The 144,179-nt window shown below is 40.7% G+C and overlaps 1 protein-coding gene across 7 annotated transcripts; it reads left to right on the top strand.

The window, feature by feature from the left end:
* The first annotated feature begins 30,533 nt into the window (after window positions 1–30,533).
* LOC126213404 (zinc finger protein 724-like) lies at window positions 30,534–138,676 on the top strand. 7 transcript variants are annotated; one of them, XM_049941122.1, is made up of 8 exons: window positions 30,534–30,665; window positions 32,055–32,143; window positions 43,889–44,048; window positions 60,078–60,121; window positions 77,747–77,839; window positions 78,883–78,975; window positions 110,915–110,952; window positions 136,653–138,676. In XM_049941122.1, the coding sequence occupies exons 2-8, from the start codon at window positions 32,072–32,074 to the stop codon at window positions 137,962–137,964; spliced, it is 1,812 nt and encodes a 603-aa protein (XP_049797079.1). In that variant the 5' UTR covers window positions 30,534–30,665; window positions 32,055–32,071; the 3' UTR covers window positions 137,965–138,676. The 7 variants fall into 7 exon arrangements, with proteins under 7 accessions (XP_049797079.1, XP_049797081.1, XP_049797085.1 ...); XM_049941123.1 differs by lacking the exon at window positions 30,534–30,665 and adding an exon at window positions 30,713–31,033; XM_049941124.1 differs by lacking the exon at window positions 78,883–78,975.
* Window positions 138,677–144,179: the final 5,503 nt, after the last annotated feature.

The following is a 144,179-nucleotide window of genomic DNA, read 5'->3' as shown; positions in this document are numbered from 1 at the left end:
ATCTGATGCATATGTGACGACACTGAAGAAACCTCAAGCTCGACTGAGTCGTGTTCGACCACATCGGCAAAAGCAGAATGTTTTCCTGTTGCACGAAAATGCACGGCCACATGTCAGTCAAAAAACCATGGAAGCGATCACAGAACTTGGATGGACAACACTGAAACACCTGCCTTACAGTCCTGACCTGGCTCCATGTGACTATCGTCTCTTTGGGAAACTGAAAGACTCTCTTCGTGGAACAAGATTTGAAGATGATGACTCCCTTGTGCAGTGGTTCCAACAGGCTGGTCCAGAATTTTACCGTGCAGGTATACAGGCGCTGGTTCCAAGATGGCGTAAGGCAGTTGAGAGGGATAGAAATTATCTGGAGAAATGAAAATATTGTTCCTACATGATGTATTGACACGCTGTAAAACTTTCAAACATGTAGAATAAAAGATGGATTTTAAAAAGAATAGTGTGCATTTCTTTTTGGAGTGTCCCTCGTAGATAGTTTTTTCTCACTCACTCTGTTTGCGAGTGGAACAGAAAAGGAAATGACTAGTAGTGGTAGAGGGTACCCATAGCCACTCACCGTGCAATGGCTTGTAGGGTATGCATAGAGATACAGATCTAAATTTAGTCTACCTATTAGTTCATGCATTTACAGACACACAAAACTCAAAGAAGAATCTTATCTCTTACTTAGAGAAAAAACAAAAGATAAAACTTCCGCTGCTTATTGGTTGGTTCAAATGGCTCTGAGCACTATGCGACTTAACTTCTGAGGTCATCAGTCGCCTAGAACTTAGAACTAATTAAACCTAACTAACCTAAGGACATCACACACATCCATGCCCGAGGCAGGATTCGAACCTGCGACCGTAGCGGTCGCGCGGTTCCAGACTGTAGCGCCTAGAACCGCATGGCCACTGCGGCCGGCCGCTGCTTTTTGACTCACCTTCGTATTAGCCCCTGATTTTCGCACTGAAACCACTTCACGAGATGTATGTGAGAGATCATAATATGTCTGGCAACAGTACTTAGAAGATAAGGTGTAGAGTTCACCATTCGACTCTCCTTCCACCACAATATCACCTACTCTACCATATTCTCAGGAATCCTCCAGTCATCTGAATCCATCTGATATCGAGAGTAAGAGATTTCCCCCACCAAGTCACAGACCCCTAATAATTATCTCGAAATCTCAACAAGATCGAACGCCAATGTTCCATTAGTTAGAAGTCTGTCTAGTCCTCCACCTGTCGCTGACTAGGTAGAGAGCTATCACAATGGGAAAAATATCACACTAACGTACAGGAAGAAATTCACAATCATGGAGAGTATACATGGACTTATAAGGTCCCAAACTTTTACACAAAAGTTACTGAAGTAATGTAAATACGAATGGCGCCTGTGGAAAATACATCGATAATCATACAATGATCATAATGTGTAATTAGTGTAAGTAGTTGTCAGACAAGGGCACCACTCTCTTTTCTTTATTGCTGTGCTCTTTTGCTCTTTTCATTTTGATACTGTGTTTGTCTCTTTCGATTAGCTTGATTTGCATTAAGCAATTAGTTCTACACTTTCGATGAATTGGTCGTAGCAGATCTTTCTTAGACTGTTACTTAATAACTTGCAACTGGAACTGTTATTAAAAATAATAATACCAAGTACGTGCGTTTAAATATCGCATGTTTCATATAGAGGATCTTTTGTTTTAAATGTTAGGCTGTGTCGAATAGTGAAAGTTGACTTTTATTTTCTTAAAATATATTGTTAAAGTTTAACCATATTCCATTTATAAACCTGTCCTTCCTCTAGACACTCATAATATTGTGTGTTTTCTTAAAAAACGGAAGCATTTATTTTTGTTATTAAAGTTAGCGTGCGAACCCCTTCATGTCTTTTGTTTGTGAAATACGATAGATCTGCAAACATTTTAATATTAAGAAGTCCGATAATGAGTTTAATACTAATTTCCGTAAGGAAACATATTTCAGTTCACGGTCAGTAACAAATTTTACCAAAATATTTGCTTTCCAAGATAAATCTGTGGGGCATTGCTACTTTCAGAAGACACTGCATTAACTTTTATAAAAGTTCCGAATTAAGTTAGTAATTTAATGAAAGAGGTCCCAGTTTCTTTTAACGTTGCCGCCATTGCTTTTCATTTTAATATAAAAATGGTTCACAAACCGAAATTGTCTTTCACATTAACTGCAAGTAAAATAATTAAATCCGTATTAACCAACAGTGACGATGAATGAGGACCTCCGATGAGGACTGCCAAGGAGTAAATAATGAATGAATGCTGTATATTTTCTTGATTCTGCTAGCACGAATTTAGTAAATCTATCGAAGATGGATATTGCACACTATAACATTTCTGTATTTGTTGTCCTAGGTTTCCTGGACTTGTTTTGAAAGGTATTGCAATCTTATTGATCAATCGTGCATTCAGCACTAATCTTAAATTACCTTCTGGCTTGGCTGCATGTAGTAGAGGCTTATCTTGCATGTGATGTACGTATACATTTATTATAGCTTGTTTTTCTGCAAGGATCTATAGATATGTATACGAGAGATTGCATAGCTCATTTCTCTGTTGCTCACTTAAGTAATCTGATTCTAAAATCTTGCCTGGTAATATTGCCTCGAGATGTTCCTTGTTGTCAACAACATTAGCTAGAGGAGTCGAACTACCACCTGTCAGTGGGGGTTCAATACCTACAAACCTGATTTAATTCGCTGGCAGATTTTGCCATGGAGAGCTTTTGTTTGAGCAAATCCAGAATTATATTTTTTCCATCAACTGAAATATAGCATTTGCCTGCTGAGAAGTCGATTTTTGCGTCTTCCTCTTGCAGAAATCCTACCAGTTCACAATATTATTATTGTTATTCTGATTACTTTGGTTTGGATAGTTATTCTGCACCGGATGTTGTTTCCCATTGTTTCATTGTGCAGTATTCGATTGCCTATTCGCTTGTTTGTTGTTTGGTCATATTGGTGGCGTTACATTGTTAGCCTCATTATTTCTGTCATTGCCATTCGGATAACCAGATTACACCAATTATCATACCCTCTTTTCTTTCTGTAGTGCTACTGGTTGTTACCTTCCTGTGCTTGATCACTTCTGTAACCTTGCTGGTGTGTATTTCGGTTGTTTCCTTTCCATTACCGACACTGTTACTCTTTTGGTTTTGGTTCTGTTTCTAGTTCCCCTTTAGCACTATCATTGTGTTACGCACTGTCCTTATTATTAGACCGCCCATTGTGTGCATTGTGTCCTCATGTAACAAGTCTATTGAGGCAACAAGAGACATAAACTACTCAATGTCATTTGCAGAAGCATGCAATAGCTTTTCTCTTAAAATTAAAGGGAATTTTGCATTTAAAATTCGAATAATATCTTTTACTGATATAGGATAATCCCTGTATCTTGTCTTATCGATGTGTATCTCTAAATACTTTCGTAGAGTACCCTGTTTACTGTTGTAAACCTCAGGTGAGTACACTTCTTTTCTTAATCTCTCTTAATGGCCTGGAGGCCAGTACTTTGATAGAAACGCTGTCTCGAATTGCTCATATGTTTAACATATCTGTATAATTTCTGATGCCCACAGTGCACCTTCACCTTGTACATGTTACCATCGAATTGTATTCTTTAGTTGCCTGTCCAGGATCTTGGGAGTATCCCTCTGAAACTCTTTATGAAAACAATGGGGCGTTGACACCCTTTCTTTTCTAGGATGTAGATCTGATATTGACGTTGCCTGAGCAAACTCTCTGGCACCAAGATGTTTGTCAAAGCATTTGCCGTCCCCGTATTACACGATGATTATCTTCAATTCGTATAACTATTGTATGGTGTTTCTCTGTACGACATATACGACTGTGGAGACGGTAAATGCATATGCGGATTGTTTGTTGTCGCTGCTGCTGAGTTTCTACCTTAATTACTGGTCATGGCTGACAACTCATGGTGCAATTTGCCTACATGTTCTTCCACGTCATGCTTCCACTTAGGAAGATCACGTTTTGGCATAGCTTCAGTTTGTTATAATTCTTTTTTTACACCAATATTCCCCTCGTTGTGCTAAGATAACACTTCAGCACTAGAATTTTGAGTTACAGTGTGTAATTTGGTCCTAAGGGCTTTGTTAACACGATAATCCTTTTGATGCTACCACTTCGCGAAGTAGCTATTAATTCATTCACTTTGTGCTGTTAAGCACTTGGAGCTTGTCTTTGACATGCATCCAGGTAACAAACTCTTCATTCCGCCGGTCATTTTGCAACGCAATGTGTTGTGCAGTACCTTGCAGTTCAGACTGCATTTCTTTTAGTTCGCTCACTTCCGAGTTCATCTGCCTTACCGACTCGGATATATCTTTATGTACAATTTGTAATTAAGAAAAGTTATTAGTAGCAGTTTCTATCTTCGAGTTTATTTTTCTTATTTCAGCGGACCGCTCTTCGGCTAGCCCCCGAAAATCTGCACTTCACTTTTCCTCTAAGCGTTCGAAATCAACAATCATCTGCTATTGAATTTCGCTGCTTATTTGTTTCTTCTGTTTATTTCAAAATTGCTTAACGTCTTGCTTCCTTTTGTCCTGAATAAGCGTACTACTTTGTACTGTCTGTTCTCGTGCAGTATGTACGAGATTTTCATTCATTTGCACAGTTTGTTTATTTGCAAGTTGTTCTAAATTTTGCTGTATAAGATCTGCTAGTCTCTTACACCATTCGGTAAAAGGACAAGATACAGGAGTTGGTGACTCAGTCTTAGCTCCCAAGTGTACCAGCATATCAGTTTTGCATATGGCAGAACTTGTAGCCTCTGGTTCAACTTCTGGAAGTTGCCGATGGTCGGTATTTCATTCTAATCGTGGTCGTTCACCTCGTCCTCAACTGTCGGATCCTCTCCTACACCCTTGTCTGACGACTGTTCATATCACTTACGCGTTATGATCTTTGTATGATTATCGATGTATTATGTAGAGGTGTCTGGCATAGTTACATTACTTTGGGTAAATTTCGTGTAAAAGTTGGGGACGTTGTAAAAAGCTTCAAGAACCTTGACGTAGAGATTGTTGACATTAGCAGAAGCGAGGACTTGGTAGCTTGCCAACTGCCAACTGCTAGGATTGCATGAGTATTCATAACTTGTTGAACAGATTACTGAATTTAAAGTACTGTTGCTCAAAAAGCCTGCATACTGGAGGTCATACATGAATATGTGTCGTAATGTGCAGGCCTTACAGAAGGGTGACACAGAGTGGAAGACAATTATTAAATCAACACACAATGGCATTCTGTTCCAGTGCAGTGATACAGGAAAAGATGAATGGTGCGTATGTATTCCCCTGGAATACCAAGAGCCTTAAATAAGGTATACATAATATTCCTGGATCCACTGTGCCATAAAGAAATGTAATCAGAAACTGAAACGTTATTCTTATTTTCCCAATATGAAACGGTACGTTCACCAAATACTGAGAAAGTGTATAACATGTCAGAAAGCCAAACCCATTAATGTATGTTTTCAGATACAATTACATGCAATATTGCCAACTAAACCACTCGAGACCTTAGACCTTAGGCATTGACGTCCCAGAACCACTACCAAGGTCACGTGGGGGCGTAAAGTATGTCGTAGCATCTATAGGCGTTGTCACAAAACATGTGAAATTGTATCCTACGAAAACCACTACTTCTGCTCCTATAATCAAACACATTACTAATGATTACATCCCTAGGATACTTTCTGACAATGCCAGTAATTTCACCAGCCATACGAAGAAATCGTTTTTAAAATAACATTAAGCAAATTTTACTATCACACTACCACCGAGAAGGGAATCCCACTGAAAAAGTATTCAGGGAATTCCATAGATTTATCAGAAGTTGTAGACCTTATAGACAGACCAAGTGGATATTATATATAGAACCCTTCAAGGAAATTAATGACAATTTGCCACGCTCGTCCACCACGTTTACACATGCAGCACTTATACTAAAGACACATGAAAATAATGAATGGATTAAATTCCTTCCACAAACGCCTAGAACAGAATTTGCATGGATGGAAAAATTAAAACGTGCTGAAGCTTCGTTAGCTCACTAAGCACGGCTTAGAAAAAATAAATATGATAAATCCTTGGGTAAGGTACAGAGGTACCGAATTGGGAACAGAAAGTTCCTAAAAGCAATTTTTAAACCCTCATTGTTGAGAAAGAAGAATAAGAAGTGGCAACTGAAGAAAACTGGTCCACACGAAATTGAGGACATTCCTCATGAAAGAAAATATTGACCAGCAAACTTCCTACCAAATAAAAATATCAACATAAACATCTCAAAAAATTTATTTCATCAATGTAACCTTTGTATTGTGTATCTGTGTAAATATTTCATTTCTATTTTATGCACATAGCAGAGGTATCTGCGAGAAGAATGTCTCGAAGCAGATATATGGATGTTGTAGGACGTCAAATGAACCGACTTGGAGCAGGAGAGGCACCACAGGACATTTTATTTTCTGCTGTCTATACTTTTACAAATAAATTTATAAAACTTTGTCAGCATGACCAGGAGGGATTCAGGATTCACACTCATAGCAGTGGAAGTGCAAAAACATAGCAAAATAATTTTTTTTAGATATGAAATTTCATCATTTTTTCACTTACTGTTGGCTGCATTTGTTGCTATAGGTACATTTTTCTACACAAGTATGCTGTGCAAAATTCATCGAACAGTCTCTCTTACTTATGAAGAAAAGTGTACCTATAGCAACAACCGCAGCCAATAGTAAGTGAAAAAATGACGAAATTTCACATGTAAAAATATTTATTTTGTTTTGTTTTTGAACTTCCACTGCTATGAGTGTGAATCCTGAATCCTTCCTGGTCATGCTGACAAAGTTTTATAAATTTACTTGTAAAAGTATAGACAGTGGAAATTAAAATGTCCTCTGGTGCCTCTCCTGTTCCAAGTCAGCCCACTTGACTTCCTACCCCTCTTAATGTGTTTTCAAAATGACATGACAAAATGCCTATGAATTTCTGTAATATTTGTACTGTCTTGTAACATGTAATATATCATTGTACTTTGCTGTCCAAATTTCAAATGATTTTCAATTAAAAGATAGACTGAGGATCGTACGTCCATCCCTTGGTTTATTACAGTGTTTTCCTTGGGACCGCATCTGAGTAGGTGGACTAGTAATTACAGTTGGGTACAAGTTAGAACACAGGCTTCAGTCAAATAACAAGGGCAACAGTAAAGTGTAAATGTAAATGTACCAGATTATCGCCCTTTTTCTGAAATGAAAGAAGTGGTATCCATCTAACATGTAAAACTGCGAACTTATGTCCATGTGCTATGAAAACGACAAACGAACTGACATTAGTTAAATGTTGATCTCCAACATTCAAACCAGTATCATTTCAATATTTACAGAGATTTTGTAAAGTCCCCAACTTCTACATGAAATTTATCCAAAGTAAAGTAACTATGCCAGACGCCTCTAGATAATACATTGATAATCATACTATGATCATAACGTGCCAGTAGTATAAACAGTCGTCAAACAAGGGCGTCATTCTATTTCCTTTTTTACTCTGCGCTTTTACCTTTTCTTTTTGCCATTGTGTTTGTCTCTCTCAATTAGCTTCATTCACATTGTGCAGTTAATCCTGTGGATTCGAAGAACTGGTTGTAGGAGATCTTTCTTAGGTTGTTGCCTAATTATTTTCAACTGTTATTAGAATTCAGAATAGCAAGTGTGTACATTTGAATACCTCTAATTTCATGTAAAGGTTCTTTTGTTTTCAATATTATGCTGTGTGAAATAGTGTAAACTGACTGTTATTTCCTTAAAATATACTGTTAAAGTTTAGTCATATTCCATTTATATACCTGTCTTCCCTTTACGGATTCACAGTTTTGTGTGTTTTCTTAAATATGGAAGCTGTTTTCTGGTTACTACATTTCATGCACCACAGTCTTTTGTTTGTGAAATACGATAGAACCGGCAATCATTTTAATATTACAAAGTCTGGTAATCAGTTTAATACTAATTTCCACAAGGACACACATTTCAATTCACAGACAGTAACAAATTTTACCAACACATTTGCTTACCAAGCCAAAGCTATGCGCCCTTGCTACTTTCATAACACATAGCATTAACTTTTGTAAAAGTTCTAAATTAAGTTAGTCATTCAGTGATAGAGGCCCCAGTTTCTTTTAACGTTGCCGCCATTGCTTCTCATTTTAATACAAAACTAGCTCACAATCTGAAATTGTCTTTCATATTGTTTATATAATTGTTCCAATTTCATGTTTGTAATTATACATATTTTCTATTCCATGTATGAAACACGTAACTAATGTCTGCAATTGAGAAATATGTCTAGAGTGAACCAAGAAAGGGAATAATTAAAACAAAAACACGATAAAAAGTCATGGAAAAACAGTGATTATCACGCTAGAAATGCTACAGTGTAATGTTGACAGCACAGTGTCTCCCACCACCTTTCTCTCTCTCTCTCTCTCTCTCTCTCTGTTTTTCCTCCTTATTTTTTCCTTATTTTTGTAATATCTAGCGGAGTAAGACTAATACCTATAGAAACTACACGAACGTAACCTGGTAGAGAACTCAGCTACATTTTACCGCATCTCATTCTCCCGATATATCGGAAACAAATAGCATCTGCATACTAACATCGACCATATGTGGTGATCTCATTAAATGTATATGTATTTGTGCACTGGAGCAGGCGTTCTCGTGATCTAAGTCGCTCCCATGGACCTGTGCACACTACTTATCTCCTTGTTGTAGCTCCCTGCAAGTTGCAGTGGGAATCAAGTCAGCATCCACAACTGTTTCCAGACTTCAGAGTCCCCGTCTATTGCAGCACTACACGAGTCTGCTGACACATTCTATGATGTATCGGTGTCAGCCATTGAAATGTTTACAGACTTCGAGTTTTCACTATATCCTTTGCATGCTGCATTCGTAGAGTCTCACATAGCTACAAAACGACTATTACTATACTTTCAGCTATGTAGTTCGATTACTTTCATGCTCATCCCATCGGAAATGGATACATGTAGATCATTGGAAAGAGGATAATTTGTATGAATCTTTTTTAGTAGGTTGATGTATATTACATGTATAAAATCAAGTCACACCTGGTTATGTTATCAATATGAGAATATGGATATTTAGGAAATGTGGGGGAAATGACATAAAAACGGTAAAAAAGGTACGAAAATTGAGGGAATGGACATACAAACTCAGGGGAGATACCACAAAATGAGGGAAAATTGTAGGACAATGAGAGAATACTTACGTGTTTGTTTACTGCTGGCAAGTTCTTATACATGGGAAAGAGTGTGTGACAGCAAAAGAGATGCGAGAAAAAATCGAAATGGGAGCACTGAAACTCAGGGAAACAGTGACCATCGACTACAATAAGACAGCTCGAGCAGACTGTTTAACATAGATGATATAGAAATGTAGAGTAAAAATTTATATACGTCAGATCACAAGCCCTGGTGTGGCCACAAAGATATCTGCAACCACCTATCTTACAGATTTTTATAAAATGTCTGGACATGTGACTACAAAAATCTTTTACTTCCTCCTTAGGGATTGAGTATTGTACTACCAGATCTGGGACTGCAATATGCAACTACTGAAAGGATTACATGTTTGATAATGTGCAATACTGCCTACGTGTTTTAAACTCTAACTAGCAGTATTTACAATGTGCTGACCTGTGTTCTCTACCAATCACAACCATGTGATCCTAGTAACATTTACCAGTACCTTACAGAACACTTACTGCATGTTTTTTTTAACGACATTATGCACTATGTCAACTGAAGTGGTAGGAGCGCCTGCAAGTTGGCTCCCATCATGGACGATTTTCTAAACAGTTCTTCAGGGTGTGAGTTAGAGTGCTACCTGCAAACGTTAACAGCAAACCTCTCCATGCCACAGCCAACAGAGAACTTCCAATGCATGTTTGACGAATCATGTCCACCAAACAAAAATGGTTGAAATGGCTCTGAGCACTATGGGACTTAACTTCTGAGGTCATCAGTCTGTCCACCAAACAGATGAAAAACCTATTTCAGCATACTCTTTTATATGAATGACGATGCATGTGAAGTCCGCCATTTCCTGGTCAAATTTTGGACATGAATCAAGTCGCTGTTTCATTTTTACTTTGATTCTAAGTCACTGACAGGGCTTTTACGGTACTGCAGAGCCTGTCTATACATTTGCTCGATAGCTGTGTGTTTGTCTGTCTGTGTGTGTGTGTGTGTGTATCTTTTACAGCAAGATAGAGAGTTCTGCACATTGGGTTAGTGCAGCATGTCCACCAAACAGATGGAAAACCTATTTTGGACCTCTCCTTCTGATGAATGAACATGCATACAAAGTACATCATTTCCCAGTTACATTTTGAACATGAACCGTGAGCCGTGCTACGGCTCGCGTTGGTGCTGTTGTAGGTTTCTACGCTCTGTTGGAGGCCACACGGTCGTTTAGTAGGCATGGTTACAGTTGTTTGTCTTCTTCTCTTGTTGACTGGCGCCACTCGATTTCGCGAGCAGCAATGTCGCGATACGATAAACCGCAATCGCGATAGGCTACAATCCGACCTTTATCAAAGTCGGAAACGGGATGGTACGCATTTCTCCTCCTTACACGAGGCATCACAACAACGTTTCACCAGGCAACGCCGGTCAACTGCTGTTTCTGTATGAGAAATCGATTGGAAACTTTCCTCACGTCAGCACGTTGTAGATATCTCCACCGGCGCCAACCTTGTGTGAATGCTCTGAAAAGCTAATCATTTGCATATCACAGCATCTTCTTCCTGTCGGTTTAATTTCGCGTCTGTAGCACGTCATCTTCGAGATGCAGCAATTTTAATAGCCAGTAGTGTAGATTAAGGCCTTCAGCCGTGAGTGTGGTTACTTATCTTAAAATTCTAATATGGTAATTGTATTTTAACAGTAAGCCTTAAAATCTTATTTACTGGCATTCCTGGTGTCTGATGCCTTCTGCTGTGTTGTGGTGACTTGTCTTTAATATTTAAAAACCTGTAGTTTGTAAGTTGCAGAGAGTTCAAACAATTCTTAATTTATTGCCATTAATTTTATTTATTGTTGAGTCTGGAATTACTGGTGAAAATAAATTGTGTATGATTGTAAAAGGCAACAAATAGTAACTGATTACAGCCCCGTCCACAGTTGTATCCGAATCCCGCCTACCCTTGACTATCAGGTCTCAAATCGAGTCACCGGTTTTATAACTATTTTGATTCTAAGTCACTGATATAGCTTTGAGAGATACTGCTAATTCTGTGTGTGCATTTGCATGACAGTTGTCCTGTTCACAGAGTTAATGCATCGTGGTGGATGATTTCACTTGTCAAATACCATTGCTATGCATTTGTCTATTTCCTCATAAGATGCATTTTCCATTGCTGGCGATCGTTTTATAGGACTGATGCGAGCATAGCATAATTTCTAAACTGTAATCGGTTGTGAACGGTGGGCGCTTTACACTCTGGAAAGCTATACTTTGCATGTATCACAAAAAATCTATGTTTTTCTTTGTTTAGAAGGAAGGAGTTTTATCATCTTAAAGTCTGTCAACATAGTAAGTGGGATAGAAAACTTTCAGGGTGGATGTACGTCTGATGATGGACATATATGTCCCGCAGTAGAGCATTGAGAGCATTGCAACTAATATTTGAGAAACCACATGGCTTTAACATTGTAGTATCTTTAAGCGCAGAACTGTATAGCCTTAGGAATGCATGTGTTTATGTACTACAATCATTTTTCTCTTGCCAGTACCTTCTTTGTACTTACTCCAGACACTAGAACAATAGTCCAACATTAATATCACAGTTGACTGACGTAAAATATTTCAAACTCCATTCGTCTGGAGCTCCATCATTCATAAACCACACATTTAGTCTGAACCGTCTGTTACATCACCCTAGCACACCTATATCTATTATACACTGATAAGGGGTGCTCACCTCCTCGATATGCACACATATGGAGAAATCTTGTGCCCTTGGATGGTTGCTGAGAGTAAGACTGATGTGGAACATTCTTCGTTAATCAGCAGTTACATACTCAGCTCGAGCTCGCTCTGTTCCTTCATGAGATGTGGAATATAGCGGCTATAATACCCTCCTACTTATGGTGAGTTGCAAATTAAATCGACGACTGTGTGGGATGGTCAAAGACAATGCAGCTAGCTCTTTCAGTCTCTGACTTTTATCCAACTAATGTGTAAATCCTTTGTGATTCCCAACGACATGGAGTAAATCTTACCGAATTTATAAAGTGCTTCGCCTAAGCAACGTAGTTTTCGCACCTACTCTCCGCTAATGGCTATTTCCTACACTAAGAAACAGTATTTGTGTCATGTGATGTAGGCAGTGTAACAGGGTTCATGATATATCCATATGTATATGGCCCTCGCAGAGTAATGGCAGGGGTGGTTTTGCAATGATACAGAAATTGAGAACCATGCTGCAATGTCATTGGCTGACAACATCGCGACAGTGACGTGATGAGACATTTTGTTGACTTGACAACTCATGAGGGTGGTGGTTTGGACCTTGAGTAACTGCATAAAATGTGTAGAAATTACAGGAAACGTGGTACACTTGTGAAATTGATGGAGAATAGGTAATCACTGTAGAAGACGAGATTAAATGTAGAGGCCGTCAGCTTTGGACAGACTTTTGCAAACATTGCACAATGCCACAAACTCTTCCAGTTTCCAGATGTCGTATTATCTTCTACACTTTGGCAGCAAGAAACACCATCTCTGCCTGTTATTCCAACCACATCATGTATTGTGGTAGCAGCATTATTTACATCATCCAATGTCTAGTTTTTTGTGAGACAGCCAATGGATCAAAACTTGTTAGTGTTTGGTTCAAACCTGACATAGACCTCGAAGTTATGGTAGAAGAACAACATGTATGACTGTGTACATAGCTGTAGTCATACACTGCTTCAATGTCTTACAGCAAAAAGACAATGTATCAAATTACTTATGAAACAACAACACAAGAACCCTCTCCTTACGATTGATAGTCTGTGGGCTATGATCTTCTTCCAGTACAGGTGACAAAACTTTAGTCAGATCTGTGGAAATGACTTCAATCGCTGGCCACCTGGTCCAGTGGACCAGTACATGTATATTTAATGGGATCACATGTACATGTACATCTACATCTACATACATACTCTGCAATCCACCATACGGTGCGTGGCGGAGTGTACCTCGTATCACAACTAGCATCTTCTCTCCCTGTTCCACTCCCAAACAGAATGAGGGAAAAATGACTGCCTATATGCCTCTGTACGAGCCCTAATCTCTCTTATCTTATCTTTGTGGTCTTTCCGCGAAATGTAAGTTGGCGGCAGTAAATTTGTACTGCAGTCAGCCTCAAATGCTGGTTCTCTAAATTTCCTCAGCAGCGATTCAAGAAAAGAACGCCTCCTTTCCTCTAGAGACTCCCACCCGAGTTCCCAAAGCATTTCTGTAACACTCGCTTGATGATCAAACCTACCAGTAACAAATCTAGCAGCCCGCCTCTGAATTGCTTCTATATCCTCCCTCAATCCGACCTGATAGGGATTCCAGACGCTCGAACAGTACTCAAGAATAGGTCGTATTAGTGTTTTATGAGCGGTCTCCTTTACAGATGAATCAGATCTTCCCAAAACTCTACCAATGAACCTTCAATCGACGTGACTGTGTCATGCGCTACACTACTAATGGAGTATTCAAACATTACAGAATTCTTTTTCCTATTCATCTGCATTGATTTATATTTATCTATATTTAGAGTTAGCTGTCATTCTTTACAACAATCACAAATCCTGTCCAAGTCATCTTGTATCCTCCTACAGTCACTCAACGACGACACCTTCCCGTACACCACAGCATCATCAGCAAACAGCCGCATACTGCTATCCACCCTATCCAAAAGATCATTTATGTAGATAGAAAACAACAGCGGACCTACCACACTTCCCTGGGGCACTCCAGATGATACCCTCACCTCTGATGAACACTCACCATCGAGGACAATGTACGGGGTTCTGTTACTTAAGAAGTCATCGAGCCACTCACATATTTGGGAACCAATTCCATATGCTCGTACCTTAGTTAGGATTCTGCAGTCGGGCACCGAGTCAAAAGCTTTCCGGAAGTCAAGGAATATGGCATCCGTCTGATACCCTTCATCCATGGTTCGCAAGATATCATGTGAAAAAAGGGCGAGTTGCGTTTCGCAGAAGCGATGCTTTCTAAAGCCATGCTGATGTATGGACAGCAACTTCTCTGTCTCAAGGAAATTCATTATATTCGAACTGAGAATATGTTCGAGAATCCTGCAGCAAACCGATATTAAGTATATTGGTCTGATAATTTTGAGGATCCGTCCTTCTACCCTTCTCATATACGGGCGTCACCTGCGCTTTTCTCCAGTCGCTCGGGACTTTACGTTGGGCAAGAGATTCGCAATAAATACAAGCTAAGTGAGGAGCCAATGCAGTAGAGTACTCTCTGTAAAACCGAATTGGAATCCCATCAGGACCTAGTGATTTATTTATTTTCAACCCATTCAGCTGATTCATAACCCCAGGGATGTCTATCACTATGTCCTCCATACGGGAATCTGTACGATCCTCCTGCGTGAAATCTTTCTCAAACGCTAAATTTAAAATTTCACCTTTCGTTTTGCTGTCTTTCGTTGCCAGGCCAGACTGATCAGTGAGTGACTGGATGGATGCCTTCGACCCGTTTACCGATTTTACGTAAGACCCGAATTTCCTTGGGGTTTCAGCAAGATCTTTTGCTAAGGTATGGCGGAGGTAGTGGTTGAATGCTTCGCGCATCGCTCTTTTTGCAGCAGCACGAATCTCTACTAACTGTTGCCTGTCCTCATTCTCCCGATCTTCCTTGTACCGCGAGTGCAACTGTCTTTGCTTCCTGAGAGTTCTCCGAATTGCGCTGTTAAACCACGGTGGGTCTTTTCCGTCCATAACCCACTTTCTCGGCACATACTTGTCCAATGCGTGATTTACAATGTGTTTAAAATTTGAGCATAATTCTTCCACGTCCATCGTACTGGAAGTAAATGAAGTCGATTCATTTACTAAGTGGGATGCTAACAACTGCTTATCTGCTCTTTCTACTAAGAATACTCTACTAGCCTTCTTGACCGACTTATTAACTTTCGTAACCATAGTCGTAATGACAACATCATGATCACTAATCCCTGTATCAACACTGACACCGTCGATGAGGTCTGGTCTGTTCGTGGATACCAGATCTAAAATATTTCCATTACACGTTGACTGTCGATTTAGCTGCTCAAGACAGTTTTCGGATAATGTGTTCAAAAGTAATTCACACGACGGCTTGTCTGTACCACCTGTAATGAATCCATAGACATCCCAGTCTATACTAGGTAGTTTGAAGTCGCCTCCGACTAATATGGCATGATCCGGGTACTTCTGCGATACAGAATGTGGACTCCCTTTGAATGATTCTAGAACTGTCACGGTGGAACCTGGTGGCCGGTAATAACACCCAACAATTAACTTTATTTCCCCTAGCCCTGTTAAACGTGTCCAGATAACTTCACAATCACACTCTACTTCGACCTCAGTAGACACAATATTTTTGTCGACTGCAATGAAGACACCACCTCCTATGGTGTCTAATCTGTCTTTCCGATACACGTTCCAACCCTCACTAAATATTTCAGAACTTCCAATCTCAGGGTTCAGCCAGGTCTCAGTGCCGAGAATCATTTGCGCGCCACACGCTTCCTGGAGGGCAGTAAATTCAGGAACTTTATTCTGAACAGTCTGAAAATTTACTGCTAATATCTTGATAGCTGAAGTGTCTTTACACTGAGCGCGTCATGATTTCCCTGCCTGCACTTAGACTGGTGAGTGTTCATCAGGACACCTCGCACTACTGCCTAGCCTAAAAAAAAACCATTTGCACGCCACAAGTACTCTGCTACCCGAGTAGCCGCTTCCTTTGTGTAGTGCACCCCTGACCTATCTAGGGGCGTCCTGCAATTCCCCACCCAATAGCGCAAGTCTAGAAATCTTCAGCCAAGACCGTCACAGAGTCGACGAAGTCTCTGGTTGAGACCCTCCACTAGGCTCCAAACCAAATGACCCCGATCCACTCTGGGAACGATTCCGCAAATAGAGAGCTCTGCCTGCACCCCGTGTGCGAGGCCAACGGTCTTCACCAAATCCGCCAGCCGCCTGTACGAACTGAGGATCGCCTCAGAACCCAAGCAACAGGTATCATTGGTGCCGATGTGAGCAACTACTTGCAGACGACTGCACCCCTTACGCTCGATAGCTGCAGGCAAGGTCGCCTCCACATCTTGGATGAGGCCCCCCGGCAGACAAACCGAGTGCACGTTGGAATTCTTTCCAGTCCTGTACGCTATTTCCCTAAGGGGCTCCATCACCCGCCTAACGTTGGAGCTTCCAATAACCAGCAAGCCTTTGCCCCCGTGTGCGTGCTCGGGCCCTGCTGAACGAGCGGCCACCTGCCCACTGACAGGATGAATGGGCGAGGCCACACATATGGTCGATGTCAACAAGCATATGGTATTTGTTTCTGATATAAGAGCAGAGAGAGATGTGATAAAATGTTATTGAGTTCTCTACCAGATGACGTTCATGAAATTTTTATAGTTTGTAGGTTTCCTCCAGTGGATGTTACGAAAATAACGAGTATAGAAGGAGAGAGAGAGAGAGAGAGAGAGAAGGAGAGATACACTGTGCCACAACAAAGATTCAGACACCGTGACACTGTCATATTTCTGATGTAACCATCAGAATACGATAAAGGGATTGGGACATGTACAGGGGGATATATGTAAACTGCTGAATTTCTTTGTGCAGTCCATGCATACTCTGCTTGGTTTTGAATTTCTTAATGTACATTAGTGTGCAATTTTTCTCGTTGTGATAGCTCTCTGTCTAGTCAGTGATGGGTGTATGACTAGACAGCCTTCTAACTAATGGAATAGACCTCTTGGAATATGATGAAATTACAATACAAACTGCAGGCGTCTGTAATTTGGCGAAACACGTTACAACATCTCACATACGTCTAGAGAAGTGACTACAGTGAGAAAATTAGGGGCTAATACGAACATTTTTACAGAGAGACAATCAGCAGTAGAAGTTCTGTCTGTTTTCTCGATAAATCAGAGACGACGTTCTTCCTTAATTTTTTTGTGTGCGTGTACATGGATGAACTGACATATTAAATTTTCTTATACATCTATAGTCATACATCACAAGCCGTTGTATGGTGAGTGGCTAAGGATATCCTGTTCCACTACTGCTCATTTCTTTACCTATTCCACTTGCAAACAGAGCGTGGGAGAAAAACATGGTCTACATGCCTCTGTATGAGCGCTGATTTTTCTTATCTTATCTTTGTGGTCTATACGCAGAATGTATGTTGGCGGCAGTAAAATCCTTTTGCAGTCAACTTCAAATGAAGTTTCTCAATAGTTTTCCTTGAAAAGATCATTACATTCCCTCCATGGATTCCCATTTCGAAAACACATCTCAGAACGTTTTGGTTTGCAGAAGAGGCGAGGGAGAGCATATTTTCGACCATCCTGGTACTTACTCCCACTCCTTGTGAGAAAGATAGGACAACTTTTGCAGGTGTGAAATCAGGTGCCTGACACAGCGTGTAGTGGATTGTTGGACAGGAGCGGTAGAGCCCTGATACAAGAGCAGGGGTTCATGTCCCTGAGGTGGGAATGACAGCGGTTCACATGAAATACAGTGGCAGGGTTGTTATTGGGGCTGAGGCGATGTGGGAGTGGCGAGAGGAGTGAAACATTCTGCTTCACCCATACACCAACAGGTCTCAGCAGGAATGGTTTGAGAGTGGCAAACTAGAATTCTAAGTGGCTTACTTCCAGCGGCATGACAAGGCAACCGAGAGACAGACCATAGTTGGAGTTGGTCACCTTCAAATATTTCAAGACAATTACAGCCATCATAAAATCTTTAAGATCAAAAACATCTAGTGTATATGATGAAATATCAACAAAGTTAACTAAAGAATGTGATTATGAGTTAAGTAACATATTAAGCTATCTGTGCAACCAGTCGTTTATCAGTGGAATATTTCCTGAATGGTTCAAACATGCTGAAATTTAGCCACTGTTTAAGAAGGGAGATAAAGAAATAGCATCAAATTTCTGTCCAATTTCACTTTTGCCAGCATTCTCAAAAATATTAGAAAAAGTAATGTACAATCGGCTTTATAACCACTTTATCTCAAATAACATACTGTCAAAGTCGCAGTTAGGCTTTCTAAAGGCTTCTGATATTGAGAAGGCTATCTACACTTACAGTGAAAATGTGCTTAACTACATTAGAATATTATGATGTAACAGGAAATGCTGCAAAATGGTTCAAATCTTATATCTCTGGAAGGAAACAAAGAGTGTTGTTGGGAAAGAGTCATGTATTAAACTATCAGGTATTATCCAATGGGAAACTAATTACATGTGGGGGTCCCACAAGGTTTCATTTCAGGGCCCTTACTTTTTCTTGTGTATATCAATGACCTTTCATCAGTAACATCATCACATGCAAAGTTCGTTTTGTTTGCCAATGATACAAACACTGGAATAAACAGCAAATTAAGTGTAGTCTTAGAAAGATCGCCTAACGAAATATTTGTGGGCATTATTCACTGGTTCCTAGCCAATTCTTTGTCACTAAACATTGAAAAAACACACTACATACAGTTCAGAACTTGTAAGGGGTGTTCCACGAGTATATGCCTAACATACGATGACGAGATAGAAGAAGTGGACAGTGTTAAATTCTTGGGATTACAGCTTGATAATAAATTCAACTGGAAGGAGCACACCACAGAACTCCTGAAGCAACTTAACAAATCTCTATTTGCAATGCGAATTGTGTCAGACATAGGGCATATAAAAATGAAAAAACTGGCATACCATGCTTACTTACATTCTATAATGTCATTTGGGATTATTTTTTGGGGTAAGAGTTATATGTGGTATGAACTCAAGAACACCCTGCAGAAGCCTGTTTAGGGAACTAGGTATACTAACTACTGCTTCCCAATATATTTATTCCTTAATGAAATTTATCATTAAAAATACAAAAATTTTCCGAACCAACAGCTCAGTTTATGGAATCAATACTAGAAATAAGAATAATCTTCAAGAGGATTTAAAGTCACTTACTCTTGTACAAAAAGGTGTGCACTATTTAGGAACACACATTTTCAATAACTTGCCAGCAGCCATAAAAAGCTTAGCAACCAATGAAATTCAGTTTAAGAGAAGCCTAAAGGATTTACTGGTGGCAACTCCTTCTACTCCACTGATGAATTTCTCAGTAGAACCCACAGATATATATATATATATATATATATATATATATATATATATATATATATATATATATATATATATATATATATACTCCTGGAAATTGAAATAAGAACACCGTGAATTCATTGTCCCAGGAAGGGGAAACTTTATTGACACATTCCTGGGGTCAGATACATCACATGATCACACTGACAGAACCACAGGCACATAGACACAGGCAACAGAGCATGCACAATGTCGGCACTAGTACAGTGTATATCCACCTTTCGCAGCAATGCAGGCTGCTATTCTCCCATGGAGACGATCGTAGAGATGCTGGATGTAGTCCTGTGGAACGGCTTGCCATGCCATTTCCACCTGGCGCCTCAGTTGGACCAGCGTTCGTGCTGGACGTGCAGACCGCGTGAGACGACGCTTCATCCAGTCCCAAACATGCTCAATGGGGGACAGATCCGGAGATCTTGCTGGCCAGGGTAGTTGACTTACACCTTCTAGAGCACGTTGGGTGGCACGGGATACATGCGGACGTGCATTGTCCTGTTGGAACAGCAAGTTCCCTTGCCGGTCTAGGAATGATAGAACGATGGGTTCGATGACGGTTTGGATGTACCGTGCACTATTCAGTGTCCCCTCGACGATCACCAGTGGTGTACGGCCAGTGTAGGAGATCGCTCCCCACACCATGATGCCGGGTGTTGGCCCTGTGTGCCTCGGTCGTATGCAGTCCTGATTGTGGCGCTCACCTGCACGGCGCCAAACACGCATACGACCATCATTGGCACCAAGGCAGAAGCGACTCTCATCGCTGAAGACGACACGTCTCCATTCGTCCCTCCATTCACGCCTGTCGCGACACCACTGGAGGCGGGCTGCACGATGTTGGGGCGTGAGCGGAAGACGGCCTAACGGTGTGCGGGACCGTAGCCCAGCTTCATGGAGACGGTTGCGAATGGTCCTCGCCGATACCCCAGGAGCAACAGTGTCCCTAATTTGCTGGGAAGTGGCGGTGCGGTCCCCTACGGCACTGCGTAGGATCCTACGGTCTTGGCGTGCATCCGTGCGTCGCTGCGGTCCGGTCCCAGGTCGACGGGCACGTGCACCTTCCGCCGACCACTGGCGACAACATCGATGTACTGTGGAGACCTCACGCCCCACGTGTTGAGCAATTCGTCGGTACGTCCACCCGGCTCCCGCATGCCCACTATGCGCCCTCGCTCAAAGTCCGTCAACTGCACATACGGTTCACGTCCACGCTGTCGCAGCATGCTACCAGTGTTAAAGACTGCGATGGAGCTCCGTATGCCACGGCAAACTGGCTGACACTGACGGCGGCGGTGCACAAATGCTGCACAGCTAGCGCCATTCGACGGCCAACACCGTGGTTCCTGGTGTGTCCGCTGTGCCGTGCGTGTGATCATTGCTTGTACAGCCCTCTCGCAGTGTCCGGAGCAAGTATGGTGGGTCTGACACACCGGTGTCAATGTGTTCTTTTTTCCATTTCCAGGAGTATATATATATATATATATATATATATATATATATATAAAACTTCAGCACCATTTCGGTGCAGTAGTGTGTTCACTGTAAATAAGTAATGTAGTAGTTCTATTACATATTTATTACTTCATAAATAAAAAAACCCTTTTTATTTTAAAATGCAGTGCATTAGTGTTTCTAAAATGATTCTTACATATGGTGTTCATTAAAAAAATGATGATCATTGCACTTGGGACCTGTGGAAAGTACATTAGCTTTTTTGTTTCAGTCGTAAATATCTGTTATGTATGATTGTTTTTCTGACATGTTCCACATCCTGGAGGACCTCCTCACTATGGATCAATTAAAATGAAAGTAAATCTAATGTAATCTAATCTAAGCACCCATTTTGGTATCAGAGGAAGTAACTACTTAGACTGCGGAGAGCCTCCAGAGACGCCACAGGAGCATCTGTAACAGTTACGTAACGAGTGTAATCTGACTGCAGGAAAAAAATTATTCACTGTGCAGAGGTACTCTCATGATCAACCTCATTAATTAATCAATCAATTTGATACCTATGACATGCTGCTGGAAGGGTGGAAGCGAGGGCGAAATTACCACAGATGTGATTCGATAGTTGAATTGTGGTGAAATACTTTAACGGTATTTCAATCTCTCAACTACACAAGGAAAGATGATCATATTAAATGTAGCTACAGTACCGAATTTATAAAGTGATATCTAGCGATAAGCTGATATTTACAACTACTCTGTGCTGCTACCTTGAGAGACTTTGTAGGTTATGTGGCACTTGGTTACTTTAAGAGAGTTCAAACATCAGGAAACATCCTGTGGCAGAGGTAGAGAATGCTTTCAGCACCCCATCATGAACCAAAAATGAGGTTAATATTCTAGTCCTGTGAAGCAGGATGTGCCAGATATTAAGCTGATAATAACATATTTTTCTACCTGATAAGAGCATACTTCAGGGAAATATATTCTGTGCCACAGTGTTGTACAAGATTTTCATAACAAGTGGGGTGATCATGTTGGAAACCATACAACTTATCTAGTTTGTAGAATGAAGCCGACTTAAACTGTTGTCCGTGGTCCATTGTGATGTGTACCAGGCAGTCAAACCAAATGGGCCACGTAGAAAGAAAAGTCTTGGCTGGTTTTTCCACAGAAATGTACATAATTGGAATCATATCAGCCCAGCAGGTGTATCTCTCAGTTGCCTTGAGAACTTACCAGAACCCTTCTGCTGGAGGCAGTAGGCACATAGAGTCAGTGCATACTTAGGAAAAACACTGTGTGGAATCTGAAAAATGACCTATTGGCCAATGTACATAGTGGTAGTTTTTGCTGCGTGACGTGCAACACATGATCTAGTGCATGATCAACAGCCTTTCCTAGTACTCATCCAAATGTATCTGTCCATGACAAATTTAATTGTGGTGTTAGCCCAGAGTGAGTTTGTACACCTTGAAGAACACTTGCTTGCAAAAACAGCAGCAGGCATGATAAGGTGTGGGAGGTAGTTGAGAGGGTCTGCACCACAAACAAGTTTTTGACTCTCTTAAATACAGTTCTTTTGAGCTGAATTTCCATGTCTCCACTCACATAAGCTCCTCTGTCTACATGTTGGCTGCTTATTCAGGCACGAATTTGGTCGATCAGTTGTATAGAAAATTTCATTGACCAAGAAAGATAGTTGGCCACCATGTTTTCAGCCCCTTTAACATGTCTCACATATGTGGCAAATTAATTTATAATTCTTACTGCCAAAACCACATCAGGGAAAGATTTCCTTAGCCCTTGTAAAAGCAAAAGTAATGGGCTTGTTGTCTGTATAAACTGCAAATAGTATGCAATGATAACCCAAAAACAGTGTCACTCAGAAGGGTAAAGCCATCCTACCTGTTACCCAGCGACCAGCTACGACCTTAGAACCAATCTTGTTCATCACAAACGCGATGAGTAATTTCATTGAACCACAGACGACAGCAACCCCTATACCACTATCCTCTACTGAGGACACCCTTTGGGCCATACATCCCCTGGTCCTGATACCTGTTCACATAAGCATCGTTTATCAAGTTTACCACAAATTCCAACAACACATTTTGAATTGAGCTCTAGGACAGAAAGAGAGGACGAGGGGGGGGGGGGGGGTTGGGGACGTAGATGTGACTCGAGATTGTCATACAGTATTTGTCAGACACATTGCATATCTGTGGTGCATTAAGCAAACTGTCAGCTCCCTTTGGTACATGTACACAAACTGTCTCTCTCTTTTGGTATAAGTTAATGGTGGGCGCATATTTGCAGGCTGTGAATAAATTTTCGTTTTTGTTTAGCATTCTTAAATATGTAATGTTTGTTGCAAGTACAGCCAATGAAATGTGATAACATTAAGTAAATTACATCTAATAACAGTCTGAGGTGTTTAATAATATGTTACCATTACCTAAGATCACTTGATGTGTAACAGGTGATTAAGAATATCATTTCATTACGGAATATGACGAGAGTACACATACAGAGTGGTGGATATTGCATTGTGTGCTGTCTGAAATTCATTGATGCTGGTTATATGGAATTGGATGGCGGTATATGGAAGCCAATAAGTATTGCTTAACATAATTATCCCTTTCAGTAGGTGAAATGAATTGATTACATTATTTTTAATATGCACAGTGCCAAAATAACTTTTACATGTCTGGTTATTATGAATTTTAGGGTAGGTTACTGATTTTCATAGTTGCTTGATGAATGGAAAAAACTAGATGTAATGATACAATGATCTGTAGTGAAGCTTGAGGCCTAGGATAGGGCTAGAGTTTGACCACTTTACTGTGAGTTGGCAAAGCCAATGAATGTGAATGAGAGGAAATGTAAGTCTGCTGACAGGCTGATCTGCAGAGCACTAGTAGAGCAAGACCTTGAAATGTTGGGATGGAACAGTTCAGTTGTGAGTAACAAAGCCAGTGCAGCTCAAAACAGAAGTATGACTGAAATAAAAAACTGATGTGTACTGTAACCTGAGATATATGTCGACATTGCAGTAATCAACTTGTGTGCCTTATGTCCAATTTTGCCAAAAACTGTGGCTTAGTGATTAAATTGTAACCTAACAGAATAAAATACCATCTAACTTTATTTAGGCGCCAAAGAAAATTCTGAATGAACTTCCAGATTTGCAGTTGGCAGCTGGCTAGGTATGTGTACCTTTATCCAGTGTTTTAATTAATATTTATTTGCCTGTCTGTTGTCATGCAACAAAAGAAGACATATGCCATCTAAACAGTGACTTTTACTTAATTGTGACTTGTATAAGCAGGTACGTTATGTGACTAATTAGTAGACACTACAATCAACTTTGATTTGGTGAATAATTGGCACATACATCTCTCAAAAAAATTAACTTCATTTTATTTGTAAACTATATTAAGCCTAGTATGAGTAGCTTTGTGGCATGTATTTTTCACTGAGCTTGAAAAAAAATGGTTCAAATGGCTCTGAGCACAATGCGACTTAACTTCTGAGGTCATCAGTCGCCTAGAACTTAGAACTAATTAAACCTAACTAACCTAAGGACATCACACACATCCATGCCCGAGGCAGGATTCGAACCTGTGACCATAGCGGTCGCGCGGTTCCAGACTGAAGCGCCTTTAACCGCCAGATTTATTAATTAGAGTATAATAAATTCATTTTCGTTTCTTGGTCACAAATGTTACAATTAAATGGCAACAGAAAATTTATTAATGCTTACAGATATTTAAAGCTAAATTTGAATTGGCATCAAATCCCATCAGAACGAAAAACTGTTCCTATTAGCACAAACGCCGATTTACCTCGAAATATCATGCACATAGCACTTGCAATTTCCGAAAATTCATTTTGTTTCAAGTTGATATACATTGAACATGTGGGTGAAAGATTTTTTGAAGGACGATACCATTGCTGAAATGGTATCAATCTGGCTTTACTTGAATTTCTTTAAAATATGCTAGATGCTTCCAGATAAAATGTTAAGCTGGGATATCATACCTTAATACACATTAAACTATATGGAGGTTATGTCCTGCGTTTTGTTCGTAATATATTTTGTAACTTAATATTTTTTTGTAATATTATTTCAATTGACATTTTCAAATATTGCTTGCTGCTTTGAATATGGTTATTTTTACTAGTGTGGTCATTGTGTCTTTACTTGCTGTTCAGTTATTCATAGTATTTCAACCAATCTTCACAACCACTGAAAAATATCGCCACATTAGTACAATAACTAGGTTACTCGATCTGTTGCACCTTTGAGTCGTTAATATTACTCTTCCCTCTACTACAGCTAGGTAACTCTCAGGATTTACTGCTGGATCAAAATTTTTACTTCAACAAATATGCAAATACGAGGTGTGGCTAGAAAAAAACCGGACTAGTACTGGTGAAACAATAAAACGAATGCAATAAGGCTGAAAGTCGCGTGGCCTGTCACGTGCCTCTCGCTCCGCCTACTGCTCGAGTTTCATCTGCCTCCTGCACTCAGTCTGCCCGTGGCGTCTGTTTTAAGTAGTTGACGTTTTGTCTGTGCGTCGGAAAATGTTGAGTGTACAGAAGGAACAGCGTGTTAACATCAAATTTTGTTTCAAACTAGAAAAATCTGCAAGTGAAACGTTTGTAATGTTACAACAAGTGTACGGCGATGATTTTTTATCGCGAACACAAGTTTTTGAGTGGTTTAAACAATTTAAAGATGGCCGCGAAGACACCAGTGATGACACTCGCACTGGCAGACCATTGTCAGCAAAAACTGATGCGAACATTGAAAAAATCGGTAAACTTGTTCGATAAGATCGCCGTTTAACAATCAGAGCAGTGTCTGAGTTAACAGGAGTTGACAAGGAAAGTGTTAGGCAGATTCTTCATGAAAGTTTCAACATGAACAAAGTGTGTTCAAAAATGGTTCCAAAGTGTCTCACAATTGAACAGAAGGAACGCCGAAGAATGATTTGTTCTGACACCCTGGAAAACATTGAAAGTGATCCCACCTTCTTACAAAATGTTATTACTTGCGATGAATCGTGGTTTTTTACTTACGATCCCGAAACTAAACGCCAATCGATGCATTGGAAAACTCCTGGTTCTCCACGACAAAAAAAAGTACGAATGTCAAAATCGAAATTCAAGGCAATGATGATTGTTTTTTTGACATCAAAGGGATTGTTCACGTTGATTGGGTACCAGAGAGACAAACAGTGAATCAGCATTACTACATTAGCGTCCTGGCTACCCTATGTGAGCGAGTACGGAGAAAACGGAACGATTTGTGGAGAAAAAAGTCATGGATCCTTCACCAAGACAATGCCCCAGCTCACAGTGCGTTGTCAGTGAAGACGTTTTTGGCAAAACACAACATTCCCATCTTAGATCATCCACCCTACTCACCTGATTTGGCCCCCTGTGACTTTTTTCTTTTCTCTAAAGTCAAGTCAGCTTTGAAAGGAACTAGATTTGAGACTGTTGAAGCAGTAAAAGGAAAAGCGACGGAAGTAATGTATGGACTTACCGAAAATGATCTGCAGCATTGCTGTGAACAGTGGAAAATTCGTATGGAGCGGTGTAGAGACCGAGGAGGAGAGTACATTGAAGGAGATAACATGAAATTGTAAATAATTGTAAGTAAATGTTTTTTCCAGCATCAGTCCGGTTTTTTTCTAGCTGCACCTCGTATTAGGTCAGTGAGTATTTATCTGCTACAAACAGCTACTATGAATTGCACCGATGTTTCTTAGTAAGAACTGCCAGTGATACAATAACTGTAATGGTGGAGGCAGATATCGTGAACTACACAACTGTAATACCTAAACTTCATACAACGAAATATTTATGTTGCCTGTGTGTGACGGTAACACTGTTTATATTGGCAGCAATCTTTGGTGAGCATTTTTTCCCCATTCTTTCTGGTTTTGTCCTGTTTATGCCATAAAGAGTGAAAAAATCAGGGAAGTTTGTTTGATTTCAGAGCTCTCCTGTAGTATTAATTTGTTAGTTATGAGTTCCACAGGGAAAATATGATGCAATTAGCTCTATAGCAGCGGTTCCCAACAAAATTTTCTCGAGGACCCCTCATCGAGGATGATTGGTACAATGTCATATAACAGTATCAAGTACCTAAAAAATCCCAATTAAGAGTCTTTTTATACTTTTCTATTTTTGGTACTTAGAAAAAATATTGACATATACATTATTAAAGAAGTATTGAGCTTAAAACTTTTTCAATTTAGCCATCATTGTTATTGTTAAATTTTTGATTATTACTCAAAATCTTTGTCTTCAAATCTGGGTGTTTAGCATAACAAACTCCTTAAAAAAATAAAAACTGAGTATTAACTGAAAACGACAGGAAAAATTAAAAATAAGTGTATTGGTCTTTCAAGTGTACTACACTTGAGACTGCATTGAGTAGACATGTGTGAAAAATAATTCTAGTTTTGCGTTAGAGTGTGCTAGTGTCAGTTGGCTCTAGGAAGAGGCTAAACGCAGAAGTTATCATATGAAATATATTTAATATGTTTTTTATTCTAATAGCATCTTGTGGACCCCTCTGGCATAGCTCGCGGACCCCTGGGGGTTCGCGGACCACCTGTATGGAACCACTGCTCTATAGAATTGCAGTCTCTTACTTGTATGTATAACAATGTTCTTCTGAAATACTGCTGCCTAGAAATCAAATTTCAACGTTTTATTTCTCTTTCCCGTTTCCTTCGTTTTAATGGGTGCAGAATGGAAACACTTTTTTGAAATTTTTGTCTAGCTGGAGAGTGAGGAAAGTTTGAAATATAGAATACACAATATACTAGAATATGTTTCTGTTCTTCCGTAAGCAGACTTGATTCTTCGTGTTTCCTGAATGAGAAATCAGTCAGTATACGTTCCTCGCCAGTGACAACAATCACAATTCACATCTGTCATCGGATATCTCTCTTTCTATTTTGCAATACCATCTAACATTTGGTGATGAATCAGATGAAGACCCACAAAAATGAGCAAATGTTAATTAGAAGCAGTTGAAGCTAACTGATGGTAACGAAGTTCAGAGCTATTGTAGACAGTCAATGAAGGTGACATTACTGATGTGCACCCCTTTACAGAAGAGAATTTAGAGACAGAGGAGAAACACTTTGAAGGACAAGCAGTATCATAAAAAATATATAAAAATTGAGAAAACAGGGATATAAATGTTTTCAAAATCAGATACCGGTGCAAAGAATCACATATTTCATCCAGAGAACTCCATGTTCCAGGAGCTTACATGAAAGATCCATGTTGAGACAACTGCAGAAGTAAATGTCATAAATGTCCATGCACAAAGGCTGAACATTTCTTAAAGATATTACAAATTAGAGATGTAGGAGAGAAAAAGAGGCTTTATTTGCAGTAATTCCGGCAAGATCTTTAAAAAGCTAGCACATGAGTGAACTCAAAAAGTAACTTGACTGTTATGTTCTACTTGCTATGAGGAACAGAATGAATCCAAGTCTGTAAGACCATGTTTCTGAATAAGCTTGGAATCTATTAAGGTGTTGAGGTTATAGTGATGAAGAAAAGAGCTTTGGAAAACACAACTGAAGCAGGCAGAGGGACCATCATCTAAAGAAATTGAGTTCACCAGAAATCTGAAATGATGTGAGGAATCAAGTTGTGAGTTTTTCAGTGGCTCAGTCTTACTACGTTCACTCTGGAAAAAGAAAAGAAAATTCCTAAGATTGTCACTTAAAATCACACTCACGTGCTCCCTTTACAAATCTGTGCATACAGACCATATTTACAGGAAGACAGTTTCAGAGGATTATAGTCTCTGTTTTCATCATCACAAAAAAAGATAAGTGACGTCTATACATGTCCTAGAGTACCGCTGGAGTCAATAAAGGAGCACCTACACCTAATTATAATGCTCCTCTTTTAGAAACAGACAGGAGATGAAACAAGAGATGGAGTGAGCCCAAAATTTATATAGGACTTTTGTAAACTGCAACTTCTGTTTCCAGCAGGTTCTGTTGAGAACAACTGATCCCATCAAAAGTGCTTTATTTTATAAGCAGTGACTGATTTTTGTTTTTAATTTTACAGACAATAAGATAAAGACAAAACAAAAAGCCTGTTTCACGTGCTCGGAAATACAAGGAAAACGAGGAAGATGTGAGATAGCGAGATTTTTATGAATGTTGAAGTGTCTATCTGCAATGGGAAAGCTCATTTTAGCGATTGTTGTGCAGGACAGAATCCAAACAAATTTGTTGCAGCAATGTGCTCGTCCGCTCTTCAGGAAATATCTAACCTAGAATTAATCAAACACTGGAAAATCTAACCTATAATTCCTTGATTTGAAAGTCATGTTTATTCATCACAGTGAAATGGAATGTACCTCATTGCATTTGGCTGTCACTACAGAATTTTAAAAAAGTTGGTAAAAAGTGAACTGGCCTGCTGACTGGAATACTATTGATGAATATGCGAGAAGAAGAGGGTGACAAACCTTATATTGTTCGTGAAACAACCCGTGAGAAGATTATCAGTTGACAGTATCATATGATTCGCTATGTTGCTGTTGTGAAAGAAGATGTGAACAAGAAACCAGTCAGGTGGCTAAGACCGAGGGAGGTGGTGCAGTGGTTAGCACACTGGACTCGCAATTGGGAGAACGATGGTGCAGACCAGTATCTGACAACAGAGATTAAGGTTTTCCGTGACTTCCCTAAATCGCTCCAAGCAAACGCTGGGGTGTTCCATTTCAAACGGCACGGCCGATTTCCTTCCCCATCCTTAACACAGTCCGAGCTTGTGCACTGTCTCCAATGACCTTGATGTCGACGGGACGTTAAATCTAATCTTCCTTCCTTCTTCGGATGGGAATGTTATAGATCAGCGTCCATTTGTTACGCGATTTAAAGAAAACTTTGAAGAAGAGTTTAGAGCTCATAACTCTAATAAGAAAACAAGAAAAATCAACAAGTTCTCACTGCTAAGCACTTTCTGCATGCCCGTCCTGCCTGTAACAAAGGAAAGTTACGACGATGTGATGTCCCTGTTCAGAATAGTGCTTCCCATACAGTACAGTGAAGATTAAAAAAAAATGGTTCAAATGGCTCTGAGCACTATGGGACTTAACAGCTGTGGTCATCAGTCCCCTAGAACTTAGAACTACTTAAACCTAACTAACCTAAGACATCACACACATCCATGCCCGAGGCAGGATTCGAACCTGCGACCGTAGCAGTCACGCGGTTCCGGACTGCGCGCCTAGAACCGCGAGACCACCGCGGCCGGTAGTGAAGATTTAAAATTCCAAAAACTTTCAAACACATTCCTTCAATAACAACTATTTTACATTATCTCGTTGTTGTACTAAAATAGCGATAAGGGTTTACCAAAGGGATAGAATATCCTATGGAATTTAATTTTCGCATTTTATCTTTCACTTTCTACTATACTGCTTGTCTCATAGCCCACGGCATAGAGCTTCGTCATGGTGTAAGTTCTTTGGTTTAGCTGGAGTCAGTGTGTATACAGCTGCAACCTCGTGATTTTGCGGAAATTTGTGTGTGACATTCTCGTGGTAATTTATAAGCGTTTATAAACTGCAAACAAGAATAAGTGAAAAAATTGTTCCGGAAGTACATTAACACGGTATTTCATTTATATTACAATAACAGCTGAGTTGATGACGGTGTGTGAATGTTGTAATTTTTCAGGTTATGTTCATAACAGCCAAATACCTGATTTATCAGTGGTTGCTATTTTTGGCCTGTCCGGTAAAGTCGCTACGTGTATCTTCATAAAAGAAACGGTTGAGGTTATGTCGTGTTGTCAGGAGCAGTTTGCCTATGCAGTGATTTCCGTCATGTATTTCGTGACTGACGGGAAAAGGCGGACAGTGAAGTTCTAACATTCGCTATGTTAGTGCGGTTATGTTGACTTAAGTGTTATAATGTTCGTGATGTTAATTTGCTGTGATCTGATGTAGACATAGAGCGGCGCCAGATTGTAGTGCTAACGTAAGCATTTTTTCAATTCATGGTTTGAGCAAGTTCGCATGAAAGGAAATGATGTAATTATGTTGAATTTTGTTTGTTTTCACTGTGCTTTGAGTATTCGTGTCGTTATATTCGTCTAATCATGTGTAAATACCAGTTTGTTGTAGTGTGTGGGTTTTAATGGACTTCTGTATAAGAATACTGTAATTTAGGAACTGGCGAAATACGAGGTACAAATTAACTGTAATTCGTCAAACATAAAGCATTACGTGTCATCAGAACTTAATAGATCACTCATCATAGTTACAGTTAGTAGGCAGTAGTTTCAGTAAACCAGTTTCGTAAGAAAAAAACTCACCAGTGTTTAATCTTGATGGTAATCAAGAATGAGGGCTTCCGCATTGCAGTGTGCAATCTACGTTACATTTTTATGGTTTTCTTTAAAAGCAGGTTAAGATTCCAAAATGATGATGCTTATGGTAAATTGATTATACAACGGTGAATGAATACAGATGGAGAAAGTTTCAGTAATACCTATGTTGAATATTCATATTCTTTGATAAACAAACAATCTGTGTGTCCAGATTTTCATCATGTCCCTATTGGACTGAAATTAACACAACGAACAAAGTGTAGAATGAAATATTTGGTGTTATCCAGTATTTTCTCTTCGATCTATTGACTGCTTGGATTGTTTGTAATACTGAAGTTAGTGCATGCACAAGAAAATACACATCTTCCAAAATTGCCACATAGGACAGTATCTATAAGCCAGTGTTACAAAGAAGCAGTAGCAACTGTAAATACTCCATTTCCAGTGCATGTTATTTTATGATTGTTCTCACTCTTCATGACATGAAAAATGTAAATGAGCTTATATCACTGAACACACTTTTCCTCAGCCACTTTGAATCTGTTTCTTGTGTAATCGCTCATCTACTGCACCCAGTAGATGAGTGAAAATACTGCCTTTGAGCAATACCTCATGGTAAAAATGGAAACGGAGTGCACCTATTCTTATCTGATTGCTTTTCTTTTTCAGACTGTAGAACTGAAGCCATGGACCAGGACCCACCTATGTGGACAAAAAAAGAGGAAACAGATGAAGTAAAAACTGAGTTACACTCCATGGTGAGTAGCTTACTCGTATTTTTTAACTGTGTTTCATTAATTTATGTGTATAGTGTGTGAATACATACAATTCATGTCATATTGCTGGAAACATGAGTAATTGTGTTTACTAAAAAACTGATGAACATTCAGTCTTAAATATGACATGTTGCACAGTTTGAAATAAGCCTTGTATTAAACCTCAGATAGAAGTGAGCAAGAGTTTCAATTTAATGTTCAGTAAACATGGAAAACCTTAATGCACAATCCAGTTACACTGATAAGGTGGTTGCCATAAAGTGGGTATATTCTGCTCTGATACACTTATTTTAAATGACAACCTTAATGTGCAGCTTAAGAATAACTGACTATAGTGAATTTAAGTGCCATTACATTTGTAGATGGTATGGCTGCAGTTAAAGCATTATTGCAGTGTATTGTGGTGTGGAGTGAGAATTGTCATTTATTTATTGATGTAAAATAAGTTAGGCCTGATTGTAAATGACTTTAAAGTGACATTTGCATGGTCACCAACCTGAGAAGTATGTTTTGTAGTACTATTAACATTGAATATTACTATTAACTTTGAATATGTGAACAAAGTGTAAGTAGAACTGTCAGCACTAAAGTTAAATTTCAGACAAATATCACCTGGAAGCATAAATTCGTACACAGCCGGTAGGTGCAGAATGAATTTGTATGTTGGCAGCAGTTTTGATGAAGCCGTGGGGTTACATATTAAATATTGATAGGTTTGTTCATAATCACTTTCTGCGTTTGCTGCACATTGTTAAACACATTGTTTGTGAAACTGGCAGAATGTTGCAGTTACTGCTGTCAATCTTACATATACATGTCACTTAAAATCTGATTTAGTGCAACTGTTCGTAGGGTATTTGGCTATCAGCAGGCAAACAAATTCACTTGGTCCCACAAATATTTTTATTCTGCCAACCAGAACTGAGGGTCCTGATACAATCACACAAACTACTTGTCAACTATCTGTGCTGAACAAGTCTGTTTCAACATCCATCTTGGATGCAACTGCAGAAGTGCTGTGATAGCATTAATGCAGCATTTCCATTTGAATATATGTGAATGTTTTATTATAGTTCGTACAAACTATGTGAGGTAATTCATTTGATGAGAAGTATAAGTACAGTAGACCTAAACCATCACTGTGAGGAAGTGATAGGAAAGTAAATTTACTAAATTTTATTAAATACAGTAAAAGAGTGGTTATACCCAACATAGTTCAGGCTTTGGCTTTTACCCCCGACTTAATGATTGTTCGACATATAGAATGATATGTATGCACAACACACAGCATGTGAATGAAAAGCAATTTGAAGAATCATTCACCTTGGACCTGAACCACAGAACTATTCAAAGGCTACAAGGTTAAAATGGGGTTCTAGCCCCCTTGAAATATTGGTTGTGGTGAGTGACTGACCCATAGTGCAGCTCAAGGCCTAGCCCAGATTGAAAGGTGGCAATGTGGGTTCGAGCTGACAAAGCCTAGAAATGTGAAAGTCGAATAAAGGATGCAGCAAATTTACCAATAGCACAGCCTAATGTTTACTAAAAAATCCAAATGGTGCCTAGACTGTAACTTTTACCCACAATAAGTCTTCTCTTACAATGTGTGCTGAGTTAGTTGATGGACTGAACTTCCATATGACCTTAACAGATGCATATAGACATTGTATCAATCGAAAGCCACCTTTGCCAAATTAATTAAAACTTAATTTTTGATTGTGTATAGTTTGGGCATGAGGACATGCTGGAAAGTAATGGCTCAAAAATTTTATTTGAAAATTATTGAAGCATTTTAATTAAAACAAACTTAACATTTAACATATTTATTCTTCGTGTTTGTATATTTATTTCAAACATAGTCACCCTGGCACTGAACCCTTTCTCCCAATGAGACACCAGGTTGTTGGTGTCATTACTGTAGAATGTTTGATTTTCTTGGTAGCTCCACAGCCTCACCTCTGCTCACACCAATTCATCACTATTATCCTTGAAGGTATTCTTTAGGTTTTGGAAACAGTTGAATCAAGCCAGGACACTATGGTGGATGATCAATAATAATGAATCAAGGGTGTCACTTGCAGGTTGTGTATGGTCCGGCATTGTCATGCTGAAGGAAAGGGTGCCCCATGTGTGTGTGAACTATTTGAATCAGTGCTCTGTTTTCTGAGGGTTTTCTCACATGTCGACATGGTTAAATAACACACCCATCTTACACACTGTAATTCAAAACACTCCAGCAGGAGGGTCCTGCATATTGTCAGAAAAGTGGAAACATCAACAGAGTAATATGCGTGACAAGTAATACTTTAACTGATATAAAGAACAGAATAAAAACTTTGGAGGCATTATTTTCTGATAGGCCCTTGTAATAAATTGATGCATTTGACAATTGCCTCGAATGTTGCAGAATGGTTCTGTTGGCATTGCCCAGCCTCCATTTGGAAGTCATAATACTAAATCCATATACACATCAGCCAAAACATTATGACCACGGATTTGCTATCAATATAAACTCATCCAGGCAATAGCACCTAACCTTGTTTTCTAGTAAGACACGCACGGTCCATAGAGTATCAATGAGCATGCTGACCGGGTGTAAAATAGGGACTGCGCACAATCTATCTTATTCTGACCGAGAGCAGATTTTGATGGCTGGAAGGCTTGGTATGAGCATTTTGGAAGCTGCACAGCTTGCCGGGTGTTGAAGTAGTACTGTGGCAGTTGTCTTCAACACAGGGTGAAATAAAGATTAAACCATGCCCAGATATTATGGGGTTGGGCAAGCACCTGTCATGACAGATGGTAGACATCATAGGTTGGGCAGACTGTTAAAACAAGACAGGCAGCAAACTATGGTGGTAACTAACATCAGATTTTAATGCTTGGCAGAGTACAAGTGTATCTGAATGCACAATGCTCAAAACACTCATAATGATGAGTCTGTTTAGCTGATGACCCACGAATGTCAGTGTTAATGCCATGACATCAACAACTTCAACTGAAATAGACATGTAACTATTGGTACTGGATTTGGCACAATGGCAGACCACTGCATGGTCCTGACTTTGTGAGGGTACATTTCCATCACCCACAAAGGGAACAGTTCCTTTACTCCTGTACTGGCAGGACCTTCATTATACTCCAGGAAAAGACCATGTGGGCACCCATGGGTTCACTGGAGCTCGTGCAAGGCACTATGTTAGAAAAGGAGTATTGTGAACTGGTTGCAAACCACATCCACCTCTTACGTCGTTGTTGCGATCTTCAGTCCTGAGATTGGTTTAATGCAGCTCTCCATGTTACTCTATCCTGTGCAAGCTTCTTCATCTCTGAGTAACTACTGCAACCCACATCCTCCTGAATCTGTTTAGTGTATTCATGCCTTGGTCTCCCACTATGATTTTTACCCTCCGAACTTACCTTCAATACTAAATTGGTGATCCTTTGCAACCTCATTACATGTCCTCGCAACTGATCCGTTCTTCTAGTAAAGTTGTGCCACAAATTGCTCTCCTCCCCAATTCTATTCGGTACCTCCTCATTAATTACATGATCTACCCATCTGATCTTCAGCGTTATTCTACAGCACCATGTTTCGAAAGCTTTTCTTCTCGTCTAAACACTTTATTATCCATGTTTCAATTCCATACATGGATACACTCCATACAAATACTTTCAGAAAAGACTTCCTGACCCATACATTTATACTCCATGTTAATAAATATCTGTTGGACAGAAAGGCTTTTCTTGGCATTGCCAATCTACATTTTATATCCTCTCTACTACGACCATCATCAGTTATTTTGCCCCCCCCCCCCCCCCCAGATAGTAAAACTCATCCACTACTTTAAGTGTCTCATTTCCTAATCTAATTCCATAAGCATCATCTGATTTAATTTGACTACGTTCCATCATCCTCACTTTGCTTTAGTTGATGTTCATCTTATATCCTCCTTCCAAGACACCGTCCATTACGTTCAAGTGCTCTTGCATGTCCTTTGCTGTCTGACAGAATTACGTCCTCCGCAAACCTCAAAGTTTTTATTTCTTCTCCTTGGATTTTAATTCCTATTTCAAATTTTTCTTTTGTTTCCTTTACTGCTTGCTCAATATACAGATTAAACAACATCGGGGATAGGCTAAAACCCTGTCTCACTCCCTTCCCAACCACTGCTACCCTTACATGCCCCTTGACTCTGCCATCTGGTTTCCATACAAATTATAAATAGCCTTCCCCTCCCTGCATTCGATGAGTGCCACCTTTGTAATTTGGAAGACAGTATTCCATTCAATATTGTCAAAAGCTTTTTCTAAGTCTACAAATGCTAGAAATGTAGGTAAATATTGCCTCACGTTTTCCGAAATTTCTATGGAATCCAAACTTATCTTCCCCGAGGTCTGCATCTACTGGTTTTTTCATTTGTCTGCAAAGAATTCGTGTTAGTATTTTGCACCTGTGACTTATTAAACTGATAGTTTGGTAATTTTCGGACCTGTCAGCACCTGTGCCCTTTGGGATTGGAATTATTATATTCTTCTTGAAGTCTGATGGTATTTCGCTTGTCTCCTACATCGTGCTCACCAGATGGTAGAGTTTTGTCAAGGCTGGCTCTCCCAAAGCTATCAGTAGTTCTAATGGATGCTGTCTACTCCCAGGGCCTTGTTTCAATTTAGGTCTTTTAGTGCTCTGTCAAACTCATCATTCAGGATCATATTTCCCATTTCATCCTCATCTACGTCCTCTTCCATTTCCATAATATTGCCTGCAAGTACATTGTCCTTGTAGAGACCTTCTATATACTCCTTTCACCTTTTTGCCTTCCCTTCTTTGCTTGGAACTGGTTTTCCACCTGAGCTCTTGATACTCTTACGTGGTTCTCTTTTCTCCAGAGGTCTCTTCAATTTTCCTGTAGGCAGTATCTATTTTGCCCCTAGTCATATACGCCTCTAAATCCTTAAATTTGCTCTGTACCCATCCCTGTTTTGCCATTTTGCATTTCCTGTCGATATCATTTTTGAGATGTTCGTATTCCTTTTTGGCTGCTTCATTTACTGCATTTTTATATTTTCGCCTTTCATCAATCTCTCTTCTGTTACCCAAGGATTTCTACTAGCCCTCGTCTTTTTACCTACTTGATCGTCTGCTGCCTTCACTATTTCATCTCTCAAAGCTACCCTTTCCTCTTCTACTGTATCTCTTTCCCATATTCTTGTCAATGGTGTCCTAATGCTCTCTGAAACTCTGCACAGCCTCTGATTCTTTTAGTTTATCCAGATCCCATCTCCTAAAATTCCTACCATTTTGCAGTTCCTTCAGTTTCAATCTACAGTTCACAACCTATGAATTGCGGTCAGAGTCCACATCTGCCCCTGGAAATGTCTTACAGTTTAAAACCTGATCCCTAAATCTCTGTCTTACCACTGCATAATCTATCTAAAACCTTCCAGTGTCTCAAGACCTCTTCCATGTGTTCAACCTTCTGTCATGATTCTTTAACGAAGTGTTAGCTACACTATGTGATCAAAAGTACCTGGACCCCAGGCTGAAAATGACTTACAATTTCGTGGTGCCGTCCATCGGTAATGCTGGAATTCAATATGATGTTCGTCCACCCTTCGCACTGATGACAGCATCTACGTTTGTGTGCATATGTTCAGTCAGGTGTTGGAATGTTTCTTGGGTAATGGCAGCCAATTTTTCACATAATGCTGCACTGAGAAGAGGTATCAATGTCAGTCAGTGAGCCCTGGCACAACGTCAGCATTCCAAAACTTCCCAAGGATGTCGTATAGGATTCAGGTCAGAACTCCATGAAGGCCACTTCATTACAGGAATGTTATTGTCATGTAACGACTCCACCACAGGCCGTGCATCATGAATAGGTGATCGATTGTGTTGAAAGGTGCAATTGCTGCCCCCAAATTGCTCTTCAACAGTGGGGAGCAAGAAGGTGCTTAAAACATCAGTGTAGGCGTTGTGCTGTGATAGTGCCGCCCAAAACAATAGGCGGTGCAAGCCCCTCCATGAAAAACACGAAACCAAGTTAGGCTAAGTTTCCTTTAATTTCCGTCTATGGTCACAAACGTTTTGTTAACAGATTACCGGTTTCGGTCTATAATGACCATCATCAGATCTGCAGCACAAAATGGGAAAAACATAAATACTCGCAGATTGTCTACAGCTTAAAAAACAATAAAAAGACATAATGAAAAGTACTACTGACATATTTCTGCATTTTAAATATGAAGAGGCATACCTGTTTCATAAAAACAAAGTCCTAATGTACTGCAGCCATAGTGGCATCGTCAAATGTTAAATGTGGAGTCAGCACCAGCATCGTCAAATACATATAAATAACATCACGTGCACGAGTCATGTTGTCAGTAGTGCTACTGTTTAAATCAAGCTGCTGTACAGTAGCCACAAGATGTTTGTGTTGTAAGGTCACCAGATGTCGCTAATGTCGGCATACACTAGTTTTCAATAATTAATTGAAACAGCAGAAATAAAGAGGGATACAATAGTTGAAGTCTGTAATAAGCTTATAATGTATAAAAGGCATTACAGTAATAAAAATCAGTAAAAAAAATGACATAAGTAATATTGTTAAAAAGAGGAAGAGTTAAGGAACAGTAGTTGACGTGCTCAAGTGCCAATATTCTAGATAATGACGTTAATATTGAACACCAGTGAGAGTGCACCTGGTAATATTAAACAACCATAAATCAAATTGCTAAAGGAGCCACAAATGAAAGAAAACATAGTGCTGCACATAATCAGTGCCCTCTGTTAGCGCTAACGCCAGTATTCCGCACATGTGGGAAGTGGTTGGAGGAACGTGACCGGCAGAGGGCCCTTCGTACCCTGCGGCACTCCGTTGCAAGAAAATAATGATAAAATTCTGTAACAGTGGATGATCCACATTATCTGATTAATGCAGTCTATGAAATGAATAGGGAAGGAACAAGAAGATACTAGAGTCATGCGTAAAACATATGAAAACTAAGTAAATATGTGATGCACTCAATACTAGGTGAACTCATCAACACACCATATATAACAGAGGCGTGCAGTGGTTAGAGTAAAACATTGTCAAGTAAAGCAAAGTAGGCATTGGGCACAATCATTTTGCCAGTTAAGCAGTTTAGTTGGTTCTCTGTTTTTTGCTTTATAAATTTCAAGCTCCTCTAACAAATTGAGTAGCTGCTCGACCATGAAATCCAAGATTTCTCACCACTTGCCTAACTGTCATAGTACTTGCAGTTGATCCTGATGCAGTGTGCAATTCCTGTCCATTGGTCTGGATAGACACATTACGACCCTCTGTAAGTGTCGGCGGTATCGCTCGACAGACAAGATTGCCCTATTCGCTTTTGTGCTGTACATGTCCCTCCATGTTTCAACGTCACTATCACATTGGAAACAGTGGACCAAGGGATGTTTAGGAGTGTGTAAATCTCACATACAGATGTATTACACAAGTGACACCCTATCACATGACCCCATTCGAAGTCCATGAGTTACGCGGAGCACCCAATTCTGCTCTTTCATGACTACATAGGTCGCTGATGTGGAGTACCTTGCAGTAGGTGGCAGCACAATGCATCTATATGAGAAACTAATGTTTTTGGGGTGTGTTGATACTTTTGAGCACATAGTGTATGATGAAGTTATGTCTGTGCGAAATTCTATCAGACGGCTTCCTCTTTCATTTCTTACCCACATTCCTTCTCTTTTCCAACTATCGAATTCCACTCCCCCATGAATATTGAATTTTTGTCTCCCTTCACTATCTAAATAATTTTGTTTCTCATCATACATTCCTTCTATTGTTTCATTATCCATGGAACTAGTTGGCATATAAATTTGTACTACTGTGGTAGGCATGGGCTTCATGTTCATCTTGACTACAATAATGCATTCACTATGCTGTTTGTAGTAGCTTACCCACACTCCTTTTCTTTTATCCATTATTAAACCTACACCTCCATCACCCCTATTTCATTTTTATTTATAATTCTGTATTCATTTGACGAGAAGTCTTGTTCCTCATGCCGTTGAACTTCACTAATTCCCACTATATCTAGCTTTAGCCTATCCATTTCCCTTTTTAAATTTTCCAACCTACCTGCCGAATTAAGAGATCTGACATTCCATGCACCAATCTGTAGAATGCCAGTTTTCTTTCTCCTGATAACAACTTGGTCCCGAGTTATCACCACCTGGAGATTTGAATGGGGGACTATTTTATCTCCAGAATATTTTACCCAAGAGGATGCCTTCACCATTTAATCACAAAGTACAGCTTCATCCCCCCAGGAAAATTTATAGCTTTAGTTTCCCCTTGCTTTCACCTGTTTGCACTGCAACACCATTCTGGTTAATGTTACAAGGCCAAATTAATCATTCATCCTGAAAGTTGCCCCTGCAACTACTGAAAAGGCTGCTGCCCCTCCTTCAGCAACCACATGTTTGTCTGGCCTCTCAGCAGATACCCCTCCATTGCAGTTTCACCTTTGTTACAGCTGTCTGTGTTGCTGAGCCACACAAGCCTCCCAACCAGTGACAAGATCCATGGTTCATGTTAGGTCCACCCCTTCATGATGATCATATTTCGCAATGGCAGTGGCATTTTTCATCAAAATTATGCACCATTTCACAACACCATGAGTGTGGTGGAATGGTTTGAGGAACACAGTGGTGAGTTCCAATTGATACGATGGCCACCCAGTTTGCCAGCTCTGAACCTGATCGAACACATCTGGGATGTGATTTAACATAACGTGTGACAACTACCTCAAATGATCTACCAAGGCCTAATTGCTTCCATGCCACAATGTCTTCCTGCTGTTATCTGTGCCAAAGGTGGACATACCAGCTTTTAGAGTGGTGATCATAACGTTGGGGCTGATCAGACTATGGCAGTTACCATAATTGAAAGAAGATTGTTTTAGTGTAGTGATGGTGATAATGATAGTGGCACATAAAATTCGGCCAAACAGCACATGCCGCCCATGAGTCCTGCATGGCTCACCCTCCAGTCCAGCTTCAAGACACCGACTGCCTGTGAAATGCACTGCTTTTCCTTGCCACCCAGTGTGGCTCCACAACACCACTGGTGCCATGAGCTCCGAGCTGTGAGATGTGACATCTGCCAGGCACATGGGTCTGGAATTCAGAGACGGACCCCACCATATCTTAACATCCCCCGCCAAACCAAATTCCCCCCGCCCTGCCATTAAAGAGCCCTTTGCATGTGACTCTCCTTCACCTGGGTAATAAGCACACGTGAGTCTTTACTTGTGCAGAAATTCAGAACCAGGTGGTTTGCCTGGCTCACCACCCTGGCAACCTCATAGGGTACAGAGAACTGAGGAGCCAGCTTGCTAGCGAACCTTAACTCCCCTTTTTGAGCAAGATTAGGATTTTGGACTAACACTGTCCCCAACCTTTGCATTGAGCCATTTAGTCCATGATTGTTGCAGATGGCTAGCCTGTGATGTGAAATTTTGGTATTATGCCTAGCCTGGCTCCAGTTGTGCTGTGTTAATGCTAGGGTGACTTGGTCTGGAAGCAAATCATTGATAGACCACAGGTTCACAAGAGGAGAATTGACTGGATGTGCTAGCATAAGGAATACTGGAGGAGCCTCCAGGGACTTGGGTTGTGCAGTGTTAGACAAAATTGACCCATGGTACTGACATGTCCCACTTCATATGAGCCTTGTTGCGAAAGATAAGCACAGCCTTCAACTTGCAGTTCACCTGGTCAGCAAAGTATGCAGGTAATAAGGATTTGTGATCACATCCTTAATTCCATTGACAAAGGAGAACCTCATGAATAGCTGGGAAGCAAAAGCAGCAGCATTATTGATAACAAGCACCCTGGGTGGCCCATAAAGAGAAAAAATTCATAACAAATGCTGGATAATTACCAGAATAGTCACCCTTCTGCTCGGAATGAGAAAAAAAAGAGAAGTAGTTCATAATAACTAATAGGTGCCTAACACCCACACATGTGGAAGTGGTCCTATATGATCAATAAAAAATTTATACATGAGGTGTTTCTCATGTGTAGACTCTAAAAGCCCCATGGGAGAATTCGGGTTGGGCTCAGCTCCCTTACAGCTCACACTCCCCCCCACCAAACTCTGGGCGTCCTTATACAGGGAAAACCAGGTGACATGTTGAACGATCTTGACCCCACCAACCTCCAGTCTTTGTTATACAGGGAGGACCAGGTGATGTGTTGTCTGATCTTAACAGTTGTATAAATGCCCAAATGACTGCCTAAGAGGGTGTTATGGAAGTATTGAGCCAAAACCTAACTAAGAGGCTGAGTGTCAGTCTCTAAACAAAAGTCTCGGTGTTCAAAATAAAATCTGAATTTGTCAAGGGAAAACAGAACTGCCAAGGCTTCCTATTCATACATAAAATATTTCATCTCACAGGAGAAAGTTTTAAGGTGCGTAGGCTATAGAGCATCAACCTGCCACAGACCCATCTCATTCTGTTCCTGCAGGAGGCCAGCTGCCACTTTCTGTTCCAGAAGAATTACAGGTGTCCATCTGCAAGAACAACAGGAGCTCAAATTTGGGTATGGCTAATACTAGTGGGTTAGTAAGTGCCACCTTAATGCCTTCAAAAGATTCCTGATGACTTTCATCCCATTTGAAATTTCTTGAATCGTTAAGTCATTTGCCGTGTCTATGAACGGTGCCACACCTTTCTTATTTCTAGGAACTGGAAATTTTCACAAATCACCAGTATACTCCTGGTCAATTGTAATGCAATCAGTGGAACTAAGATGTCCCAAGAATGAAACCTATGTACCAGTGTGATTTTCAATGGTTTCACATCAAGTCCCACCTCCCTCTGGTAAATCAGGTCTATAAAAAGTTGCAGCTGTCCAGACAGACTAGCACTACAAATAACAATGCCATATAGGTAATTATAGACACACTTGAAATCACCCAAAACACAATCTAGAAGGCAAGACAGAATGGCAGCTGCCACTGACAAACCAAAGGCCACCCTGTTAAAATCGTAGAAGTTCCAGTCTGTACAGAAGGCAGTACTATGCTTGGAATCCTCTGTTAGCATGATCTGATAATATGCCTGATTGAGATCCGGGACAGTAAAATACTGAGCCCCACTCAATGAAGAAAAAAAATTAGGTAGATTTGGAAGTGACAGATTCCAAAACTACCTTCTCATTAACTGCACGATAATCCACAACTGGATGAAACACTGCTCTGCTGCCCATAGGTATTGAGAATATGGGAGAAGCATAGGTTGAGGTTGAGGGCTCGATGAGCCCATCGATCAACATATTATTAATCAAAGCACATATACATTTCATCTTTGATAGAGAAAGTTGTAAAGATTGTACCTCTCTGGAATGTCATTAGTAAGGCGAATCTTGTGCTGGATTTTATTGGTGATGTCCAGTCTGTTAGTTAAAATCTGCACTAAACAATCAAGAACTTCCAGTACCTGCTTCACCTCTACTAGACCAAGGTGACTGAGCCCAAATGGCGATCGTTGCGGTAACACTATGAATTCCAGTGGCAACCTGACAGGAGCACGACATGAGTTTTTCAGCTGGGTTAAATTTCAAATAAACAACCCTGCCTTGACAATCTAATGCCAACCCACTGCCACTTACAAAAACACACCCCAAAATTAAATTCACTGAAAGATTTTTAATTACTTTCTACTTCACAGGCCAACAAAATTTTCCAATACTCAGTTTTAACAACCAGAGGCAACATCTGCCCAGTGAGAGCTCGACATTGGGAGGATGGATGCAAACAAGGTGCCGGCCGCTGGTGGCCGAGCGGTTCTGGTGCTACAGTCTGGAACCGCGCGACCGCTACAGTCGCAGGTTCGAATCCTGCCTCGGGCATGGATGTGTGTGTTGTCCTTAGGTTAGTTAGGTTTAAGTAGTTCTAAGTTCTAGGGGACTTATGACCTCAGCAGTTGAGTCCCATAGTGCTCAGAGCCATTTGATGCAAACAAGGTAATTCACAGGTATGGCAGAACTCCAAATACCACAGATAATCTAGACGACAAACTGAACTACCATAGTTGAGGAGGGTGCACACTGGTTCCTAGTTAAGTTGTTCCCAAAGGTAAGGCAGTGGTTTCCATACCTCGGACTTGACACAGACACAGCACTCCGGTAATAGAACACTACCATGCCTCTTCTATTCCTTGTGACATCAGCTGTTTGATTCTCCTTCCATGGAACTGGAAATTGCCATACAAGATGCCCCTCTTTGTTACACTGGAATCACATCCTATGCTTGTTCCTTCTGGGTGGTCCCCTTTTAAATTGCCTGGAATCTCGATCCCCATCTTGATAATGATGCTGAAACCCCCATCACTACTGGTGCGTGAAACTCTGGCATCTGTAGTGGACACCAAAGCCTCTAATCCAGTAAAAAATGTGCATTTATTATCGAAGGTAATCCATGAACGGTACTGTGGCTGCATTTTCTCTAATATATTATTGAGTATTTGTATCTCTGTGACTTGCCATTCCAAGGCTGGAATGGCCATACATATTCATCTATGTACATAGGAAAAGGTTCATTAGGAAACTGCACTTACCAAAATGTTTATGCTTGAGCAGCCCCTTAATATGAGATAATTTCAACCCAATAATTGATTTCCATGATTCCTCGATCCTGCACTTTTGTGTAAAATTCGACTGAAAACACAGCTTAACACACGGGGTACAACGAATGAACAACATTATTGGAGACAGCAAAAGCATCAGCATGAAACATAAATTAGACCATGATCCACAGAATGGATTTCACCTGTCTTAAATTCTAATTTTAAAGTTCTGTTATAGTTTGAAGCAGTAACATTATTTTGTAAGGTAATTTTCCAAATGAATTCCCCTCTGGTCCTTGAAGGTGTTTGTAGTATTGCTACTGCTTCCAACAGTTATGTTGGTGGGAGAATCTTGTTCACTACCTATTTCGCCTAATTTCTCTAAATCAAGGTGGCTTACACCACTTTGCAAGTCATCACCTGCCCCTGTAATTGCAGAGCTAATCTAACCTGCTCAGAATAGATTACATTGTGAAATACCCCACAAGTGATTAGCCAAATGAATCAATTCTGTCTGAATTGCGTGTATTTGCTTATGGTGCAGCTGACTACTTTCTAAACACTCTACATACTGACACAAAGTTGTCATGGCCAGAGCTCAGTCAGGATGTGCAACACCTACCTCCCTGATGCAGTTCGTACTAATCACCAAGGGGTAGTCTACACCGACATGCAGATGAGCCACAAGTTGGGCAACACTGCCCTTACATGGCAGCTGACACACTTTTAATTCGTAGATCAACTGTTGCTTCTTCAATAAGGACAAACTGGGACAGTCATTGGACCCCATGTTTAGCAGTGGATACCTACAAACACACACCTCATTGTGAATGACAGTATGTCGATATGAAACTTCCTAGCAGATTAAAACTGTGTGCCCGACTGAGACTCGAACTCGGGACCTTTGCCTTTTGCGGGCAAGTGCTCTACCATCTGAGCTACCGAAGCACGACTCACACCCGGTCTCACAGCTTTACTTCTGCCAGTATCTCGTCTCCACAATATCCTTTCTTTCAGGAGTGCTAGTTCTGCAAGGTTCGCAGGAGAGCTTCTTTAAAGTTTGGAAGGTAGGAGACGAAATACTGGCAGAAGTAAAGCTGTGAGACTGGGCATGAGTCATGCTTCGGTAGCTCAGATGGTAGAGCACTTGCCCGCGAAAGGCAAAGGTCCCGAGTTCGAGTCTCGGGCGGCAACACAGTTTTAATCTGCCAGGAAGTTTCATATCAGCGCACACTCCACTGCACAGTGATAATCTCATTCTGGAGTATGCGAATACCTTGCCTCCTCCCCCCGTTCCTTCCAGGAAAATAACCATCCTCTGTTACCAACCAAACATCCAGCAGGAAAAGGGAAATTAAATGGGAGGAGGACTGGAGAGACTGGGGTTCACATGAGTCACCATTGTTCATTAAAACATATTTATTTAAGAAAAATAACTAAAATCAGATACATTAGCAGGGTTACAAAGAACACTCTTAACTTTTCGAGTTTAAGACATTACACACCTTAGTTAAGTGACAATTTAAATAAGGCAATAGTGAAAGACAAAAGCTGTGGCTGGCTTCAGTTCTTAGATTTTAGATTCAAAATTTCCACCTTCACAAACTGCAACTGAGAAAATGCTTCAACAAATGAACAAATAGTTATTTGGAAACAGATGGCTCTTTAAGACAACAGAGAAGCCTAATTCATCTCAGAGGTTAAAACTGAATAGTTATACCGGAAGACAGAACAGTTTATAGCTGCCTCAGGACCACTAGAAAAAGGAAATTCTGAAAATACCTAGATAATTAGAAAAAGTAAACAAGTGCACTGATTTCTAGAGCTGCCTTCAGGCAGACAGAACAATTGTCCTTAAATCTTGCCCCAATGAGCAGGTAAGTAATTAATAAGAGAATGAGTTCACAGATTGATATAAATGGCTTCAGGCACAGTGAATAATCTATTAAGGTATACCACAGAAAATGTGTAAGTGACATAGTAAGTGAATGTGCATGCATAGCAGTCCAGAACACCATTTAAAAAGGAGAACCGGTAATTAGTACGCTGAACCAACTTGTAGAAATAAATAAGTAAGTAAAAGGTGGGGAAAGGTCACCCCATGACAACTTTAAAATATCAAACAGTTGAACAATTAAATCTAGTAAGCAGTAACTAGCTGTGAGGCAGAATAAATTTCTTTCACTCTCCATCTCACAAATGGCTAGTGAATGAACACACAAAAAATCCTTCAGAGCTCAGTAACACTTGATAGTTTTACACACTTTTGCTTTTTCCAGCCCGTGAACCTCAACCTTTCACAAGGCTGGACATCTGAATATGACATGTGATTGACATAGAGCCAATCAGCATGTGGCCATCCTAATAGGGCTCGACACAGTGTACAAGAAGAGCACTCGACCAAACAAACCCCCAAACACCAAAATTTACAAAATGCTAATACAAATTTCAAACAATAATTTACAAAACTTCAGTGAAAGCAGTCCAAGGGTAGCTGGCAGTGGTGCATTCCATGAAGCTGATGTACTGAGTCAATTTAAACACCCACAATATGATGAGCACACACTGAGTGAAGGTCCAAGACAGTGTGCCAAACTGTACAAAATTGGACCATACTAAGGGAGCACCTAAATTCCACTGTCATTCACACTTAATACAGCCACATGACCACAGTAGTTCTGTAGATCAGTGGACTCTTCAGATGATTCTCATCAAAAACTTGGTCTAAGGCTAAGTATGGTCACACTTAAAATAGTGTTCAGGATTACCAAATCATCGAATCCACAGCTGAACGAGGGGAATTGAATAACACCCCTTGTGGGTCTGGGGCTTAGAATAGGCCTGAGGTATTACTGCCTGTTGTAAGAGGTGACTAAAAGGAGCCTCACACATTTTGGCATTTATGTAATCATCCCCTGTAAGGTTTGTACACTATTTTTTAAAATTTTCTTGAAGAGTGTGCCAATTGCAAAAGGGCGTCTTACATGATGCATCATGTGCTGAGACTTATCGCATTCTTCGTTGACATGGATCTGCTCTTCCGCTCATTCTCCAACTGTTGAGCGATGTCACCCTCCGGGGTGCATATTTTTTCATCAACTGCAGAATCGTTCTCTACACTGATGATGATAATGGACTTGTTTGCTTGGTTGCACGTGATACCCAGCACGGTAGCCAGTCTGTTGTGGTGGGGCCACCATGTACCTTGTTGGTTGTAGTCCCCTGACCACACAGGGATTGCTCTGCTGATGCCTGCGTTGCTAACTCCCTATGTACGCCGAGGAGTAGATGCCCATCACCCTGGGGCATTGGGACTCCTGGCAATGGCCATCCAGCCAGGTGGCCTTTGCTGCGGCAGGGTGGCACCTGTGGGGAGGGCCCCTGGTAGGAGTGGGTGGCACCAGGGCGGATGACACGCAATGAAGTGTAGTACATCATCTCTTGTTGGTGGTCAAACACCAGCAGTCTCTAACCGTTTATGGGCTCAATTCATCACAAGGAAGTACAACCCCAAATCATTCCCCTCCATGGCCACACCATGGGAGGAACATCGGGCTAAGGATGGCAGTGGCTCTTATTCACCCTGGTACCTTGTGTGCTCAAGAGCTGATGGGGAATCTTACATAATGATAAAGCCTCAGTTTCTTGTTGAGCATTTAGAGGACAAGTTTGGGGAGGTGGGGGGCTTGTCCAAAATGAGATCTGGGTCAGTCTTGATCAAAACAGCATCATCTGCCTAGTCACAGGCGTTACTGGTTTATGACAAGCTGGGGATGTTTCTGTAACCATCACGCCCCATAAGAGCTTAAATATTGTCCAGGGTATCATATTTCAGAGACCTTCTTTCGCAGTCTGACAATGAGCTGCGTGCCAATTTAGTGGCGAGGTGTACATCTCATTTGACGTGTCCACCGGGTTTCGAGGGATAATCAGGTAGCCATTGGTGCCTTAATCTTGGCCTTTGAGGGTGATACATTACCTGAGAAGGTCAAAGTGATGGTATACTGCTGTGATATAAAGCCCTATATCCATCCCCCAATGCAGTGCTTTAAATGCTGGAGGTTTGGCTTCCTGCTGTACTTCCAGCCTCACATGTTGGGATTGCATACGTCCGTCACATCCCAATACTCCATGTGCCCCGCCTCCCATCTGTGTCAACTGCGGAGAGCACCATTCACCTTGCTCACCTGACTGCAGGATTCTCCTGACTTACACCGAGGCCAAGAGGAAATTTGAATGCCTACATCCTGTACAGACGACATAGTCTTACACCGCCACTGCAAACGTTCTAGCCTCATCAGCTCTGCCAACTCTAGTCACTTGTCAGTCGGAAGACTACACCTGCCCCCCTTGATGGTGGGGTGCACTACCCTCCCTGTTGCTTCTTCACCACCTACTTCAGGAGCAATACCCCCCAACTGTTAGGGTATCAATCCCCACTTCTGCGCTGGAGAAGTGCAAGTCTTCTTTGGCTCCTCTTGCCAGGAAGGGGTCCCTTGGCTCACTCCCTTCTCAGGTTTCTGCTAGTGGGAACGATGACACCCGCCAGTGGCTGAAGAGACGAAAAGCAGCTGGTCATAGGTCTTCATGCTCATCCTCAGTCTTGGAGACTGAATCAGCAAAGTCCTCCCAGCCAGGGAAACACAAAGAGCAGTGAGAGGAATCCGAAAAGAAGTTTCCAAGACCAAGGGAATTGTGGTGGCACCCACACCACCACTACGTACAATCTCTGCATCTGCGGATCAGGTGGGGATTGTGGCGTCTGCTGAGCACCCAGATCTCTCCAGACTTTCAGACACAATGGACATAGACTGCTTACGCAATGAATCGGTGGCAGCAGGTGACCCTGAGGCGTAAACTGCCTCATTGAATGTTCCATGCCTCCCCAGCCTCACAATGTCATCCTCCAGTGGAATTGCGGTAGTTTCTTCCACCGCCTGGTGCAGCTACACTCTGTTAAGCTTAACACCTGGTTTCTGCATTGTCCTCCAGAAAACCTGGTTCCCGGCAATGTGGACCCCTGCCCTCTGCGGCTGTAAGGGATATTACAGGAACCGTATTGACTATAATCGAGTGTCAGGTGGAGTTTCCATTTATGTCCTTAACTCGGTCTGTAGTGAACATGTGCCCCTTCAAACCCCTGTAGAAGCTGTGGCTGTCAGAATAAGGGCGCCGCAGGAAATAACTGCCTGCAATGTATATCTTCCTCCAGACTGTGCAGTACCCCTGAATGTATTAGCCGCACTGATTGATCAACTCCCTAAACCTTTCGTACGTGTGGGAGATTTTAATGCCCATAACCCCTTGTGGGGTGGTACCATGCTTACTGGCTGAGGCATAGATGTCGAAACTTTACTGTCGCAATTCGACCTCTGCCTCTTAAATAGTGGGGCCGCCACACATATCAGTGTGCCTCATGGTACTTACTCGGCCATTGATTTATCATTTTGCAGCCCAGGACTTCCCATCTATCCACTGTAGAGCACATGATGAACTGTGTGGTAGTGACCAATTGCCCATCTTCCTGTCACTGCCCCAGCGTCAGGCTCTGGTGTGATAGTGTCTTTCAATCACAATAGCGGGAGAGCACCATCATTCCGGTCCTCAAACCCAGTAAAAACCCGCTTGATGTGGATAGCTATCGGCCCATCAGCCTCACCAACGTTCTTCATAAGCTGCTGGAACGTATGGTATGTCGGAGGTTGGGTTGGGTCGGGTCCTGGAGTCACGTGGCTTGTTGGCTCCATGTCAGGACAGCTTCCGCCAGGGTCACTCTACCACTGATAATCTTGTGTCCATCGAGTCTGCCATCCGAACAGCCTTTTCCAGATGGCAACACTTGATTGCTGTCTTTTTTGACAACACCTGATTGCTGTCTTTTTTGACTTACGTAAAGCATATGACACGACTTGGCGACATCATATCCTTGCCACATTGTATGAGTGGGGTTTCCAGACACCACTCCTGATTTCTATCCAAAACTTCCTGTCACTCCGTATGTTCCGTGTCCAAGTTGGTGACTCCCATAGTTCCATCCATATCCAGGAGAAGGGAGTCCTGCAGGGCTTTTTGTTGAGTGTATCTCTATTTTTAGTGGCCGTTAAGTCTAGCAGCAGTTGTTGGGCCCTCGGTCTCACCTTCTCTGTATGCAAACGAATTCTGCATTTTGCACTGCTGCTCCAGTAGTGTTGTTGCTGAGTGGCGCCTCCAGGGAGCCATCAACGAGGTGCAGTCATGGGCTTTAGCCCACGGCTTCCAATTTTCGGCCTGTCATGTGTTAAGCACTTCTGTCAGCGTCATACCATTCATCCGGAACACACACTTAACCTTAATGATGATCCACTCACTGTAGTGGAAACATATCAATTCCTAGGGCTGGTTTTCGATGCTCAATTGACTTGGCTCCTTCATCTTCCTCAGCTTAAGCAGAAGTGCTGGCAGCACCTCAATGCCCTCCATTACCTGAGCAACACCAATTGGGGTGCAGATCGCTGTACGCTGCTGCAGCTCTACAGAGCCCTTGTCCAACCCTGAATTGACTATGGGAGTGTGGTTTATGGTTCGGCAGGGCCTTCAGCATTGCATTTACTTGACCCTGTGCACCACTGTGGGGTTCGAATAGCAACAGGAGCTTCTAGGGCGAGTCCGGTGACCAGCATACTGGTGGAAACTGGTGTCCCTCCACTGCAGATCAGACGTGCGCAACTACTCGCCAGTTATGCAGCACACATTCATAGTTCCCTGAGCATCCGAATTACCGTCTCCTTCCCCTGTCCCCGGCTGTCTCCCGCATCAGCAGCCCGGATCGGGGCTAACAATTGCGGTTCGTGTGCGGTCCCTTCTCTCCGAACTGGAGTCCTTCGCTTTACCACCTCTACTTGTGGTCCTTTCACGTACACCTCCATGGTGTACGTCTCGGCTGTAGCTTCGTCTGGACCTTTTGCATTTCCCTAAGGACTGTGTTAACCCCTCCACTCTCTGCTGTCATTTACTCTCGATTCTGAAGTGGTTCACACTGATGGCTCAATGGCTGATGGTCATGTAGGCTTCGCATATGTTCATGAAGGACATATTGAGCAGCACTCCTTGCCACTTGGTTGCAGGGTTTTCACTGCAGAGCTAGTGGCCATATCTCATGCTCTTGAGTACATCCGCTCATGCCTTGGTGAGTCATATCTCCTGTGTGCTGACTCATTGAGCAGCCTACAAGCTATCGGCCAGTGCTACCCCCGCCACCCTCTGGGAGCGTCCATTCAGGAGTCCATCTATGCCCTGGAACAGTCTCGCCGTTCCGTGTTGTTTTTGTGGACCCCAGGTCACGTCAGAATACCTGGAAACGAACTTGTGAACAGGCTGTCCAAACAGGCGACGCGGAAACTGTTTCTGGAGATAGGCATATCCGAAGCTGACCTGTGTTTTGTCTTACACCGCAGGGTTTTCGGATTTTGGGAGATAGAATGGCATAACAGCATGCACAACAAACTGTGTGGTTACGGAGGCCTCTCGCAGGGAATCTGTTTTCCTCTGCCGGCTCTGCATTGGCCATATGTCGCTAACGGAAGGTTACCTACTCCGTCGCAAGGATCGATCTGTGTCGCTGTGGCTCCCAAATGACAGTCGTCCACCTCTTGCTGGGCTGCCCACTTTCAGCCGCTCTGTGGCAGACTTTTAACTCTCCCAGCACCCTGCCTTCAGTGTTGGGTGACAATGCCTCCACAGCAGTTTGTCTTACGTTTTATCTGTGAGAGTGGGTTTTATACTTCTATGTAGGTTTTAGCACATGTCCTTTGTCCCTCTTTGTCCTCCACCCTAGTGCTTTTAGGATGAAGGTTTTAATGTGTTGCAGAGTGGCTGGCTTTCTCTTTTTATTCTTGTGGTTGGCCAGCCACTGTAATCTACTTTCATGCTTTACTCTCTTATGTTTTCTTGTCCTCTTTTGTTCATTTTAGTGTTCGTTGCCTTCCTTTTGTTCTTCTGGATTTTCTTTTCTTTCTGTTTTGTGTTACATGTTTCGTCCATTTTATTCTCACATTTCTGGCATTGTTTCATTAGGAACAAGGGACTGATGACCTCATAGTTTGGTCCCTTTTGCCCTCTTTTAAACCAACCAACCGACCTCATAGTTTGGTCCCTTTTGCCCTCTTTTAAACCAACCAACCAACCAACCATTTATCAATTTGCAGCCCAGGGCTTCTTCCATCTATCCCCTGGAGAGCACATGACGAACTGTGTGTTATGCCCACGGACGCCTGCCCAGATGGGCTTTAAACAAGGCGGATTGGGAAACTTTCACCTCTGCTGTCGCCGTTGAATCTCCCCCACAAGAAAACACTGATGTGATGGTTGAGCATGTGACTACAACAATCCTTTGTGTGGCAGGAAACACGATCCCTCTCTCTTTAGGGTGCCCCCAGCGAAAGGCAGTCCCTTGGTGGTCACCAGAAGTCACTGAAGCAATTAAGGAGCATTGGCGAGATCTACAGCAGCATAAGCAGCACCCTTCTCTGGATCACCTCGTAGCCTTTAAATGGCTCCGTGCCCACATTCGCCAACCTATCAAATGACAGAAGCAGGAGTGTTGGGAGAGATATGTCTTGACCATTGGGTGCCATACGCCACCTTCCCAAGTCTGGGCAAGGATCAAACGTGTTTTCAGGTACCAGAACCCAACAGGTGTTCCCAGTGTTAATATCAATGGCTATCTACCGACACTTCCCCCATGAACCATGGACCTTGCCGTTGGTGGGGAGGCTTGCGTGCCTCAGCGATACAGATGGCCGTACCGTAGGTGCAACCACAACGGAGGGGTATCTGTTGAGAGGCCAGACAAACATGTGGTTCCTGAAGAGGGGCAGCAGCCTTTTCAGTAGTTTCAGGGGCAACAGTCTGGATGATTGACTGATCTGGCCTTGTAACATTAACCAAAACGGCCTTGCTGTGCTGGTACTGCGAATGGCTGAAAGCAAGGGGAAACTACAGCCGTAATTTTTCCCGAGGACATGCAGCTTTACTGTATGATTAAATGATGATGGCGTCCTCTTGGGTAAAATATTCCGGAGGTAAAATAGTCCCCCATTCGGATCTCCGGGCGGGGACTACTCAAGAGGACGTCGTTATCAGGAGAAAGAAAACTGGCATTCTACGGATCGGAGCGTGGAATGTCAGATCCCTTAATCGGGCAGGTAGGTTAGAAAATTTAAAAAGGGAAATGGATAGGTTAAAGTTCGATATAGTGGGAATTAGTGAAGTTCGGTGGCAGGAGGAACAAGACTTTTGGTCAGATGATTACAGGGTTATATATACAAAATCAAATAGGGGTAATGCAGGAGTAGGTTTAATAATGAATAAAAAAATAGGAGTGCGGGTTAGCTACTACAAACAGCATAGTGAATGCATAATTGTGGCCAAGATAGACACAAAGCCCATGCCTACTACAGTAGTACAAGTTTATATGCCAACTAGCTCTGCAGATGATGAAGAAATTGATGAAATGTATGACGAGATAAAAGAAATTATTCAGGTAGTGAAGGGAGACGAAAATTTAATAGTCATGGGTGACTGGAATTCGTCAGTAGGAAAAGGGAGAGAAGGAAACATAGTAGGTGAATATGGATTGGGGGGAAGAAATGAAAGAGGAAGCCGCCTTGTAGAATTTTGCACAGAGCATAACTTAATCATAGCTAACACTTGGTTCAAGAATCATAAAAGAAGGTTGTATACCTGGAAGAATCCTGGAGATACTAAAAGGTATCAGATAGATTATATAATGGTAAGACAGAGATTTAGGAACCAGGTTTTGAATTGTAAGACATTTCCAGGGGCAGATGTGGATTCTGACCACAATCTATTGGTTATGAACTGCAGATTGAAACTGAAGAAACTGCAAAAAGGTGGGAATTTAAGGAGATGGGACCTGGATAAACTGAAAGAACCAGAGGTTGTAGAGAGTTTCAGGGAGAGCATAAGGGAACAATTGACAGGAATGGGGGAAAGAAATACAGTAGAAGAAGAATGGGTAGCTCTGAGGGATGAAGTAGTGAAGGCAGCAGAGGTTCAAGTAGGTAAAAAGACGAGGGCTAATAGAAATCCTTGGGTAACAGAAGAAATATTGAATTTAATTGATGAAAGGAGAAAATATAAAAATGCAGTAAATGAAGCAGGCAAAAAGGAATACAAACGTCTCAAAAATGAGATTGACAGGAAGTGCAAAATGGCTAAGCAGGGATGGCTAGAGGACAAATGTAAGGATGTAGAGGCTTGTCTCACTAGGGGTAAGATAGATACTGCCTACAGGAAAATTAAAGAGACCTTTGGAGAGAAGAGAACCACTTGTATGAATATCAAGAGCTCAGATGGCAACCCAGTTCTAAGCAAAGAAGGGAAAGCAGAAAGGTGGAAGGAGTATATAGAGGGTTTATACAGGGCGATGTACTTGAGGACAATATTATGGAAATAGAAGAGGATGTAGATGAAGATGAAATGGGAGATAAGATACTGCGTGAAGAGTTTGACAGAGCACTGAAAGACCTGAGTCGAAACAAGGCCCCGGGAGTAGACAACATTTCATTAGAACTACTGATGGCCTTGGGAGAGCCAGTCATGACAAAACTCTACCATCTGGTGAGCAAGATGTATGAGACAGGCGAAATACCCACAGACTTCAAGAAGAATATAATAATTCCAATCCCAAAGAAAGCAGGTGTTGACAGATGTGAAAATTGCCGAACTATCAGTTTAATAAGTCACAGCTGCAAAATACTAACGCGAATTCTTTACAGACGAATGGAAAAACTGGTAGAAGCGGACCTCAGGGAAGATCAGTTTGGATTCCGTAGAAATGTTGGAACACGTGAGGCAATACTAACCTTACGACTTATCTTAGAAGAAAGATTAAGAAAAGGCAAAACTACGTTTCTAGCATTTGTAGACTTAGAGAAAGCTTTTGACAACGTTAACTGGAATACTCTCTTTCAAATTCTGAAGGTGGCAGGGGTAAAATACAAGGAGCGAAAGGCTATTTACAATTTGTACAGAAACCAGATGGCAGTTATAAGAGTCGAGGGGCATGAAAGGGAAGCAGTGGTTGGGAAAGGTGTGAGACAGGGTTGTAGCCTCTCCCCGATGTTATTCAATCTGTATATTGAGCAAGCAGTAAAGGAAACAAAATAAAAATTCGGAGTAGGTATTAAAATTCATGGAGAAGAAGTAAAAACTTTGAGGTTCGCCGATGACATTGTAATTCTATCAGAGACAGCAAAGGACTTGGAAGAGCAGTTGAACGGAATGGACAGTGTCTTGAAAGGAGGATATAAGATGAACATCAACAAAAGCAAAACGAGGATAATGGAATGTAGTCAAATTAAATTGTGTGATGCTGAGGGGATTAGATTAGGAAATGAGACACTTAAAGTAGTAAAGAAGTTTTGCTATTTAGGGAGTAAAATAACTGATGATGGTCGAAGTAGAGAGGATATAAAATGTAGACTGGCAATGGCAAGGAAATCGTTTCTGGAGAAGAGAAATTTGTTAACATCGAGTATAGATTTAAGTGTCAGGAAGTCGTTTCTGAAAGTATTTGTATGGAGTGAAGCCATGTATGGAAGTGAAACATGGACGATAACCAGTTTGGACAAGAAGAGAATAGAAGCTTTCGAAATGTGGTGCTACAGAAGAATGCTGAAGATAAGGTGGGTAGATCGCGTAACTAATGAGGAGGTATTGAATAGGATTGGGAAGAAGAGAAGTTTGTGGCACAACTTGACTAGAAGAAGGGATCGGTTGGTAGGACATGTTTTGAGGCATCAAGGGATCACAAATTTAGCATTGGAGGGCAGCGTGGAGGGTAAAAATCGTAGAGGGAGACCAAGAGCTGAATACACCAAGCAGATTCAGAAGGATGTAGGTTGCAGTAGGTACTGGGAAATGAAGAAGCTTGCACAGGATAGAGTAGCATGGAGAGCTGCATCAAACCAGTCTCAGGACTGAGGACCACAACAACAACAACAACAACAACAACATCTACCGACACAGTCGTGATTGTCGAGCACTTTGCTGAGGACCATGCTCAAGCCCCTGTGTCCGAGAAGTACCTCCCAGCCCTTCGCACTCTCAAATGGCGGCCGAAAGGGAAAATCGTCTCGTTCACTACATGCTACAGAGAATCCTATAACGCCCCATTTACAGTGTGGGAACTCCTCAGTGCCCTTGCACATTGCCCCGACACTGCTCCTGGGCCAGATCGGATCCACAGTCAGATGATTAAACATCCCTCATCTGACTAAAAGTGACGTCTCCTCATCAACTTCAACCAGATCTGGTGCGATGGCATCTTTCCATCGTGATGGCAGGACAGTACTATCATTCTGGTGCTCAAACCCAGTAAAAACCCATGTTGATAGCTATCGGCCCATCAGCCTCATCAACTTCCTTTGTAAGCTGCTGGAACATTTTTTTGAGTCGGCAGTTGGGTCCTGGAGTCAAGCAGCCTACTGGCTCCATGTCGGGGTGGCTTCTGCCAGGGATGCTCTAGCACTGATAATCTTGTGTCCCTTGAGCCGATGGCTTGATGGCTGGTGATCGCGTTGATTTCGCATATGTCCATGGAGGACATACTGAACAGCATTTTGTGCTTGATGGCGGCAGTGTTTTCACTGCCAAGCTGGTGGCTATATCTCGTGCTCTCGAACACAACCGTTCTTGCCCTGGGGACTCGTTTCTTCTGTGTCCTGACTCTTTCAGCAGCCTACAAACTATCGACCAGTGTTATCCTTGTCATCCTTTGCTAGCAACCATCCTGGAGTCCATCTATGCCCTGGAACGGTCCAGTCGTTAAGTGGTATTTGTCTGGACCCCAGGTCACGTCAGAATCCCAGGCAACAAACTTGTTGACAGGCTGACCAAACAGGTTACTTAGAAACCGCTTATGGAGATCCGCTTTTCTGCAACTGACCTGCATTCAGTACTATGTCGCAAGGTTTTGCGGGTTTGGGAGACGTAGTGGCATGACCTAAGTATGCACAAAAAACTGCGTGCCATTAAGGAGAAGACGAATGTGTGGAAGACCTCCACGCGGGCTTCTCACAGGGACTCTGTGGTTCTGTCGTCTCCGCGTTGGCCACACTTGAGTTGTACATAGCTACCTCCTGTTCACCTCCTGTTCTGTGATGGCCCACCTCAGTGTCGGTGTGGCACCCGGCTGACAGGGACCCACATCTTGGTCAGCTGTCCTCCTTTGGCTGCCCTGCGACAGACTCTTCAGTTACTGGACTCTTTGCCATTAAGTTTAGCTGACAAATCCTCGTCAGCTAATTTATTTTTACATTTTATATATGACTATGGGTTTTATCATTCTATGTAAGTTTTTGCGCAAGTCCTTTGTCGCTTTTTGTTGTCCACTGTAATACTTTAGGCTGGACACTTTAATGTGTCACAGAGAGGCTAGCTTTTCCTTTTTATTCTCAAATTCGACCAGCCACAGTCATCTGATCTCTTGTTTTTATCCCTTCTACCTGTTTCTCGATTCTTTCTCTGGTTTTATCTTCCCGTTTTGTCCATAGTACTCTTGGTTGTCCTGTCGTTCTTCTGGTTCTTCCATTCTCCTGTTATTCTGCAGTACGTCTCCTTTCTTTTCTTCTTTCCCTTGTGTAATTATTTTACCGGGAACAAGGGACTGATGACTTCGCAGTTTGGTCCCTTCCCCCTTCCTTTAAACCAACCAACCAACCAACAAGCTTTGCTGGTTGCTAGACATTACTCTAACCCCTGCCAAGGCAACACCACAAGCTATTAAGTTGTGCAGCACAACCCAAATCAGTCAGTTTTTCAAATGAGAAATCTCCTTGTGTAATGTAGCTTCCACTGAGAACAACAAGCAGCAAATGCAGATAGCAAAGACCACACCAATGTTCCATCTTTTGTTAACACCTGTGCTTGCAGTTATTAACTATACAGAACTTTTAAATGGCTACCAGTCACTCCATTGTGTCAATTGGGCTGAATCGCAAATACTGTCTACGTACCCTGTGTGGCTCTGCCATGCTCCATGGCACCACAAGCTCCAAGCAAAAGAAGTGACATACACCAGGAATGGGTCAGGAATTCAAAGAGGGAGCCTGCCATGGCTCAGATAGCAATAATAATAAAATCATTGTTATCATTATTGGTACTAGTATATTAGTGTTGTTGTAGGCAGTTAATTAATACAAAGATCAGTTAACAACATGATGTTGCTGTGTTTTTACTATCTGCTGCCAGCATCTCTCAAAGGCATCCTCTTTGCATACACCATTTTGCTTCATTACTTTGTCGATATGCTCCTTCTGAAAGTTAAGTGGTCTGTTTTGTTTCTATCAATAAGGTGATTTCTAACCAAAAACTGTTCTTTGGCTGCTAATTATCAAACATTCTCAACAGATGCCCATATCAGGTTAATGATTTTCTTTCGATGCTATCACTGTTTCATTTGTTCTCTTTCCAGCACTTCAGCATTATGGGTTTTTCAGCCTTAATATGCTGGTGCTGCTCCATAAATAATGTTTCCAGAACTTTGTCTCCTTTTGGGATCAGCAAGTAAAACCCATAGTTCAGATCCATAGAATAAGACTGGTTTAGCCTGTAGCTTTCACTTTCTTTTTTTTCTGTTAGAAATGTGCTTGACCAACCAAAAGGAATTCATGAAGTTAGAACAGTAATAAGTAGTGTGCTGAAGTAGGGTGTGTGTGTTTTTTAATAATTATATTGTAAATAAGCATTCAGTGAAAGAAAAGGTTTTGATGTAACTGTTGTAGACATTTTATGATTCTGATTGTAAAAGTAGTATGAGTGATGTGGCTTCTGACAGTCCAGTTTCTGCTCCTCCACACAATTGGTGTAAACAGTATTGTCATTTGATACGAACGATATTGATTTTGTGAATAACATTGATTTCATTGTTTCAGGTAGTAGATGTGTTATTTTATTCGATTACACTACCATTATATGCATATGAAGATAACGATCCTAGAAAATGTGATTGAAAATAATAGCATAGGGAGAGGGCTGAGTTTTAAGATCATAATGAATTTTCAAAGGCTTTGTCATTAATCAGTCTTACAATTTTTGGCTGCCTCCCATTGAAATATACCATAGTGAACTCGTCACCCAGAATTTCGAACTCAAAAGAGAACACTTAACACAGAACTACTACCTAATTATTAAGAAGTATTATGGTTGGGCTTTATGTATGTGATACATTTTATACAATATAAGACTGTGACTGCTTAAATTCACTTACTACAGTTTATTTTTACCACAGGCTCAGATTTACCCATCCAGCATGAGGAGGGTGTGAATAAAGAGGTAATATTAGAATTTATATGACTGCATGGAATTAATCATAGCTGAGTTGTGGTGAAAATAATGAGATGGTTGGCAATTGTGTGTGTGTTCACTTCAGCAGTCCTGTTTCATCTTTATGGTAAAGATGACAAGACTTAGTGTTACAGTATTCCCCAGGTTGGAAGTGAGGAAGCAGGTAAAATACAATATTTTGTTACACTTTACCCATATGGATTTAAACATTACCTTTGAGCAGGTGAAGTAGTTTAGTTTGTGAGTTATTAGAATTGCTCCTTTACTTAATAAGCACAAATAAGAATTGCATGAGATTGCATTGATGAAGTTATATGAAAATTGGTATTAAGTCCCAAGGCTCAAACCATGATTTCCTGCTTAATGAGTAGTTCCCTTAATGGTTCCATGTCTGTGAAGTCCATTATTTGGATGTTTTTATCCGCCATGTGATACTGTTTTGACAGTTACAGAATCATTGAAGGAAAATGTACACAAAGTAGGGCAAAAAAAGCAGGTGACCCTAACCTACTGAGTAGAGACTAAGATGACTGTGCATACATTGCGGGTGGTATGTACAGGCAGTATTGTGAAGTACTTTTGAAGAGTTTTCTGAAAGCTGTAGTAAGCTGCTAGTTTAACAGCGTACAAAAAATTGTAATACTTTATACCTAGTAACTATGAACAGGTGTGTCCTTCTAGATGGTATTAGTGCAGAGAGGGGTTAGTGAACATTCCATCACAGCAACAATGGTAAATGAATTTAATGAATCCTTCAAGAAGGCTAGGAAAATAGATTTGCTAGAAAGAGAAGATAAGTACTTGTTAGCATCCCATTTAAACAATGAGTGAATGTCATTTACTTCCAATATGATGCACTTAGAGGAGTATGGGTAAATGTTAAATGGACTGTAAATCACACACTGAATAAGTAGGTGGTGAGTAACTGGATTACAGGTAGAAAAGACCCACTGTGGTTTAATAACAAAATTTGAAAATGCTGAAGAAGCAGACTGTTATACACTCAGTTCAAAAAAGTGTGCACGGTGGCAACAGGCAAGAGTTATTGGAAGTTCATGTGTATGTAAAAAGATAGATGCATGAAGCAGACAGCTACCACCATCGTACTTGAGGAACATATTTTACTGAGAAAATTTCATTTCTGGTTCTACATAAAATCACTGAGTCAAAGACTTCTATCCAGGCAGTCATTGACCAGTCTGGTGTGGCTTTGGAGGAAAGCAGATGATGATCACTAACCCCTCTCTGTATTGAGTTTCCAAGTTTGTGCTAGAGGATCATACAAACTTATTGTTGTTTCACTGTCACACAGACTCGTGTATTGGGGACATAGCAATAGACTCCCTGGAGTAGAGTAGCAACTGGAAGAGTTGAAAACCAAATAGTTGCCATGTCCAAATGGAATCACAAATAATTTGTCCAGAGAGTACTCTACAGCATTGGCCTCTTACTTAGCTTGCATTTATTGCAGATCTCTTGCCTAGTGCAAAGACCCAGGCAGCTGGCCAAAAGTTCACCTGACTTCTGTATATAAGAATGGTAAAAGAACATACCTGCAAAATTGTAGACCAGTATCATATAATTATTTGCTCCAGAATTCCCGAATATATCCCCAGTTCAAATATAATTAATTTCTTTGAGACATAAAAGTTTCTGTCCACAAATCAGTATGGATCTTCTGCAATACTCACCTTGTTCTTTTGTGACATTACGCACTGCGAACCATGGATGATGGGCACAGGCTAGGTTCCACATTCGTACATTTCCGGAAAGCATTTGACACAATGCCCCACTGTGTACTTTAAGGAGGAATGAGCATGTGGAATAGGTTCCCTGATATGTGAATGGCACAAAGACCTCCGAAGTAAGAGAGACCAGTACTTTGACCTCAAGAGAGACTGTTTCCCAGCGGCTGTTTCCCAGCGGCTGTTTCCCAGCATAATCAAAAGTGCCACAGAGATGTTTTATAAGACTTCTTATTGTCTATATGTGAAATGATCTGATAGGCAGCATTCTGTGTCTCTTTGCTGATGGCCTTGTGTGTGGGAAAGGGTCATCACTGAGTGACTACGAGGATACGAGATGACTTGGACAAACTTTTTATTTGGTGTGATGAATGGCAGGTGTAGAAATATTCAAGTGAATACCGATGAGTAGTAAAAACAGTCCCATAATGTTAGAGTACAACATTGGTACTGTACAGATTAACAGTCTGGTCAATAAAATGTTTAGGCATAACAGTGGAAACTGATATGAAATGGAACAAGCACATAAGGATGGTGGTAGGATGGAGAACGATGAACTTTTTTTGTATTGGGAAACCTGTGGTTCATCTTTAATGGACATTACTTATACAACACCTTAGAAACACGTAGCAGTAGCAGTAGCAGCAGCAGCAGCTAATCAAGTTTCAGATTCCATGAGGAATGCATTCTTGTGCTGTTTAAGTTTGAAAAGACCCTTTGTAAGACTAATAAGTTGTTAACTGGAGTATGTGACAGAGCCAAGGATCGGTCATCTCCTTTTGTCATGAGAAGAATACATGACAGAAAAGTAAACATAAAATTAAACAGCTGTCATCAGTCTGGATGTTTTTAACACTGCAGTTCTCTACTACACACAGTCCTACTGACTACCATATGCTGTTGCCCTCTTTCCAACTCTGAACTGATTTACCCAACTACACTCATGCTCATAAATTAATGTGGTGCCACACAACATGGCACTACACAAAACTGGCACAGATGGCCTAGGAACATAGATAACACACATGACACATATCTGTAAGTCCACGGTATGGGTGATAAGTTGAGAAAACCGTCCCGAAACACGTGTGCTACAAAACGCCACTGTTTCGTGTGCATGTACAGTGACATCCATTGGGATATGATCACCATGCACATGTACACAGGCCGCGCGACATGTTGGCATACTCTGGATCAGGTGGTCGAGCAGCTGCTGGGGTATAGCTTCCCATTCTTGCACCAGTGCCTGTCGGAGCTCCTGAATTGGCCTAGGGGTTTTTAGATGTGCAGCGATACGTTGACCGAGAGCATCCCAGACGTGGTCGATGGGGTTTAGGTCTGGAGAACAGGCAGGCCACTCCATTCACCTGGTATCTTTTATTTCAAGGTACTCTTCCACTATGGCGGTTCAATGGGGCCATGTGGTACCATCCATCAGGAGGAAGGTGGGACCCACTGCACCCATGGAAAGGTGGACATACTGGTGCAAAATGACGTTCCAATACACGTGACCTGTTACAGTTCCTCTGTCAAAGACATGCAGGGGTGTAGGTGCACCAATCATAATCCCACCCCACACCATCAAACCACAACCTCCAACAGGTCCCTTTCAAGGACATTAAGGGGTTGGTATCTGGTTCCTGGTTCATGCCAGATGAAAACCCGGGGAGAATCACTGTGGCGCACAGAGGGCTTGTGCTACGACCTATGTTTGACCAGCCTCCAGTCGCCCTAGTATTCTACCCCTCATAACGTTATCAACATGTGTTATTTGAGCCATTTTCAACACACAGTCACTGTTAGCACGTCTGAAAACATCTGCACACTTATTCGCTGCATCGTACTCGGACATGCACCAACACACCTCTGCATATGTGGACTGCTGCCAGCACCACCGTGCAACGACTGCAGGTCAAAAGCACTGCATGGTCATATCCCGAGGTGATTTAAACCAGCAAACCGCCCACCAGAGTGTTGTCACCATGTAGCAGCATTATCCTTAATTTATGAGCATGAGTGTAGTTACAAAGTACCTGCAGCTCAATGATCAAGGACCTTTGAATCTGTAGTGTCACAATTACCCATTGAGCCACCTAATACTAGAAAAGGGCAGAAGCATTTAGCAATTAAGCCCAGAGTTATTCATGTTCGGTAATAATAGCATTAGGGACATAATACGAAAAAAGAAATAAGAATAAATAGCTACATAATCTTAGATTTCATATGGAATGCAAACCAAAAGATGATACAGAACTGTGGGGAGGCCACACTACCATAAAGTGTAGTTACCAAATTGTTACACAAAAAATGGTGCTGAACTGACCCCTCTCTGCCATCAGAAATGTTAATTTGTGGAACAGTGGTTTGTCACATTTATAGAAAAAGGCAAAGGATGTTCCAATTTCTAAGAAAAGTCACAGGAAATATGTGCCAAACTACAGACATATCTAGATGGTGTAAAAATCTTGTTAATTTATCTTTTAATTCTGTATGATGGCTCTTGAAAAAAAATCAATTCATCTGCAAGAACGGAAATGAATCCCATAATTACTGGTCATGTGAAACTGTTTAGTCTGCTTATTCACAGTGTGGCCACAATGTATTCAGCATGTAAAATGAGGCCATAGTTCTGAAGTAGTATTTGTGGGAAAGCTAGCTAAGTTGATGGGCCTTTCAATGGCTCAGCACTTCTGCTGTGTAGTTAGTCGTTATCTTATGCCTTAATTACATGCAAGCACTAAGATACATTAGAACTGAATGGTACAAATGCACGGGTGCGAAGTACTTGCCATTACCGCATGTAAACTATACAAATAACTTCTCTTGTGATGAAGTGTCCAACAGTCGTAACTAATACACAAAACATATGGCATGAAAATGAATGTTTCCACAACTGCCTAGTTATTTGTGGCAAAAAGTATTGTAAGTATAGTTATATGTTGGCATTATAAAAATTTTATAGAGTCTGAGAATCCTACTTCCACTAGCATTTGAGGGGTTACCACCAATAGCATATGCTTTCATTTATTGCACAAATTTTATACATATTCATTCTTTTCCTTCCTCTCCCCTCTACTCTTCTGACACTCCCATCCCAGTGGTGTGTCATCTGTCTCTTCAGTGTACATTCCATGCCTTGCTAAATACACTCCTGGAAATGGAAAAAAGAACACATTGACACCGGTGTGTCAGACCCACCATACTTGCTCAGGACACTGCGAGAGGGCTGTACAAGCAATGATCACACGCACGCCACAGCGGACACATCAGGAATCGCGGTGTTGGCCGTCAAATGGCGCTAGCTGCGCAGCATTTGTGCACCGCCGCCGTCAGTGTCAGCCAGTTTGCCATGGCATACGGGGCTCCATCGCAGTCTTTAACACTGGTAGCATGCCGCGACAGCGTGGACGTGAACCGTATGTGCAGTTGACGGACTTTGAGTGAGGGCGTATAGTGGGCATGCGGGAGGCCAGGTGGACGTACCGCCGAATTGCTCAACACGTGGGGCGTGAGGTCTCCACAGTACATCGATGTTGTCGCCAGTGGTCGACGGAAGGTGCATGTGCCCGTCGACCTGGGACCGGACCGCAGCGACGCACGGATGCACGCCAAGACCGTAGGATCCTACGCAGTGCCGTAGGGGACCGCACCGCCACTTCCCAGCAAATTAGGGACACTGTTGCTCCTGGGGTATCGGCGAAGACCATTTGCAACCGTCTCCATGAAGCTGGGCTACGGTCCCGCACACCGTTAGGCCGTCTTCCGCTCACGCCCCAACATCGTGCAGCCCGCCTCCAGTGGTGTCGCGACAGGCGTGAATGGAGGGACGAATGGAGACGTGTCGTCTTCAGCGATGAGAGTCGCTTCTGCCTTGGTGCCAGTGATGGTCGTATGCGTGTTTGGCGCCGTGCAGGTGAGCGCCACAATCAGAACTGCATACGACCGAGGCACACAGGGCCAACACCCGACATCATGGTGTGGGGAGCGATCTCCTACACTGGCCGTACACCACTGGTGATCGTCGAGGGGACACTGAATAGTGCACGGTACATCCAAACCGTCATCGAACCCATCGTTCTACCATTCCTAGACCGGCAAGGGAACGTGCTGTCCCAACAGGACAATGCACATCCGCATGTAACCCGTGCCACCCAACGTGCTCTAGAAGGTGTAAGTCGTCTAGCCTGGCCAGCAAGATCTCCGGATCTGTCCCCCATTGAGCATGTTTGGGACTGGATGAAGCGTCGTCTCATGCGGTCTGCACGTCCAGCACGAACGCTGGTCCAACTGAGGCACCAGGTGGAAATGGCATGGCAAGCCGTTCCACAGGACTACATCCAGCATCTCTATGGTCGTCTCCATGGGAGAATAGCAGCCTGCATTGCTGCAAAAGGTGGATATACACTGTACTAGTGCCGACATTGTGCATGCTCTGTTGCCTGTGTCTATGTGCCTGTGGTTCTGTCAGTGTGATCATGTGATGTATCTGACCCCAGGAATGTGTCAATAAAGTTTCCCCTTCCTGGGACAATGAATTCACGGTGTTCTTATTTCAATTTCCAGGAGTGTAGTTCGAGGGTTTCTACTTCAGGTTTCAGCCAGTTTTCGGTTCCAAGAGTATTTTGAACATGACAACTTTCCTGGAGGGCATTAAATTCAAGAACTACAGATATGACAAGAATTTACTGTTAAAATTTTGATGGTAGTATGGTCTCTACTTCGTATGTGGTCTGATTTCTGTATATCTGCACTGACTAGTGTGCAATTATCAAAGGACCTCAAACTACTGCCTAGCCTGAAAACAGTTTGCTTTGTGTAGTGCACCCCTGACGCATCAAGTATTCCTAAAATTCTCCACCTCATAACACATTTCCAGTAGTCTATAGTTCATACAGTCAAAGAATCTATGAAGCCTTTTGTTGAGACCCTCCACTCACTCCAAACCAAAGGACTCGAATCAGTTCTGGGAATGCTGATACAAACTGTGTGTGCTGCATGCACTCCATGTGTGGGTCAACGGCTCTTCGCCATTTGTGCTATCTGTCCGTATAAACTGGCCTCAGAACCCAAACAATGGGCATCGTTGGTGCCAACATCAGCCAAAACTTGCAGACAGCTGCACTGTGCATGTTTGATAGCCACAGGCAGGACATGTGCCACATCTCGGATGAGGATCTCCGGCAGACATATTCAGTACAAATTGGATTCATTTCCAGTCCTGGATACAAATTCCCTAAGGAGCTCCATAATGCATTTAACATTGGAGCTCCTGATTAACTATCAAACCACTCTCCATTTGCGGCTGTTTCGACCCTAATGAATGAACACCTGTCACTCAACTCACTGGGTCAATGGGTGAGCCCAGCCTCCGTATTCACTCTGCTTGAAACAGCGCTAACAGTTACCACTAATCCCTCACCATTTGGTGAGGACAGCCCAGCCACATTGGGTACACAACAATGTGTCTTGACAGCAGAACCAATGGGCAAAACAGATGGCACCTTAGGCATCCCCATGTGATGAGCCAGGTTCTCTGCCACCGCTACGACAATTGGCAGCTGCGTGGACATTGCTGAACATGGCAAACAGCATCTTCAGCTGTTTGTGAACTGAGTCCAGCTCCTCCATCTGCACACAGTGTGCACACATTATATCCGAGTACTACTATTCAAGATTTAACTAGAAAACACACAGAGAAAGCAACATATCTAACTTGCTATTGTTCTGATGTTTTGCCAGTGGAGGCTAATGCGTTACTGCGCTGTGTAGCTGTTCATTCAAAAGAATTGAGATCTGTGCAACAGACCATGAATACACTTTAAAGTTATTAAAATATGGGATTGTACCTCTCTTGTCTACAAAATCATGGGAGGAATGTAATCATAAAGAGAGAGAGAGAGAGAGAGAGAGAGAGAGAGAGAGAGAGAGAGAGAGAGAGAGAGGTGCCGGCTTAATCTTTGTTTTAAATAATTGTATCCTAATGCATACATGATACTCGGTTTTGACCGCTATGGGTGTTGTTTCAGCCAGAATTTGCCTGCTCGATAATGCTACAGTGAAGGAGTAGAGATTTTCGATTAAATAAGGTCATGAAAGTTAGTCCAAAGTAAAGTTACAAATTTTTGCTGAACATAAATGGAAGGCATCAATATCACTGCAAAATAAATTTTAATCTATATCTAATCTTGACACAGATCAAATATGTTTGTGTTGTCTATTGTTTTGGACATGTCGAAGGGCACAGACAGTATTTTGATCCTGCAGCCACAATGACTAAGGGCACAAAGGAAGTAGAGACATTATTTGCCTGTGGGCATTAATTTACATTAATGGGGAGGGTTGAAATTTTGTGCTGGACCAGGATTTGAATCAGAGTTCGATGCAGACGACTATGCCATCTGGTCGCAGTGGTCATCACATATGCATGCTTCCTGTCAGACCCAAATTCTCAACTTATTCACACACTACTGATGCAGTGCTCATGCTCATGATCCTCATTACACATGGTGTCTCACTGGTTCCTGTAAGAGTTCGAGCATGGTGTGCATCTACACTGAAACGATCATTGTCTGACATCACCTTAATTATATATGTGGTGTTCTTTCTTTTGGACTTGTCTATGAATCATCACACCCTGTTCAAACAATCTGAACATGTTTTCCTTACTGCAATCCTTTGGCCAGTGTTGTGGACATGAATGTGTAATAATGGCATTCGATGTTTGATCATTTCTTGGTAAAAACTTTTGTCACAATATGGTATAATTTTGCTTGCTGGTGAAACCCACAATAATGGGGACAAACATTCAGTCAGTGCAATATTCCTATCACTGTGCCATTACAGTCAGCACTCGCTCATTGTGCAACTGCATCACTGCAGCTGAACGCAGCTTCAACACATACTGGGAGCATTAAGTGATTGACTACCAATACTTGGTATCTTCTACTGGTGTGAATAAAATTTTCTTATTTCAGTAGGTAATTGTGCATCCCTTACAGTGCCCTGCTGGTGTTTCACATACTGCAATTTGAACCTCTGAGACAAGCAGTTGCTGGCCCTTCAAAACAAACAAATGATGACTGTGCAGTAGACTGCACGAATCTACACAAGTTTTGTAAACATGAGATTACATTTCCAAAACACACTCATCACCACTACATAGGAACCCTACCATTTTCCACAGAATATGTAGTGGAGATCACAAAACTAATCGAAGGTCTGATCTGAATCTTAAACTCTGTTCCAAATTAGGTGTTAGTAGTTCATCCACAGCTTGACTCTAGAAATTAAAAGATGTTATTTTGTCTCATTAACAGATGTTCATTGACACTTCAGCCAACAGCCAAAATTGAGCCTAGGATGCCCTCTGAGCCCAACTAACAACTTTTGTTAATGCATACGAGCCACAGTACGGAGCTGGCCAATAGAACTTACACCACATTTCATATGCGACTGAGGCAGATACACGAAAACCTAATAGTTCACAAGTAATGCTACGCTCTTCATCTTAACTCTCTAGAGGTTCATTGTCAATGTTTCCACTACAATCATTATCTTTATTGATGTCAATGAAACCCAAAAATCTTTCCTGTAATTTGCTATCATGATCAACATACCTTGCAGCTAAACTCAGTTGGATAATGTGCACTGTGTCTGTAGTCTCATCGAAGATTATGCTGAAATAACAAGAATCTTTGGTTTCCTCCAGTAGTCTCGATAATATCACTTTTTCACAGCATGAAATAAGTCTGTTTCCCATTGTTTTACATATTTAAGTGGCATTCGCTTTAGTGGTCTCAAGGTCATGTTTTAGTTGCAAGTATCCATCGTCAATTCTAAATCTTAGAAGAGCTCTTAAGTTTCCCATGTTACTCACTATACTTTCACAATCATTATCGTTTTCTGATAGACTCCCATCATCTCTATCCCCCACAGGGGAGTTCTTTGCTTTCCATGAAATATGATTGTTTTTGTTATAGGTACAAGATTGTCTCTGTTTTCCATAATGCTTTCCATTCTCTGTCTTGACAATTTATTTATGACATCAAGTTTGCATTCCTCATGTTGCCAAAAATAATTTTGCATCTGTTGACGCTTCAACATGGTACTAGAGCTGAGAGTGAGTCTCAAGATTACTGTCTATACCAGTAAGATTGGCAAACTTTGTTAGTGGTTCAGTCACAAGTGTCTTGGCGATAATAGATTTCTTTCCTCCAACCATTTTATTACTCACAAAAATTGAACAGTTAATGCAAAGAAGTCCTATTTAACTTGTGAGAACACCAGCCGTGGATACTGTTCAAAATAATGATAGTGCTTTGTCTATGTTCCACCCACCCTCTATTGTTGTGCTCAGAAGTAGGAACAACATAACCTTTTCCATTTTTCCTTGGAGCTGTGAGAAGCTTGTGTTTTATATCATCACTAATATTTCCTGATGCTAATACACAACTGGCCATTAAAATTGCTACACCAAGAAGAAATACAGATGATAAACAGGTATTCATTGGACAAATATATTATACTAGAACTGACATGTGGTTACATTTTCGCGCAATTTGGGTGCATAGATCCTGAGAAATCAGTACCCAAAACAACCACCTGTGGCCGTAATAACCCCCTTGATATGCCTAGGCATTGAGTCAAACTGACATTGGGTGGCATGTTCAGGCACAGCTGCCCCTGCAGCTTCAACACGATACTACAGTTCATCAAGAGTAGTGACTGGCGTATTGTGACGAGCCAGTTGCTCGGCAACCATTGACCAGACATTTTCAATTGGTGAGAGATCTGGAGAATGTGCTGGCCAGGGAAGCAGTCGAACATTTTCTGTATCCAGAAAGGCCCAAACAGGACCTATGACATGCGGTCGTGCATTATCCTGCCAAAATGTAGGGTTTCGCAGGGATCGAATGACGGGTAGAGCCATGGGTCGTAACACATCTGAAATGCAACATCCCTGTTCAAAGAGCCGTCAATGCGAACAAGAGGTGACAGAGACGTGTAACCAGTGGCACCCCATACCGTCAGACCAGGTGATACACCAGTATGGTGATGACGGATACATGCTTCCAATGTGCGTTCACTGCGATGTCGCCAAACACAGATGCGACCACCATGATGCTGTAAACAGAACGTGGGTTCATCCAAAAAAAAATTGTTTTGCCATTCGTGCACCCAGGTTCGTCATTGAGTACACCATCGCAGGCACTCCTGTTTGTGGTGCAGCGTCAAGGGTAACTGCAGCCATGGTATCAGAGCTGATAGTCCATGCTGCTGCAAACGTTGTTGAACTGTTCGTGCAGATGGTTGTAGTCTTGCAAACGTCCCGATCTGTTGACTCAGGGATCGAAACGTGGCTGCACGATGTGTTACAGCCATGCAGATAAGATGTCTGTCATCTCGACTGCTAGTGATACAAGGCCATTAGGATCTAGCACGGTATTCCGTATTACCCTCCTGAACCCACTGATTCCATATTCTGCTAAGTCATTGGATCTTGACCAACGCGAGCAGCAATGTCGCGATACGATAAACCGCAATCACGATAGGCTACAATTCGACCTGTGTCAAAGTCAGAAACGTGATGGTACGCATTTCTTCTCTGTACAGGAGGCATCACAACAACGTTTCACCAGGTAACGCTGGTCAACTGCTGTTTGTGTATGAGAAATCGGTTGGAAACTTTCCTCATGTCAGCACATTGTAAGTGTCGCCACTGGCACCAACCTTGTGTGAATGCTCTGAAAAACTAATCATTTGCATATGACAGCATCTTCTTCCTGTCGGTTAAATTTCACATCTGTAGCAAGTCATCTTCGTGGTGTAGCAATTTTAATGGCCAGTAGTGTATATCCAAATAATTGCCAATATCCTTGGGATTAAACGAATCTGTTGATGAACTTTGTTGTGGAAGTTTCGACGAAGTGTTGGGCTCTGCCTTTACATCTGGTGGCATTCTTGCAGCTGAATGGTGACCGGAGTCGTCAGATGTTTCTACTTTTTTCCTTATTACATAACGCTTCATTTTATTATATTGTTATGATGTAGGCAAATCAGATGCCAATTATTCTTGAATAAATACTTTATTCACACTGAAAAATACAACACTGGTACACTTAGCAGTAAAACACACTGAGCCATCCTCCCCATGTTTCTAATATCTCTAAGCACAATACTGACTAAAGTCTGTGGTAATATCCGATAATGCAGTTGTTCACTTATTATCACTTCCAAGTTATCGCGGAGATTGTAGCATTCGAACTGATCACCTGTCAGCGACTCTGCTTCCCTTATGTTTGTGGCTCCATTGTCGTCAGAACATTCACTCCAGAATATCAAATGCACTCTGCCATTTGTAAGTCACACAGGTGATGTTTCCCCTCGAGGTAGGTTTTCAACAGATGATGGCAGTGGCAGCTACAGCAGGGTTAAGATGAACGACAAAATTAGTAAATTGAGGGCAAGGCTCTCGCACTCCCACAAAATAGCAAAAGCTAAATAGAGATGGAGAAAAGCTTACAATATTGGTTTCCACACAGAAAGATACAGTGAAAGAAAATTATTAACACAGATATATTTATGCACCTGCTAATACTGCTACTGCAGAAGTGCTGTATTTGTTTCGCACACATTGTACCACTCAATTAGCTTTTTACAGCAAATGCCATGAGAATCTTTGAGTTCAGTGGCCCAAAAAATAAATTTGTTATGCCACTGCTTTTGTAGGGATAAACTTGTGATACTGGATGTGGTGGATGCAGGTAGGAGATTTCAGAAAAATAATGAAAGAACAAATGTGGATGTAACAAGAGGGAAATGGCTGTAAAATTAACTTTGGTGGCGTGTATAGATGTTCTGTGACAACTGTAATTGTACCAAGAGTTTGACTGCATCATTACACCATTTGACTAGGGAAAGTGGTGGAGAGTAAACCAGCTGTGAATTTGTAGTCCAGTGCAGATAAACAAGTAGTCATACCTTTTTACATCAAAAGTTATTCCTTATTCCTGTTCATTATAGTGAAAAATTTGTTTTTAGTTTTGTGTTACTAGGACAACAACCATGGGTGTCCAGATGACATATACGTGAGTTTTTTTGTGACTTCTGAAGGATTGCTAAGGGTGCAAGCAAAAAGATTATATTTGTTTTTATTTGTGTAGATGTAGGACAAATTCACAATTACATTCAAATGTAAAATAATTAAATTTGTAATTTACATAGCATCCATAATTCATTACATACTGACTGTGACAGTGACACTGGAGAGAAGCAGAAAGCCCTCATGATATCTACATGTTTTATATTTTGTACAATAATGATAGGGCATTGTTTTTCAGAATGAAGGAACTTTTATTTAAGGAAAACAAGTGGACTTCTTGGCTTCACCTGGGTATGCATTTACTCCAGTTCTGACCACCTCGACCTGCCATTATATTTCACTCCATTCTCTGTACATGTCCCTCCCCTCTCCCCAGGGGCCTTTTAGAGTGATTCATTAGCTGAGAAGGTCAATGTGATGGTATACCGATGCCATGTGAAATTGTAGGTCCCCCTGGTGCTTAAAGTGTCTGGAATTTGGGCACGTATTTGCATTGCAGCACTAACCCCATCTCCAGAGATTGTGGATGAGTATCGCTTGCAAATGCCCTGTTTGCATCTCTCCCCTTCTTTGTCCACTGAGGAAAACACCACACTCCTTACCCAACAGATTACACTGTTTTCTAGAGAGTGAAGAAGATACAAGAATACAGGACTCAGGACAAACCTACTGGCAAAGAGGCCAAACAGAACTGCAAGCCCTGTTCCTCCCTCATCATCACTACCCTGGATGTGTGCCCAGACCAGCTGACATCATTGCTGACTGTAGTGCTTTTGCCTTTCATGTCGGCCCTGACTCCCTGCCACATGGAGGCATCAACAAGGCAGTCCAGAAAATAATTACAGCCATTCATTTGGCAGCTGATTTAGCAATCCTGTTTCTTGGACCTGCTCTGACAGAAGAGAGTACATAGGTAGTCATCATAAATTGTAGAGGCCATTAGTGATAATAGGTGGGCTCTCCAGCACTATAAGTGGCACCAATCGATGGAGCATGTTATTTACTTCAAGTGTCTTCATGCCTGGGTCTGCCACCTGCTGAAATGATGTAAACAAGAATGCTGTGAGCAGCCTGTTTCAACCATAAGACCATAAACCTCTCCTTCGCATGTTTGACCTAAGATGAGACATTTCTATATATACCAGACACTAGTAGGTGTATCTGCTATTGCCTTGAAATTCCACTGTCTTCACTGACCCAGACACCATTGCCAACATTTTTCTCTGCATATGCTAGAGGCTCAGCATCTGAGATTTATCAACATGTTTTTCATGTTCTTAAGCAATGGGTGGAGTAAAAGGAATTACCTTTTACTATGTGCCACCTGGAGCTGTATAAAGCTCAATTCATTGAGTGGGAATTCATCAGTGTCCTTGCCCTCTACCCTGGTACAGCCCCAGGGCCCGGTCACATCGACAACCAAATGATCAAGCACCTATCAGTGGATTGTCAGCATCATACCCTTGCCATCTGTAACTGCATCTGGACCAAGGGCTAGTTCCAATCACAACTATTAGAAAGCATCATTGTCACAGTGCTGAAACTGGGTAAGCACCTTTAGAGATGAGCAGTTATCGCCCATTAAGTTCCACCAATGTTCTCTGTATATTGCTTGAATGCACAGTGAGCTGACAGCTGTGTGGCTCCTTCAGTCTCGTGGTCTTCTGGCTGCATCACAGTGTGGTTTTTGGCAAAGCTGTTTCACTACTAATAATGTGGTTTGCCTACAGTCTGCCAGCCAGTCAGCTTTTGCCCAGTGTCAATGCATTGTAGCAGTCTTCAACGACCTGCAGAAGCTGTATGACACCAGCAGGTGACACCATATCCTTGATACCTCACGCGAATAGGGTCTCTGGAATGCACTCCCAGTTTTTATATAGAATTTCGTGTCACAGTGTATATTCTAGGTTCTTGTTGGTGCTTCCACAACACTCCCCATATCCAAGAGAATGGAGTCCTGCAGGGCTCTGTACTGCATGTCCTTGTGCTTCTACAAGCCATCAATAGCCGCCTCTAGCTGTGAGGTCATCAGTATCACCCTCCGTGTATGCTGACTACTTCTGCCTCTTACTATTGCTCCTCTAGTGTGGGTGTCACTGACTGTAGACTACTAGGCACCATTCAAAAGAAATGATCATGGGCACTCATCCATGGCTTTTGGTTTTCAGCTGCCAAAACTCATGTCATAGTTTTCTGTCAACATCGTATGGTTCATCTACAACCAGAACTTTATCTTGATTACAAAATACTCAGTGTGGCAGGAACTTACTGTTTAAGACTGGTCTTTGTTTCTTAGTTGACATGAATTTGCAGTCTTTTGCAGTGTAAGTGAAAGTGCTTGCTGCACCTCAGTACACTTGGTCGCCTGAGTAACACCAACAGGGGTGCAGAGTGCAATACCCTTCTGCAGCTTTACAAAGCCATGATCAAACTGTGTCTTGGTTATGGGAGTCTGGCATATGGTTCGGCATCGCCCTCAGCATTGCGGATACTGGATCAGATACACCACTGTGGGATTTGATTTGCAACAGGAGCCTTTTGAGCTAGTCGTATGGACAGATTACTCATGGAGGCTGGGGTCCAGTCATTGTGTACCAGGTGCCAACAACAGCTTCTCAGTTGAGCTACCTATGTTTGCAACTGTCCTAAGCATCCAAACTATTGTCCCCTCTTTCCAAACATGGAAACCTATCTCCCACAATGGTGGCCCAGATCAGGGATTATGATTGTAGTCCACACCCTGTCCCTCCCCACTGAATTCCAGTTACTTCTTCCTCCATCTCTCCTCTGGGCCCACTCATGTACACCTCTGTGAGGAACCCCTTGGTCACAGCTTTGTCTTGACTCATCATGAGGTCCGAAAGACACAGTCCCTCCTGAGGCCCTCTGCCACCAATTTTTCTCCATTTATGGTACATACCGGGCTTCAGTAGTAGTCTATACAGATTGCTTGATGGTTGCTGATCACATGGGCTTTGCTTACACTGTCATGGGTCATACTGAACTGCGTTCCTTGCCAGAAGCTGTAGTGTTGTTAGCCATCTCTCATGCTCTTGAGCATATCCTTCCCTCCAGTGGTGGGTCCTTCATCTGCCGCAACCTCTTGACCACTTTAGAAGCTCTTACCCAGTATTACCCTCAGCATCCCATGGTTATTGCTAATCAGTATTCCCAATATGCTCTTCAGGAAGGTGGATGCTCAGTGACGATTGTTGGGATCCCTGGGAATGAACATTGCTGGTAGCTAGGCCAAACTGGCTACCAGTAAACCAGCTCTGGTGATCAGTATTCTGGAAACAGACCTCTGATTGGTATTACACCATCAAGTTTTAGGAACCTGAAATATGGAATGGATCACTCTAACTTCAAACTACCAGTGATAAGGAAGACTACGAATCCTTGTAGGTCCTTTCATGCAGGCCTCTCTGAAGTATTCTACTGTCCTTTGCCAGCTCCACATCAGCCATACCTGACTGACTTGTGGTCATCTCTTCCAGTGGAAGGACACACCCCACTGTCGTCATTCCCATTCAACAGTAGTCTACATTTTGCTGTACTCTCCATCCTTGCTATTGAGACCCATCGACAGGTTGGCAGAACACTGTTGCCTCCTCTGCACAGACCAGGCTGTGGCTGTCTGGGCTTGGTGGTCCAGCCCAGTTCTCACCCTACATGCTCTTTTACACTTCTTCCCTCCTGTCACATAGTGTTAGACAAATTAATCTTTCGTCTCTGTACTTCTCTTGCCCTGTCTGTATTGCTAGTCTTTCGTAGGCAGTTCATGAGTAAAGTACCTCTGGTAAGTGGCAGGGACTGGGGGATGTATGTCCTCTCATTGCATTCTGCTGCTTCTGGCTGCTCCCTAAATGGGGCACCTTGCCTGTCTTCCATCCTCTGTGTTCATTTTTTCCTTTTGTCCCTTATATCGGTTTCACTGACCTCTCATAGACATTGGGGTTTTCTTCCTCTGAATTGTGTGTGGTAGGGTCTCTCTTACCTACAGTTGTGTAGATCCACCTGCCTGTTTGAGGAAGGACAGATGGACCTAGTGGTTTGGTGTCTTTAATCATTCAATCAGCCAACCACCTCTGTCCATCTGCTACCCCTCTCTGTCCATCTGTTTGTACCACCTCTCTCTCTCTCTCTCTCTCTCTCTCTCTCTCTCTCTCTCTCTCTCTCTGTGTGTGTGTGTGTGTGTGTGTGTGTGTGTGTGTGTGTGTGTGTGTGTGTGTGTGTGTGTGTGTCTGTTGTTCTTCTGTTCCTCTCTCCACATTATCCTGCCCACCTCCATGGGAGGTTGCTGGTTCTTACCTTCTCAGTATTTTAGTCTAGATAGTAAGTAATACATGTACCTGGGTTGGTTGTAGTCAAACCAGTGGTTTAGGAGGTGATGTAAAACACATCCACTTTTGTAGTATGTATGGTTACTGTGTATGCTGGTAGCTGCTAGGTATGTAAGAAATAATTTTGATCGATATTTCGGGGTCAATCGCTTACTGTTGTGCCTGTCTTCAAGAATAAACAAAGCTTCGGTTCCAAATATTTGAAATGTGGCACCACATTTTCTTGCTGCCTATTTCAAATTGTTGAATATATGTGATTATTAGTGTTACGGCCATGACAGTTTCTACACAAGATCTGTTTGAATGTTTCTCTCTCTCTCTCTCTCTCTCTCTCTCTCTCTCCTGTTTTCCTGCTCCTCTAAGAGAGAGCCATTTGGAACAAGACACAGAAGCCTTGATCACGTAACTTTTTTGCTTTTTTCAGTTTCTTGAAGACACATTAAAGACTGAAGGACCTAGTGTTTCGGTAAAGCAAGATCCCGAACTGAAACAACATGCTGATGGATCAGAGCATAATGTAAGTTTTCACACAAGCACATTATTGTGTAGGAAGTGTAGTAAGAATGTCATGACACAAATATGGGGCATTCAAGCTAAATTATCATGGATGGTATGCAATTGTAACCTATGATACCAGCTATTTTCAAGAATTTTTGTGGTCTTCCAGTTGACTCTAGTTAGATGTGTTATTTCATGTTTATCACCAATAGTATTTTAACAGAACTTGTAACAAGCATATTTTTACGAACCATTACCCTTGTATTAATTTTTTATTATGATTGTATGCAATGAATGCATCAAGTACATGTTTGGTATCAACAGAGCAAGGAAAACTTCCTCTTGGAAGAAACTTAATCTCGTTATATGTTTCTCTGTCACAGTGCTGTAACAGAAGATCTGGAACTATATTTGTTGGGGTATAGTTTAGAGTTCCCAGTCACTATTTACTGTAATATTTACATTATTACTGAAATCCTGCAGTGGCTGTGTGTAATTCCTTCTGATTTCCCTCCAGTACACATGACATAAATGTGCATGGTTTCCCAAAGAGTAGGCACTGAAAACATATGGTGAAGAGCAAGAAACTGTGTAAATACCATTAAATTTTGTTAATTTTGATGATGATGTAGAGAATGCCATAATCATTTGATTAAAGACTGAAAAGCCCTCTTATTTATTGGTTTACAGCTGGAAGATTATTGGGGTTTCTCTATTATCAGAGTTTAATTTTGAAATGTTGCCACACACCCATATATCAAGTTTGCATATGGGAGTATGACCACCCGATAGAGCAGGCCATAGTGCCACTGAAATCAGAACGGATTATGTGATAGGAATAGAAAGTGAAAGTATGCCAAATAAATACTACACAATGGATGATAGCAAAATCAGAGACATAGGAACTGATTTGGATGAATTGTGACACTCACTCTTTCCAGTTGATTAGAATCTCTGCAGAGTTGGATGATATTCATAAGAAAGTAATATTGAGAACTGTGTCAGAAGTTAGCAAGCAGTTATAATTCAGCATTTTTTTTTTTTTTTTTTTTTTTCATGCAGTCTGTTAAAGATCCATTTGGAATATCTTGGTCCACTGATTTTATCAAGGAGGATCCTGAATTGAATTTGGAAATTAATGTCACTGAGGATATTGTAAGTATTCACATCTCTAATGTATTGCATGTAGTCAAGTAATGAGTCTTTTGTTAATTGTGTAGAGTAAAGGATGTATTACAGTGAAATTAGCACAGATTGTCAGTTTTCTGGAACTTTTTGCTGTTCGTAATTGTAGAATATTTTTTTACTCCTGAACTTGACTTTCATGTCATCTGTTATGTGCTGACTGTTGTAAACAGAAGTGGAAGGGGACTGGTAGCTGGTATAATCCTGTTTTCTGTAGCCCTTGTTGATATCAACTATATTGTATAATGGCTGTGTGTGATGGATAAACCTAATTCACATTTATATTAAGTGTAAGTTCAAATAGTGTAGGTCATTTTGCTGTTCTTATCTTCTGTGTGAATAATAGTTATTCTTGATTTTGTCGTAAAAATTTTTTTGGTTTTGAAAAAAGAGATAAAATTTGTATGTTGTAGATCAGCCCTGATACTTAGGCCACAACCTGAACATATTGTGGCAGCTTCTGTGGTGCCTGTTGTATTAGTTACAAATTTTTCAGTTATAGAAAAACCCTGTGTATGGCTTCGTAGGTGAAGCCAACCTCAACATTTGAGTCCTGGCAGATCTAAAGAAGAAAGATTATTTGTTTAAATGTGCTTTATGACCTTGCTAAGGGAAAGAGATGCTCACATTGATAAACATGTCACAGAAATAAAATTAGAGAAAGACTACAAGCTTACAGGTCAAGGAACCAAACTATCATGCTAGTGACAGCTCACAGTATGTAAAGGAGTGTAGCTGATTCACAGCTAACAGACCAAGACTTCAGGTCACAGAGACTCCTATTATGCCATTTTGAACAAATTAAAGGGATGCATTGGCATCAAAAGTAGACAGGACAGTAAGTGGAACACCAGTAGTGTTGTTCCACAAGAAGGGTTTTACAGAAATAACACCATGCATAGTAGTCATGGATGTGCAAATCAGAAGATTGGCCAAAACAATGAACTGTAGGGTGTCCTAAGGCATAGCTGTAGTTGTCAAAGTGGCTGGCTTGTAGTTGGTGACCAGTTACCATGAAAATGCAAAAGGCAGTACTGGCCTTCATATGCAACCCAAGAGACCACAGGTCGTACAGGATGCCTCCATAGCACCTGGGCCAGAGGTGCAGAGATAGTGCCCACTGCATGGAGTGCTGCTGTCAATGCAAGTGTGGAGAATAGTGTGTTGCTGGTTGTGTGGCCTGGAAAACCATGTCATGTGGTTGGCACTGAAATCACTGATGTGTACCCCCCTTGTTACTTTGAAATTACGTATGACATAGTGTTAGTCACCTGAGCAAATCATACATACAAACTAATCTGTTAGTAATTCCCATAATTAGCAGTGTTAGATTAGCATTAGTTACACTTCAGAGGTAAATTTCTGTGGGAGAAGGCTATATCAGATTCGGTGGGTAGCCACTTAGGTGTCAATGAGTTGGAGCATTGGCAATCACCCATTCTTATGCCAGTTCATAAGAACAGGATCAAAGATCAGATCAGTGACATTGCAACTCATAATATTAATTCTCTACTTAAAATAGGAAAACTAAAGATTTGATGGATGACTTAGAGAAGCAGAAAATTTTAGAAACAGGACTCCAGGAAATAAGAATTACTACAGAAGAACCATTCAAATCACAAGGCTACTGAATTTAAAATGGTAAACCTGGAATAAGGGTTTTGACAGAATGTCCCCAATTTGGAACTGGGTTTATAGTCAATGTGAAAATAATAGATTTGATTATTGATTTTCAAGCCACCTCACCTAGAATTGCAACTTTGAGTTTAAAAATATGTAACAAAATTTATATCATCATTAATGCCCATACCCCTACTAATGAAAAGAATTTTCTAACAGACCAGGAACGAAGTGGAAAAGTTTTGGGATCTGCTTGACCAAGCAATAAACCATGTAAATATTAACATTGTTAAGATCCTGTTAGGGAACTTCAATACTCAACTCAGAAGAGAAAAGAAATACTGGGATATTATTGGGAAATAGGCTCCACATAAACAAATTAGAATGGTCAAAGACTTCCTGAAATCTGTAGGGAACACAAACTGATCTCAAAGTACACATACTTCAAAAGGAGGCCAAACAAATGTAAAACTAGGAAACATCCTGATTGGAGAAAAGGAGAATGGCAGCTGGATCATGTATTTATGGATAAATTCTTCCACAGAAAAATCTACAATGTTAAAATGCTCAGGCAACAAGCAGAAAATTTAGCCCCATTGAACCGACCTAATAGACATGTCTGGTGGAACTCAGAATATAACAAAATTCATAATGGAAGACATTGTGCATGGTTAAAATTTCAAACACACAAAACAGAAGAAGATGCAACCAACCTCAAAAATATCAAGCAAAAGTTAACACAAATTATCAGGCAAACCAAGAGACAATCACAGAAAGATCTAATTGACTCAATAGAAGAAATTACCATCAAACCAATTTCAGAGACTTTTACAAAATGTTTGGAAGACAATTACGAAAATTTGCCCCTGCCACATTAATGCTGAAAAGGGAAGATGGAAAAAAGCCACATAATGACAAGGTAAATGCTGAAATCATGGCAAAAGCATTTAGTAAATTTTTAAATTGTGAAAGACCCCAGGAACTTGTAGCAATTAATACACACACACACACACACACACACACACACACACACACAATCAAGACTCCACCTGATCTCATAAATCCTCCAACAATTCAAGAGGGGGAAACAGCACTCAGAGATGAAAAATTATAAGGCGTGCAGAGATGACCATGTTTTTTGCAGATATGTGGACATACGCCAGTGATATAATTCAAACATCCTTACACATAGCCCTAACAAAAATCTGGATAACAGAAAAGTTTCCCAAACATTGGACCACAGTCATAATCCACCCATTCCACAAAAAAGGAGATAAAAGCAACCCAGGTAATTACAGAGGTATCTCTCTTAGACTGCACATAGATTTTCTCCACAGTCCTATACAAGAGGATCAAACAGCAAATAGAGGAAGAATTAGGTGAATACCAAGGAAGCTTCAGACATTGGAGAAGCTGTGCAGAACAGATCATCACTTTAAAATTAGCCATATAATATTACAAGAAACAAAATGAACCTCTTGTAATAACCTCCATGGACTTTAAAAAAGCACATGACTGTTTCCATAGATCTTCAATGTTAAAAATCTTAATAAATTTTTGGCTCCATACAATATTAATCAAATTGATGGAACTCACCTTAACCAACACTGTTTGATGTGTCAAGTTAATGGAGGAACTCTCTGAGCCATTCATCATAAAAGCAGGTTTAAGACAAGGAGATTGTTTGGCACTCTCGCTGTTGAACTGTGCTTTAGAATACAAAATCATGAAATGGTACAACATTAACCCAAAGAACATCCAAATTGGAAGATCCAAAAGCAACATAACCATAAATTGTCTAGGATTTGCTGATGACCTAGCTCTCTTGTCCAACAGTATTCAGGAAACCAAACAAGAAATTCTCACTACAGGAAATAGCACAGAAAATTGGTCTTGAAATATCCTTTGAAAATCCAGTCATCATGTTAACTGACCCTACACTCATAAACAAAATTGGTGTAGAAAACCAAGAAATCAAAATTGTAGATAAATTTGAATTACTGGGAGAAATCACAACACATGAACTCAACGAAAAGCCAACATGGCATAACAGAATAAACAAATTGACTACAACACAATATATCACCAAGAACACCTACAACAAAAACATCCTGTCAATAGCAACAAAATTAAAGCACTACAAAGCAGCCACTCAACCTGAAATAACATACACAAGTGAAACCATCTTCAAAACAACTAACATGCAGAAATAGACAAAATACTCAAAATAGGGAGAAGGATCATCAGAACGTGCATCAACAACTCATACCAGAAAGATAGACACTGGAGAGTAGCTACAAATGAAACAGTCTACAAGGAAGTAGAACTGGTAATGAGTACAATCTGGAAGAAAGAATTTCATTTTTTGGACATGTAATATGAACACCAGAGAACAGGATCATCAGGAGGCCAATAGAAAAATTGTGGAATAGTAAGTGCAACATTAAGTGGATTACAGAAATCAAGGAAGATATGGATGAGCTACAGATAACATTTCAAGACCTAAGAAACAAAACTGACAATCAGGAAACTCACAGAAAAACAAACCAGACTGCAAATGAGAATCAACAGACAGACAATAGGAAGGGTGATTCCTGATGAAGACAGAAGAATGAGACTTGAGAGAATGAACAAGTACTGGGCTGACAGGATACTGAAAAATTCTTTGTAGAAAGTTGGCGAGAGTGGTCCAATGGAGGCCATAAAATGGAAATAATAATTTATTATTATTTCTTTCCTTTCTCAGACGTTATGTCTGGTTAAAAATGGAAAGTGACGCGGACCTTGATCAAGCGTGACTTCCTTTTAACTGTATGGTATATGTTACATTGCATTTAGGAACTTTTGGGTAATTATTATTATTATTATTGAAACTCATCAAGACAAATTAAGGTTATCATAACTTACTGAAAGAGATTCTACCTGTATAAGCAATTCCTCAGGGTGTTTAAAATCATCAGATTTTTGTCATAAGTAAAGGTACAGAATTGGGGTCAGTTTTGTACTTCTATAGATACCTGAGAACCCTTTATTTACAAAGAAACAAAGATTTTTCCCATTGTGAACAATTTATATGCGTGCACATACAACATCAAGGTGCTTTTCACAGCTGTCTTTAGGATCAGATTCGTCATTTATTGATCACAAATATCAAAACTCTTTTGAACACATTTAAGCATCCAGGCGATGGACTTCATCCATGCATTTGTAATCATGTCAGTTTAGGAAACTTCTTGCTGTTGCCATGTAGCATCATAGTTCAAAGTTGTTGGAAGAGGATGCACATAGGTGGAGCCTTTCACAAACACCCACCAATAAAAAAGGTACCATACTGAGAAGCGAAGCAAATTTCAAGGTCAGATCTGCAGCCCCTTATAGTTGATCAATCCCTCGGGCACCTTCTTGTTAAGAAGTGCTCCTTCGTGAAGGTATGCAATGGTACACCACCCATATGAAAAATTATGTTTTTGATCATTTTTTCATCTCTTCTGTGTTTGGCCCTTTTGTGTGTTCCCTAATATTTTCCACTCCCATCGGTTTGTTACAGAATTCCCTAATCTTCAGAGTCAGTTCAGTGTTAATCTCACTAAACTGTTAATCACATTACATATGTTTAATAATAAATCATGATTACTACCAACAAACTTCCTGTCCTCTATTGCATACAGCACATTACCCTTATTATTGTTACAGCTACCAGTTAGTCTTATCCCTCGAGGATTCATTTTGTACGTTTTAAAGCAATCAGAAATGACTTGCTGCTGGAAGAAGTAGACAGTTGGTCATTCACTAAATGAAACACACTGCATAAAATTCCTTTGTGTCTGCTTGGATTTCAAATTGAAGTGGGATCAACAAATCAGTAAACTTGTCAAATAGTGTTCTGTAGTGATAGGTAGGTGCAAGATTCCCTAGGTCAATGAAGAGGTTTGGGCAAGGTGTTCACATCACATTCCTACTACACGGTTGTATAGGATAACTCGTAGTGCCCTATAAAATTATCCTATAGGATAGGACTGAGTGAAAGCATGCTAGAAAGCATTCCTGCAAGTTGACACTCAGGAGGAACACTTATAATTGCAAGGCAGAGAGATATGAGCTTTTTGTTTAACTTGTTCTCATGCTGGTGCCTCCTTAATTTATTATCAATCCGAATACTTAAGAACTTCACTCATGGATTTTCATCCAGTGTGTCATTGATATGTCCTTCTATCTATGTCATTTGGATTTGTTTGGAATTGCATGATGTTTGTTTTTGTAAGTATAAAGGTTGAATATTTGTTCTGTTGCCTGTAAACCAGTCGCAAGCATGTTCTATTATTCTCCTGGCTGTTTCTACTATGAATGTTTTGTTTTTTGTTGCTAAGCTAAGATTTAGTTCTTGTAAGTGTAATTCTTTTAAACCTAGTTTCCTCGAGTAAAGGGAGATTAAGGTTGTAATGTGATGCCAGTAAGTTTTCTCCACTTCTACTGCATATTTCAGTCATGCTGTAAAGTCACCACAATATTTTACTAATTACATGGTTATGACCTTTACAAGAAGAGTTTTTGCTTCTGTGATTGATTTGACCATTCATCTGATAAAATTGATGGCTGGTCAAGTATACACTTCCTGACTGAGTGCCATGGATCTAATTTCAATTGTCACTTTTTCTCCCCAATGTTTTCAGCTACTGTTAAGAAATTGTCTTCATGGCATGTTCACTGTTGGTCTTGGAGTTTATACACTCCTGGAAATTGAAATAAGAACACCGTGAATTCATTGTCCCAGGAAGGGGAAACTTTATTGACACATTCCTGGGGTCAGATACATCACATGATCACACTGACAGAACCACAGGCACATAGACACAGGCAACAGAGCATGCACAGTGTCGGCACTAGTACAGTGTATATCCACCTTTCGCAGCAATGCAGGCTGCTATTCTCCCATGGAGACGATCGTAGAGATGCTGGATGTAGTCCTGTGGAATGGCTTGCCATGCCATTTCCACCTGGTGCCTCAGTTGGACCAGCGTTCGTGCTGGACGTGCAGACCGCGTGAGACGACGCTTCATCCAGTCCCAAATATGCTCAATGGGGGACAGATCCGGAGATCTTGCTGGCCAGGGTAGTTGACTTACACCTTCTAGAGCACGTTGGGTGGCACGGGATACATGCGGACATGCATTGTCCTGTTGGAACAGCAAGTTCCCTTGCCGGTCTAGGAATGGTAGAACGATGGGTTCGATGACGGTTTGGATGTACCGTGCACTATTCAGTGTCCCCTCGATGATCACCAGTGGTGTACGGCCAGTGTAGGAGATCGCTCCCCACACCATGATGCCGGGTGTTGGCCCTGTGTGCCTCGGTCGTATGCAGTCCTGATTGTGGCGCTCACCTGCACGGCGCCAAACACGCATACGACCATCATTGGCACCAAGGCAGAAGCGACTCTCATCGCTGAAGACGACACGTCTCCATTCGTCCCTCCATTCACGCCTGTCGCGACACCACTGGAGGCAGGCTGCTCGATGTTGGGGCATGAGCGGAAGACGGCCTAATGGTGTGCGGGACCGTAGCCCAGCTTCATGGAGACGGTTGCAAATGGTCCTCGCCGATACCCCAGGAGCAACAGTGTCCCTAATTTGCTGGGAAGTGGCGGTGCGGTCCCCTACGGCACTGCGTAGGATCCTACGGTCTTGGCGTGCATCCGTGCATCGCTGCGGTCTGGTCCCAGGTCGACGGGCACGTGCACCTTCCGCCGACCACTGGCGACAACATCGATGTACTGTGGAGACCTCACGCCCCACGTGTTGAGCAATTCGGCGGTACGTCCACCCGGCCTCCCGCATGCCCACTATACGCCCTCGCTCAAAGTCCGTCAACTGCACATACGGTTCACGTCCACGCTGTCGCGGCATGCTACCAGTGTTAAAGACTGCGATGGAGCTCCGTATGCCACGGCAAACTGGCTGACACTGACGGCGGCGGTGCACAAATGCTGCGCAGCTAGCGCCATTCGACGGCCAACACCGCGGTTCCTGGTGTGTCCGCTGTGCCGTGCGTGTGATCATTGCTTGTACAGCCCTCTCGCAGTGTCCGGAGCAAGTATGGTGGGTCTGACACACCGGTGTCAATGTGTTCTTTTTTCCATTTCCAGGAGTGTATATTGTCATTTGGAGATACTGAGTGGAACTATAGTCTCTAGAAATTGGAGTGCCAAGTTGAGAAATAGGAGCACTGTTGACGTACTCATCTGCTTGGGTTCTATAGAGGGGTAACAGCAGTGGAGGCAGCCAGAAACATTTGTGCCCTGTTTCTGTTTAATGCCATTGGACAGAGCTTTGCAAGAAAATGGTTTTTTTTATTCTAATGAGACTTGTTTTGCTATTAGTGACTTACATTTGGGATTTGATTAAGATCATTTAAATGCATTAATTCACAGTGATCCATGTCATTGTACTTGAGAACAGGCAAATTCGATGAACTTTGATCATTTCATGAACTTCTGACATTTGCGTGCAATGGGGAAGACTCAAAAATAGGGTGTATAGGTACCACATGCATTACACCAAAATCACAAAAATCGATGTCCATCTGTGCTTGATTGTCATCAGTTGGCTTGTGAACAAATCTAACCATTCCTGCCCTGTATCATTATACTGATCAGAAATGGTGGCTTTGTGCTAAAATAAGGAAAAAAAGAGAATGGTTGAGCCCAAACAAAGCAGCAACAAAAAGCATCCATGAAAGATAATGTTGTTCATCCAGAGTGATTTACCGTGAATTGCTTCCTCAAGGAGGTGTAACCACTGATTACTGCTGAAATTTGTCAACAACTGAGATGTGTTGCAGATGCAGTACATGAAAGACGACTAGGAAGACACTACTCCAGGATAAAGCCCGCCCGCAATATGCTACACTGACAAAAAACAGTACAAATGAGTTGGATTTTAAAATCATTTCACACCCACCTTATTCACCTGATCTAGCATTCGCAGATTTTCTCCTTTTCTGCTCTCTATTGAACAACCTTCAAGAAACTTCCTTTCCAGATGAAAATGCACACTGAACCTAGCTCAACGAGTTCTTCGCTTTAAAAACCATTTGACTTCTACAGTTACAGATACAAAGAGTTGCCCCAGCATTGGGAGACTGCTGTAAATAGTGAAGGAGAACATTTCATTGATTATTAAGGTCTCTCTTATTTGTATCTGTAGTGTCTATTAACTATTAAACTTACTGAAAAATATTATGAACCATACAACAATCAAATACTTGCTGCAAATGGATGCATATGCACAACTTTTTTTTTTTTTTTTTTTTTCATTTTACTGGTAAACTGTTTCCTTTCATCTGTGTCTAACCAGTATGTATAATGTTCAAAATAATACTTGGTCTGTTGAGCCCAGTGTCCGGGTACAGATATTGCAAACACAGTTAGGTATTGTACATACCTTTCCGAATGCAGTTAACTCAGTGCATGTGTGCTAAGTGTTCGATGATGAATATTATTGTCTTGAGTTGCCAAGTTTATAAAGGATTTAATACTTTCTCAAAATAATTCTGATCCCCAAGTGGGGTTGTGGCTGAGTAAATATCAGAAAATTGTTAATTTCTTGTCATAAAAGGATGTGGCTCTGTTGGGAGATGACTGTAATCTGTGCACCATTGATTCTTAGAACATTTTGAGTAGTAGTGTGTGGGTCAGCTCTGTTGTGACAGTCATCCAACATGAAAGCTAATTATTCTTGTTTTGACGTATTGGTGTGGACAATTTTAATGAACAACACAGATAGTACATTGATGTATTTTGTAGGTTATCAAAATGAGCATGCTTCTAAAAGTAATTTTGTATGAAGAAAATTCAATGAAGAATTGACAGAACCTGTAAAGTAGTTGATAAATTTTACATCATTGTAAAAATGACTGAACTACTAAATCTCCACCAATTGATGTTGGAAATAATTTGAATTTTTTTGTATGATCAGTAGTCCTGTTAGTTGCAGCGGATAGAGATACAATTATTTCTTAATGGAAAACAACCGTATACTTACTCATTAAAGGTCAGTTGAATCAAAAGTACAATTCAGCTGAGGATAAAGTGATTCCAAGTTTCCTCTTGGGCAATCACACATATGCAAAGTGAGTTTCATAAATTGTTACACTAACATTTCCTTTTCTAAATGGTTGACAAATGTGTTCACACAATTGGCTGTGTGGAATTAAAGATAGCTCCTGAAAGAAATTTTTGGAATTATATTTAAATCAGAAATTGTTTGAATTTCACCCTTCCTTTAAAATACAAATACATACGGAATGGGTTAAATTAGGCATGCAATAAGTGTACATAAAACTTGAAATCTGAAAGATAAAAGTAAAAAACTAATTGCATTTCGGACACAACAGATTCCGTACATGACTCATGCAAATAGCATCATTCTCAATGCAATTTTTTATACTCTAAAAAACTAAAACTATACATAAATTGTACAATTTTAATACATGAGTTTTTCAATTTTTCATTATACTTCATTTTCTTAATGTTCAAATTTGTTCAGTTCTAACAAACAGTGCTGTCACTTTGTACTTTGTGAATAAATTGTTGGCTTTGCAATGGGTTTGAAAAACATTACCATAGCTTCTGCATTTTCAGAGATGCCATAGAAATTGTTTTATACCTTTTTCATTTAAAATTTCTACAGTGACAAACAATCCAGGATTTATCAGATTAACATGCACATCCTTGCCAGCATCTGTTGCAATTGTGTCTTCAATTGCTGCATTTGATTCCCTGAAAGAATGATTTTATTCTTCTGAATACCCAGAACATCTTTGATAGGTTGCATCCGCAATTATGAGAAGTTGTTTGATTTTTTTCAAACTTAAAGCTTGTTTTGACAAGAATATTATGATACCTTAAGTTAGAAAATAATAATAGTTTTGAAAATGAGCAAAAGGTTTTACCTGAAAGTAAGTAATGCTCACTCAGTTGTCCAGAAACCATCTTTCAGTACCATAAAACATGGTTTTTGCTTGAATCTGAGTTTGTGCACATTTATAAAAATCTGTAGCTCAGCCAGCATACCATTTTCTGTGTTTCGTCTGGTCTCACACTCCTCTCCTCATTGCACCACCAATAGCATCCATCGCAAGTTCACCATGACATGCAGCAAAGAATAACAGTCCATTTCCGCTTTAAATACTTCCGACCACAAAGTGGATAATGTGTACTTGTTTTCCAATAGGGAAGTACAGCCATCTCAACAGATAGTCAACTTTTTTGAGACATGATATGGTTTTCTTTACATCAGCTCTGATTTGTATGAGCACACAGCAACATGTGTTAGATCTCATTAGTGATGATGGCATGATGAAATGTTTCCCCAGCATCCAGGCAAAACCTGTGAAGCCTGAACCTGTTCATGTGATGAATGAGCAGTTTAACTTGTCTTCATTAATCAGAGAAACATTATCTACAAAGCCTGTCTGTAGATCTCCAGATTTGAGAGATCCATTTTGCACATGTCTCCAGTTCAGCAGATTGTGAATTTTTAATGGAGTGAAATATAACATTTGCTTATCAATTTCTGACACTGCATCACCAGTGGTACCATTACCTTCTGTATATTTTTGTTGCCTGTCAACATCAGTCCATTTTTTCCATTTTATTTTTTTGTCAGTCAGCTTCATTATTTAATGGAGTGAAATTTAGTAGATACAGTTTTTATGCTTTATACATGAATTCACAGTACACATGAATTGACAGTAGTCTACATGTTCCAGTAACTCCTTACCTCATGATAAAATGCTCTTTTCTGTGTCATTTATCAGTGCATTCACCAGATAATCAGAATTGGCATGATACCTTCACACATACATTGAGGTGTATTCAAAACCAACAAAATGTGTAATGCATGAAAGTATTTGTTATTTGTACCATTTGAATGTCTGCCTAAAATTGTTTATAAGCTCCCTGAGCTGAAAATACTATTTAGTGTTTTTGCAAAACTCTCTGCATCTTACTCTCAGGATCTTTAAATAATTTAGTATCCCATCTGTCAGGTGCTTGACCGATTGTCGTCTCCGCCGTAAAAAAAAAAAAAAAAAAAAAAAAAAAAAAAAAAAAAAAACCTTCTCTTCTTCTGAAACTGTGTTATTCAATTTGTGTTGTTAATGTTTGGTTACTAGTTATGGAAGTTATTGCACTGGTACAATTAATTTGTTTGTTACTGCATATTTCCATGTTGGGCTGTCTGGGTGTAGCTATCTTTTCCTGCTTTTCTTAAAGTTTTAGGGGGATTAGTACTAACCTAAACAGGGTCCTGATGATGACACTCCAGTGACATGAGTTTATTTTGCATTTACTTTCTTTGTACAAACTCTTCACAACTCTTTCTTCCTCTTCCTTTATTTTAAATGGAGACATTTGCTAAGTTGCTGTCTTTCCTTTCTTCTGAAATCTTGTGATATTTTCTTGTCTTTTTCTCTACATTGAACCAATTGTAATTGATTTGCTTACAGTTTTGGAATAATATATATATATCTCCAATTTACTATCCATTACATTTATCAGAAAGCTAGTATTAATAATGTGTAACACTGCACCAGCCTTCATTTACAGATGTATTACTATGTAAAGTATTCAGCAAATGAAACTTTCATTGTTTCATCCACAAAATAATTCCCCCATAAAATCTTTGCTTTACAGCACCATTTTTTTAAAAAATTGTTTAGGTTAAAGTTAACTAACAAAAAATGTAAACTTTGTTCCTGACCTACCTTCTCTGTAGTAAGAATACTTGATGTTAAATTCTTCTGTGGATTTCACAACTTAATCAGCTTTTTTAGTTCCATATCTGGCATCAAACATGATGAATTTAAATTCCTTTAACAGTGTAGCAAAACAAAATGTATTATGTAACATAATCTATGTAGTTCAAGTCGGTCCACAGGAAGTGTCATACTGATCAGTACATTAGGTATTTACTTCCTATCATTGTAACTCTACTTCTAGCTTTCAAAAAATAGATGTGGGAAATTATTTGCCTTTTTCCTCCCCAGACAGGAAAATAGATATCACAGATGAAGCCTGAGGCAAAAACAAAGATAAAGCTTAGAAAATTATATTTTACTCTCGAGCTTACATTCTGGAATGGCTCAAAACTACAAATTTGTCAGACAAAATGGCTGGCCTTCACTTAACTTCAAGAGTTAGTAATAGATACAGAAAGGTTAGGACAGAAGGGTAGGTCACAGAGACCCAAAGAGTGTCACTCGCAAGGAAACATCAGTTTGCTCTTATATTTTAGAGAGAACAAAAGCTTACCATATTTTATGGAGTAAGACATTTTTTTCTTCGAAAAATTGCCTAAAAATTTCTGGTGTATCTTATACACAAAACTAATATAAAAATAGCCAACGAAATTTTAAAATTTAAATATGATATTGTAGGGCTACAGGAAATAATATGGCAGGGGAATGGGCAGATAGATAAACCTGAGTACTCACTGGTATATAGTGGACCAGAAGAAAGAACAGGCAAACTTGGTACAATGTTTATAATAACTAGAGAAGTTAGGAAAAGCCTTCTAAAATTTGAACCCATTAATGAAAGGATGTGCAGACTCAGACTAAAAGGTAAATTTAGGAATATCTCAATAATTAATGCACATGCACCAACAGAGGGAAAAGAGGATATAATTAAAGAACAGTTCTACGAAGACTTGGAAAAAGTATGCTGTGCAGTAACTAAATATGACCTAATGCTAGTAATAGAAGATTTTAATGCAAAAATAGGGAGGAATGAACATCCATATGGAGTTTCTGGAAAATATTCACTACATGAAGAAAACAATGAGAACGGAGACTAACTATGCCAATTCGCAGCAAGGAATAATATGATTATTAAAAGTACCCCCTTTCCACTCAAAAGGATCCATCTGGGTACTTGTAAGTCTGCAGCCAATGGAGTAGTCAATCAGATTGACCATATTTTAGTGATTGCATGCCACTCCACGTTAGTTACGGATGTATGGAACTGCAGAGGACCAAACTGTGATTCAGACCACTTTGTGATGAAATCAGTCTTGAGAGAGAAACTGCCACTAACAAATGGCAACAGAATGGGAAAGATGATGAAATGGAATACAAACTGAACATCCCTGATGAAGTACTAAGCAGAAAGTTGAGCAATGAAGAGATCACAGTAGGAGTAGATGAAAGGTGGAACAGGTTTGAAAAGCCATTAAGGATGCTGCAGAGGAAATAATAGGTATAAGAAGGAACAGATGAAACCAGTAATGGTTTGATGAAGATTGCAGGTCAGCAATAGAGGAAAAGAACAGGGCAAGAACAAAATTGCTACAGAGGGAAACCAGAAATAATGTGGAACAATATCGAGAATTAAGGAGAAGAGCTAACAGACTGTGCAAGAGAAAGAAGAGAGTGGAATAAGAAAAAATTCAAGAACTAAAGGAACAGAGTGAAATAAGAAAGTTCTTTCATGCCATAGGCAAAATGAAGAATAGATTCCAACCAAAAACAGTGGCCTGTTCCAGTAAATATGGGAAAATAAGGGAGGAAGAACAGATAGTGGGACGATGGGCAGGTTATTTCAAAGATACACTAAGCACCAGCCTAGAAGAAGAATAGACAGCCACACAGGAGGGAAGAGTGGAGCTGGAAGTAGACAATGAAACCAATGAGGCAAGAAAGCCAACACTACAAGAGGTGTCTCCCAGGCTGTGCACAAGTCAACAAACAATCGAGCCCATGGGGAAGACAGCATAATTGCTGAATTAATAAAAACTGGTTGTGATGCTGTAATAAAGGAACTGCACACATTAATATCAGATATATGGGAAACAGAAACTCAGCCAGATAATTGGAAAATTGGAGTAATAATCCCCATTCATAAGAAAGGGGACAGAACAGCATGTGAAAACTATAGAGGTGTAACACTCATAAGTACAGCTTATAAGATCTTCACAAGTATATTAAAGGAAAGGATATATAAGTGTGCAGAAGGCATACTAGGGGAATATCAGTATAGCTTTCGACCAGGCAGAGGGACAACTGATCAAATATTTGTGATAAGACAAATGATGAAAAAGTTCTATGAATATGATATAGATCTGCATTTCCTATTCATCGATTTCAAACAAGTCTTTGACACCATAAATTGGCAAGAACTGTAGAGAGTACTGAAAGAAGTTGGTGTACATGCTAAATTAATGACTAATCAGACTGACAATGACAGAAACAAGAGCAAAAGTAAAGGTTCTTACCAGAACGAGTGAAAGCTTTGACTTTATTAAAGGTGTGAAAGAAGGAGATAGTCTCTCCATTGTACTATTCAATATAGCCCTGCATAGTGTAGTAAATAAAATCAACAAAAGAGGCACCATATTTATGAAAACTAGCCAGATATGTGCATACGCTGATGACATTACTATAGTAGGAAGAAATACCAATACACTCCTAGTAACATACCGGGCAATGGAAACAGAAGCCTTAAAAATTGGCCTCATAGTAAATGAAAACAAAACAAAATATATGGTAATGTCACAATCTGAGGCCAGAAGAACCCCTAAAAACCTAATCATCAATGGGATATGCTTCAATGGAGTGTCCTCTTTTAACTACTTGGGAGCCCTAATAACAAATGGCAACAGTATTGGAAAGGCTGTAAGGGAAAGAATACAAGCAGGAAACAGAGCTTACTTTGCAAATATGGAGCTTTGCAAAAATAGCCTTGTTACAAACTAAACTGCTAATATATAATTCCCTAGTCTGCCCAGTTATCACATACAGCTCAGAGGAATGGACATTGACAGAACACGATAAAAATGCACTAACAGGCATTGAGCGGAAAATACTACGCAAAATCTATAGGCCAATAAGGGAGGAAGAAGGCTGGAGAATATGCTACAATGCCGAATTACAAGAGTTAATACAAGGCAGGGACATAATAAAATTTGTGAAATCACAGGGAATACGATGGCTAGGACACTTGGAGATAATGGCAGAGGATAGGATTCCGAAGAAAATGATGAAAGGTATGATCCATTCAGTCAGACGAAAAGGGAGACCTAGAAGAAGATGGATCTACAAAGTAATAATGGATATCACCAAATGGGAGTCCGGTGGTGGAAAAGAGCAGCAAATAACCAAGAAGTGTGGAGGAAGATTGTTGAAGGAGCCAAGGCTCACAAAGAGCTGTAGCACTACTACAGAAGAAGAATATAAAAATGTCCAGTGTTTGATTTAAAATTCCTGACAGGCTTAAAAGGGGCCATATATTCAATGCTGTGGGAAACCTCTCTCTATCTGGCAACACTGGATTCAACTGTCAGCAGTAGTGCACTGATAACGATGAACACGAGTTGTGGGGCTTCACGAGCTTACTAACTCGCTCCCCCTCCTGTCCTGCCATCACAGATCCAGAACACTGTCTAGCTTATGATGTGATGTGTCACTGCAGTTTACAGTGCCAGTGAACTTGAACTAGTGATTTGTGTTATCGGAAGCAGAAGAGTATTTTTTAGTACTTTCCTAGAGGGAAAAAATAAGGTTTCATATGATGTGGGCTATAAATTGAAGGTAATATCATAAGCAGAACAATATGGAAACAGAGCAGCTGAGTGGCATTTTGGTCCTCCTCCACCAGATAGAGCCATTTGTCATTGGCTTGCTAGTAAATGAGGACTGAAAAAAAGAAGACTACATGTGCAAATTGAGGACTGAATGCAAATGCTCAAAACAACACTGGGGTCAAAAATTAAAGCAACAAATCACAACTTCCTTGTCCTGTGTTTAATTCACAATACAATCCTACAAATTGTCAACCAGATGACCGTACAGTCACGTTCTGCATGGAAGGTGGCATTCCTGCCATATGACAACTATACCGATGTTGTTGTGGCCCCTATGAAACGAGATAGTGTTTGTTGAGTAGCCCCACATCCACAAATGCCATGTACACAGCCACATACAGTGCAGTATGACACGGAGAATATGCCTACCAGACTCAGCAGTGGAGGGCCATAGAAAGAAAGGAAGCAGGACAGTCAAAAATGGATATGGCCTGATAGCTTAGTGTGAATCGTTTGGTTGTTTCTTCGATGTGGTGACAATTCATAGAGACAGAAGCTATATCCCAAAGTCCAGGGCGGGGCTGACCATGTGTCACTTCAGATGAGAGGACTGTTATTTGGCTGTAAGCTCACAACAGACCGCCTTATTACTGCACGGCAAGTGGCATGTAAGCTGCTGCATCCGCTGGGTGTGTTGTATCAAGGCAAACTGTGTGCAGATGGCTTTGACAGAGTGACCTTTGTCAGAGACCTGCTGTATGTGTACCTTCGACACATCTTTACAGAAGGCAATGTGTAGAATGAGCAGGCACCTTGCTTGTCACTCAGGGCAGGCTGCCCTGTCTTGTGTTACAATAGTGGACCCCGTGCTGCATTCTGCAATGTCACTGTGGGTGTCACAGGCATGTGGCATAGGCTGTGATAGTGGGACAAGAATCATGTAGTATACGAACCGCTGAGTACTTCTACGCTCCAGACTATGTTTGTTAAGGGTTTAAGGCATGCATTATAAATACTTCTGTGATGGCAAGTGGGGAAAAGATTCCATCTAGCAAGTTGCAGGATTGGCTGTTGCTATACTATGCCCAGCGGGCTCTGCGTTGCAAAGCAAGTAGGCCATGTTTCGCTTTGTAATTCATAACACTCTCACCCATCTTCAGATGGCTCTGTTTCAACTCACTTCTGCTCTGGCATATTTTTTGACCATTTATGGTCAATATGCTACATCGGCCTTCTTCTTATCAAAACTCTGTCCCTCAGGTTGACCAAACCATACTACCCATTACAGCAGAGCTACTGGGGACCAGTATTTCCAGCCTTATTTTGCCTCTTAAATATCATTCTACAAATTAGTTACCTTAACTCTTTCACGGAATGTTATACATTTCCCTAGGTCCCCTTGTCCTACACCTCAACTCAACCACCATGGAACTCAACTTCATTACTATGCTTCTTGCACAGTTTTTTCTAACTCTATAGTCCGCACTTAAAAGCAAAAATAAATCGATTATTCTTCATACTACATCACTGTGCATTCTGCTTCATTCTGCTGCTTTTATGCTTGGTTTATCCAACCCAGTGTAATCTGAACTATGGCTGGGTCCGAACTCAGTCGTGTTCTTTGTCTTTTATGTTCCAAAAGAACACCAGGCTCAGCAGAACAAGTACCACTGCAGTAGTTGGTATGACAATAGTCGGTGTTGTCTCATTCTGATGCTGATTTTCACAATATGAATTTACATGCTGCAATAAGGTATCCAGGGAGACTGGTCCCTCCTGCTGGTTCTGCAGTGAGTTTATAGATTACATTAATTCTCGACCTACAGTTTGGTTCAAGCTGATTAGATTTGTGGTAGGTGGTATTTCCATGGGCTCCAAATGCAGCTGGGAAATACTCAAAGGAGTTATCCGTGAAATCATGGCAGACAGGCAGAATTAGGCTCCATTATGTTGCACGCTGTTCCATTTAATAAGAAAGCGTTCACCTTCCATTCTAGTTTCTTTGCTGATGTACCCGTCTGCTTCTTGAAACAACTAGCTGGTACTACCATCTTGACAAAGCTAGAGTACAACCATTGTGCCTTGACCTGCTGAAAGTACAATTCTGGCTTGACCATTTCCTTATTGCATTCCTTTTCCTCTAACAGTTTCACTGTACAGGAATCCTGCCCCACTCATATTACCATACCCAGACAGATGGTGATTTTTTCGCAGTGGCATTTTTGTGATGTTGCTTCCTCCATTTCTACTTGTCTTCCTTTGTCTTTTGCAGTTAATAATCAGGCAGGTAGGTTAGAAAATTTAAAAAGGGAAATGGATAGGTTAAAGTTAGATATAGTGGGAATTAGTGAAGTTCGGTGGCAGGAGGAACAAGACTTTTGGCCAGGTGATTACAGGGCTATAAATACAAAATCAAATAGGGGTAATGCAGGAGTAGGTTTAATAATGAATAAAAAAATAGGAGTGCGGGTTAGCTACTACAAACAGCATAGTGAACGCATTATTGTGGCCAAGATAGACATAAAGCCTATGCCTACTACAGTAGTACAAGTTTATATGCCAACTAGCTCTGCAGATGATGAAGAAATTTATGAAATGTATGACGAGATAAAAGAAATTATTCAAGTAGTGAAGGGAGACGAAAATTTAATAGTCATGGGTGACTGGAATTCGAGAGTAGGAAAAGGGAGAGAAGGAAACATAGTAGGTGAATATGGATTGGGGGGAAGAAATGAAAGAGGAAGCCGCCTTGTAGAATTTTGCACAGAGCATAACTTAATCATAGCTAACACTTGGTTCAAGAATCATAAAAGAAGGTTGTATACCTGGAAGAATCCTGGAGATACTAAAAGGTGTCAGATAGATTATATAATGGTAAGACAGAGATTTAGGAACCAGGTTTTAAATTGTAAGACATTTCCAGGGGCAGATGTGGACTCTGACCACAATATATTGGTTATGAACTGCAGATTGAAACTGAAGAAACAGCAAAAAGGTGGGAATTTAAGGATATGGGACCTGGATAAACTGAAAGAACCAGAGGTTGTAGAGAGTTTCAGGGAGAGCATAAGGGAACAATTGACAGGAATGGGGGAAAGAAATACAGTAGAAGAAGAATGGGTAGCTTTGAGGGATGAAGTAGTGAAGGCAGCAGACGATCAAGTAGGTAAAAAGACGAGGGCTAATAGAAATCCTTGGGTAACAGAAGAAATATTGAATTTAATTGATGAAAGGAGAAAATATAAAAATGCAGTAAATGAAGCAGGCAAAAAGGAATACAAACGTCTCAAAAATGAGATCGACAGGAAGTGCAAAATGGCTAAGCAGGGATGGCTAGAGGACAAATGTAAGGATGTAGAGGCTTGTCTCACTAGGGGTAAGATAGATACTGCCTACAGGAAAATTAGAGAGACCTTTGGAGAGAAGAGAACCACTTGCATGAATATCAAGAGCTCAGATGGCAACCCAGTTCTAAGCAAAGAAGGGAAGGCAGAAAGGTGGAAGGAGTATATAGAGGGTTTATACAAGGGCGATGTACTTGAGGACAATATTAAGGAAATGGAAGAGGATGTAGATGAAGATGAAATGGGAGATAAGATACTGCCTGAAGAGTTTGACAGAGCACTGAAAGACCTGAGTCGAAACAAGGCCCAGGAGTAGACAACATTCCATTAGAACTACTGATGGCCTTGGGAGAGCCAGTCATGACAAAACTCTACAATCTGGTGAGCAAGATGTATGAGACAGGCGAAATACCCACAGACTTCAAGAAGAATATAATAATTCCAATCCCAAAGAAAGCAGGTGTTGACAGATGTGAAAATTGCCGAACTATCAGTTTAATGAGTCACAGCTGCAAAATACTAACGCGAATTCTTTAGACGAATGGAAAAACTAGTAGAAGCGGACCTCAGGGAAGATCAGTTTGGATTCCGTAGAAATGTTGGAACATGTGAGGCAATACTAACCTTACGACTTATCTTAGAAGAAAGATTAAGAAAAGGCAAACCTACGTTTCTAGCATTTGTAGACTTAGAGAAAGCTTTTGACAACATTAACTGGAATACTCTCTTTCAAATTCTGAAGGTGGCAGGGGTAAAATACAGGGAGCGAAAGGCTATTTACAATTTGTACAGAAACCAGATGGCAGTTATAAGAGTCGAGGGGCATGAAAGGGAAGCAGTGGTTGGGAAAGGAGTGAGACAGGGTTGTACCTCTCCCCGATGTTATTCAATCTGTATATTGAGCAAGCAGTAAAGGAAACAAAATAAAAATTCAGAGTAGGTATTAAAATTCATGGAGAAGAAGTAAAAACTTTGAGGTTCGCCAATGACATTGTAATTCTATCAGAGACAGCAAAGGACTTGGAAGAGCAGTTGAACGGAATGGACAGTGTCTTGAAAGGAGGATATAAGATGAACATCAACAAAAGCAAAACGAGGATAATGGAATGTAGCCAAATTAAATTGTGTGATGCTGAGGGGATTAGATTAGGAAATGAGACACTTAAAGTAGTAAAGGAGTTTTGCTATTTAGGGAGTAAAATAACTGATGATGGTCGAAGTAGAGAGGATATAAAATGTAGACTGGCAATGGCAAGGAAATCGTTTCTGAAGAAGAGAAATTTGTTAACATCGAGTATAGATTTAAGTGTCAGGAAGTCATTTCTGAAAGTATTTGTATGGAGTGTAGCCATGTATGGAAGTGAAACATGGACGATAACCAGTTTGGACAAGAAGAGAATAGAAGCTTTCGAAATGTGGTGCTACAGATGAATGCTGAAGATAAGGTGGGTAGATCACGTAACTAATGAGGAGATGTTGAATAGGATTGGGGAGAAGAGAAGTTTGTGGCACAACTTGACTAGAAGAAGGGATCGGTTGGTAGGACATGTTTTGAGGCATAAAGGGATCACAAATTTAGCATTGGAGGCCAGCGTGGAGGGTAAAAATCGTAGAGGGAGACCAAGAGATGAATACACTAAGCAGATTCAGAAGGATGTAGGTTGCAGTAGGTACTTGGAGATGAAGAAGCTTGCACAGGATAGAGTAGCATGGAGAGCTGCATCAAACCAGTCTCAGGACTGAAGACCACAACAACAACAACAACAACAACAGTTGCTGAGACTTTACTCTTACAAATTTCCCCACTACTTCCCTCTTGAAGAGTTACGTACAGATTATGTAGCACTCATGATGTGCTTGTTTCCCTGCTACTGTTACAGAAATGTAAACTTTTATTCCACCAGTTCTCTCACTGATGGTGTGTCTACTCCAAATTAATGGGCAAGTCTTTGTGCTCAGGTTCCAAAACCAGCATCAACTTTGGTGTTAGTTTCTTCTATACTTTCCTTGGACCCTTATATACTGACCTTCTTGTAACAAATTTACTCCCAGCTGAAATGCTGCCTTCTACGCACTGCAATCATTTTATCATTACTACTTTCGTATCTAAGGCTTCTACTTGGGTTTTAGTTCCCTGATATTTTGAGTAATATGTAATACTGCTACTCTTCTGCTTCAGCTATCTGCATTGCCACGATTTTACTCCATTTCATGCATAAGTTCAATGTCAAATTCGCTTAGTCTTGCTGCCCATCATGTCAACCTATTGGGAAGGATTCTTTCACCACAACCACCATTTTAATGCCACACGATCTGTTATTACTCTAAATGTATTACCATAACAGATAAAATTTGAAATATGTTAGTCTATAAATAAGGTTAACATCTCATTCTCCATTGTGGATTAATTTCATTCTGCAGAATTCCGCTGCCTTGAGCGTAAGCTACTGGATGTTCTACACATTCCACCTCTTCTGATAACACACAGCCTGGTGTATTGTTTTATGCATCACATAATAAAACAAATTCTCTATTAAAATCTGGAAATGCCACAGTTGGACTGTTTTAGTTAAGTACCAAAGTCATGAACCATGTAGGATGGATCTGGTGCAAGGTGTGGTTGAGCCAAAATAGTTTCCTGTCCAGTTAAATTTGTGATGCTTGAAGAAGGTTTGGAATGCAAACTAATTATATGGTCTGTCCACCATGTTGGGCAGAACAATAACTGAAGAGTTTTAGCATTTCATTTCTGTCTGGTCAACTGAAAGTACTGTGGAGAACCACATAAAAAGTTTCTATGTTCGAGTCATAGTTTCCTACCTTGTGACAGGAACTTTGCAATGATCGAGGAAAAAAGTGTCAAAATTTATGGCTCCTTTAGAATGTCAGTGCTTAAGCCTCTGTAGAACATTCAAAACTGACTTCAGGAGGTGATGGAAGACTTCAAGGGCATAGGATCCATTGAGCTGGTTCACAAAACGCCACCAGCTTTGAAAATTACTGGTGTGCTCTGGTTGAAGTTATGCAGTGATGATCCGTGAGGCATAAGCATACTTCATCCATGTGAAAGATATTTTACTTTGAAACATGGTGGTGAACGTGAAGTAAAGAAATTCTGATGCCTTGCGGTTTTTGGTTGCTCTGCAATGGGGTACTGAAACTTGTAAGGAGAAGAAAAGCGATCTATTGGAGATGGAATCAAAATACAGGCATTTTATGAAAACATGCAGTGTGCCAACTGAGTGTAATGTATCAGATTTGGGTCTCAACTTGATAACAAACCCATGTTCTATAACTTTTTTAAGACCAAAGTAATCAGTTTACAATAAATATTAGTTTGTATCTTGTTATAAATTTCTTATTTGAAGCTTTCAGATTCTAGGCAACCTTATCATTACAGTAGAGAAAGAGTGATCTGCTGTAATGCTGTATATCAGTTGCTATACACTCTTTCCATTTTAATAGTTATTTATTTTCTAAAACCTATCCTGAGCGCAATTTTAAAAAGCACAACCAACTATTTTCAACAGTCTGCATCTGCACACAATATATTATTAATGGTTTTTGCCGATTTCCTAAAAACTCCAAAATATGCCATACAGCATTATTCATGCTCATGCTATGATTATGTGCATCTATCAGGTGACATTAATTGAGAATATGATTGATTGGTGCCTTTTTCCAGTTAGTAGAAAACTTTCATGGCCTCTGAGACATTTATAAACCACCGTTCGAGAAGGAGCAAGTTCAGTGTAGTATGAGCAGTGTTGTACAGCCATCTCATATGATCCAGTTGCCATTTTTTTCTATTAAGTGGCTACACAGTAGAAAATCAACAGAAATTGATCATCTCAAAATCTGTCATTTTTGATGTTGGTGCCGGTACTGAAAGGAGAAACTCCATTACAAAATTCCATAATGAAATTGATTTGGAAGGGCTAATTGAATATTTTGGCCTTGTGGTTTGTTATCTTCAGTTTGTGTGCCAGTAGCATTACTGACTCTGTGAGCTGACTCCTTACTTGAGAAAATTCAGTCAATATGTATAATATTAATGTTCTGAAATTGGTCCTATGATGTGTTTCCAGGCTGGTGAACAAAGCTGATGGTGGAATGTACCTCTACAGTCCCATGCATAGGTCAGGCCCATTCAGCACTGAGTATATACCCTGATAACACCACCAGCTGTCTACTGTAGATTTTGTCAGTCAAGCAACATCTAAAAGTATAAAGTTATTCATATATTTCAATAGTTAACACATAATTAAACAAGTTACTTAAACAGATGTTAAATGCAGTGGAAAGGAAATAATAAGGAAATATAAACACAGTGGCAAAGTTAAGCTGAATGCTGTGTGCTGTTAGTGTAAGACACTAAAATAGAAATGGCCATACTTATAATCAATAACTTGAATTATATAGGTTTACATAAGAAGCTTAAATACTAAATGCAGTGAAATAGTGTGACTAAGAATACTCGGCAGATTCCCCAGTTACATAAGCTACTGTGACATCAGAACTAAAATCTAAGTTTCAACTATGTGTTAATATAAATTGATTAGTGATGCTGTGTCACTGTCCATCAAAGTACAGAAAAAAAGACCTATCAGTTGTGCAAAGTGAAAGTTCTTCAGTCTCAAAAACATAAATGAATTGAATGTAATGAGAAAATGCCAAAATCCTATCATCCATACAATTTTAGAGTGTTCAAATGGCACAACTGGTTGGCTGCCCAGAGACTTCAGTTCAACTACTGTCAAAACCTACCCAGACTTAGCAGATGACTGATCGAATAAGTTACAAAATTTAATATGTTCCTCACAGATCTGAATGTGTAATGAGTCTGATTCTTCTCAGCACCAACACGGTTTGAGAAACAAATATATTACCAAAGACTATGAGGCACAGCAGCACTGCTTATTTATAACCTCAAGAAACCACGCCATGCTAGTCATTTTCAAAACATCATGCAAAAGTAAATTAAAATAACAGTGATTGAAAGTACATTGTTTTTATTGAAACTAAACAACTTGAAATAAGCATCTTCCTATGCTGGTCACTTTGAAACTTACCAAACATTCTTGGATAAATATTACATTAAATATCAGTGAAAACATGATAAACTGGCATCATATACAACTGTTAAAATAAGTAAATACAAGGAAATATTTCGATACAAACAAGTTTGTCAAATCAGGTGAGATCATAATTTCTTGTTTACATACATTTTGCTTGGGGTTACTATGTAGCACATACCAATTGAAGTGGACCTCTCTTGATCACACTGCATAATACGAGGGCTATCCACAAAGTACATTACGTTTTGGAATTAAAAATAAATAAACTATTGGAAATTTTTTTTATTATATACAGATGAAAGCCACAATTAAATACTACTTTTCTACATAGTTGCCATTTAAATTAAGGCACTTATCGTAGCGATGGACGAGCTTGGAAATTCCTTCGTCGTAAAATTCTTAGTCACACAATTTCACTGCATTTAGTATTTAAGCTTCTTATGTAAACCTATATAATTCAAGTTATTGATTATAAGTATGGCCATTTCTATTTTAGTGTCTTACACTGACAGCACACAGCATTCAGCTTAACTTTGCCACTGTGTTCCAATAGATGATTCTATATTGAAATGGATTCAAGCACACCATCTAAATGGTACTAGATTTGCTACAAAAATGACTCAAATATATGCTTGTAAGCTAGTGCTACAGTGGAGCTTAACTGATATTAAGGGTGAAAATGTTTGGTGCTATAGGTTTATGAAGCCTCATGGACTTTGCATGTGAACCAAGACCAAAACGTCATATAAAATGCCATAAGAGTGCGAAGAGAGAGTATTATCATTCCATCACACTATTATACAACATTGAAAGAAAATCATTGTGGAACTAAGCTAAATAGTGAATATGATGGACTTGATGTGCCAAGTAACAAAATTGTTGCCATGAAAGGTGCTAAAACAGTAACTATAAAAACAAGTGAACATGAAAAATGCACTACACTATTGTTCTTTCATGTTGTGTTGGAGGTACTGAACTAAATCCAGTGATCATTTTCAAGTTTTAAACAATGTCAGAACCTTCTGAAATACTCGCAGGTGTTGTTCACATACATGACAAGGGTTGGATGGTTGAGGCCGGTACAAAATTATGGATTGTGTTGGAGCGAAGGAAAGGCACTTCATTGAAGAAGAGTTCTCTTCTTGTGCTAGATCACTTGAGTAGTCGTTTGTAAACTTCTGTGAAAGAGAAATTGAGACAGTTAAATACAGAGCTTGCTATTATTGCTGGAGGACTTACTTCACAATTGCAACTTCTTGATGTCGACACTACACTGAAGAGCCAAAGAAGCTGGTACACCTGTGTAATATCATGTAGGACCCCAGTAAGCATGCAGAAGTGCCACGACATGACATGCCGTGGACTCAACTAATGTCTGAAGTAGTGCTGGAGGGGGAGGGAGGGAGGGAGGGGGAATTGACACCATGAATCTTGCAGGGCTGACCATAAATCCAAGGGAGTACATGGGAGCAGAGATCTTTTCTGAACAGCACATTGCAAGGCATCCCAGATACTGTTAATAATGTTAATGGTGGGGGAATTAGGATGCTAGCAGAAGTGTTTCTCAGAAGAGTGTTTGTGGAACCACTCTGTGGCAGTTGTGGATGTGTGGGTGGTCGCATTGTCCTGCGGGAACTGCCCAAGTCGTCTGGAATGCACAATGGACATGAGTGGATGCAGCTGATCAGACAGGATGCTTATGTACATGTCACCTGTCAGTCATATCTAGATGTATCAGGGGTCCCATACAACTACAGCACACACCCCACAACACCATTACAGAACCAACACGAGCTTGAACAGTCCCCTGCTGACAAGCAGGGTCCATGGATTCATGAGGCTGTCCCCGTACCTATACACTTCCATCCACTCAATACAATTTGAAATTAGATTTGTCTGACCAGTCAACATGTTTCCAGTCATCAACAGTCCAATGTCGGTATTGACAGCTGCAGGTGAGGTGTAATACTTTGTGTTGTGCAGTCATCAAAGGCGCACAAGTGGACCTTTAGCTCCAAAAGCCCATATCAGTGATGTTTTGTTGAATGGTTTGCATGTTAATACTTTTTGATGGCCCAGCATTGAAACCTACAGCAATTTGCAGGATTGCACTTATGTGACATTGAATGATTCTCTTCGGTTGTTGTTGGCCCCATTCTTGCAGTATCTTTTTCCGGCTACAATGATGTAAGAAATTTTTTGTTTTACTGGGTTACTGATATTCACTGTACACTTTTGAAATGGTCACATGAGAAGATCCACACTTCATTGCTACCTCAGAAATGCTATGCCCCATTGCTCATGCTCTGGCTGTAACAACACGTTCAGACTTAATTAAATCTTAATTACCTGCCATTGTCGCAGCAGAAACAGCTGGTTCAGCACTTGTCGTATATAGGTATTGCAGACTGCAGTGTCATATTTTCTTTGTTCACATGTCTCTGTCTTTGAATACGATTGCTTAGACCAGTTTCAGTGCCACTTCAGTGTATTTACGGTGTATATGGAAGAGGATTGGAACAAATGGATGATGGACTAAGCTCAACATGAAATCATGACAAAGGGGTTCTTAAAATGATCTACAAACAAATAAGTGTGTCGGTCAATAAAGCTGTTGTGATCTAGGGTGAAAGAAAATATCACAGTTAAATCTTTCACGAAGGATGGCATAAGTAATGCTCTCAGTAGTAGTGAAGACCATCTTACATATAAAGAGGACAGTGATGTGGAGGAAAGAGGGAAGTTCAGATATTGAATTTCAGTGATTTTTAAAGGTCGTTTTGGTTTTATAAACTGAGAAATTTTTAGGCTGACTTTGCAATTTATTGATAAAGTGGTAAAATGTACTTTCCTTAAAAATTGCTTGAAAATTAAGGTGCACTTTACAGTCTGTAAAGTATGGTAGTTATTTTATTTGAATGCATTTTGATTTGATCTGATGAGCTCACCTAAAACAATGTACTTAAGGATTGTTGCTGCTGTCCAGAGGGTCATCAGGTTACGTATAGTGATCTGCATAACAAAACAGTATTTGTTCTCTGCCACTGTTTACTATTTGCTCATTTCATCTCACCATGGGTCTAAATACAGTTCTACTACAGTAACACTCAAAAATGTTTTATAGAAAGCATTAGTTTCACTTACATAAACATAAGTGTATAATAGAAAAAACTGCCATGGGTAATTGAAAAATATGAAATTTTAATCTATTTAGTACAAGTCTACATATAGTTTAAATAAGGTTATGTTACATCAAGAGAGAAGTAATTCTTTTGACTGAAAAGTAATTTGTAGGTCTCACTATATAAGAATAAAAGTATATTGGGATCTGAAGAACAAATCACTATTTGGTGCATACCCATGGTCTTTGATCACAGCTGCACATCAATTTGGCATTGAATACACAAGCTTTTTTAATTCGTCAATTGGGAGTTCTGACCATAGGCCCAATAAGATACCAGCAAATTGATTCTTGTTCTTCTATCATGAACACATCAATTCAGTGCATATCAGAGGCATTCAGCTGGATTTAGATCCATGCTTTGGCTTATGCACCCAAAAAGTTTGTTTTTGGTCAGAAAAGAATTGTTTTGAAAATAGACAAGAGGTGTGTTTAGAATCATTGACCTACTGAAATATCCAATTATTTGACATATTCTTTCTTCTACATGGAATCATATTATTTTCTAAAATGTGACTGTACTGGAAACATCCCCATCTTAAACCTGTCTTTGGCATTCTAAGTTCGAGTTTTCCTTCCAAACTCTATCCTGTCCCTAGTTTTAGAATTTATGAGTGGGTTTATGTCATTTACCATGTAGATCACTTGTTACTACATGACTTTTTACAGTAGACTTGTCAGTATAGTCTATGATGTTGCTTGAGATCATCCCTAATATGGTGAGATGTTTCTCGTGGAGCAGCAGCTGATTGCTTACAAATCTTTCTGTCCTTCTTCCTCACTCTTCTTCAAGCATGACCTGACCTTGGTTTATTGGTTACTGTTATTTCATGTACTGACTGTGCACACTTGTTGTGATATGCCATATTGTATAGCAGTACTAGACAGCTACCTCCCAATCTTGAAGACATGTAAAACAGCTTGTCTCACATCAAGCAAGTGTTCTGTTTTGGTATGCTTCTAGTTCTCTACAAGTAAACAATCTCTTAGTGAATGTGTGAGAAATAGTAGTTAATGAATACTATACCATCATGGCAAGTTATGTAATTTTCAGCTAAAGGAATATATACTTACATTGTTGTTGTACCATCTTGTTCGTTCACTAGGTACGAAACCACAGCAGCATGAAGCTCTTGATGGAGTGACACTTCCATGTGTTTTTCTTTTGTGACTGCATGCAAGCAGTACTGACAGGATAATAATGTAACTGCAAAATATTTATGAGCACTGCTGTAGCTTAACAAAATACTCCGAATACTGTTGCCAGCATATTTGCAGAGACTCTTTGACCTTCTTGCTGTAATTTGTTTGCAGTACATACACCATCACTATGCTTTCCTGATAAGGTATTGCAAATGTGGAACAAAAAAAATTTTTTTTTGTCCTGCTCCAATACAGGCCAGCTAAGGTTTTACATTTCTTTATGCTACTACTTCATCTGCACACTTCTTTCTTTCTTTCTTTCTTTCTTTCTTTCTTTCTTTCTTTCTTTCTTCTCTCCTGATGTCCAGTTACTATCTTGTCTTCTTGGAACTATTTTGTTACGGAGAATTTATCAACTCAATTCTGTTTCTGTATTTGGTTTGATTCAATTTCTTGCTTATTTATACAAGTTTCTTATAGGTCTTTGTGCACTTCTGTAAGCCAATGAGTTATTTTTTTTAAGTTTTTAGTACTGCTGCACAGTTTTCTTTTTAGTATCCTAAGACTCATTAGCCTTCTTTGCCAAATTTTGTCTCCAGTTATTTTCCTACATATTTATCTATACTTCTGTATTGCTTCTGAATTTAAATGTTTTTGATGGTGTTCTGTTTCCTAATATCTTTTCTTTTATGGTAATTTTCACTATCTTTTGTTGATTCTAAAATTAGTATTTGTGATAATGTGTATTCTGGCCAAATGACTGCCTTGCAAGTCAGTTTTGGCTACTGGACTTCTCCTAGACACTTAACTTTGTCTTCCCCTGTTACTCCCATACTTCGCATTTGATTGGGATGTTGCAGTCCTGTTGTTAGCCATTACTGCTTCACTGCTTCTTATCAGAGGAGATGAGTAGTACTGCTTTTCCTACTGTTTCTCTTCCTATCTGTTTTGTGCTTTCTCTACACTGTCAGTATTGCTGGGTTATCTACAAAATTTGAACAGACAATTTTGACATTATCCATTTTCTAAGTAGTATTCAACTTCTGGTATTAGATTCTGACAACTGCTCCATCTGTTCAGTGTTCACTTGTTCAAGTATGGTCTGAAAGAAGAATGGAGTTAGTCCATTGCCTTGGGTGAAGTCTGTTCATATCTCAAATGAGACTGAAGTTCTTTTGATAGGATTCGTGTTGTCTTCCGTATTTCAGATTCTTTAAGAATATTGGATAAAAGCAGTCTCGCTTTATAGTCATAAGGCTTCTAAAATTTTACAAATGTATTCCAATAGTATTTTGCTCCTTTAGTCTTTTATCATTTTGCCTTTCATAGGACCTTGCTGTCTAAGCTATTTCTGATATATCTTGCATTGTAGAATTTCTGCTTTTGTTTTCTCCTTGAACTTTTCATGGAATTTCCTTGAATCTTCTGTGAACATAGTTATCAGTTATTCTAGGTCAGGTATCTTATTATTCAGTGGTAATGGTCAATTTCAACACGTATCTATGTCTGACTCTGAAATTAATCATCTTTTTGGAATTGTGCTTTGCTATTGGCGCACAAGCCATCTGATATTCCCAAATCATATTATTGTTGACCTCATATCTTTTTGGTGGAATATGTGGGGGTAGGGGGGTGTTTGCTGCCAACAATTTTGCTAAATGTCCTTTTTTACCATCTTTCCTTTTTTCTTATATCCACAGTCAGGCAGCCGTTTATAAATGAAAACATTTTCTCCTTGGACTGTTACAGAATGTATTTATTCAAAATTGTTAATTTGGCGGTTGCACGATTCTCAAGTAATATCTCAGTGTGACATATGAATGCTTTGTAATTCCGTTTGAGACAACACTTTCTTTGTGTTAACCATGTGTACAAATTCCATATTCATTATAAGACAAGTGTCTTTGTCATGTGTATGCCTATACAATAGTAGTACTTCATGTAATAATTTCCATCAAAGTCATGTCATACTGCACATCTTAATTTCCACTCCCCATGCACCAGATGTTACATTTAATGGCTTTGACTTAGTTCATAGTAAGCTCTCACTTGAGAATGGCATAAGTCAAAATACCAGTTGTGAATAAATACGTTTAATAGCAGTTTAGGCAGAAAATGTACTCATCTCCATTCTGTACCAGTTTGAGGATAAAAAATTGAATAAAATCGATGATTGTGTACCTCTCATTTATATATTGAATTATTGCAGGGAGAGAGTCTTTCTGGAGGTAATGAAAAATTTGGTGCCAATTGCAACATAGATTTGCCATTTATGAGTACAGAGCCTGGTCCTGGAGTAGTTTCATGAATTTCTTCCCTGTGTTCTCTGCGAAGAATCTACAGTTCTCCGAACGTGGTATTTCTTCATCTGTGAATGTACTATTTTGTAGTGCCAACTTTAACTTGTCCATTTACAATGCCTGAAAGTATTTAGAGTTTGCCAATATTTATTAATGTTTCTATATTTAATGGTCAAAGCCTGTATGTAGTTTTGGATGTGAACTTAAGGTTGGGTTTAGATGTCACTCCTCACCTCTACAAGTTGCTCTGGGCTGCCCAGAGCACAAAGGACCAAATGTGTCACTTCCGATGATCGATTCAACTGTCAGAATTCGTAAGAAGAAAAAGTAAACGTAAATTTCACCCAAGGTGTAAGTGCATGGCAGATTAAAGATGTTTTTGGTCACTTTTCTTTGTGAAGTGTTGGAGGAAGTATGATTACAACTCAATTACGGGCTTGTATTTTTATTTAGAGTACTGAAGACAAAGGGAGAAAATAGAGAATTCTTACTACCATTCTGTTTCATTAACTGCAACAGTTTATCATGTCCTCTTTAATGATATTTTCAAGCCTCAGTTACAGCATTTTGTGGACCAATCACATGTTGGTGGGTGTTAATATAATGGTATTTATATACTGTCTCATCATTTGTAAATCACTTTACATTTCTTGAAATATTTCAGGTGGAAACCGCAACAAGATACAGATACGATAGTGCAAGGTAAGATTTCATAATTCACTGCAGAACTTTTCGAGAAATAAAAATTTTTATTTATTAATTGTGAGAGTACTTCAGATATAAAATGCACTACTGTAATTATTCAGTATTAGTGATAAGCAACAACATTACAAGGCAGTATGGTCAGTAATGCTATTCTCTGCAACAATCATTATGTCACTGTTCCTAAATATGTAGAGCGAATGTCTAATATCCATACAGGAAAACCAAAGTTCAGGTGGAATGTCACATGAAAATCACTGAAATTCAACAGATTCATCTTGATGAGCACAAGCTAATATCATACTGCAATAGAAAAGTAGGAAGGAAGGGTGAGTGGCTATATATTCAAAAATTGGAGCTGATTCCTGGCCTTCCGGATTAATGAATATAGTGTTGAACAGCTCTTTCAACACTGTGCCACATTGGTGCTCAGGAAGCACACAAGCTTGTTGTGGTGACAGTGTACAGGCCACCATCAAGAAGAATCTTAAGTATCTGCTGCCACTTTCAGTAAGGCTGTGGAGACTTAACTGGTGAATCCTCATTCTCTTTGTTTCTCCTGCATCCTGGGGTGTTCCTGAAGGCTGGCCCATTCATGAGACACATTAGAGGTGACAAGGTAATGCATAATTCCCAGCTCCAGATCAACAGGTAGGGTTCACACATACACTCTGATACAGTCCAGGCCCAGAGAGGGGTAACTGCCTAAGCTATTACCTTCCCAAATCCCAATTGGTCCCTCTGTCAGGAGTTTGGGAGGTGTAACCTGAGGTGTGAACAGTCATTTATGGTGAGTGAATCCCCCCTCTGAGGGTGCCCCCACTTGGAAGGAGCATGCCATTGTAGATGTTGGCAATCATGGGGATTTGTTTTTTTTACAGTGGCTCACCATCTTAGTGCGTGTCTGCTAAACGTAAACAGAATGAGGCTAAAGATTTGAAGACCCTCCCAACTGCACCTCGGTTCCTCATGGTATCATGTACTGGAGGTGGTCCATCCTTTGCTACAGTTAATGTGTGCATTATTCTGAAAGGTGGTGTTGCAGTTGCAGGCTCTGTGAAATCCTATTCTCATTTATGTAATGCAACTTTGCTTCTGAAGACGTATTGTGATTCTCAAGCTCAACTGCTTACAGCATCACATATCCAGAGCTATCCTGTTCGTGTGGAGAACCATCTTAAACTGAACTCTTCACGTGGTGTTCTTTACGTTCTGATGCTTGATGGCCTCACAGAGGGAGAAGTCCACAGTCATCTCTCTCATCATGGCATCACTGCGGCCCATTGTGTAATTGAAAAGATGGATGCAAACTTAATGCCCACATGCATTCTTTTTCTACCGTTTGCTTGAGTAATGTTTGCCTCAAAGATTAAGGCAGGCTATGAAGTCATCATGGTCCAACCTTACATTCCAAACCAGATGAGTTCTTACAAGTGTCGACATTATAATAAAACACATATCCTGTCAAAACATGGCCAAATGTGTTACTCTTGGCAGAGATGCTCACGAGGGCAGCAGTTTCCTCCTCCTCTCTGCTGTCTCAATTGTAATCCCATGAATTTCCCATGTGTCTTAACGAGCGAACCATACAGGAGATCTGAGTGAAGGACATCAAACTCCACTTTGTCACTCACAGTTGTTAGCTAGTCAAAATCTGTGAATTTTATGATTGGCATTTACAGTACCATTGCTGCTATGCTATGCATAATGGAGGATATGCCCACCCAGACTTGCGACCACAAGTTCAGTATTGCAGTGGTGGAGTTACCCAGGTCACAGTAGCATCCCCATCTCCTCCTACATATGCGTAACAAGCCATCTGATCTTTGTCCCTTGTGGTGAAATAAATTGTAACACAACTGTCAATCTGAAGGGACAAAAGCAATACTCGCGCAAAGACTTTCTACAGCTAAAAAACATGATATTTATCTGGCAACTAGAGAGTTCTAAGAAATCGTACAAAAACAAACGGTCTTCACCTTCCTTGACTAGGAGATCCTCTTCAGTGGTGTTGGCACATATACCCTCACCTGGCTGACCTCCATTTTGCTGGTGCCCGCTGCCTACCAATTTTCTGCCATGGGATTCATAGGATGGCCCAGGGAGAGTGCCAATATGTTTGTAGATCTCATGGAACAGGATTTTCCAGCCTCTGCCCCTGTAGCAGTGAATTTTTGAGGGTGGGCACTCAGCAGCTACCAAGGTGACTAACCTTCATTTGTTCCCTCCTCCCCAATCCCCATTATGACTTCTCCAATGGAACGTTTGTGGCATTAGATCGAGCCAACAGGAATTACAGCTGTTCTTGGAATTGCAGCGTCTGCTTTTTTCTGCTTCCAAGAATAAAAATTGTCCTCACAACCCCTTTGACCTCTCATGTTTCTTCTGGTCCACTTTCACCTTTCCCCCACAGACAGCATTCCACCTCATGGGGGAGCCATGTTGGTCATCGGTCTCATTGGACACTCGACTGCTAGCTATGGCAGTCTGCACTTTTCTTCCTCATTTCACCTTTTTTCTTTTGTAACATCTACACTCCTCCGTGATTTGCTGTTACCAAGTTGGACTTGCTCCAGCTCATTTGTCAGCTCCCTCACTCCTTTTTCCTGCTTGGTTAGTTTAATGCCCACCATCTGCTTTTGGGCTCTAGGAGAACCTGTCAGAGAGGTTTAGTCTTAGCTGACGTTCTGAATCCTCTCTCATATCAGTGAAACGCCCATGTCCTTTTCAGATTCCATGCACATTTATTACCATATAGACCTCATGTTCTGCACTGTCCAGCTTGCCCGTCATCTCAAATGGCCCATTCCCTCTGACACATACTCAAATGATCACTTTCTGTGTGCTGTCTATTCGCAGACTCTTACCCCACAGCTTTACAATGTGGAGCTGCTCCAGCTGGTTTAGTTAAAATCCTGTATTTGTTGCTCTATGATACTTCCATTCATCTTTTCGTTGTTTTACATGCATTGGTAATGTGTAATATTGGACCACATGTTTTTATAGTTTCAGGGTATATTTTTAACATTTGACATTTTCAGAGTTATTAACTGTAACTGCCTAGGAAATCTTCCAAATTCCTTGTTCCCAATTCTTATTGCCTTCTTGGTTAAACATAGTGAGTGCTTAGATAACAAATATGGTTTTGTCCTGATGACCCCATATGTTCTGTCTTAACTCAGCATTACTCCTATTTCTGCTTTTATCCATAGTTCACGACAGCTGTTTCAGCCTGTCACTTACTGGTTTAAATGTTACTGAGAGATACTGGTCTCATTGCAGTTGACCTAACTTTCACAAAAGTAACTTCTGTAAAATTGCCTTCTGCACCACAGTTTTTAACATTACACTTTTTCAACAACATGCTGCTGTATACTAAGCCATTTTTGAGACAGTTTAAACTTACATGTGCGTTCAGACTGAGTGGTGATGGGCATGAAGTGCCTTAGCTATCACATTTACATTCCACACATATGTTAGTTTTACATTGACTCCTTCAATTTTCTCGTCGACACACAGTTCATATTGCTGTATTTGAGCATTCAACACCTCAACATTCATAGCACCTGCTCACTTCCATTGATTTAGTGCTGATTGCTTCCATTTTTTTTTTTTTTTTTTTTTTTTTTTTTTTTTGTGAAACGCACGTGCTTTGTGTCCGCTGAGTGAAAGTGCAAATTTGTACATAATGTAAAAATACTGACACAGGTGCATTTTGGTGTATTGCCCTTTTTGAATAAATTTGTTGAAGTTTTGTTTCTATTGACCCTCATTCGGTTTACTAGTTTCATCTATAACCAGCAAACTATACTGAGAGTTACTGCAGCAATCGTCACATACAACGAATTCATTGAGTGACATGTCAGTTCCTACACCTGCTTGGAAAATATGCTTTGAATTCAGATTGTCCTGTTCAAAAGTTACAAGGTTGGTGTATCCCAGACTAACAGCTTTGGTTTGCTTAAGTATGTCTCACTGAAATAAAATGTATTGACTTACATGTGGCGAGCAAAGCAGAGATATCTGCAGATATCGTGATTTTTCCACTGAGTTGCTGCCAAATATGAATATGCTGTTTGGTTTTACGTTTCCAGGTGGTGGAATATCACTGCTTTTGCTGGCTGTCTAGTGTGTTACTCCCTTAACTCCATGCGAAATTTCCTGCAGAAGCTGATATTTTGACTGAAACAGAATTTTTGAAAAATATATACGTGCTCTAAGTGGACTCCCACAGAATGTCAGCAGTGTAAAAAGTAGATTATTTTCTGCTGCATCCCTGAAAACCAAAACACTTATAATAGTAGGAAGTAATGATCCATTCATCCCGTTGTTCTGGTTTCTACCTTCTTCATTGCAGGACCAGTCATTTAAAGACCCATGTGGTGACACTGTTTCATCCACTTGGTTATGGTGGTAACTAGTTTATTTACATTGAAATGGAGGGGCTTTATAAACTTGCTTATAGCTGGTTATATAAACTAACTTAAATAAGATCATAATTCAGTGCTCACATCTGTTAATGTTGAATCATACATTTCCAATTCCATCAATGCAGAGAATGCATCATGGAGTTGAGCTATGGTAGTTTCCAATGGGTGGAGAGTTTGGCAAACTGTCGACAGCAGATCACTGCACAGTGTGTCATAGAATTGGAGGCTCTGTGATTGCCTTCTTTGCCAACACATTTGCTCATCCTGTACTGCATTTCATTAAAATGTTAGAAATCTGCTCCTGTAGATCTGTGCTCCCTCTGTTATTAAATATTTTAACTGTACCAACTTAATCCCCTACAGAAATAGTAACATCAGGGGGAACAAATTTTTCCGTGGAACAAGGTTGAACTGTGCTCTGGCACATTGCATGGTCAATGTCATTCATTTAAGGAGAAGTATACTTTGTCATCACTAAATTGATAGTTTTCAAGTACTACCACCCTATTTGATATTACACTGACACTGGCATGCTTACACTCACTGGTATTCAAACAGTTGGTTTGATTGAACAGCATTATGTTAACACCATATGTCTGCTGCTGCAACGACTTCACCTTTCCTGCAAGGAAAGCACATAGTGTTAGAAGCTTATTTGCTCATTTTCTCTGTTCATCAGCATCAGCATTAATACCTGAACTGGCTCAGAACAGGGACTTTTGATGCATAACTTGACATCATTATCCTTTGATGTTTGTTACAAGTGAGCGATTTATTTATCAATTGCTGTTGTTATATTTTTGCGTCATCTACTATTATTATAGTTATAATTGTGATGATGTTGATGATCTTCAAATCCCGTATTTTGTGCACATTTGTGTACTTATCAGGCACATTTATGCACTTTATTAACTGTGTAGTGCATAGAGCCACTGTCTGCATTGCATCACTCAATTGTTTTGTGTTACTTGCTGCACTTAGATCGCGCAATCCAGTGATAGCTCTCATAGTAGCAGCAGTAGCACATCAGAGTACTGTGAGCTGGTCCACGTTTTTGTGAGAAGCGTGTTACTTTAAATTTTGTCAGTGTTCCTTACATTCAACTCCTATATTTCATATGTGTGTGTGTATTTACCATGCCAACTCTGGTATGGGCAGATATAGTAATTGCTGTGAACCAAGTTGGTGATACTTCGCTCACAGCTCCAGGCAGTGTTTTCCACCGATTGGTCCACTGCTACGGTCACCTTGGGTACTGCCCACACTGAGATCTACCTCTCACTTGTTTGTGAGTGAGAAGTCATTTCAGTGTGTGGGTGGCAGTGAAAGAATTTCCATGTTGCCAATCAGAGCCTGCTCAGTTCATCTGATGAAAAGATTTGGGTGCTGTCTATGGCTGATGAATTCCACTTGCCATGTTCCAGAGGAAGCCTCTCAGCATGCTAGACTGGGCATTTGCAGTTGGTAGTATTACTGTTAATTTGAAGCTCTGATGATAGGTGTGTAGTGGAGCCATTTAGAGGTATGGCTGCATAGGACTGGAAGGAATCCATTGTGCTTTCTGTGTGCATACTGAGAGGGGGGAGGAATGGGTGCTTCTGGATGCCATGAAAAGTGTGGCATAGTCAGCTGTAGGTGTTGGCTCATGTTGGTGCTGACAATATGTACCATGTTGGATTGGAAGAGATTCTATCTAGTTTCAAGCGACTATCTGAAGTAGTACTACTCACAGTCTCGTTTGCGAGATGAGGGTGGAGCCCACCATTTTTAGCATCATGGGCACAACTGAAAGTGGTTCTTTGGTACAGAGCGGAGTGAAGGTCTGAATCAGAGTCAGAGACAGTTCTGCAACTATGTAGGTTGCAGATTCCTCGACTAGCGCTAAAAGGTGGTAGTTCACGATTTCTGCTAAATTGGTCAGGAATCCATTACACAAAGGAAGGAGTTCCACACGAGTGTGGGGGATGTGTAGAGGAGATGGTGCTTTTTTTTTAGGTGAGATGGTCTCGGATGAGTGCAGAAAGGGCTTCAGCTTCAAAGATTGCAAGTAGACAACCAAAAAAGGGTAGATACAACCACAATAAGTACTGTAGTTGTAAATTGTCATAGCTGCATTAGAAAAGAACCAGGGCTCAGTGCTAACAGAAAGCACTGAACCTCAAATCGTTATAGGTATGGAAACGAGCTGAAATTTTTTCAAAAGACTTAACCACGTTCATAAAAGATTCGTGTTGTACTGTTCATTGCTGTTAGAAGTAGTTTACCTTGCAGTGAAATTTCAGTAAATAGTTCCTGTGAGGTAGTATGGGTAGTGATCAGTTAAAAGCTCCAGGCTGAGAGACTGTGGTCGATCTGTAAAACTGCTTCTTCCTGACGTTTCATTACCAACTGCGGGCAACATCTTCAGAGGTGAGTCAACAATGGCTGCCAGGCCAGAGAGATCATGTTTAGAGTGCATCACCATACTTCACTTCCACTGACTGACTGACTGTCTATCTGTGAGTAACATCATTATTCTCAATTGAATGTAATCGATCGTCACACCGTTGGTGCAAAGTCGACCACCATATCCTGTGTAACTTTAAGCCTTCCTGTTTTCTGCTGAAATTATTGTGGTGTTCCTTCCCTATACATACACATGCATAATAATGCGATGTACTGTGTAGCACACTTGTCTCACAAAAGTTTATTTTATGAGCACCATCTTTGAAAACATGTTCCGCTACAGTTGATTTGCAGGTACATCCCAGTCGACAGTTCCTTTTATGTTCGGTTAAGTGGGTATTGACACTTCTTTTCGTTGTTCCAATATAAACCTTCCAACAGCTACATGCAATTTTATACATCTCAGGAGTTGCTAAGAGGTGTCGTGCATCTTCTGCCGACCTTAAATACTCACTAATCTTCTTTGTGGGTCTAAGTATTGTTTCAATTTGAAATTTGACCAGAACTTTCCCAATACGGCCCTTAATATTGCGAATAAATGGAAGAAAAACTTCTCCAGCTGACAGTGGTTATTGCTGAATGTTGTCACTTTTCTTCTGGGATGAAGTGCTTGATCTATCTCGTTGTCAGCGTATTCGTTTTTATTAACAGCCGTTCACAAATGATTTTGTTCATCATGTAAATAAGCTGGCTCACATATCTTCGTAGCTCTGTCTACCAATGTTTTAATGACACTGCTCTTCTGCCTGAGATGAAGGTTCGAATTCTTATGGAGGTAATGGTTGGTGTATGTATGTATCTTTTCTACACACTTCATGCCTTAGACTCCCATCTGCCCATTTGATTACTGATAGATCCAAAAAAATTTAGTTGTCCATTTCTCTTATTCTCTCCATAGTAAATTGTATCTTTGGATTAATACTATTCAGATACACCAACAACCCATACAGTTCCTCTTCACCGTGATTCCATACCACAAAAATCTCATCCACATACCGATACGTCATACACATCCCGATACCACTTCAAAGCGCTTGTAGTGGCAGACTGCAGCGCCTGCTGTTCAAAAAATTCCATGAAAAGATTAGCAACAGCTGGACTCTGAGGGCTGTTCATAAAACGCATCATCATACTGGAAATAAGTTATGGATGGGCAATGTCAGGGATCTCCACGCCCTGGCAGCCAGTCGTTGAGTTACCTCAGAAGATGTTGTCCGCAGTTGGCAACGAAACGTCAGGAAGTAGTAGTTTAACAGATTGACCACGGCCTCTCAGCCCAGAAGTTCTAACTAATGAAGACACCAGCTGTAAAAGCCTACACGTTACGGTTAGTGTGGGTGGTTATACCTGCCAACTGGAATAAATTAATAAGTTCCTTTTATCAACGCTCTGACTCAGATGAAACAATTGCTGGACAGTTCAAAGAAAACTTGAGTGTCATTTCAAATAGGTATGCCACTTGTACCTTTATAGTTGGTTGGGACTTCAGTCTACCCTCAATATATTGGCGAAAATAAATGTTTGTCAGTGTTAGGCATAAAATGTCGTCTGAAACTGTGCTGAATGGCGTCTCTGAAAATTACTTCGAACAATGAGTTCAGAAGTGCACCGAAAGTGTAAATGGGTGCGAAAACAACCTTGACATCTTAATAACCATGGCCAAACAGGGAGCATAACAGGTTCAGGGATTAGTGACCACAATGTTGTTGAACCATGAAGAGTTCATAAGAGTGAATACTGTAATATCTAAACTAACCAAAAATAAACACAAAATATATGCCCTTGAAAAAGCAGATAAAAGTTCACTTGACACATTCCGAAGAGACAGTCTCCACTCCTTCAGATAAGTTTTTGTAAACATTGTCCAGATGTGGTTTAAAGTCAAATAAGGAATAACTGAGAGATATGTGTCAAATAAATTAATAAGAGGTGGCACTGACACAAAACAGGTCAGACCACTGGTGCAGGAGCAATGAAATACACATGCTAAATTTAAAAGAACGCAAAATCCACAACATTGGTAAAGTCTTGCAGAGCTCAAAATTTAGCACAAATTTCAGTGAGAGAGGCTTTTAATAGTTTTCAGAACGACACTGTCTCGAAATCTAGTAGAAAACCTAAGGAAATTCTGGTTGTGTGTGAAGTGTACCATTGACAAGGTGCATTAATATGTTCATTGTGCGAGAGCAATGGTAATGTTATTGATGGCAGTGCTACTAAAGCAGAGTTACTGATACTGGTTTTTCTACATTCCTTGACAAGAATAGTAAAGCGAGTATTCCCGAATTCTAATAAAGAATAACTTCCTGCATGAGTAACTTCAGAGTGGATATCCTAAATGTAGTGGAGCAGCTTAAAACACTTGAAAAAAGCAATGCCTCTGGTCCAGATTGTACACCATTCAGTTTCCTTTCAGATTATGCTGATACAATAGCTACATACTTAGCAGTCGTATACAGCTCTTCAACAGCAGAAAGATCGGTACCCAAAGACAGGAAAGTTGCACAAATCACACCAGAATCCAAGAAAGGAAATGGTAGTAATCCGATGAAAAGCAGACCCATTCCACTAATGTCGCTTTGCAGTAGGATTTTGGGAAATACAATCTGTTTGAACATTATGAATTACCTTGAAGACATCATTTTTTGACAAATAGCCAACACGTATTCGGAAAATATAATTCATGTGAAACACAGCAAGCTCTTTATTCTCGCAGTGACTGGTATGGACATATGACATTACAGTGATTCCATATTTTTTTGATTTTCAGAAGGCTTTTGACTCAGTTCCTCACAAAAGACTTCCAATTAAATTTCGTGCCCTTGGAGTATCATCCTAGTTGTGTGTACTGATCCGTGATTTTGTACCAGAAAGGTCACAGTTCGTAATAACTGACAGAAAGTCATCGAAGTAATATCTGTGGTTTCCCAAGGAAGTGTTATAGGCCCTCTCTTGTTCATAATCTACATACACGACTATGGAGACAGTCTGAGCAGCTCTCTTAGGTGGTTTGCAGACGATACTGTCATTTACCTTATTATAAAGTCATCAGATAATCAAAACGAATTGTGAAGTGATAGACAAGATATCTGTATAGTGTGAGAAATGGCAACTGACGGTAAATAATGAAAAGTATGAAGTCAACCACATCAGTAGCAAAAGGAATGTGCTAAATTGCGTTTGCTGTGAACTCAACTAGATACATAGGGATTACAATTATGAATAAATTAAATCATTACATTCATATATATAATGCTCTGGAGAAAGCAAACCAAAGACTGATTTCTTGGCAGACCACTTAGAAAACGTAACAGTTCTACTGAAGAAAAGGCATACACTATGCTTGTCTGTCCTCTTGTGGAGTATTGCAGTGTGGTGTGGGACATCAAAGACATTCAAAGAAGGGCAGCTCGTTATGTATTCTCATGAAATAAGGGAGAGGGTGCTATGGATACATGAACTGGGGTGGTGATAATTAAAACAGGCGTTTTTCGCTATGGTAAGACTTTTTAAAATTTCAATCACGAATATTGTCATCAGAGTATGATAGTTTTTTGGTGCCCATCTGTGTAGGGAGAAATTACCATCATTGTAAAGTACAAGAAATCAGAGCTCATATGGAAAGATGTGTGGAATGGTAGAGAAGTAGATTAAATATAATGGTTTGATGATCTGCTGCCAGGACCTTAATTGTGAATTACACAGTTATCATGTAGATCATCATCATCATCATCATCATCTTCTTGTTCTTCTTCCATATGTCTGTGTTTGTTGCCTTAAGACAGTTAGGTAGTGTGGCTGAAAATGGTCTGAGCCAGAGGTGGCATGCCAGTTGCTCTTCACATATTTGCCAACAGTATTCTAATTACATTTTCTGGAATACTACAGCAACAACAGCAAGTTGATTCAGTATCTTCATCATCAGCACTCCCATTACACTGTCCCATGGTCTGAGCCAGAGGTGGCATGCCAGTTGCTCTTCACATATTTGCCAACAGTATTCTAATTACATTTTCTGGAATACTACAGCAACAACAGCAAGTTGATTCAGTATCTTCATCATCAGCACTCCCATTACACTGTCCCATGGGCAAAAAGTAAATTAATTGAATATAGAAAATCGAATGCTTAGGAGTGATATTTCTTTTTTATTTCAAATACTTACAGTCGATGTCTTCATCAGTCAGTGTCATGATGCAAATGCCGTAAGAGTGTTGTGCATAGATATTTTAAAAAGATGTACGACCTGCTGCTGATATAATATTAACAAAACATAATGAGAATTACAGGCAGATCAGTTCTTAAACGTTTCTTGTACTGACAGGCATTTTAAACAATTACAACATATGCAAAACTGCATACATGTTAGTTGTAGTAATGTGATATGACATGGGCTCAGAGATGTGAGGTGCATGGGGAAAAGAGAGTGCTTCATGAAAGTTGCTGAAGCACTGGCCATCGGAGTGGAGGTACTCGTGGTAGGATGTTTATGCCCGTGACAGTTAAATATGACCTGCATCTGACCTGCATTGGAATCTTCGTCCTGTGAAATCAGAGCAGATGCGGACTTGACGTGGGAGGTGATACAAAAACAATTAGCAGAAGCACGGGGAGGAGGCAGGAGGGTGTACTCTTCCATTTCCTTCTCGCCTTCCCTCCCAGATCCACTTTGACTCCTATGCACTTCAGGTTCTATCCCCTTTCCTGTCCTCCCTCCCTCTCCCTCCTACACTCCCCTCTCCCTCCTACACTCCCCCTCTCCCTCCTACACTCCCCCTCTCCCTCCTACACTCCCCCTCTCCCTCCTGCTCTCCCCCTATCCCTCCTGCTCTCCCCCTCTCCCTCCTGCTCTCCCCCTCTCCCTCCTGCTCTCCCCCTCTCCCTCCTGCTCTCCCCCTCTCCCCCTCTCCCTCCTGCTCTCCCCCTCTCCCTCCTGCTCTCCCCCTCTCCCTCCTGCTCTCCCCCTCTCCCTCCTGCTCTCCCCCTCTCCCTCCTGCTCTCCCCCTCTCCCCCTCTCCCTCCTGCTCTCCCCCTCTCCCTCCTGCTCTCCCCCTCTCCCTCCTGCTCTCCCCCTCTCCCTCCTGCTCTCCCCCTCTCCCTCCTGCTCTCCCCCTCTCCCTCCTGCTCTCCCCCTCTCCCTCCTGCTCTCCCCCTCTCCCTCCTGCTCTCCCCCTCTCCCTCCTGCTCTCCCCCTCTCCCTCCTGCTCTCCCCCTCTCCCTCCTGCTCTCCCCCTCTCCCTCCTGCTCTCCCCCTCTCCCTCCTGCTCTCCCCCTCTCCCTCCTGCTCTCCCCCTCTCCCTCCTGCTCTCCCCCTCTCCCTCCTGCTCTCCCCCTCTCCCTCCTGCTCTCCCCCTCTCCCTCCTGCTCTCCCCCTCTCCCTCCTGCTCTCCCCCTCTCCCTCCTGCTCTCCCCCTCTCCCTCCTGCTCTCCCCCTCCCCCTCTCCCTCCTGCTCTCCCCCTCCCCCTCTCCCTCCTGCTCTCCCCCTCCCCCTCTCCCTCCTGCTCTCCCCCTCCCCCTCTCCCTCCTGCTCTCCCCCTCCCCCTCTCCCTCCTGCTCTCCCCCTCTCCCTCCTGCTCTCCCCCTCTCCCTCCTGCTCTCCCCCTCTCCCTCCTGCTCTCCCCCTCTCCCTCCTGCTCTCCCCCTCTCCCTCCTGCTCTCCCCCTCTCCCTCCTGCTCTCCCCCTCTCCCTCCTGCTCTCCCCCTCTCCCTCCTGCTCTCCCCCTCTCCCTCCTGCTCTCCCCCTCTCCCTCCTGCTCTCCCCCTCTCCCTCCTGCTCTCCCCCTCTCCCTCCTGCTCTCCCCCTCTCCCTCCTGCTCTCCCCCTCTCCCTCCTGCTCTCCCCCTCTCCCTCCTGCTCTCCCCCTCTCCCTCCTGCTCTCCCCCTCTCCCTATCCCTCCTGCTCTCCCCCTCCCCCTCTCCCTATCCCTCCTGCTCTCCCCCTCCCCCTCTCCCTATCCCTCCTGCTCTCCCCCTCCCCCTATCCCTATCCCTCCTGCTCTCCCCCTCCCCCTATCCCTATCCCTCCTGCTCTCCCCCTCCCCCTATCCCTATCCCTCCTGCTCTCCCCCTCCCCCTATCCCCATCCCTCCTGCTCTCCCCCTATCCCTATCCCTCCTGCTCTCCCCCTATCCCTATCCCTCCTGCTCTCCCCCTATCCCTCTCCCTCCTGCTCTCCCCCTATCCCTCTCCCTCCTGCTCTCCCCCTATCCCTCTCCCTCCTGCTCTCCCCCCTCCTCTCCCTCCTGCTCTCCCCCTCCTCTCCCCCCCCCCTCTCTCCCCCCTATGCTCACTCTCCCCCCAGTCTTCCCTCTGTTTCCATTTCTTGCGCAGCATTCTCACACCAACAGGGATGTGTGTGTGGATGTGTGATAGTGATTGAAGAGCCATGCATTATTTCATCTCATTTCAGGCCATTTCTTTCTAACATTTTCTTGCAAGTGTTGTTGACACATGTCGATAGCACAATCAAGTTTGTCTCCGTGGCACAGATTCATGTTGAACTAATCACCTGAAGTAAACGAAAACTGTAAGCCTGTCCTTCACATTTCACCTAACCTGACAAACTATTTTTGGTATTTGAGAATTGTTCCTAGATTGAACCTTGGTTTCAACATCATAAAGAGAGACCTACACCACATCACAATTTATGATCCTCTTGAACATCATGTCATTCTCGTTTGCCAGATTCAAAAGCTCTTCACGGATTATGAGGTTAACGTCTTCCTGGTCTTGACTCGAACTGTGGGATGAAGTTGGCAGCAACATGATGCATTCCAAGATGCTGTGTTAGGATTTCATGAAATGATCCAACAGAAATGTTTGTCTTCTGCAATCTCTCTGACAGTCATTCTTCGATTGGGATGCGCAATTTCGTTCACGCTTCTGACATCAGCATCACTGGTACATGTTGTGAATGGTATCCTGAATGAGGGCCCTTTGTAAAATGAGTCCGGCCACATTTAAACTATGTTAACTATTCGTAAAACTGAATATAGCTTAAGCACTGACCACCATAGGGTTCATGCAGCAGTTGTGTCTTTGTAAAGGTTTTCTTGATTTTCATGCAAAATTTAATGCAGGATCATAGATTTTCTGACTCTGCCATCTTGAAATTCGCAAACTGTGTGACATATTCTACTCAATACACCACTGAACAATAACAGACATAAAACAATGAATATTCTGGCACACCCACATTAAACACAAGCATGTGCAGGGATGCCAACTGCATTTCGCTCAAAGACGCCATTGGCACGAAATTACGAATGTTATGGAATTTTTTGAACAGACCTTGTATATGGCAGCTCCACCTCTCTCCATAATGTGTCTATTTACATATGCTGAAACCTTACACCCACCTACATTTATCTTCTCCACGTCTTTGGTGATATCGTGTTTACACAGCCATGTTACATCTTTTCCACTCTGCTTCTAAATCTTCTAAACAAAAAAGAAGCTCATCTGATTCAATGTTTTAATCCCGACATTCTGATGCGATGGTCTAACATTATTTTTCACTATACTTTCATGAGAATGTGTAGTGCCCACCTGTCTGACATTCTCATTAAGCTTAATTTCATTCAGTGTCGAATCATTGGACACTGATCTTAGCCTTAAAAAAGAGGTACTTCCCTGAGTTTGAGTACTCCGCTTAAAAATTTAGCTATCATCACTACCAATTTACCCTTTTCTTTCCTACTGAGATGCAGGCCACACCTTGTGAAGTCCCACCTGCTAATAGTATCAATAGGAACTAAAGGCATACCTTACAAAGTAGCTGCCCAAAGCAGCTGATCTAACTCAATATTGACCTTATTGACCTTCCTGACAAAACTGTTAAGTTGGGGCAAACCTAACCCCCATGAAAGCAGGAACCAAGCCCACGTTTGTAAGATTGGGTGCAGATGATATTTTTAGCAGGTTGTACTCAATTTGTAGACCCGACCCATGTCAATACTGGTTCCAGTTCCACCCATTATCACATCGTCTTGCTTTGTGAAACCCTTGCACAATGATCCTTCATTCTCAGTCACTAGGCTAAGACATGCACTGGGCTTGCAGAAACTTGTCACCTGTAACTTCCGAAAGAAAACAAGATTGCTTCCTTGCATATAGTTCGTGCTTCTCTACATCAGGGAGCAACAATTGTGGTTCAGAGGGTTATGCCAGTTTTCAAAGCCTTCATCTTCCCTCCAGTTTTTGGATGTCAATGAGCACCCTTTGGCCTATTTTTTGGCTTGGTCCATGTCTCTAAGCTCATACTTTTGCCACAGTGTCATTTCCACCATAGGTGCCTTCGGAATAGCATAATAAGCAATGGGTACCGGACAGACATGGTCATATGGTAATGCTGTGCTTAATTCATGCTGCTGTTGGCATGGCTTTGCAAATTTTTTTTTTTTTACACTCTCTATCCAACATTCACTTGTGCACCCTGAAAGAAGCATATGTTTGCTAAGAGAGCAGTGATTTTCATTGATTAGTATGGCAATTTTTATTTCTGAGTTAAGATGACTTCGTTCCAAAACACACATAGCCAGCACATAGTGTTATACTAGGTAAACGGATTTCTTTATGACCTTAAAGACTAAGCGAAAAGAGAGGAAATCTTATAGCTCTGCAGACTTCAGCATAGGTATCTGGTGTTTGACCACTGAACTTTACTGAGAATATTTGCAGAAGTGCGGTCGATGGAAACCGGTGTCCAGGAAAAGGATTTCGAAGATGTGTAGAAGGATGTTCGTCGTCGTCGTTGCTGTTATTGTTGTTGTTGTGGTCTTCAGTCCTGAGACTGGTTTGATGCAGCTCTCCATGCTAATCTATCCTGTGCAAGCTTCTTCATCCCCCAGTACGTACTGCAGCCCACATCCTTCTCAATCTGCTTAGTGTATTCATTTCTTGGTCTCCCTCTACGATTTTTACACTCCACTGTGCCCTCCAATACTAAATTGGTGATGTGCCACAAACTCCTCTTCTCCCCAATTCTATTCAGTACCTCCTCATTAGTTATGTGATCTAGCCATCTAATCTTCAACATTCTTCTGTAGCACCACATTTCGAAATCTTCTATTTTCTTCTTGTCCAAACTATTTATCGTCCATGTTTCACTTCCATACATGGCTACACTCCATACAAATACTTTCAGAAACGACTTCCTGACACTTAAATCTATATTCGATGTTAACAAATTTCTCTTCTTCAGAAACTTTTATCTTGCCATTGCCAGTCTACATATTATATCCTCTCTACTTCGACCATCATCAGTTAGTTTACTCCCCAAATAGCAAAACTCCTTTAATACTAAGTGTCTGATTTCCTAATCTAATTCCCTCAGCATCACCCGACTTAATTCGACTACATTCCATTACCCTCGTTTTGCTGTTGTTGATGTTCATCTTATATCCTCCTTTAAAAGACACTGTCCATTCCATTCAACTGCTCTTCCAAGTCCTTTGCTGTCTCTGACAGAATTACAATGTCATTGGCGAACCTTAAAGTTTTTATATATTCTCCATGAGTTTTAATACCTACTCCGAATTTTTCTTTTGTTTCTTTTACTGCTTGCTCAATATACAGATTGAACATCATCAGGGAGAGGCTACAACCCTGTCTCACTCCCTTCCCAACCACTGCTTCCTTTTCATGTCCCTTGACTTATAACTGCCATCTGGTTTCTGTACAAATTGTAAATAGCCTTTCGCTCCCTGTATTTTAGAATGTGAAAGAGATTATTCCAGTCAACATTGTCAAAAGCTTTCTCTAAGTCTACAAATGCTAGAAACGTAGGTTTGCCTTCTCTTAATCTAGCTTCTAAAATACGTCGTAGGGTCAGTATTGCCTCACGTGTTCCCATATTTCTACGGAATCCAAAATGATCTTCCCAGAGGTTGGCTTCTATCAGTTTTTCCATTCATCTGTAAAGAATTCGCGTTAGTATTTTGCAGCTGTGACTTATTAAACTGATAGTTCGGTAATTTTCACATCTGTCAACGCCTGCTTTCTTTGGGATTGGAATTATTGTATTCTTCTTGAAGTCTGAGGGTATTTCGCCTGTCTCATACATTTTGCTCACCAGATGGTAGAGTTTTGTCAGGACTGGCTCTCCCAAGGCCATCAGTTGTTCTAATGGAATGTTGTCTACTCCCAGGGCCTTGTTTCGACTCAGGTCTTACAGTGCTCTGTCACACTCTTCATGCAGTATCGTTTCTCTCATTTCATCTTCATCTACATCCTCTTCCACTTCTATAACATTACCCTCAAGTACATCGCCCTTGCATAGACCTTCAATATACTCCTTCCACCTTTCTGCTTTCCCTTTTTTGCTTAGAACTGGGTTTCCATCTGAGCTCTTAATATTAATACAAGTGGTTCTCTATTCTCCAAAGGTCTCTTTAATTTTCCTGTAGGCACCATCTATCTTACTGCTTGTGAGATAAGCCTCTACATCCTTACATTTGTCGTCTAGCCATGCCTACTTAGCCATTTTGCACTTCCTGTCGATCTCATGTTTGAGACGTTTGTATTCCTTTTTGCCTGCTTCATTTACTGCATTTTTGTATTACCTCCTTTCGTCAATTCAATTCAGTATTTCTTCTGTCACCCAAGGATTTCTACTAGCCCTCATCTTTTTATCTACTTGATCGTCTGCTGCCTTCACTACTTCATCCCTCAAAGCTACCCATTCTTCTACTGTATTTCTTTCCCCTATTCTTTTCAATTGTTCCCTTATGCTCTCCCTGAAACTCTGTACAACCTCTGGTTTAGTCAGTTTATCCAGGTCCCATCTCCTTGGATTCCCACCTTTTTGCGGTTTCTTCAGTTTTAATCTGCAGTTCATAACCAATAGATTGTGGTCAGTCCACATCTGCCCCTGGAAATGTCTTACAATTTAAAACCTGGTTCCTAAATCTCTGTCTTGCCATTATGTAATCTATCTGTGATACCTTCTCGTATCTCCAGGATTCTTCCATATATACAACCTTCTTTTATGATTCTTGAACCAATTGTTAGCTATGATTAAGTTGTGCTCTGTGCAAAATTCTACCAGGCGGCTTCCACTTTCATTTCTTAGCCCCAATCCATATTCACCTACTACGTTTCCTTCTCTTCCTTTTCCTACTATCGAATTCCAGTCACCCATGACTATTAAATTTTCGTCTCCCTTCACTATCTGAATAATTTCTTTTATTTCATCATATATTTCTTCAATTTCTTCGTCATCTGCGGAGCTAGTAGGCATATAGACTTGTACTACTGTCGTAGGTGTGGGCTTCGTGTCTATCTTGGCCACAACAATGCGTTTGCTGTGCTGTTTGTACTATATTGAAATTTCTTGACTATGGCGACTCTCCTACAAGGAAAAATGTAGATGATGCTGTAAATTGTAAGATAGCTTTCACAGGGTGTCACCAATCAAGGGGAAGAATCCTGAAACCTTTGGGATACACATACAACAAATGGAATGACGAAAGATGCACCCCAATAGAGGATCTGATAGTGTAGTAAATAGTACTACTTCTCTGAGATAAATTCACAGCCTCAGGAAAGGAAATAATTGTTTCTGTATTATTTATTTTGGTCAGATGTGGCTCAATCAAAATAATGCACTAAACATATGACAGTTCAAAAAGAAATAATAGAATGAAAGTACTGTATGGCAAAGGAAACTCGCTTACTGTCATGTAGGATGATCCAAATATGGCTTTACCAAAAGCTATTATTTACATGCCCTAAAACCAATGATTATCATGAAGAACTTAGCAGCGGCGTATTTCAATCCTTGTGTTTACCTTTATTGAGTCTATTCAATGAGGACTGTCTGATTGTCATCGACAATGCCAGTTACAATTCCACAATAAAGGAGAAATTTCCTAGTTAAAGAACAAAGGAGGAGGAAATTCCATATGAGCTTGAAGAGGAAAGTAAATTTAATGCTACTATCCTAAGGTGGAGGTTGTCAGGTGTTGTCAGGTGTCATTGCCATCTTTATAATCGATATGAACTTCACAGCTTAGCAACAGAAATGGAACACACGATTGTGATACTGCCCTATTAGTGCAGAAAAGGTGGACAGGGTATCATTGAGCGGAAGGGAAGGGGAATGAAGAGGCAAGGGGAGTGGAGGGAGAAGAAAAGCAGAGGAGAAAGGTAGTGGAATGGAGGGGCAAGAGGGAGGGGACTGTGTGAGTAGAGGGGAGGGGGTAATTAGAGGTCATAGAGGGGACTCCATACGTTAAAATTAAAGACAGTATGAAAAATATAGAAACAAGAAAAATATTGTGTAGAGTGACGTATAGAAACATGTGTCTGTGAGCTTAAACTAATTGATTGTAGCTGTGTATAGGTCCCCATTGGGAAATTTCCAGCGATTTCTGAAGTACTTGGATTCTTTATTATGCCATTGGCAGTCAGAGAGAATCACATTATTGTTTGTGGGGTTTTCAATTTAGATATTCTGAAATAATCTGACAGAAAGAAAGACTTTGAAGTATGACTTCTTTCAATGTGACATTGGTTATTGGTTTTGCTGCATAGGTAGTACAGGAAAGCAGCACTCAGAGAAATTCATATTTAAGTGGAAGAATGCAGAAGGTTGAAATTAACAGTAGAGATAGTGTGCGACTGTAACTGGGGAAGTATCAAGAATGGTGTTCCATGGCGTTCAGCTTTGTTCCCCATTTTTTCTTAATATGTATTAACGACTTCACACTCTATATTCATGAAGATGCAAAGCTAGTTATTTTTCTGATTATACTGTAATCACACCCAAGAAACAAGAATTAGCTGAGGAAATTTTGAATTGTCTTTCTGGAAATTATGAAGTTGTTGTCTGCAGATGGTCTCACAATAAATTTTTAGAAAACACAATAAATACTGTTCTGTGCAGTAAATAGCATAATACCATTTCTTAAATATAGATTTTGATCACAAATCTGTTGCTAAGCAGAATATTCGAAATTTCTGGGTGTGTGCATTGATGAGAAATAAATTTGAAGGAGCAAATCGATGAGCTGATGAAACATTTCAGTTCAGCAACTGAAGCTATTAGGGTTATTGCAAATTTTGGTGACAAACATATCAGTAAATTAACCTGCAACGCCCATTTTCATCCACTGCTCTCATATAGCATCAAGTTTTGGGGAAACTCATCATTAAGAGAAAAAGTACTCATTGCACAAAAGCAGATTAATAGTTGGAGAGCACCCAAGATAACCTTGTAGACACTTATTTAAGAAACTTGGGACATTCGCAGTACTTTCACAATACGTACGTTCACTTACTAAATTTGTTATTAATGACGAATCACAGTTCAAAGATAATAGCAAAGTGCACTGGGCTAAATCTGACTTGGGCACAGGAAGAGATGAATTATGCTGCCACAAAAATCTTTGATTGTCTACCAGATAGCCAACCAGCATCTAAGAACAAATCAAAAGAATTTATGAATGATGATGTTGTCTCCTCAGTAGATGAGTCTCTAAATATGAAATACTTATTGTAAAAAAAATTGCATTGTGTTAAGAAACCTAATGTTAAACTGAAAAATTCCACATTACAAAATGTCATATACATGATCTGTGGATCAGGTGTTAATGTAATGCAATGTAGTGTAATATCATGAAACCAGGCAAGGACTGTAAATTACTCTATAGTTACTATAATTTGTATCTTACCAGCTGTAAGCAGAATCATGTTGATAGGTGGGTCAGCATATGGTTTATCTGGGTGACAGACTGCAAGAAACAGAGTGACTTCTTATGATTGCTGGAATGCACTAACCACCTGTATGCCACTGCAACATTTCGGCAGTGCGTATTTTATTTGCTAGGTCATTGCCGCTCCCATCATTAAAATCTTTTTAAATTTTTTTTTAAAGTTTTAACCACTGCTTTCACCAGATGACAGTATATTGGATGTGAGTGGTAGGCAGTGGCTACAGGGCAATGTTCAACATTACTATGTTATAAATGGCGTATGTGAGTACTTTGTTGTTTCATTCAAAAAACTGGCTATTTAAAAGAACACCTCAGAATTGGGGATCAAATAGTTTATATGAGCTCATAATATATTATTTTTTGTACAGATTGCCTGAGGATGCACCGATAACTGGTGCGAAACCAGTCACAGATTTAATAAAAATCATTCATACAGTCAGGGCGGAATTTTCTTTGAAAAATTGTCGAAGTTTGGCTGTGATTGCCCACTCTACAAACCAGTCTGATAAATTAAGTCTGGAATGGTCTTATTAGTTGTGTTTAGAGGACTCTAAAGTTGATAGTCAGAACTTGCCATCTGTAGATCGTGAAAGCTTCAGTCTTCTGAGTAATATCTAAAAGGGTTCACTAGACCTCTGTGCTGTGTAACTTGTCCTATCTGACAGCAGGTGTATAAGAAATGTACCTAAATGGGTACGAGACATGCAAATATTTTTTGAACACTGAGTTCAGAAATCAGTGGGATAGAATATTATGCATTAACCTGCTGACTTGGAAATTTGGATGCAAGACCATTTCATTGTTTCCTTTTTAAACTACAATTTGCAATTCATCATTGACACAATGTGTAACACCATAAGCAGTTAATACTAGTAACCAATAAAGTGAGTACCCGCAAACATTTTGATCAATCGCAAAGTAAATATATTTGATTAGACATTCAGACTAAATGGTTCTAAAGTCTATGTACCTTAATGATGTACACTGTACAGTAAACAAAGATCAGGAAAAGGTGAAAGCTTCAATCAGTGGTCCCTTAAATTTTCTCTTGACCACAAATTGTTTCCATAAAAGAATGAGAGAGTCAAGGAGGGAGTGATACTGTGGGGAAGGATGTTGAACATTAACAGTGATTTCACCTTCCTATGCATTATAACAAAAGAAATAATCTCACTTTCAACTTGGGCAGAAAGCCACACCAACATATGTAATTGAATTACTCCGTCAAAATACAGGTAACGGTGAGGGACATGCAGCCCATAGCCCAGTGCCCAGTCCCCAGTCTGTAACTTAGGAAACATACAAGGTGACAGTTATTGAACTATATGAAAAATATCGTAAATTAGTTGCAAACTACAGCGTTCACACACTTTATTCAAAATGTAAACTCCTCTACAGATATTCGGTTGATATGGCTGCCATCATTGGCGATGAAGTGGTACAGCCAAATAGCAAAATTCTGGAAGACCCACTGAAGTATGGGAACATCAGTATCGTCGATGACCATCTGAATATATGTTTTCAGCTCAGAAATGGTTTTGGGGTTACTGCTGTACATCTTCTGTTTAATATATCCATGCAAAAAGGACTCAAGTCTGTTCAGATCCGGACGAGGGATTTTTCCGATTTCCAGCAATTTTTATTTTATTTTTCAGCAAAATTTTTGTAATTTTGATTCCTAAGAACTGATATACTAATTAAAAATTTTACTGTAGCCCGCCACTGCAGAATAATACTGCAGCAATAAAACAAAAACGGGGGAATATCACCAAAATAATTCTCTTGTTACAAGGAAAATGGGCCATTCACCACAACCACCACCCGTGCACACACAAGCACCTGCTGACAACAGTGTTAAAGATTCTGCAATGCTTTGTAACAACGAACTGCTTTCAATAAGTCTCATTCCTGGACTCATTTTGATGAGTGACGTCGTAATTGCTTACATTTACAACTGGACAGGGGAAATATTGCGAATGTTTGTTTCAGAAGCGTTAATTTCAAAGTAAATTTCATTTTATGCAAGATGTAATGTTTGAGAACGTGTGATGAATTTATTAAATCATTAGATTCCCATTCAAAACTTAACGCTCCTGTCCAGCCATATGGATAAATTATGGTCCCAGAAGACCATGACATAAATCTAAATTTTGACTGCACATTTGCATTTCCACATATCTTGAAAAGGTAATACACAAAAGATAACAAAGTTTCGAGTTTAGTCTTTCATATTTATTTTAGTTCTTTCACTGATTACAGATTATGCAATAATGGTGACAGAAAGTATAGTTGCTTTTCAAAAACAAGTGTGAAGTAAGTTCTTGAGTGATCTATGTAAAAAATCAGTGCTCTACAGAACACATAAGGAATGAAGTGTCTGTGCTCGTCAGAAATATTAAGCTGCTGCATTTGACGCTGGTGCTCTTGTAACCATACCCTCGGAAAAACAGCAAAAATTTTTTCGAAAGTCAATATTATATATGAAAACTTTGCGTTTATTGTGGGTGTACTGATGTATATTAGTTTAAACCATTAACTTTTCCTATTTGTGTGTTTGCACAGCGTAACATTCATGTTGTTACTGGCTGACATGACGTTTCATACCCTCTGAATATCTGCTGTCATTGGCTGGCGAGATCATGTGACACGAGCTATGCTTGGTCGACAAAAGCACGTCACAATCTTTATTTGAGTGCTTTGGAAGCTACCATGATGTAAGTGGTGGAATTCGTGTTCATACTTTCGTGATACGAAATTATCTAGGGCATATGTTTCCACACATCAAAGAATTTTCAAAAATGCTTCGATTTTTGCTAGGTTGAGATTCCTATACTGCCAGGAAGATCTATACAGGTTTACAAATCCATAACCATTCAAGGGATTCATAAGATTTACAGCTCCTAGGGAAATGATACCATCTTTTAACATGGAAAAATGTGCTTCCACCTAGTAAAAAGTTTTCACTCTAGAAAGGGCGTTTCTAACTGGGAAATTGGGGAATTTTTTTGTCTTGTCCAGGTATACACCCTCGTTAAGGTTTCTGCCTTCCATATGAAATGAAGTGGCTATTGAGAAGAAACGCCATGCACTGGTGGTACAGTTGTTTTATCAGACCAGTAGCACTACGTTGCAGGAATATCATTGAAAGAAATGGCTGTGAAGTGGCTCTGTGTGAATTAATGTGTTGAAGAATATGTTCAAGAAATTTGAAGAAATACGTGAATTGAGTGGTGCAGCAGATTCCAATATCAGTTGGTGAAGTTGCTTTTAGCTACAGCCGACCATGCAGCAGATGCCTGTAGAGTTGTCACAGGATATCCCCCCCCCCTCTCCCTCTCCCTCTCCCTCTCCCTCTCCCTCTCCCTCTCCCTCTCCCTCTCCCTCTCCCTCTCCCTCTCCCTCTCCCTCTCCCTCTCCCTCTCCCTCTCCCTCTCCCTCTCCCTCTCCCTCTCCCTCTCCCTCTCCCTCTCCCTCTCCCTCTCCCTCTCCCTCTCCCTCTCCCTCTCCCTCTCCCTCTCCCTCTCCCTCTCCCTCTCCCTCTCCCTCTCCCTCTCCCTCTCCCTCTCCCTCTCCCTCTCCCTCTCCCTCTCCCTCTCCCTCTCCCTCTCCCTCTCCCTCTCCCTCTCCCTCTCCCTCTCCCTCTCCCTCTGCCTCTGCCTCTGCCTCTGCCTCTGCCTCTGCCTCTGCCTCTGCCTCTGCCTCTGCCTCTGCCTCTGCCTCTGCCTCTGCCTCTGCCTCTGCCTCTGCCTCTGCCTCTGCCTCTGCCTCTCCCTCTCCCTCTCCCTCACTTCTGCCTCTCCCTCTCCCTCTCCCTCTCCCTCACTTCTGCCTCTCCCTCTCCCTCTCCCTCACTTCTGCCTCTCCCTCTCCCTCTCCCTCTCCCTCACTTCTGCCTCTGACTGTCTACCACCACCACCCCACCACCTGGTCAACAGTTCAAAAGATTTTGTGGCACATTTTACATTAGTATCTCTATGTGCTGCTAAAGAAGCCCCAAGATAGGCTTCAAGTGACTTTGACCTTCATTTTTGGCATGCGGGGAAATGAGTAACTTTTGGATGGACAAAGCATATTTTGCTTTGCATGGGGCTGTGAATGCACAGAACTGTCACATATGGGTTTGTCCTCCCAAATCTTGTGCCGGAACATCCACTGCACTCAGCTTATGTGAATGTGGTGTGGTTTCACAAGCCCCTTCATTCTGTCAGCGTTTCTTGGAGACAATGACACATAATGGACCCCTTCGGTGTACAGTGACATCTGAACTTGATAAGGACCTTGTTATGCAACGCGATTCCTGCATTTCAAGAACATAACAGTGTCTGCACCATTATTTTGATGTGAGATACACTGGATATGCTGTAGGCAACTGTTAACCATCTCGTCTCATGGATACAGCATGTTGCAGAGTCGGTAGACCATTTTGAACATGTAACACCTGATAATATCCTCATAAACACACCAGAAACACCATTATCATTGCTCTGGTCGTTTTTCCTATTGTCCTGCACTGGTAACTCATTCTGGATGCTTATAGCAACATATTTTCACCTAGTGGTAGAAAGTGAAAAATTACTTTTCAGCATACTCCGTGAGGACACCAGTTAATGAACATGCTACAATGTTTTTGCATCCTGCAAAGTATAGAGCCCATATTGCAGCACCCCGAACACTGTCAGTTTAGTTACAACCACTTAGAACGCCTCGGATCAACTTCTTCTTACGAAGGCAGTGTGGATGTGTGTGATGTCCTTAGGTTACTTGGATTTAAGTAGTTCTAAGTCTAGGGGACTGATTACCTCAGATGTTAAGTGACATAGTGCTTAGAGCCATTTGAACCATTTTAATAATTACACATAAAATCTGCAGTGGTTCATATTGATCATTATTGAGTTTCGTCTGGTTATTTTTGTTTTAAACCACGTTTACTTCATCATTTCTTTCCTTCTGGTGAATATTGTAATTTTAAATTACTAACAGTTACTGAATATGTAATTTCTTATACACTTTTATGACTTGTGGCCTATAGTACTTGATTTATGGACACTCAAATATTGTTTCTTTGTTGTTTGTATATCATTATTTAACATTCTTCTCCTTACTCTTCAGATTGACTCAGAGTACTGGTGGGAGCTGTGGCATATTATGTGAAGAAACTTATCACCATGGGCTATTCCAGGATAAGTTGGTGATAGACATGAAGACGTCAACACACGAGCTGGGTCCCAATACAGAAGATGTGATTATTGATAAGGAGTGCTCAGTTGCTACCCGATACGACTGTAGTACAATGAAAACGGAATTTCATGTATATAGCTGTAATTTCTGCCGACAAAGCTTTTCTTCCAAATACAGACTCATAATGCATGTGTTTGTGCACATTGACGGTACGCAACCACCTTTGTATGTTTGTAAGTGGTGTGGTGAGGTATTTCAGAGTAATGTTTGTTTGAAAAACCATTTGAGAATGAGTGAGAATTCTGTCTTACCTGCTGGCAACCATGAAAAATATGGCTCTAGTGATCATCATCAAAGCAGTATCTTCTTGGATAGTGAGCCAGAAGTTTCTGTTACAGAACACAACGAGCAGTCTTCATATAAGGAAACTTCGAAAGCTTCAAAGAAGTCCTCTAATGACAGGCGTTACACACATGTGAGAAATGAGATGGAGAAATCAAATGATTATGGAGCTTCATCTACAGCTGTTAATGTCACTGCCCAGGCTGATCTACTTACTGCAAACAGAACCCACAAATGTGATATTTGTGGCAAATTGTTTGCTAGGTCGTGTGATCTCAAGAGGCATGCACTGATACACACCGGGAAAAGACCTCACAAATGTGATATTTGTGGCAAGTCATTCGCCCAGTTATGTCATCTGAAGACTCATACATTGATTCACACTGGAGAGAAACCTCACAAATGTGAAATCTGTGGGAAATCTTTTACTATGTTAGGTGATCTCAAGAAACACACGTTAATTCACACTGGAAAGAAACCTCACAAATGCGAGATTTGTGGGAAATGTTTTACAATGTTAGGCGATCTAAAGAAACACACATTCTTCCACACTGGAGAGAAACCTCACAAATGTGAGGTTTGTGGGAAAGCTTTTGCTATGTCAGGCAATCTCAAGAAACACACATTAATTCACACTGGAAAGAAACCTCACAAATGTGAGATTTGTGCGAAATCTTTTGCTATGTCAGACACTCTCAATAGGCATGTATTAATTCACACTGGAAAAAAACCTCATAAATGTGTTATCTGTGACAGAAGCTTCACTCAGTTGGGTACTCTCAAGACACATGCATTACTCCACTTGAGAATGAAACAAGTAGGTGTTAGTTTAAGCAAACAGGTATCCCTGGTTGGTGCTCTCAAGGCCTGTGAAATAATGGATGTAGCAGGGAGACAATAAATTTTAATGACTGTGAAATAACAGTAGAATGTGGTAGAATTGTGAAAAAATGTGTAATTATGTGTACTTTAGAGTGGTAGCAGATAAAATGACAGTATAAAAATCCATATCTGCAGCTTGAAATGCCAAGAAATTGTATTCCTAAATGTGCCTCAAACGTGAATCAAATATGTTACTGTCATTAACACTGCTATTTTTTCCTATCGATCTTGAGACAAGAGGAATCTGAATTGTGATAAATCCTTACTTTTGTCAGTAATCATAAGTAGCATGCAATATTCAGTATAAGGCCAAGGAAATGTCATGACCTTCTGATTATTATCCCTAACATAATCATCATGTATTACTTGTAACTCTGCATTTTAGGAACAATGTCAGCAATTGGGTACCCATATATTCATGGCAGTTCCTTCACTCAGACTAGTAAACTTAACACTGGAGAAATATGATTATGGCAATTATTTTACTCGGTTATGTTTTCTCAAGAGATTTCCTCTGTGTCATTAATAGTGTGTACATTTGTTCTGTTAGTACTAATCCTGTATTAGTAAATGTAACAACAAATATAACAACCTGCTCAATAGCATGATTGTCCACATTTGGAACACAATGCGTAGACAGTTCTACATGATAGGGACTTGGCAAGTTGTTTACATGTTTCTGGAAGTATGTTGCACCAGATGTTTTATTAAATATTGTTTCATGTACTTAATTGGTACTGATTGTTAAATCCTACCTCATTGGTTTTGTCCTTATCTAAGTGGAAAGTAATGCTCTCCCATTTTGAAAAATGACAAAATTATACAATGTAAACAAACTAATACATATTAGCATCCAATCTCCTAATGCTTAGTCGTAAACGAGAGTCGTGACTGAATTGTGCCAGCGTCCAAAATCTACTTAAGTATCAAATTACCCAACAGCTGCTGCTCATGCACCACTGGTTCCGTTGATCTCAATAATTCACAATATCCTGGATTACATATGAGAGAAATTTGTTAACATCGAGTATAGATTTGTGTCAGGAAGTCATTTCTGAAAGTATTTGTATGGAGTGTAGCCTTGTATGGGAGTGAAACATGGGCGATAAATAGTTTGGACAAGAAGAGAATAGAAGCTTTCGAAATGTGGTGCTACAGAAGAATGCTGAAGATAAGGTGGGTAGATCACGTAACTAATGTGGAGGTACTGAATAGGATTGGGGAGAAGAGAAGTTTGTGGCACAACTTGACTAGAAGAAGGGATTGGTTGGTAGGACATGTTCTGAGGCATCAAGGGATCACCAATTTAGTATTGGAGGGCAGCGTGGAGGGTAAGAATCATAGAGGGAGACCAAGACATGAATACACTAAGCAGATTCAAAAGGATGTAGGTTGCAGTAGGTACTGGGAGATGAAGACGCTTGCACAGGATAGAGTAGCATGGAGAGCTGCATCAAACCAGTCTCAGGACGGAAGACAACAACAACAACATAACCAATCTGAGGACAACTACAGTGACTGGGAGATGACGACACCAAGGCAACCACTCAATGTAGGTAATCCAGCTTACTTCACTCAGTGATGTAAGCAGTGTCGTGGTCAATGGTAACTTGCAATTTTCCCAAGCTAGTATTCATCAATGAAGGCGAGTCTTTCATTTTTTTTGGTAGTGTAGGCAGTCTGTTGGTTGGGTGCCAGCACAAAAGGTGTTTCAGGGAAATTAACAGGAAAGTTCAAAGCTGTTGTGTGTGTAAGTTAAATGAACAGATAACCTAATGGTGGGTGTGATACATTATAATAAGAAAGTTGAATAAGTCTACTGTTAGAGAAACTAAGAAGTCTGAAGTGTAATTGTATGGCCAGAGCAGAGAACTGCTACTATAGTTGGCTGTGCTACCAAATACGGTAATTTGTTCGCAGTCGGCATAAATAAAGGTTTGTACATTGCAACAACAGTGCAAGAGCAAGGGAGTTCTTTTGTTTCCTCTAAAATTAATGCAATTTCACAATTTGGGACAGTAGTGAGGGTAATAAAGTAGGATGCTTGTAATAAATAGTGTGAATGCACAGTTGAAATTCGAACTACATGACAGTCTGATGTGCAACCCTAGCAAACAATCAGGATATCCGATGCCAAACATTGCATTCATAAGAAGCTACACAGGTGACAGGGAAAGAGAAGGCGATAACACTCAGATTTGCAAATGGTGCAGATTATTGACGGGGATAGCTGTACAGTTAACACATCTATCGATCTTGACAGTTTTACAATACCACCAGTGCAATAATACAGCAAGGTTGATTCCTACATGGAGTTGGTCATTTGCTTGTGTACTGATGCATGAAATGAATTACTAGTTATGGTTTGCTCGAAGGTTTCAGCTGGCACTAAGTTAGGGCTGATTCTCTTTTGCAGTTTTGGCTGAATGGTAGGAGAAAGGTGTTAACATGCAACTGTTGCGTGGCTGCTGTACAACAAAATCTGTGAAGCTTTGGTTACTTCCAAAGTAGCAGTCAGTTTCCACAGTTCCCTGTGTATAGTTATTAAGTCACGCTGGATCGCGTTTTTAAGTCTCTAATATTGCCGTATTGGCACAGTGACTATATTATGGATTTGTCAGTTGGTAGCCAAAAGGTTATCCTCAGTGTGAGTGAGCCGCACATACTAGGATCTCATTATACTGTGTAACAATGAATGAAGCTTGCTGGGGAGCTTTATCACAGCTATCAGCATCAGTATGATCAGGGGTACCAAATTTTTTTTCAGCATAGCTGCACTTCTATTAAACCAAAGTTGCTGCATAGCATGGTGGAGTGGTACTGTGACTAGTTGTCCACAGGACGAACAGTGTCTGTAATGTAGTGAAGGAAAATTAAATCAGTGTGAAAAGACAAAGATGGTAGTTCATATTGTCTGGTCGTTTCTGCTTGAATGCTGCAAAAGTTAGCACTCATGTGGAGACAATTGCAACAGGGACCAAGGTTCGATGCCTCTGCAGTCAAGATGATTGATCAGCGGTATTTATAGTATGTTCTCAGGTGCTATTTGTCTTGAAACTTTGCACAAGTTTAAAAGTTTATTATTCTTTCTAAAAAATAGTGATAATTTATGTTGAGTAAGGCTGAACGTTGAGAGGACTGAATCCACAGCCAGTTGTTTTTGGCATGCTTTCAGAAAGAACAGAAGACGTCATGGCCTGGCATATTGCATATTGCAGAATTAGGTCAATGGTTAATTTACTGCGGTTGTGCTAATTCTGTACTTTGTTGGTAAACCAAATGCGAGTTTCTATCCCCACTTTTCTGAAAATCTAATGAGAATGAAACCACATTTTGGAAGTGTCCATTATATAAACTGGCATGAATATGGAGATGTTAGATTTAGGACAAGGTTGTCAAAATGGGAGCCAATAGACATACCCAGTAGTGATAACTTCCTTGGTTAGCTATGGGAAAGAATAGAGGGCTTCGCTGTTAGGAAAACGGACAAACCAGCTTCAATTGTCTGTATCGAAATTAAAGTTGAGAGATTTGTTACATTTATGTAATGCATTAAAATATAATGGAAGGTGCAATAAGGATCAGAGGTGAACTACGAAAGGAATCATGATCATCCAAGCTCATGATGGCTCAAGCAAACTGGTGTGTTGTGCACCACACAGGGTATCCTCTATAATGAACGGAAAACAGGTGTTCACAATAGTAAATTTTGTAAAAGGATTACGGTCTTGTGACTGTTGAGGGACTTAACTGGTCCATGCCAGTCCTAATTAAATTAGGCGATAAAAACAGATGGCAGAACATGACAGTAGAAAGTGAAAAACAGAAATACATTAACAGGAAAAGAGGTGACATCATGCACTACAACTATGGCAACTTAGATTTAATCATAGAGGGATGCAAAAGGAAGGGCAGGAGCTTGTTGCTAGATGAATCAGACGTCTTTCGTCTCATCAGCCTATCAAGGTGTAATGAACTTACGAGTGTTAGGAATCGAAGTGTGTGTGCTGCTGCCATACAAGATTTGTGTCATGAAGCCATAGAGTTTTATTCTGCTGCTATAAAAGTATGTCAAAGCAAAGGTGGTAAAGGAATATGAAATGAGCAGAAACGCCTATTGATAAGTCAGGTAAGTAAATGAATTTAAAGAGGCAAAACATTTAAAGTTTTTCTCAGTGATGCAGTGCTGGCAAGTAGTACATCAGCTTTGTGGGCGTGTAAAGCACTGGGTTGTGTCCAACTGTATAGCTATTTATAGTGTACTACATGTGAATGCATAACGTGGTATGTATTAGTGCAAATGAAAGGGTCACAAAAGTAACCTGTATCAGTAATGTATGCCTATCCAGATACACGGCGCTTTTGGTTAGTGACAGATTGGGAAGCACAGAGCAGCTGAACAGATTGCATGAAGCATTCTAAATCGTTCCATAAACGGAATGGAGGTCATCAGATGAGTTGGCATTCGCGTCATCAAAATAGCAGAGCCTAAGTGGCAGGTAAAACACATCACTGGAGGGACACATGAACAAAATTGTTGGTTAGTGAGTGTTTAATTACAGTATGAATGTAATTGATAACATTGGTGGTGGCCATATTGGGAAAAAGACTTCATTATTCATATTTATCTTGAAGGAGTGAACAGGTCTGAGATTTGGTGTGGTGCCAGGTGCATCAGCCAGGAACTGTTTGATAAAGGTGATTCTGTACTGCTGAATGCCACATTTTATTCAATGGAGGATGTAGATAATGTCTGAGGTCCCCTTTTGCACAATGGCGACGAGTAATGTAGGACAAGTGTTCATAAAGATCAAATGGAGGCTCCACTATTATTATGAAAATGTACTAAGCAGATATATCCCCAAGGGCAGATCAGTGTTCAAATTGTAAACAATGTGGAACATTATTACCTGTGTACGCATAGTACCCAACGCAGTGTCAGTGTCAGTGGTAGGTGAAACATTGAGGAAAAATAACATGATAGTGTAGGAATTAGATATAGTTACCCACTCTCTTTAAGTGTCTAAGAGGGAATGTTGTGTTTCATAGGTGTTTGTGTTGTGTGTGAGTGGAGCCACTAATACTGTAATTGAGGTGTTGTAGTTCTCAGTGTGCAAGTGGGGCACGTATGTTTTTATTTGACAGCAAGATGACACATGGTAAAATGGACCATAGTACAAAGATGAATCAGAAGTAATTGCTATGACCAGACCAGGGTCTCTGTGATCACTAATCACACCATGTTAGGATGACACCTCCGGAGGAACCAGAAGGCCAAGCAACATCTTCCTGCCTCTTTGCATGGGATAGATTTTGAAAGACACTAATTGCCTGTCTAGCGAGTCCCATTGGTTCCTTTCACGAGCAAATTGTTGAGCACTTAATGATGTGAAATAAACAGGAGCCTGTACATCGAACAAGGCATATCAAATTTCTCACAGTATATCATTGTTTAATGGTCTTACACCCTCATGTTAAATGGAAGTGGTTGGAAAAAAAGATGGTGTAAAGGATAGCAGTACTATTATCTTTCAGATTAGGATGCACACTGGAAGCAGTTTATAACTTGCTGGAATCACCTTTGTAGGTGTTGCAATTGAAACATACCATATTAATATCTTAAAAGAATGATCAAAGTTTCAGATAGTTTGCTTATGCAATGGTAAGTCCATAATTAACAGTGAAATGCGTGAATGGAGTGGTGATATGCCCATTGCCATGACATATGTGCCAAGATGATGTGAATAAATCATAGGTAGGGTTAGTGGGGGCCAAGATGAAGTGCTTAACGATATTCCTGTCATTGCTCAAACACTTACTCTTTGACAACTGATGTGCCAAATCATTGGAATAACATAATTGTTCTTCTGGTGACAAACAGACCCGAACTATTTGAAACAGTTAACGCAGAACAGGGAATCAGCGATCATAAAGTGGTTACGGCATCGATGATTTCAGCCGTAAATAGAAATATTAAAAAAGGTAGGACGATTTTTCTGTTTAGCAAAAGTGACAAAAAGCAGACTACAGATTACCTGACGGCTCAACACAAAAGTTTTGTCTCAAGTACAGATAATGTTGAGGATCAGTGGACGAAGTTCAAAACCATCGTAGAATATGCATTAGATGAGTATGTGCCAAGCTAGATTGTAAGAGATGGAAAAGAGCCACCGTGGTACAACAACCGAGTTAGAAAACTGCTACAAATGCAAAGGGCACTTCACACCAAACATA

This window comes from Schistocerca nitens, chromosome 11 (genome assembly GCF_023898315.1).
Source record: "Schistocerca nitens isolate TAMUIC-IGC-003100 chromosome 11, iqSchNite1.1, whole genome shotgun sequence".
In the NCBI taxonomy this organism is placed as follows: domain Eukaryota; kingdom Metazoa; phylum Arthropoda; class Insecta; order Orthoptera; family Acrididae; genus Schistocerca; species Schistocerca nitens.
This window is presented reverse-complemented; position numbering and strand designations above follow the sequence as displayed.

What these genes read in the sequence shown, in the direction of transcription:
- LOC126213404 (XM_049941122.1), top strand. Translation starts at nt 32,072, where the DNA reads ATGGACCAGGACCCACCTATGTGGACAAAAAAAGAGGAAACAGATGAA. An exon ending in AAACTGAGTTACACTCCATG is followed by an intron (nt 32,144 to 43,888) that starts GTGAGTAGCTTA and finishes TCTACTTCACAG; the next exon opens with GCCAACAAAATTTTCCAATA. An exon ending in TTAATGTCACTGAGGATATT is followed by an intron (nt 78,976 to 110,914) that starts GTAAGTATTCAC and finishes GAAATATTTCAG; the next exon opens with GTGGAAACCGCAACAAGATA.